The following is a 144,179-nucleotide window of genomic DNA, read 5'->3' on the forward strand; positions in this document are numbered from 1 at the left end:
TCAGGTCAGCATGCAACATCTTTGCTTGTTTATATATCACTGCTTCCGAAATTGCTGTCACTGACTACGACTACTTTTCCTTGGTCCAAATCAAGTTTTTCTACCTCTTCAGTTGACTGTGATAGTTGTTTCTTTCACACCCTTAGCAACATTAGCACCATCGATGGCTTCTTTATGTTTTAAAATTATGCTACAAAAGCACTCTCTCCTTTTTTGCCCGAGATGCTTTTTGTCACATTGAGATATCATATCAGCTTGAAAGGGTCGTCAGTTGGAACACCAAGTTTGGTTCCGCAGAAGAGATATTTTTTCTGAGAACACCTTGGTGGAGAACTGAATTGTTTGAGATGGGAGACTTTTGAGAAACGAAGTTTGACTGTATTTGTAAACTCCTTTTACAAAGGTGGCATAGCACAGTGTGTATGAATGGCTATGGGGCGAGGCTGCCAACATTCAAATTCCTACTCTTTCCTTTCCCAGTTGCATGACTTTGAGTTACATCTTCTGCCCTTGATTTCTCTGTCTGAAAATCGCTCTGGTAAGATTTATCTGATAGTTGTGGAGCAGGAGTTGTCAATCTGGAGTTCATGGAATTTCAGAGTATCTGTGAACCTTGAATTAAAAAAAAATATTTTTTCTATTAATCATTGATGAAAATATTTTCTTCAGTAATGAAGTCAGGCAATACTAGTAAAACATGGTAATATTATAAGTGCATATGGCTTTGTTTCGTGTAGAAATGACAGATATTTTCATGTTATAGTACAATGGTAGCAGATATTTCAAAATATTATCATCACTACTTCAAAATTACTGTTTATATTAAAATTGCTTTTAGATATGCTGCTAGATTACATATCTTAATGACAGTGTGATCTTGGGATGTTTATACATTGGTTCTCACCTCTACATTGCTTTCCAGGATTTCCAAAATACCAATGTTGGTTGACTCCCAGTTGGAAGAATTGTTTCAATTTTGATAATGGTATTTAATTATAATGGATTCCTTTGCAATCCTCTGTATTTAATTCATGCATTTACAAGCGCTATTTTAAGACCAGGCCAGTCGGCTTTCTCAGACTATCAAACTGTGTCCATGATCCAAATGAAACACTCTTGAGCTAGACTCCAGGAGGAAGGAAGGCTCCCTAGGAAGCATGACAGCAGCACTTGGCTCATCGCACATGTTCAATAAACAGCCTGCTGCTGCTGTACTTGGAAGGTTCGAGAGCAGGAGCTGAATTACGTCCTATACCTTTTTGCATCCGAGGGTCTAGTACCTGCAGCTCGGTGCTCCATGAATGCTTCATGAGAAGGAACTAAAGGAAGGTGTGCAGATTGGCACCTCCTTGGCAGGTGCCAGGAAGGGCTGTGAGGTTGTGGGCAGCTACCGTGTCTCCAGGGGCTGGGGATTATGTCAGAGGCGGTTCAGAGGTCCCTTTAGGTGAGCCCCAGCTGTGTTCCTAAACATGCACTCCAGGAGCCTGGCCTGTGCCTTTTGTCTCTAGTGGCCAGGTCCTGGCTAATTCCTCAAAGCGCTTCCATTCTATCCCAGCAGACAGGTCTGATGTGGGTCCAGGTAGCGCTGGGCGCCCAGGCCCAGGCGCCTCCCTACGACTAGCCTCGGCCTCAGGGGCAGGAAGGCCTAGGGTTGGCCTAGGGTTGAGGTCAGGGAGCTGGAGATGCACGCCGCCCCGCAGCGCGGTCTCCATGGCAGCGCCGTCTCCATGGCAACGGCGGGGCGCGCGGCGCCGCTCCCTGGCCACGCCCACTTCCTGCCCCATCCCCGGCTTCCCAGGCCCCTCTCCCCGGGAACCGGATGCTCTGTCCGTTTCCTCCTCCTCCTCCTCCTCCGCGTCCTCCGCCGCCGCCACGGCGGGGGTCCCCGGCGGAGCCGCAGGCAGCCACCTCCAGGGCACGGGCGGGGCCCCGGCGGCGGCCGGCGTGGTGGCCGGTGTGGGGCGCCGGGCGGAGCTGGGCGCGCACGGTTACCGCGCGTGGAGGAGGCACCCGGCGGCGATGGGGGCCGCGGGCGCTCCTTCACGCCGCAGGCCGGCGGGGCGGCGGCCGTGGCACCTGCCCGCCGGCAGCTTCCCGTTCCTCCTGCTCCTGCTGCTCCTGTGCATCCAGCTCGGCGGCGGGCAGAAGAAGAAAGAGGTAGGACGGACCCCAGGGCCTTCCTCCGCCGGCCGGCTGGGGCGGGGGAGGGGTGGAGGGGGGGGTGGGAAACGGACGCGTTGCTAGGCAACCCAGCCGCCGGGCCCCGGGGTGATGTTGGCCTCGGGGCGGGCTGAGGGGGCGGGAAGCCTTGGGGCAGGGCCTTTGGGTGCCCTGGTCTCCGAGGTGGGTGAGCCCAGGGCTTTCTCAGAAGAGGAAGCCCCGGTGGACGCACGGTGCGCCTGGGCATCTCACACCTTTCAGACTTTCAGACCCCGGCGCCCTTGACCCTCAATTGGAGTCAAGGACCTTGAGGCCCTGGAGCCACGCACTGGAGCGTTTGGGATGTGAAAACACCCTTTGGGAGTGTCTGTGCCTGTGTTATTTTTTTGTATGTTGATCTCCACGTATAATTGCCATGCAAATATATTTGTAAAGATCGCATCATCTAATGTCTGTCCTAGGCCTCTGATAACTTGGGTGAGGGCGAGGGTTGAAGTGACTGATTTTATTTATAGTGGAGCTATTTTGCAAATTTCAGTAATCCTCCTTTCCCTGGGATCCGGCAGGATCAGACAGATATTTATTTTGGAAGTGTGAGTAAGGTCTCTAATTGCACATCCTAGTAGTTAAAAGTATTTTCTTTATATAATTCAAGATGGTTTTTCCTGGTGAAGTTTTACACGTGGCTCAAGAGATAATTCGGGTTTAAAATATTACACAGTTCCTCGATAGCTGGATAGAGAGAGTGGAAAACAAATAGAAAGCCACACACAGGAAATAATTTTGGTTCTCTTTCTCCTTGCCTGAAACAATTCTGAACTCAATCTTCTTCCCGTTAACTTTTTTTTTTTTTAATTCAAGTTGCTATTTACTCAGATTATTACAATTGTTCCTCTTTATTCCCTTTAACTTTTTATTTTATTTTAATATGAAAGTAGGCCATATACAATTCTTGGTGGAGTTCTGGTGAGAGGTTTAGAAAAGAACCATATTTAAATTAAAACTGTACTTACATATAAATTAAAAATATGTCTCCTAGCATTTTATATACTATGGTCCAAGAGTTTTAGATATCATAGTCTGTCTTAAGACAGTAGTATGGTTTTTTTTTGTTTGTTTGTTTGTTTGTTTTGGGGGGGTTGGGGGGCGATTACCACAGCAGACAATTAAACGATGAGGAAATTCTGTTTGATCTCCTCGAAAGAACACTGTGATCACAGTAATTTTCAGGTGAAAGAAAAACTTTAAAAGAGGCCTAAAAAGTGTACATCCGCAAAACAGCATCTTCAATTTTGCATACTTATGTGAAAAACTTTGTTAATCTATCATAGTTATACGTTGCAATAACATCTCAGTTAAAATATTTTTAAATGAAAAGTTAGGGAGAAAATGGTTGAGGATTAAAAAACAATTGTCTTCCAAAACTGCTTTTTAGGTGGGAGAGCCTAATACAGGCATATCTCATTTTATTGCACTTTTTTACAAATTGTAAAAGGTGTTGCATTTTTACAAGGTGTTGCATTTTTTACAAATTGAGGGCAAGCCTCTCCACCTGCAAAAAGTTTAGAATGTGCTTTGTTGCAGTAATCTGGGACCAAACCATCAATATCTCTGAGGTATGCCTGTATTATGTGCTGGTATTGCAGAATCCACCTGTTTTATTTAAGGGAAAAGAAGAGCAAAATAACAACTTACATAGTGGACGTTTTAATACTCAATGAGCACCCACATCTCTGAAGTCTTGTTCAGTTCTCTGTCTGGTACTCGGTTAAAAAACTGATCTCTTCCGACAGAGGAAGAAAAACACTCTTTATTGGAAATGCTGGGAAATGGTTGGTTACTGAGGTGGTACTTTTTTGACCATATGTCTGTCTCTGCTGAGTTTAGAACCGCATGCCCAGTGTGAGGTTTGCCACCATTGAACCAGAAAGTAAGGCAGTTAGAATTTAATTTACTACATTATGTATTACTGACACATGAATGATGTATTCCTTTGTTCTGGGGAAGCCAAATTGAAGTCTGAAGTTGAACCCGGGATCAAGAATGGACGTTAGTCTTATTTTATTTATTTATTATTTATTTATTTATTTATTATATTTTTACTGATTTCAGAGAGATAAACACCACTAATGAGAGAGAATCATCATCCGGCTGCCTCTGGCATGCCCCGTATGGGGGTAGGGAGACGGAGCCTACAACTCAGCCATTGCCCTGATTGGCAATGGAACCATGACCTCCTGGTTCATAGGTCAACACTTAACCACTGAGCAACACTGGCCAGGCGGACCTTAGTCACTTTTAAGGAAGAAATAGTTATGACAGTAATTGTTATCACCATAGGTTGTTGAGTCAAACAGATGGTTCAGTTACAGATCAGCTCCTGTCTAATTGTATGACATGAGACATACCACCTGACTTTCCTGATCTTTAGTTTCTCCGCTTTAAAAACAGATATAAGACTAACTAAAGTGATTAATAAAATGTCTAGAATATGATGATTAATAATTGGTAGCTATTATTACATGTTCCACATTTAAATGAAAGCATTATATATGATGAAGCCCTAAAATGTGATAATACTCTTAAAAGTTAATTATTTTGCTAAATACTCGGACTTGATAATAATTATACGTTATATAGTTACTGGAATAAATTGTCTAGTATCCTATATAATAAAACCCTAATATGCAAATTGACCGAATGGCAGAACGACTGGCCGCTATGACTTGTTCTTTTCTGACCACCAGGGGACAGACACTCCACTCGGGAGCTGCCCCCTGGTGGTCAGTGCGCTCCCATAGGGGGAGTGCTGCTCAGCCAGAAGCCAGGCTCACTGCTGGCGAGTGCAGCAGCAGTGACAGCCTCTCCTGCCTCCACAGTAGCACTAAGGATGTCCCTGTAAGGAGCGGGCCTAAGCCCTCAGTCAGACATCCCCCAGTGGCTGCCCAGTGGTGGTCAGTGCGCTCCCACAGGGGGAGTGCAACTCAACCAGAAGCTGGGCTCACGGCTGGCAAATGCAGCCTCTCCCACCTCTGCTGCAGGTCGACAGTAAGGAGCAAGGGGTCCCAGATACTGAGAGGGTGTAGGATGGGCTGAAGGACCACCTGCAGTGCATGAATTTTGTGCACTGGGCCTCTAGTTTTATTATAAAACAGTGAGAATTCCAAGCTCTTGCATTGCTTGAGAACTTCCCACTAGGACACTTTGCATCATGAAAGAATTGGTAGCATGTATGGATTTTTGTGTGTGTATATATGTGTGAGTGTGTGTGTGTGTGTGTGTTTCTTGATGGAGATATTTACAATCATTAAAAAATAATTAGTTTTGTTATATTCTCTAAGACTATAGTCAAGAGAAATAAGTGAACAGGCAAAGATAATTGACTAGAGATTTTTATAGTCACTTTCTTTAATTATGTTGAATACAGTCATTAAAAACGAATTTTTGAGTCCTTACTCATGTTGTCATATGACTGTGGGAGACTAGCCTCTTAGTGGTATGTCATTTGCTCTTCTGGTATGTCATGGAGTTTCTTTATTTTGATGGTGTTTCTATTATGTCATTAACACTTATCACCTAATCAACTTCATTTAGAATTGTTTTAATCTGTAATGGCCACTTCTGATAATACAAAAAGAACTCAAATCCTGTAATTATTTCCAGTGGACTTACTGACTTTGCCATCATCAAAAGCAGCTGTTATAATAATTTGTCCTTTCTTCAAGAAAATGACCAGTTACATGGATTAAGAAAGTATTAAAGGAAGTTTCTGTTTCATCTTTACCCCCTGCCAAACTGTGCCTCCTAACACCAGCTAAGGTTCCTAAGACTGGATGATAAGCTTTTTTATGCATCTATTTGCCAAAGCCAAAACTGTGGGCACATTTCACTTAGTCTTAAGCCTTTACTCCGTATGACTTCTTTTGCCCCACTTGTTCCCCCACCTCAGTTAAAGATCCTCCCCCTGCACATTCTCTGACCACTGCTGGTTAGGGTGCCATCTAAGTTCTTTGCTTACTTTTTAAGTGCTTTTCCTGAGTGAGCCTATGTGTAACTCTCCTGTTTCATATCTCACCGCTCATACATGCTTCCCTCCAGCGCCAACTCAGATTACTCCATCCTCCTGCTTTGGATGGGATTCCTCCCCAGTGCTCACATGGCTGGATCTCTGCGCTTCTTTCTTTAGAGCAGTGTTTCCCAAAGTGGTAAGCGTACCCCCAGGGGTATGGGAAGAGTTTGGTGGGGGTACGTGTTGCACTGGAGTTTGGTGGGAATATGGACTGCACTGTGCTTAGCTGCGCCTAATTCTATGTTCTCATGAGTACGAGGGGTACTCAGTGTTACGGAAATTATAGAAGGGGTACACATATGTCAAAAATTTGGGAAACACTGCTCTAGAGCACTGATGTGCATTTGCATCCATTTTTAGCACAGATGAGACCCTGGGAGTGGGTGGCTGAGGTGGCGTTGACCCTACTGTTGGAACTGATGGGGACATGGGGGACATGGAGCTGAATGGGGAGGTATAGTAAGATGGTTTATGTGCACTTGATTCAATACTCAGAATGATGGGAGGGTGAACGGTTGTGGCCAAGGGTTCATTAGATAGCAGTGACTAAACAAGGTTAGATAATGTTATGATTTTAAGATATGCCTCCTAAAGGAGCAGGAGTTTTTATGGGAGGATACAGAAGTAAGAGGGTGCTAGTTCTACTCCCATCCCCGACTGAAAATTAAGAAGAATGCTTTCAATTTTAGTAGCTCTGGGGTTTGACAAAGAGGTTAAGGGAGTGAACACTCATTACAGAAATGTAATACATAAGGAATTAGTTGTGATTTTGAAAATTTTACATAAGTTTCCCCCGTTGATATGATGACAGTATTGAAGTCTTTTTTTTTAAAATATATTTTATTGATTTTGTACAGAGAGGAAGGGAGAGAGATACAGAGTTAGAAACATCGATGAGAGAGAGTCATCGATCAGCTGCCTCTTGCATACCCCCTACTGGGATGTGCCCACAACCAAGGTACATGCCCTTGACCTGAATTGAACCTGGGACCCTTCAATCCCCAAGCCGACGCTCTATCCATTGAGCCAAACTGGTTTCGGCAGTATTGAAGTCTTAAAATGAGAAATTGGTAGACAGTTAATGATAACCTTCATTTTTTTTATACCTTACTTTCAAGGTCTCAAACCAATTTTCTGATTTTATGACATTTTTTATGAATCAGATAAGCTTTTTGCCTTTGCAATATTTCATAGATGTATGGAATATTGCTTCTGTATAAAGGATCTTGTAGAAATTTGGTAACATGATATTTTACAAATTGCAGCCTTTTATTTAGCAGTATCAGCATTAGATATTCTTATAGACTGTTTCAGCTGTGGATCACTTTATAAGATATAAGCCAGTATGAATTTAAATAACTATTACCGTATTTTTTGGACCATAAGACGCACTTTTTTCCCCCCAGAACTGGGGGGAAAAAGTCCCTGCGTCTTATGGTCCAAATATAGCCTACACATATACTTTAAAAAAAAAGTTTTTTTACTTGCCCGGCTCTGTGTGGTCTCTGTGTGCTTGCCCGGCTCTAAAATGGTTCTAAATGCTGCTGTTTACTTTACAGGGTTGATTACATGTGTTTATGACTGTGATGTTGGGTTTTAATGCACATAAAATATTTTAGGACACTATTTGTTTCGGAATCTTTTTTTCTTCATTTCCCTTCTCTAAAAACTGGTGCGTCTTATGGTCCGGTGCGTCTTATGGTCCGAAAAATACGGTAGTTCTCTGATTAAAAATATATTAATACTATGATTCTGGCATATAAATTATCAAAACCATAAACAAATCGAGGCATTAATAAACTTTTCAGTAATCTTTCATGCTTAAGAAGCAACTGGAAAAACAGCAGAGTTAACAATGAGGCAGGAGTCTCTGGCTCCAAAGATTTTTGAAGAGAAAAACTCTCCCAAGCATTTTCCTATAATCAGGGTGTCATTACAGAATTACTGCCTGGTGTTAAGAACTGCGGTAATTTTACCAACCACTGTAGTCTCACGGATTTCTTCTGAGATGCTATTTGTAGATTGCACATAAAATGTCCTGGTTTAAAATAATCTCCTCTCTCAGAGAGCGTGATATATATAGCTAGTAATAGAACTGCTTAGCAATTGATCTTTCCATCGCTCTTATTTGCTTTTTTTAAGATGAATAATCCATATGAGCATTTAAGAAATGGGATACAAATGCAAAGATGGTCTGTATGTTAGTTTTCTATCAAAGCATAACAAATTACTGCAAATGTATTGACTTAAAATAACTCCAGTAACACCCTCACACCTCCCCTTTTTAAAAAATCTAATTTCTATAGGTCAGAAGCATGGCCTAGCTGGGTTAATCCATTCAGGGCCTCACAGGCTGAAAGTAAGGTGTGGCTAGGCTAGTGGTCTGCAAACTGTGGCTCTCGAGCCACATGCGGCTCTTCGACCCCTTGATTGTGGCTCTTCCACAAAATACCATGGCCTGGGCAAGTCTGTTTTGAAGAACTGGCATTAGAAGAAGTTTAAGTTTAAAAAATTTGGCTCTCAAAAAGAAATTTCAATTGTTGTGCTGTTGATATTTGGCTCTATTGACTAATGAGTTTGCTGACCACTGGGCGAGGCTGATTCTCACTTGGACCTCTAGGTCCACGTTACAGCTCATTCAGGTTGTGGCAGAATGTAGTTTCTAGCAGACATGGGACCAAGTTTCTTGTGTTCTTGCTGGCTATGCTCTCTAGGCTCTCTGAGCCACCCTCCACAGGCAGTTTACAGCATGGTTATTAGCTTCCTTCCCGGCCAGCAGGACCGTTCTTTGACATGTTTAATTGCTTTGAAAATGCCCATTAGGTTAGGCCCACCCAATGTAATTCCCCTTTTGAATAGCTCAGCTGATTAGGCACTTGACATCTGCAGATCTTTGGCATATAAGGTAACATAATTATGGGAGTGCTCTTCTGTCACATTCACAATCTTGTCCATGCTCACCGAGAGGGAATTATTTAAGGATCATTGGGGATTATTTTAGAATTCTACACTCCTAAAGTGAGTAAGCTCACATTTTTGAGATTTTTATATATATTTAAATGGTGGTTTACAAAGTTCAACATAAACAGATATGATAGTGTATAAAGCTCATCACTCTGAAATTGCATAGTACTGAGAAATAATTATTCACAAAAATTAGAAATGATAAGAATTATTTTATTATTTTAAAATATGTTTTTACTGATTTCAGACAAAGGAAAGGAGCAGGAGAGAGTTACAGAAACATCAATGATGAGAGAGAATCATCTTTTGGCTGCCTCCGGCATGCCTCCTACTGGGGATTGAGCAGAACCCAGGCATGTGCCTGGCCAGTGTTGCTCAGTGATTGATTAATAACCCATGTACCAGCGTTTCTCCAGATACCAAATAAACTGATGATGAAGTTTGGGATAATAATCTATATTTTCTTTTTCACAGGGGGAAACTAGCAATTATACATTAAAAAGGAATTAAGAATTTTATAGAAATGTCTCTCCTCCCACCCATTATAGCATAAACCACTACTGTTCTTTTATCAGATTTTTACTTGCACTTTCAAAATAGCAGAATTATGTATTCTGAATAGTAAGTTCAGATCTTTGTAAGCCTCACAGCAGTGAACCGTCCATTTCCAAACTGTCCTGACTAATATTAGAGAGAACATTAGGAGCATACCTAAGTTGAAATAACTATATTGTTTTTGAGTTCACATTTCTCTATCAGCTAAAATAAAAATAAAAAGTGATTTCTTGTCTCATTTAAAATATTCTTTGTAGCACCTTACCTTCTTCATTCTCCTGCCAACAGACTGATAGTATAAAAGTAAATTATGAAATCCATTGTCCACATTTCATTACTAAGTCTGAATAGTGTAAGATTTAAAGACAATGCCATAATAAAATTGACACTTTATGTGCCATTATTCTATAGTGGTTTGAAAGATGCATACATCTTTTTAATAGCCACTTTTGTTAGTGCATTCACAGTGACTGGGCATATTTGTCAGCAGCTTCTAGAGAGCTACTTCTGTTGCTTTCCGGCTGTGGCTTTAATATTTTTCATCAGACTTCATTATATTTTTTCTACATTCGTGGGTGGTGTGCCAGAGTTGTTTACTACATCAGTTTTGTCTTCTTCATAGGCACAAGCTAGACTACACTCCCAGCTTCCTCCACATTCATGCAGGGCCCTGTGACCGAGTCCTGGGCAATGGCATGTGACTGGAAGGGACTGGAGCCATCTCCAGCCTGGCCCATAAAGGTGTGCCTGGTCTACCACCTGCTCAGGGGACTCTTCTGCATTGACTCATCACCAGCTTCCCTGTGAGGGTGTGTGCCAGGGTGCCCCTGAGGTCGGAAAGGAGGAGAAAGCCACCACTTAGGAGAGGTAGATTCAGGAGATCACGGTATTAGTTTTCTGTGGTTGCTGTAACAAGTTATCACAAATGTACTTGCTTAAAACTGCACATTTCCCTTCCCGTTAGAGATCAAAAGTCTAAAATCTGCCTCTCTGGGCTAAAGTCAAGGGGTCTTCAAGGCTGTGGAAGTTCCTTGTCTTTTCAGCTCTGAGAGGCTGCCTCCGTTCTTCCTGATTCCTCATCTGCCTCACTCTAGCCTCTTGCTTGCATCTCACATCTCCTATTGACTGATCCTCCCTCTCCTAAAACCCCACTTGGCTAATGTAGGCTAATCTTATTTCATGATTAGTCAAATCTACACAGTTTCTTTTAGCACGAACTGTAATATGCTCCAAGTTTCTGGGGATTAGGATGTTAATATGTGGGGTGGGCCCTGACTAATTTGGCTCAGTGGATAGAGCGTCAGCCTGCGGACCCAGGTTCAATTCTGGTCAAGGGCATGTACCTTGGTTGCAGGCACATCCCCAGTAGGTGGTGTGCAGGAGGCAGCTGATCAATGTTTCTCTCTCATTGATGTTTCTAACTCTGTATCATTCTCCCTTCCTCTCTGTAAAAAATCAATGAAATATATTTTTAAAAATATATGGGGTGGGACATTGTTTAGCCTGTCACAACTACCCAGTAGTTGTAGACCAAGATACTTGGTGGAAGTCTTTAAGAACTATAAGAGCTCTTGAGAATCACCTTGGCGATGCCTGCTGACATTGTGGGTAGCTGCTTTTGTTACCTTTGTTTCTCCTGTCTCCGCAGTGATGTTCTAAGCTGCCCCTATTTTTTTTTTTTTTTTGCTACAGTACTATAGTCAGGTTTATGTTTCATAATTAAAGATGCTAAAACTAAGTAATAAAACAAGTCTCTTTCTGTGTATTTAAACACTTGATTTGGAGCAGTATGTGTTCCTTGTATTTATGTTTATGATTATAGTATACAAAGAAAACCGATCCTAACATTTTGTCCATCACTTATTAAGAAAATCACAATCTCATCCTCTGAACTAACTCATTGGTATGCATCATTTGCTTCCCTCTACATTATCAGAATTAGAACAGTGTGCTCATGAAATAAACTTCTTGCAAGGTCTAAACTCGCGTGGAATTCAGTAGCTATTCTTTATGTATACTCTCTCATAACAGGAGTTTGATTGCTGGCATATTTTCACCAGATTTAAAATGTTTCTAGAGCTCAGAAGCAAATCTCAATGGCTGGTGTCTCGAGGAACATAGCTTTCAAGCCACAGCATCATCTGATTTATTTTTCATAGAATTGTTTTGAATAAGTGGTATTACAATATTATCTCTTTAAGATGAGAGAACCCCACAAAGTTCAAGGTTGCACAGTTGGTAAAGGAACAGAGCTGTGCCTCACACATTGGCCTCTTTTCTCATCAGGCATGCCTCAGTGTAGGCGCATGTACTTGTACTTGCCTCGTAAGAGACACATTTTCCTGAAAGTCGTAGCATGCATCATAGTGTGTTCTAATTTGGTCTTCAGTTAGCAGTGGCTACCAGCAGAGGCATTAATGAATCTGCTATTGTCTCGGCCAATTGGGGATCCACACAAAGGTTCTAGTCATAGCTGCTTTATCTCTGACTCTGTCCTCCTGGGTAAGCCAAGCCATTCCATCGCTCTGTCACAATACTTCATTAGCTAAAAAAAATCAGAGTTGAGCTAGATCAAAGATGGCGCTCAACCTTCGCACCTTATCATTCATTTTAAGGAAAGAGTGGAGAACACTATGGCAGTAGGAAGAGCTTTATTTTCAAAAGAGCACAAAAGTTAATATTTTTTCAATTAAAATATTCTCTTACTTTTTTTAAAAATTAGTCACCATCAATAACTCTCTGGATGTTTTCATAGTACATTTTTTTTATCCCCTCAAATATTAGCATAATGTCCTTTATATTATTCATCTACAATTCTCCCTTAGAACTTAGTCCAGTGTATTCCTCAGATTAGATACTTTAAGTATTTTTTTAATACTTAGGAGTAGTTGCAAACATTTCTGAAGTATACAAGCTCGCCTCCCTCTCCCTGTAACTCAAATAAATAGTAGTTGGAAAGAGGCCAGTGTCTTAATCTAGTTAAAATGATGAACAGTATTTCACAGAAATAAAAAAAAAAAAAAAAGCTTTGAGGTCATTTATATAAAATTAAGTCAAAATGATAAAAATTCAGTCAGTTGCTCATATGCTAAAATTTAACTTTTAATTGCAAGTAGTCATCTGTTAGAAAGAATAATGAATGAAGAAGTGATGCTTTTGTTGTGATTTTTTTCAATAAAATAATAATATAGTATGATGGACATCTTCAGTTAATGCATGACCTTTGGAGCATAATTCTGGAGTTCATTTTCACAAAAATATTAATTTTACCAGTTTTTTCAATGGCCATCTTTCAGTTCTTGCAGATTTACATAATTCTTTTTTGAAGTGCCATTTTATCTTTCTCTTTTCATATGTTAATTGTAATAATGCTTACAAGTCCTCATTTGTCATTGGTTTGGCATATAATTTGAGTAGTTCTCCTCTATCAGTTTTAAAAAATAAAATTGCTGAAAACCTTTGCTAAATATAAGGTTGCAGTCAAATGTAAGAATGACCAAAAAATAGTGTGACATGGTGTGCAGGGATAGATGCTTGGGTGGAATAAGAATGGATGTCTGCATAGGTATTACTTTTATAACTGGTTGGACATTAGTGAATTTAACATAAATAGCTTTTGCCTCTCTACGCATCTTTGAAGTTTTGCTGGGCACACATTTAACACTTAGATAAGGAGGATCTACTGTGCCTGAAACCTTTGATGAAGTTGCTGAGTTGAGAGGCTTGTTTGTGTTCCGGTTGCTGGTAAGGAAGGTCACATTAAATAGGGGTGCAGGAGTACTTTTATTTTTTCTGTTCTCTGTAGCCTCCCTCCTTTCCTCCTCCTTCCTTTTTTTTTTTTTTTTTTTTTCCTTAACAGCTCCTCCTTGATGACCACACAGGTACGTCTGTTACCAGGCCAGGCCACTCAGACTGCATATCCCACTTGTCATATTTGGTACACGGTTAGGCAGGTGACTGAGTCATTCATTGGGATTTTTTCTAAGTGGAACCAGCAGCACGGTTATCTTACTGCTAATCGGCGCATGAAATTGGAAGGATGGGATTTTAGGTTGCCTATCACTTCTGGCATGAAAAACTCTGATACACAGAAGCTAAGCAGATAAACAAAGAGATTTTCAGTAAATATTTGAGTACTGACTCTGTCAGTCTTTGTTCTAGGTGCCACTGATTCAGAAAATAAATCAAGCTCTTGGATCTAGTCATCCCTGAAGCCAGGAGCTCCTTCCTTTCCTGCTGGATGTGCATATACAGTTCCTTTGCAGCCATGCTAGACTGGACCAGGCTTATGTCATTTTTAATTAAAGGAGTTTTGATAAATATGAAATCCATTTATCACTTTTTCAGCTGTGATTAAGAAGGTAATACAGAATTTAATATATATATAAATAAATTCAAATTGGTAAAATACACACTTATCTTCATAGTACAGGTACAGAATGCAGGAGCTGGCTAAGCTAATCCTTTCCTTAGGTAATTTTAGCTTTTTTCCATTGCCACTTTGGCATGGTATTTTGTTCCTGGAAGTTTTCCTGTTTTTTTTTAATCCTTTATCAGGCTTAGGTGGACAGAGCAAGGGAAATTAAGCATTTTCCTGTTAAGGGAGCCTAACTGGCATTCAAATCCGTAATCCACTTCTTAGTAACTTATTCATTTTTATTAGTTTTTGCCACTTGATAGCTTCCTCCATCCAACCTTCCATCCTCCACCACCACCCTCAAGATCTTTTGAGATTAACCTGCTGCATTTCTCATTATTGTTACTAAAATGGTACAATTATGATTATAAGTATACATATACTTCATGAGAATGGGGAAATTGCATAGGAGGCATCATCCTTTCCCTAGTGGTCAATTTCTTTTTTTCTGTGCTGAGTTGTCCCTGCCCAGCTCTCATCTCTTCTCTCGGGCAGTTAGAGGTCATCAGGTGCTCTCTTTTGCTCAGGTCCTTGCTTTTCTTTCTTCTCCCACCTTTTTTATTTTATTTTTTTATTGATTTCTGAGAGGAAGGGAGAGGAAGAGAGAGAGAGAAGCATCAATGATGAGAGAGAATCATTCATCAGCTACCTCCTGCACCCCCCTCACTGGGGATGGAGCCCACAACCCTGGCATGTGCCCTTGACCAGGAAAGAACCCGGAACCCTTCAGTCTGCAGGCCAAGACTATTTGCTGAGCCAAACCGGCTAGGGCTGCTCAGGCCCTTTCTTAAAGCTGGAGCAGCTTTTTCTCCTTGAACACGTAGGGTTAGGTGGGCCTGGAAAATAGAGGTGGCTTATAAACCATTCACCTGCCTCTTAGCTCCAGGAGAATAATGTCTGCCTTGATTATTTTTTCTGGTACCTGCCTCTCAAAGCTTGCTTCAGGGTTTTGACTCACAGTTGTTTCTCTAAGAGCGAGAGCTCATGTTCTGACTAACGTCGTCTCAATCCTCTTGAGAATTTGGGGGCGTTTCCATCCTTGTCTCAGTCAGTTTGGGCTGCTACAACAAAACACCATGGCCTGGGTGACTTACACGCAACAGAAACTGATTTTTCCCATTTCTGGAGGCTGGAGGTCTAATCAGGGTGCCAGCATTGTCGGGTTCTGGAAGACCCTCTACCAGGTTGCAGATGGTTGATTTCTCATTTAATCCTACAGGGTGCATAAAGGGCAAGCAAACTCGGGGGTTCTTTTCATAAGGCATTGATCCAATTCACCCTCATGACCTAATCACCTCCCAAAAGGCCCTACTCAGTACCATCGCATTGGGCACATGTGTCAAACACAAGGCCCGCGGGCCAAATCCGTCCCGCGACGCCTTGCAATGTGGCCCGCACCGCGCTGTCATCACTGCACTCCGCTGCGTTTCCATCACAATGACAGTTTATGACTGTTCAGTAAACCATTTGGCCCATGATTTAGGCTGGATTTTAGAACTCTGTTTGAGTTCGACACCCCTAGCATTGGGAGTTAGGATTTCAACATGTGAATTTGGGGTGACACAAATATTCAGTCTACTGCAACCACCTTAGAGGAGTTGGTCAGTATAACATCATTTTAAGCTAGATGTTACACTTTGTGTTCAAATGGGTTTTCATGTAGTAGGTGTAAGTCACTTGGAAAACATTTAGAGGGGTCAGCCAATTAGAAGCTAATAAGCATGTCTGACCTCATACTTACAGTTGTAAGGGATGTCTCCAGCTATGGAACTAACAATCCTGGTGGTGTTATGTGTTAAGATTTTTTTTAAAGGTAAAAAGGTAGTTTAACTTTTGGGATTTTTTTTCTACTGAGCATTTAGTTCTTATTTAAAATTTTCTTGATTTGTTCTTTTAAAAAATTTTATACTTAATTATCAAAAGCAATGAGCATTTAAAAAATATACTGTCATCAAAAGTATACATTTTATGGGACATATTCAATCAACTGAATAATTTTTGCATATGTATACATATTTTTGTATATAAATATACTAGAGGCGTGGTGCACGAAATTTGTGCATGGTGGGAAGGGGGGTGAGTGTCCCTGAGCCCCACTGGGATCGAGCCTAAATGGGCAGTTGGACATCCCTCGAGGGGTTCCAGATTGGAGAGGGTGCAGGCTGGGCTGAGGGACACACCCCGTCCCCATGCACAAAATTCGTGCACGGGGCCTCTAGTATTAAAATAATTATTAATTGCAAATGAATATACCGTGTTTCCCCGAAAATAAGACATCCTCCAAAAATAAGACCTAGCGCATGGAAAGATAAGACATCCCCTGAAAATAAGACCTAGCGTAGCTTTGGTAGAAAAAATTAATATAAGACACTGTCTTATTTTCGGGGAAACAGGGTAATAGCAACTGAAAATGATTACCAGTTTCAGATTTTGAGACTGATCTTAGTATTCTTTTCTTGTTGAAATTTAAAAGTAATTATACTTTGGGTTCTTTATTTGCTGCTACTTAGCACAAAATTTGTCTTTTTACTTTTTCTTTTAAATTTTTTATTTGTGTAGTGGCTTGCCTGGGTTAATTCTTGCAGTGATCTGTTTTTCCTGCAGGGATCAACCTCTGATTAGTTTTTTCCCCCTCGTTTTTATTTTTAAGCCTGGCTCCCTAGGATTTTCAGGTTTTGGTTAGAGGTTGTGATTAAGAGCTCAGACCCACTCAGTCTTCCATGCTGGCCAGTGATCTGTGTGGGGTTTGAGGAATGTCTTCGAATCTCGGAATTTTCCTGTCTGCATTTAGCCAGGGCTTAGCAGCTGGCAGGCACTTTTTCTGATTCTTCCTGAATGTCATCTGTGTAGGCTCTTTTTGGCCTTTTCTTTCCCTGAATCCCTCAGTTAGAGTTATGCTGAGTACATTGTTTTCCTGCTGTTTCTGGTGTCTTTTTTTCTCCAGTTGTTTGCCATTATGCTCTCTCTTGTTTTGCATAATACCCCAGGCAGTGTTGTGGAACTGCTGGCTCTCCTGTCCTGCTTCTCTTCCTGAGGCCTCTGCTGAACTGTCTTGGAACTGGGGGTGGGGAGATAGATGGCCGCCTAGGAGTGGGAGTTAGAGGAAACGGGAGCCCCCAGTCTTCTTCAAGAGTGGAACCCCCACTTTCTGCCCTGTGAACAGGGCTGGGTGAGGGGAAGCAGTCTCCTCTTCTTTCTTAGGTGCTTTGCCCAGAATAGAAGGCCTGCAAAGCCAAGCATTTCTGGCTTTAAATGCCATGGATTCCTGCTGTTCTTACCAAGATTCCTTGGCTTCTCTTGAATAAAGGCTTCTCAAGTTTTGCATGCCCTTATGTTTCAGAGATCAGAAGGATTGTTCTTGATAATTTTCACCAGTTTCCTTCTGTTTTGCTGCGAAAGAGGGGCTGCCCCACTCCTCTCAAGGCCGTTTTGGAAATCTGACTCCAGAAAGCATCTCAGAGATAATTATGCACCTGACAGATGATGAAATCAATACATGGGAGACTTAATAATACTATGTACCCTTTGGTGAAGAATCTGACCCTTTTTTCTCTCTCTTCCTAATTTTAGATTCCACGTATTCTACAATTTCAGTGGCTCCTAAACTGTTATTAAGTTAGTATAAAATTTAATTTTGAGATAGTATGACATGTTTTGAGACCAAACTAGCTGGGATGTGGTTGACACGGCTGTGAAATCTCTCTCCACTGAAACCAGGGCTGATTGTGAGAGCCTAGGTGGATGAGCCTAGGTGTCTGTAGCTCTCAGTGAATTTCCGCTCAGGTAGCGAGGTCAGTTCTTCTGTGAAGAATATGTGCACATGGTGGTTGTGCTGCCCCACTACACTTGGTAGCACCTATTAATTAAAGTCATTTGTTTAATAAATGACATAAAGTACCCTGTTTCCCCGAAAACAAGACAGTATCTTATATTAATTTCTGCTCCCAAAGATGCGCTAGGTCTTATTTTCAGGGGGTGTCTTATTTTTCCATGAAGAAGAATACGGTACACATTTATTGTTAAATGAAAATAAAGGAAATTTATTACCTGTATATGGTACAGTAGGATGGTAGTTGTCAACACAAACCAGACAAACTGTGAATCCTGCAGTATCAAGAATTTACTCATTTATTCAATGACAATCATGTCGTCATCTTCTGGAACATCATCATAACAATCCAATTCCTGAATTTCCTGGTGAATTTCTTGTGACTCCATTTCTTTCAGAATCAGTGGACCAAATCTCTCATGTTTAGCCTGGGGGGGGGGGCTTATTTTCGGGGGGATGCCTTATATTTCACTCAGAAGGAAACCTGTAAGTAGGTCTTATTTTCGGAGGATGTCTTATTTTTGGGGAAACATTGTATTTGTAGTGATTTAAAATAGGAAAAGTAACAACTAATGTGTATCCACCCTCTCACAGTTGCTCTTTTTACATATTATTTCATAGGTTTAAGGCATACACAGTTGACAAGCTGTAGTTAAGGTTTTTACTGGTTCTTGAAATTAAATGTAATAATGTTTGAAAGACAAGCAATATTACTTTACCTTTGCAGGATTGATTTGACTGGTTTCTGTGCTTCTGTATTAATTGTAGAGTTGTGTTTTTTTTTTTTGTTTTTTTCCTATTTCTATAAAAGAATGCCATTGGGGTTTTGATAGGGATTTTACTGATTCTGTAGATCACGTTAGGTACAGTAGTATTTTTGTGCCCGGTAGATTCTGGAACCCACAGACCACCAGGCAGCCGAGTCCGATGCAAAGGCAGAAAGTCTTTATTTATTCTAGCCCGGGCTAGGGTCTGAGCCGGGGCTCCAGCGCAGTGGCCTCACCCGTTCCAAACTCGGACCGGCTCTAAGTTTCCTTCTAAGTGTTATACTATAGCCCAGCTATGCAAGCAAGCACCCTTTGCCTCCCCACTCCCCGCTCCCTTGCATAAGTCCTCTTTTGCCATTGAGGCATCTCCAGGGTGGTTGTCTCCGTGATCACAGGTTCGGCTGGTCTGTTTCCGTGAATGCATTCCGCAGCGATCAGGTCGCTCAGTTCCCCGGAGGTGAATCCCACAGGGTCAGGTCGGTGGTCATGAGATGAGTATCATGAGATGAGCACCTAAGGGATGAAACTTTATCGTTTGTATTTTGTCTTTACTCAACCTTATATTTATTTATTGTTGTATTCTGGTTTTACTCAACCTTACATTATGGACATTTTAACAATACTAAGTCTTCCAGTCCATGAACACAAGAGTCTTTCCATTTGTTTGTGCCTGCTTTAAGTCATTCTTCAATGTTTTGTAGTTCTCATTATGCAAATCTTTCACCTCCTTAGTTGTTGTGGTTTGTTTGTTTGTTTGTTTTAGTTTTTTTGGTAAGTATTTTGTTGTTTTTGCTGCTGTTAAAAATGGGATTGTTTTTTAAATTTCCCCCCCACAACGTTTGTTGTTAATGTGTTGAAATGCATATTGCTGATATGAATGTAATATGGTGTAGCCACTATGGGAAACAGTGTGGAAGTTCCTCAAAAAAATTAAAAATGCTGATATGAATGTAATATGGTGTATTCACTATAGGAAACAGTGTGGAAGTTCCTCAAAAAAATTAAAAATGGAACTGACTTGTAACCCAGCGATTCCACTCCTGGGTATTTACCAAAAAGCAACTAAAGTAAACATTGTGAGGAGATAACTGCACCCCCATGTTCATTGCAGCACTATTCCCAACAGCCAGTATGCAGAAGCAGTGTGTGTCCATCAGTCGATGGCTGGACAAAGGAAATGGGGTATGCAGTCAGCCATAGAAAGGGGAGCATATGTGACAACATGAATAAACCTTGAGAATACTATGCTAAGTGAAATGCCAGTCACCAAAAGAAAATACAGCATGACTCCACTTACATGAGGTATGGGAAATAGTTCAGTTCGTTGAATCAAAGAGTGAAATGGTAGTTGCTGGGCACTGAGGTGGGGAATTGGGGAGTTACTACTAATCAATGCCTGTGAAGATTTAGTTAAGCAAGTTGAACGAGTTCTAGAAATGTGCTGTTCACATTGCAGTTATGGTCAACAGTAATTCAGGTGACTTAAAATTTCATTAAGAGGGAAATCTTATGTTAAGTTCTTACTAACTAAACAAAAATTTTAAAAAATTATCCCCCCCAACGTCATTTTAGGCACAATTGAAAACCATTATGAATGTAACAAAAGGTGTCAACGATACTGCATTAAGATACATCCTAAGATACATGTACTCCCTCACTCTCCCAGAATTTTCTGCCGGCTAGCCAGGGAGCATTTAGAGATGTCAGTTGAATAAGTCAGTGGCATTGAACATTTCTGGTAGGAGGGGCAGTCGCTGCTGATGAGGTTTCTCCTTTCCCGCCCCCCCCCCCCCCCCCACACACACACTGCATTCCTTCCCATGCTGGGAAAATAGGAATTTTTTTTTCTTTTCTGAAGATGCTTTAGAATTTCTTCTCTTGTTTTTAATGGTTTAGTGATCCTGAGTTGAGTTCTAACTACAGATTGGTAATAGTGCTCTATAAGTTTTGGCAGGTTTTTAGATTTCAGTTTTTTAGCAATTTGATATTGAAGAAAAAAACTTTTTAAAAACTTTAAAAACTCGAGTATTAAATAGGTTAACTATTCTTACATGAGATCACACACATTTCATACATAGAGTGGGACAAACGTAGGTTTACAGTTGTGAGTGTGCAAAACTTTATTTTGCATTATTTTATTTATGAATTGTATTATTTTCCGTACAAACAAATGTATTAGTATATATATGAACCGTGGATCAGTTAATGTTATTTGTCAAACCCTGTTTACCACTACTGTGTGAAATGCTGTTTCCAGCACTTTACAGATACAAACTTAGTGTTGTGATTTGCTACTCATTGTAGTGTAAGGTTGAGTAAAACCAGAATACAACAATAAATATAAGGTTGAGTAAAGGCAGAATTCAATACTTTATGGCAAACATTAAAGCAAGGCTAGGCCCCGAGGGAGGTTTCATCCCTTAGGTGCTCATCTCATGATACTCATGACCACCGACCTGACCCTGTGGGATTCACCTCCGGGGAACTGAGCGACCTGATCGCTGTGGAATGCATTCACGGAACAGACCAGCCGAACCTGTGATCACGGAGACAACCACCCCGGAGATGCCGCAATGGCAAAAGAGGACTTATGCAAGGGAGCGGGGAGTGGGGAGGCAAAGGGTGCTTGCTTGCATAGCTGGGCTATAGTATAACACTTAGAAGGAAACTTAGAGCCGGTCCGAGTTTGGAACGGGTGAGGCCACTGCGCTGGAGCCCCGGCTCGGACCCTAGCCCGGGCTAGAATAAATAAAGACTTTCTGCCTTCGCATCGGACTCGGCTCCCTGGTCGTCTGTGGGTTCCAGAATCTACCGGGCACAACAGTAGGGCATTAAACATTTATGATTTAATCACTATAATTATAAGGTTCAGTACTATTTTGAGTTATTTTCTAAGGTGTGTTATAAATTCACGGTCACTTGTAATAAAATAAAGAGCGAATACCATTCACTTTGGATTTAAAAGCAAGAGCCAATGCAGAGATTGACAGGGATGGTAGAGTGTGAAGGCAGTGTCACATGGGGATGTTGGAAGTACTAATTTGACAAGTTTAGCTTAGAAAGATAAAGGCTAGTCTTTGTTCCCTCTGAATTTTTAAATGTATCTTTTATGGTTCATACTTTTGCTCCAGAGGGCAAAAGTAGTTCCAGTAGATGGGTGTTACATGTGTAAACATGTACCCACTAAAAGGAAGAAATTAAAATATTATCACGGTTTTGAAATGAAATTGGCCACCTGGTGAGATAGCAAACTAATTTCTACTAGAAGCGTTCACCTTTGGTCACCAACTGTCAGGTATAGTACACGCCATACTGTGTGGGAGAGTTAATTAAATTACATCCACTCCAACTTCAATTATATTCTTTAGGGAAGGGAATGGTAGTGGTTTTTTTTAAAAAAGGATTTTTTTTCTTTCTTGGGCAACTCCTGATAGAGTATATTTATAAGAAGCATGAACCATTTATCCAAAACATCAACAACAAATCCCTCTTATTTGAGAAGAGACTCTCCAATGAGGAATAGTTTTAGGATGAAAAACCGGGAAAGGGAAGAAAGAAGGGGAAATCACCGTACCGTAGTAAGCAGATATGCTGAATCAGAGCTGAAGACAGATGGTAAGAAAATGTCAAAATCAGCTACTTGTTCTAACTGTTTTGGCTCAGTGTGTAGACAGCGTTGGCTGGCTGACTGAAGGGTCCCAGGTTTGATTCTGTCAAGGGCATGTACCTTGGTTGTGGGCACATCCCCAGTAGAGAGTGTGCAGGAGGCAGCTGATCGATGTTTCCAACTCTCCCTCTCCCTTCCTCTCTGTAAAAATCAATAAAATATATTTTTTTAAAAAGCTATTTTTGGGAAATGTGATCAAACAGTAGTATAACTGCTTAATGTTTTTTATGGAAATTAAAAATATTTAGATCTTAGTTGATGTTAAGCTTATTTAATATTTCTTGGACATTCTACATTTGAATCTCATAGACATAGTTAATTTGAGTAAATAGGTAGAGGACAATGTATTGATGTGTCAGTGAGCAGGTGTAAGATTGTTCACCTCAGCAAAGCATTGACCTAAAGGCAGACAGATCAAGGAGGACAGGGATGTCTTGTTTTTTTCTCTTTGTATTTTAGAGTGGGGAAAATTCAACTTGGATATAAGAAATTTTAATAGCATTTTATCTGTTTTGATTACTAATTGATAATTTTATCAAATGTGTACTAGTACTCCTGCAGGTGTTTACAGTTTTAGGGGAAATTTGAAGCATATCCTATTCAGAGACTCTCTTTAGTGATGGAGACATATGTAAAAACTAACAAAATAAGATGAGTACAGGTAGATTCACTTTATGATCTATAAGGATATGTCCATGCCTCTGTATGGTAAGCACTGGAAAGGTTTCAGAATTAGGTAATTGACTGAATTGAGTCTTACTAACTAATGAGGAGGAGTTAGACATGTTGATGAAGGCTGTGTGCTGGAATATGGAGAGAGAGAGAGAGAGAGAGAGAGAGAGAGAGAGAGAGAGTGTGTGTGTGTGTGTGTGTGTGTGTGTGTGTGTGTGTGTGGTGGGGTGGTGATGATGGCAGTGGTGGGGAAGGGAGAGGAATAGAGAACCCCAGGTGGTACAACCATCTGGAAATATAACGCGTTCAGGGACTGTCAAGTAGCGGGTCCTTTTGCATTTGCACAATTCTGTTGGGATTAATGAGTTGAGGCTGGACAGATGTATAAATGGAAGCCAAGGCTTGAAGGGTCAGAAATGCTATTCAAAGCATTTGAAGTTTACATTGTAGGAGATGTGCAGACATTGAAGTATAATATGCAGATATGTGAGTCACTGCATCTGCATTTACAAAGATAACAGTAGAATTTTTAAAAAGGGGGGCATATGTACTACTTTAACAATAAAGATAAATTTTAAAATATGTTCATAGCAGCACAATTCACCATAGCTAAGATTTGGAAACAGCCTAAATGCCCATCAGCAGATGAGTGGAGTAGAAAACCATGGTGCATCTACACAATGGAATACTATGCTGCCATAAAAAAGAAGGAATTCTTACCATTTGCAACATCATGGATGGAACTCGAGAGCATTATGCTAAGTGAAATAAGCCAGTCAGTGAAAGAAAAATACCACATGATCTCACTAAATTTATGGATAATAAAGAACATTATAAAGTGATGAACAAAAATAGATACATAAGCAGAGAAGCATGGGACAGACTGTCAAACTACAGTGGGAAGCCTGGGGAGGGACGAGATGGGGGAGGTAAGAGATCAACAGAAGGACTTGTATGCATGCATATAAGCTTAATTAATGGGCGCAAGACACTGAGAAGGGGGGCGGGAAGACTGGGGGAAGGTCAGTGGGGTAAAAGGGGAGACATATGTACTACTATTGCTAATACAAAATAATATTAAAAAAATAAATGGGAAAAACCTGTATGACCATTGTTAAGGGAAATAGAAAATAATATGAAGGGGTTCTCTACAGCAATGGAAATAAATGCATAGGCTTTTAAAACAAAATTATGATAATAAAAGTTTCGATATGATATTATATTGGAAGAGGACATTAGACTAGGATTTGTTTTTTTTTTTTTTTTTTGCTTTTCTATTTAGATTGTAAAAGTAAGCCTTTGAATAATGGTTGATGTTTGTGGTGGCAGAATGGAAACTCCATTAATGTGGTTAGAACTGTGTTACTCTGCAATAATTTAATTTGTCCATTTCTGGCATGTTTATCACCAGAAAAACTCAAAAATTTATTTTGCTAGAGCCAGGAAAATAGTTTTATACTTTGGGCTCATACTGATTTCTTCTATCCTTTACCTTATTGGTTCACTAAATTAGACTTGAAATTTCTGGGATTTCTTTCTTCAGTTTCTTAGTAAATAGATACATAAAACCCCAGCTACTGAAGAATTTTTATACATACTCCAGGTCCTTTTTCTGAAATGATCTAAGGTGTTTGTTACTAAAGATTAATGTGGCAGTAACTGCACGTTAGAATATAATGAAACAGTCTCATTTTCTCAAATACCAACCTGTCCAAAAGTAAGGATTATATTGAAGTGAGTATAGATTTCAAAATACCTGTAGAATCAATCAATAGATGGGAAGATGAGTGTAGGAGCAATCAATGGATGATATGAGCAAGGAGGCATAGGGTAACTGACACACCCCTGGCTGCGTTAAACATTTCTTCCCAGAGGAATCACAATATCTTATGTTTTAGCCACTCTTTTTTCAATATTTTTCACTGTTTTGTCCAGGGGCAATAACTATTGTTCTGTTGTTTACAGAGTAATGTAGGTAAACATTTAAAACAACATAGACATTTATAAAATAACCTTCTCTAGAGATAAGCCATTATCAGTTTGCTGTATGTCTTTTCAGATATTTAGCATGTACATAAAATAAGTTGAACAAAAAATTAAACACATCTATTTTGAAATATGAATCAGTACTTTACACAGTATTCTGACAAGTAATCCTTTTTAATTACTTAAATTGTGACTATCCTTTTAGGTAAGTCTGGCTCATCTTGTTATCGACTATGATTCTGTTTTATTCTGTGCCATATTATGATTATGATCTAAGCCCGTGGTTCTCAACCTTTTAAATACCGCGACCCTTTAATACAGTTCCTCTTGTTGTGGTGACCCCCAACCATAAAATTATTATCGTTGCTACTTCATAACCGTAATTTTGCTACTGTTAATGAATCATAATGTACAATAAATATCTGTGTTTTCCGAGGGTCTTAGGCTACCCTGCTAGCAGTTCTCAACCTGTGAGCTGAAGACCCTCGGAAAATACATATATTTACATTATGATTCATTAACAGTAGCAAAATGACAGATATGAAGTAGCAACAAAAATAATTTTATGGTTGGGAGTCACCACAACATGAGGAACTGTATTAAAGGGTTATGGCATTAAAAAGGTTAAGATCCACTGATCTAAGCAATCTTCCTTTTATAGGCACACGTAAGATTAACAAACATATGCAATTATAAACAATATTGCAGTGAATATCCTTATACATAAACACATGTGCCTTAACTGATGATTTCTTCAGGATACATTGTTAGAAATGTTATTGCTGTAATTAAGGGTTCATGCATTAAATTTCATATGTCTTTTTAGGGTAACTTTGAAAGATTTGCCAATTTATAATATAATATCCTTTAACCTTTTACATTTGTATTTTTAATACATCATATTACATTTATGTGTTAAATGAAACAAAATAAATGAATATTCACACTAAACATGGGACCAGATGTACAGACTACTTCCAAGTTTTAACAATACACTTTTGCCCTGGACTGCTCTCTCTGATCATAATAGCAAATGCTTTAAGAAGAGAAATTCTGCCACAGTGGATGGGGAGCAGGGTCTGGACCAAGACCTATGTAAGCCATGAGAGTGTTTTGGTAAATCTGTTTATGAATTTGCAATGAAATGGAATTTTACCCATAGATTCTCCCTTCCTGAGTCCTTTATTTGTATTTATCTCTTGAGTTCATCTTCAAGTAGTAGTCCTGGCCCCTTCTAAGAGGGTCTGAATTCATTTTTTGTACTGAACCCATTTTTTTGCTTGCTTTGCTATCTTACATTACTGTTGTGCTTTTAATAAATAATACATTTCAATTATGATCCATTCTTGATATTGTGGGGATAAATGGAACAGTAGCAGGGATATCTCATTCTGCTCTCAGGTCAGGTGTGAACCTAGGATATTTTCTCTAATATTATGCAGCTAGAGACCTAGTGCACAAAAATTCTTATACTCGGGGGGGGGGGGGGGGGGGGCGGGGTCCTCAGCCCGGCCTGCACTCTCGCAGTCTGGGACCCCCCGGGTGATGTCCACCTGCCAGAGGGGAGCAGCCCTAAGCTGCAGTCAGACATTCTTAGCTCTGCGGAGGCGGCAAGGTGGGAGAGGCTCCCGCCACTGCTGCTGAGCTTGCAGTCCTCAGACTTGTGTCTGAGCAGAGCTCCCCTATGGGAGTGCACTGACCACCAGGGGCAGCTCCTGCATTGAGGTCTGCCCTCTGGTGGTCAGTGCGCTATTCTGCCATTAGGGTTAATTTGCATATTACCCTCTTATATAGGGTGATTTCTACATAAAACCCCACACGAGAAGTTTCTTTGGAGACTTGGGGTCACAAATCTTTGGGCCTCTGCGGGTAACACAGATTTGAGTTAATAGGTAGCTGTGATAATTTTAATACCTTTTATACAAAATAACTAAAGGAAATCTTTTGCTCTGCCCCAAATATTTTACTTCTCCTGTCATTTGGAAGTAATTCAGCAGACCACATCTTATTTTGGTTGATGGAAAGGCATTGGAAAACATTTAAAACTTTGCTCTTGGCTTGTTTGCTGTTGGATTCTATTTAGGTTTTCTTGGTTTTAATAATTTAACCATCACAGATTTCATTGATCAGTTTGTGTGACTTAAGAATAACCTTGCTAAGAAAAATCATCTCTCCGTTTTGCAATTAATAGTTGATTTTTTGTTTTCACATTTTTTTTGTAGAAAACATTTTCTTTAGCTATAACACATTGCATGTTGCTATTACCGGTAAAGTTATATACAAACCAGGCTTCTAAAACAATGTGTTATTTTGTGATGCATTGTATGATTATAATAGGATTTCTGCTATGTTTGTTAGCACTGGCAATGGCCACCTTGCCTGGATCCAGGCCCCAGGAGAGTAAGGCCAGATGGCTGTGTTCAGCTGTACGAAGGGTTTATTCTCTCCTTTTGCAGCTGCTGTGAGTCTTTGTCACTGGTGCCTGTTTTTAAAATGGGGTATTTATTTAACAGAAAGATAGGGAGTTCAATAAAGATGGTGACTGACACTAATGCAGTGCAATAAAAACAGATGCTCATTTAGCCCCCTTCATGACTGTCCCTTGTTAAAATGGGTTCATATTTTGATCCTTCAGGGGTCAAAATTCTAATGATGCGATCTCTTGATAGGGGAGTATTATATTAAAGCAATTTATAGTGAAAAATTGTCATTGAGCCAGCCCACATGAATTAAGTAAAAATCCAAAACAACAAAATAACAGTGTTAATGTGGTAGTAAAAAATAAAACAGAATAACTCCCAATTCTGGTAAAGCCACTAATTACATGAGTGTTACTAAGAATATTTTTACTGCCTCTCTAGAAATACTTCACTTAACGAAATACTGCAGTGTTGCAAGGCTTCTCTTGTCTAAAAAAGGCATGAATGTTTGAATAAATGTTTTAAGTAACTTTATTTCTACGTTTTTTATTCAGATGTTTGTTTTGGTGCATCTGGTCATCATTAAAATGTACCTAGGGATAAAATGCTGGCAGTCAGACATCCCCAAGGGTTCCTAGATTGCGAGAGGGTACAGGCCAAGCTGCGTCCCCCCCCCCCCCCCCCCAACTCCCTGTGCATGAATTTTGTGCACTGGGCCTCTAGTATGAATATAAAAGTATTAGATTAGTGAGATTTTTTTTTTTCATATGTAAGTTTTACTTTAGAATGAACAATTTTATTCCATGATGCTTAGTGAAATGTACCATTTATTTATTTGTATTTTTGTTAGGAATTGATTTGTAGAAACATGAATTGAGAAATTTTAGTAATATCATGTTGAGGATTGGCATATAGATTATGCCAGTTTGTTTGTTATAGTCTCTTGCCTTAAAATTCAGATTTAATAAAAAGTATCATATTAAGATAAAAATATAGGCTGGGCACCGACAGTTAATATGACTGATTACATTAACTTCATTAATACGTGGGAACTGCTAGCTCTTGCTTTTTACAGTGTAACAAGCAAGGACAGGGTTTCTTCTTTTAAGATTCTAAATATTAGATTTATTTTGTCTTTTCTGATCTGGTAGATTTATGACATCCCTGTTCCTATATCCTGGCCTTAGCCAGAAAAATCGAACTGATCACTCACTCTTTACATAGCCCCTGCCAAGGTTTTAGAATTTTCCTCTGTGCTAAATTTAAATTAGCCATTACCAACCAGTTAGTGTTGAGATCTTATATGCCATCTTATCCTGAAGGCACTAAGGCATTTAACACCAAAGCTATAACCGAAATACCAATATAAGCATTCTTTTTACTGCTAGAGCATCTTCGCCATAAGGCCTTGAGAGGAGGACCTGCTGTACTCCTTCCTCTTTCATTTTCCATAAATTTTACGGAGTCTTGTCATGTAATCAGTAATCCTCAGTGTTCATTTATAAACTTAGCACAGTGCTTGTCATATACTAAGTACTGGGAAAACGTTAGATAGCTCTGAGATTTAAGATATTTATGAGGTTATTTTTTAAAAATGTTCCACTTAGATGTTCCTTCAGGAGCCACTGTTCCTCTCAGTATTGCTGATAGGGATTAACCTGAGGAGAAGGGAACAAAATTGGAGTGCCTGCCCTTTGCAGGATGCTTGATATGAGTTTTCCATTCATTGTGCCATTTAATTTTACCAACATTGTTGTCAGGTATTATTTGTTTTAGAGATAAAGAAACTGAGATCCAGAGAAATAATTTGGTAAGGTCACATTGTATATAAAAACGGAACCATCATTTGATTTGAGCCATCAAATTATTTTCTAATTTAAAAATAGACGTATCTTCCTCAGTTTTAAAAGTTTACATTATATTCCATCTTATGGATGTGTCATCAAGAGATACCTTCAACATGTACCACACAAAGTTCCCCAGAATTTGTTTTTACCCCCTTGGGAATAGGGAATCAAGGTTCCTGAGTATTACTCTCTTTAAGAGACCAAAAGGGACACCCAAACAGAGAAGGTAGTGAAGTGTGAAAGCAGTTCTGCAGAAATGAAATGGTAGCAGGAGGAAAACATTTCCGACAGAGAGAAGCACAAATGGCTCTGAAATGGAAATACATACCTGGAAGGGACAAATGCTCCTAATCTGGCTCTCAGCTAGGGCTACAGCCCCATCCCAGAGAGATGCTGCAGTGGAGTAAGCCCTGTTTGGAGGCTGATGCTCAACCTACGAACAGTTTTCTGTTCCTTACTGAATGTTTCTACTATATCAGCTTGCAATACTTTCTTTGGAGAATTAGCTCAACCTTCTTTATAATAGACTAGAGGCCCAGTGCATGAAAATTCCCTCAGCCCAGCCTGTGCCCTCTGGCAGTCCATGAATCGTCAGGCAATGTTTGACGAATGGCGTAGGCCCGCCCTCCGCAGGGAGTGGGCCTAAGCCAGCAGGCGGACATCCTTAGCACTGCCGTGGAGGCAGGAGAGACACCCACCACCACTGCTGCGCTTGGCAGCCGTGAGCCTGGCTTCTGGCTGAGCGGTGCTCCCCCTGTGGGAGTGCACTGACCACCAGGGGGCAGCTCCTGCATTGAGCTTCTGCCCCCCTGGTGGTCAGTGCACATCATAGCAACTGGTCGTTCTGCTATTCAGTCAATTTGCATATTAGCTTTTTATTAGATAGGATGCTCTAGAAAGCATGAGTCAACCATGATGCCCTTCCCTTCCCAGACTGTTTTTTCAGTACAAAGGAGACAGCTAATCAAATCGCTCACTTCTGTAAACTACTTCCTAAATAGAGAATCTGAAACTCAGGTCTCTTTAATTATGTGTTCTAAATCCATATTTAATGCTCAATATTTTTGCTATTATTTTCTTCAAGTGTATTGGTACTTTAAAAATAAATTTTTCTGTATTATTTTAAAACATTTAAGCATCTGGAAACTATATGTTAACTTATTTACCTGGCCTATTTTTTACCATAAGGAATGCATGCTTACAAAGAATTATTTTCTAAGCCTAATCAGGGAATTAAATTAGAGGAACTTTCATAATAAACTATCTCACTATGTAGAGAGCTCTAATTTTGTTTAAATGGTTCCCCAGATTTTTTTTTTAAAGACTATACGTGTGTATAGAGATATCACACCTGAACATTTAACACACACACACACACACACACACACACACACCACTATTACATGGATAAACAACCTAGGAATTAACAATAGAAAAACCAACTTTGAATTCAGGCTTAACCACTTAGTAATTTGATCTTGAGTAGGTAATTTAGGTTCTCTGAACCTGAATTTTTTCTCTGTGGAATAGGGATGTTGGTTGGCACCTGACATGTTGTATGCCTAGTATTATAACTAACACATTGAAAGTACTCATTAAACATGTCTTTCTGTTTGTTGTAAACCTTATATTAAAGTATGAATGATAATGCTAAATTTGAAAAATAAACTCAATTTTTTATGATTTCTGAAATAAGTGTAGCTGTGTCCTTGGCTCTTTATTAGTGACAAATGATCAGAGAGCATTCTGAAATGATGATCAAAGCCATATATCTTATAGCAGTTTCTGGTGCTTCCTGCTCTTGGGTTATTGACTTTAAAATGGGAAAGTTACTTGAGGCAAGAGATATAAAAACTGAACACACTGCTTATTGTGGGTGGAAAGTAGAACAAAAGTTAACAACCTTGTGTGAATACTCAAAATATATATATACAGATATTGTACTTTCTTGATTAATTTTTATTTTAGAAGTTTATAAATAATAACATGTATCTCTCTATATAAAAACCTAAGCGATGGTTTGACCGGTAACTATGAGTGCATTGACCACCAGGGGGCAGATGCACAGGCATGGAAACATGGAGCAGACTGATGAATCTCAGAGGGAAGGGGAGAGGGTGTGAAGAGATTAACCAAAGATTTTATATGCAAACCAGGGGCCCGGTGCATGGATTTGTGCACTGGTGGGGTCCTTTAGCCTTGCCTGCTGAGGGGATTGGGCAGAAACCAGCAGTCTGACATCCCCCTAGGGGTCCCAGATTGTGAGAAGTTCCATGTTGCACTTAGTTGTCATTTCTCCCTCTTCTCCGTGTTACTGTTCCTCAGCCTTTCCTGGTCTTCATGAACTTGACACCTTTGAAGAGCACTGGTTAGTTATTTTATAGACTGTTATTAAACTTGTGTCAGTGTAATGTTTTCTCATGATTAGATTGAGATTTACCATTTTGCTAAGCGTACTAGGGAGGTGATGTGCTCTTATCTGTGGATCTCAGGGAATACGTGATGTTGATGTGTCTTACTACGTCTGGTATTGTTCACTAAAACGACTTTTAACAGAAAATAACATTTGCTAAAATATAATCTCATGTAATTCTGCTTTTACGAAATACAAACTGAGGGACTTAAACCTTGTGTAAATTTAAATTCCTATATTTAATTGCAGAATCTGTTAGCCGAAAAAGTAGAACAGTTGATGGAATGGAGTGCCAGGCGCTCAATCTTCCGACTGAATGGCGACAAATTCCGAAAGTTTATAAAGACGCCACCTCGAAACTACTCTATGATTGTTATGTTCACGGCTCTTCAGCCTCAGCGGCAGTGTTCTGTTTGCAGGTAATCAAGCATTTAAAAATTTTAAAAACTATCGTGTGCTTATAATATTTATTATATGTAAGATAAATGTATATAATAGAATGAAACAGTTCAGTGTTTTAGTCATATATAACAATGAGCATTTAAAAGTAAGCTAAAATAATTGTATTCTAGGAAATGACATTGATAAGCCAATATTCTTTTATTACATAACATTTATTGACCATTTTCATATATAATTATGAAAAATAGTTATCACTATGTCCTACCTAAAGGTAAGAATGTGATAGAATTTGGTTTGAATATTGCCTTGTAGTTCACCTAATTCTATCTTGTAGTCAGTGAAGTAGTCCCTTTAGTCTAATCTATTCTAACAGTTTTATAGAAAGGACACAAGAAGTCCACTTAATTTTTAATCTCTCCAATGACTAGAACTGTGAAATAGAAGTAAACAATTTGAAATGCATGAAATATTTTTCAGTAGAAATATCCTAAAGAAAATTTTGGACAAGTACAAATATAATACATTTGTAGCAGATGCTGTTTTTTCATGAAACTTTAGTTTGAGATAATTGTAGGTTCATGTGCAATTGTAAAAAAAAGAAAATGCAAACAAATCATATCCTTTTTACCTGCTGGCTCACAGCAGTAACAGCTTGCAGAACTATACACACTCTCTCCGGCAGCATGTTGGTATTGGTACAGTCAAGATACAGAACAGGTCCATCCCCATAAGAATTCCTCTTGTCCTTTATTGCCACCCCCACACCATTCCACTCCCCACCTCCAGACTTTGTTCCCTTTCTCTGTATTTTGTCAAGACTGTTATGTAAATAGAGTCATACAGTGTATGACCTTTTTGGTTTGCTTTTTATTCACTTAATGCAATTCCCTCAAAATCCATCCAAGTTGTTGTGTTTATCAATAGTTTAATCTTTTTTTTACTGAGTAATATTTTCTGATATGGAAATACCACATTTTAACCGCCCATATGTTAAAGGACATCAGTGTTGTTTCTAGTTTTTGGCCATGATATATACAACTGCTGTGAAACTTCTTATACAGGTTTTTGTGTGAACTTAAGTTTTTGTTTCTCTGGGATAAACACCAGACAGTATAGTGCTTAGGTTGTATGGTGGCTGCCTGTTCTGCTTTACAAGAAACTGTCTAAATGTTTCCAGGGTGGCTGTGTCAGTCTTCACGTCCACCAGTGGTGTGTGAGTGAGTGGTGTGTAAGTGAGGGGGGTTTTCCATCTCCTCACCAGCATTGCCTCTGTCACTCAGATAGAGATGGAGTGCTGTCTCCTTGTGGTTTCATTTCGCATTTCTCTCATGGCTAATGGTATTGAACATCTTTTTATATGCTTATTCCTCATGTTGAATATTGTTTTGCATGCTTATTTATCATCCATATATCTTCAGTGAAATATGTGTGGTTTTTTGCCCATTTCTAATTGGTGGTCTCAGAGTTTTTTATGTATTAGAGATGCTAGTTCTTTATCAGATACGTGATTTTCAAATATTTTCTTCTAGTCCATGGCTTTCTCTTCATGCTAGAATGGAATCCTTTGCAGATTTTAAATTTGGTGAGGTCCAATTTATAATTTTCTTCTTTTACATTTCTTGCTTTCCTTACAAAATTGAAGAACTCTTTGCTTAACCCCAGATCCCCAAATTTTTCCCCATGTTTTTTTCTAAGAATTTAGTTTTAAATTTTGATCTGATCTTAGAGAGAAAGCATTCAGACTTTCATCATTAAGTATGATATAGCAATAGGATTTTTATAAATGTCCTTTATCAAGTTGAGGAAGTTCTTTATATGTAGTTTGTTGAGCGTTTTTATCCTGAATGGGTGTTGGATTTTGTTAAGTTTTTATCTTATTTAATTTAAAAATACCACCTTAATTGACATTTTTGTGTAAGAGTTGTTTCCCCTAAAACTACAAAATGTCTTTGCCAGAATTGATATGATTTTGCTTCTTTCGCCTGTTAATATGGTGAATTACTTTGACTGAGTTTCCAATGTTGGACCAGTCTTACAACTTGGAATAAATCCCTCTTAATATTATTCTTTTTATTCATTGCCGGATTCCGTTTACTAATATCTTGTTGAAAATTTTCACATCTATCTTTATGATAGATATTGATCTGGGTCACTTTTTATATCATTTTAATGCTATTTTGTCTAGTTTTGGTACCAGGGAAATATTGGCCTCATAAAGTGAATCGGGAAATGTTATATCCCCATTTATTATTCTGGAAGAAATTGTGAAAACTTACACAATTTTAGAAGATTGTGTTACTACTTTTTTAAATGTTTGATAGAATTCTTGAGCAAAACCATTTAGGCCTAGAGTCCCCCCCTTAACCCATTGTCTGTTTCTTCTTAGTTGACCACAGTTTTCTGAAAAAATAATTGCTTTTTGTGTAGTAACTCCACACATTGTTTATTCATCTGTGGACTTTTTAAAAATATCTGAATCATTGTTAGCTCTAGTGGCAATGGAAGTTATTAGTGACATGGTCATTGAATAAGACTAAACAGTTCTGTTCATAGGAGTTTACAGAAAGAGAATTTCAGTGTTCTGAAATTTTCAAGAAGGATCTCATCATAACCTAATAGTGAGTGTATATCATAGGGCATGGTGCACAGTGGGTAGAGAGGATAGTGAACAAAAGTATTTTGAAAAACATCTCTTCAGATGATTCCTAGTTCCTCTCCTATCAAATCTGAGGACCAGTACTCAAGTGAGCATTAATACTGCTGTCAGAATTGGGCTAGCACATATGGATAGGGAAGGTATATATAAACATCTTAAGGGATGCTGTGAAGCCCAAGGCAGAAAAAATACCACCTTCATTGATATTTTTGTGTAAGAGTTGTTTCCCCTAAAACTACAAAATGTCTTTTGCCATGCTATAATACCAAATATGTTTTAGGAAAATAATTTTCTTGCACCTAAATATTGAATTAATTGAATTTCTATATTCACTACTGTGTGAAGAAATATATTTATTTAATGACTGTATTTTTTAATATATTTTATTGATTTTTTACAAAGAGGAAGAGAGGTATAGAGAGTTAGAAACATTTATGAGAGAGAATCATCAATCAGCTGCCTCTTGCACTCTCCCTACTAGGGATGTGCCCGCAACCAAGGTACATACCCTTGACCTGAATAGAACCTGGGACCTTTCAGTCCATAGGCTGACTGCTCTATCCACTGAGTCGAACCGGTTTTGGCTGATGATTGTATTTCTGTCAGGTATAGTCTAGAAATACCTTATTATCAAAGTATTTATTTCACAGTTACATATACTTGTATATAGTCAGATAACATTAACCATAATATACTGTTAAATGATTTTACTTAACATATTATGTTGTTAAATGAATTTTCAAATGTGGACTCTTAATTTTGTTTGTTTATTGATCCTATAAAGAGGAAGGGAGGGAGAGAAAAAGAAACATCAATCGGTTGCCTCCCACATGCACCCTGACTGAGGATTGAACCTGAGACCTGGTTATGTTTTTGGTATATGTATGGGAGTATACCCAACCAACCGAGCCACACTGGCCTTAATTTTTTTTAAATAACAGAGCTCAAAATAACCTTTTACTTATTTGTTTGCTTATTATAGACTATATAATAAAAGCCTAAGCGACCGTTTTGGTCGAACAACCAGCACAACCGGTCGTTATGATGTGCACCAGGAGGCAGACGGTCAATGCAGGAGCTGCTCTGTGGTGGTCAGTGTGCTCCCACAGGGGGAGCACTGCTCAGCCAAAAGCTGGCCTCATGGCTGGCGAGTGCAGCAGCGGTGGGAGCCTCTCCCGCCTCCAGGGCAGTGCGAAGGAGCAGTGCGCAGGCTGGCAGTAAGGAGCAAGGAGTCCCGAACTGTGAGAGGGATGTCCACCCCTACGAAATTTGTGCCCTAGGCCTCTAGTTTTCTAATGCAATTTCATAATTTATAATAATTTTAGAATTATGAGAGAAAACATTTGAAGTAATTATAAAAAGTTAAAATAATTTGCAAATCAGTGTGGTGGTAGGTTGTTAAAGAAGAAAAAATAGGTGAAGCCTTGAAAAGGAATAAAAAGTGTAGAGTTAATATATGATTCCCATATTCAGACATTCTAATTTAATTGCTTTAGGATGGCCCCAAGGCAATGGCATTTACACAGACATGATCTCTGTTAATTCCAGTATGTAATCAGTAAAGAGAAAGGGAAGATAAGAAGCAAGTTCATGATTTAGAGTTTTTATTGAGGAGTAATGGGATTGGTAAGACTGGTTGGATGACCATATAGTATTGAGGATCCCTTTTGAAACCAGAACACCCAACTTCTTAGTGAGGGATCTGTACTTAAACCATTTTCTGCCCCAATACTCAGCAACTTAGGAGCAAGAAAATCTTCCTTAAGGTTAGCATATCTGGCTGATGGTGTGAAGGGGGTTAGAGAAGTGCTTTGAGAATGCTAGTGATACAGTATTACTATTTGAAATGTGTGGTTACGGTTCAAAGTTGGATGGGGGAATCAAAGGAAGCCAGGGATCAGCTGAAAAATTAGGTGTGAAATAAGTTCTATTTTAATGAGAGTGAAAAACAGATTTTTTGTAAAAATAGGATGGAGATGAAAATTAAGAAGTCATACAGGGTTTACTTAATAATTTATAAGTAATTTACTGAAGTATAATACAGGTGATTGTTGATGTTGTAGAGAAACTTACAGGGCTGTGGTAATGTCTAGATTAAATCATGTGTACTGAAATTGTTCAGGGTGATAATGGAGTTGGAGAGGAAGAAAATTAAGTGAGCTGATAGAGAGATGCCTTGGAGTTTGTTAGATGAGGATGATACATTTATATTATACACTAATAGAAATGTCAAAGGAAGATTTGTTAAATTGTGGATGAGCATTGTTCTGAGATTTACTGTTATGGAATCAAGAGAGTACTTTGACCCATAGGATAGTTGGCAGAGTAGGTCAAAGATATCTCAACTAAGAAAAGGTAAAGTGTTGAGAAAAATTATTCAATTGTATTCTAAATTTAGCCTCAAAGGGAGTTGTAGACATTGAAAAAGACACCCTATTATAAGTAGTCTCTTTTTTTTTTAAATGTTTTTTAGCATGAATTCTAGGTTTTTCAGTGTTAATGAAATTTTGAGTCATTTTTCTTTTTAATAAAACTGCTATAATTTTTATAATTCTATAGAATATTTATAAAAATTTGTAGTTATAATTTTAAAATCTTTTTGTTTTCATTTGTGAGACTTCCTGCTTTTTCTTTAAGATATTTTCTTCTACAGTTCACGCACACTTAGATTCTCCAGTTGCTTTAGGCTGGTGAATGAGCTGTTGGCTTCCTTGTGAGCCCTCTGAGCAAATCATGCTGCTCTTCCTTCACACAGTCAGTTCATTCACAAATTTCAGAATTCAATTCTCACCTTATTCAGTGCTAACATCGAACTCCTGGGCCAAATAAAGTTGTTAATTAAGACAACTCAATACAATTCTCACCTCCCATAAGTGTTAACTCCAACTTCCTTTATCAAATTGTATTAAAGGGAATATTACCCATAATTGCTAAATCTTAGATGTACTCTACCACAAAGTTACTCAGCTCTTCCAGAAGTCACAAAAAATTCTGAGAACAAAATGTCCTCTTCTAAGGTTATTACTGTGGATCAATAAGTATAAGAAGAAAACGTCCAGGTGAAGGAAAATAAGAAAGTACACGTAGAGTCATGCAAGATGCATGTATAACCAAAGTTTTGATGTCTTGGAGATTGATATATTATTAGACTCAAAATAAATGAAAATTTTAGTGATTTAAAAGGTATTTTTAAGTGAATTGAATAAATTGTTACATTAACATATCAAATGTTAAGTAGCTAACATCCATCTCATGTGATAAAATAAAATTATTCTTTACTATGTGTAAACTATTAGAGTTCTATGTTGCCATATATATTAATATGTGATATATATGACTATATGTATATACTAATGGCCTGGTGCATGGATCTGTGCACATTGAAAGGAAATTAATTAGAAGAAATATTTTAATATCGCTATTTGCCCTTTCTGTATAATAGAAGCATCAACCAAATTCACGACCTACATGATAGATTGAAACACACACATGCATTTGGCACTGATGAGAGCTTTATATGCATCTTGCATGTCAAGTCAGTGTTTATTTTTAAATTGCCAGTGCATGTCATATGTACCTGCAGGTCTGTTTTACATACGTATGTACAGTCCATCACTTAGCCTTTTATATATATATATATATATATATATATATATATATATATATAGTGGGTCTAGTAATACTTAATGTCGTTTTTTAACATTCGTTTAAAATCTTGCTTGACATTGACTTGTATTGACATAATCTTCAAACATGTGGTATTTACAGAACGTGTGAAGTGCAATTAACAAGTTTTGCTTGAAAAAGTTTGTGTTTGGTTTGGTTTTTGTTGCAAAACTAGGGCTAAGAAGATGGCGGATGAAGAGCATATTCGGCACTGCATGCTTTACGAGTTCCAATTAGGAAGAAAAGCAAGTGAGGCTGCAAAAAACATCTGTAGTGCTCTTGGTCAAGATGCAGTTAGCGCCAGAAAATGCCAGCGTTGGTTTGAGAAATTTCGCGAGGGAAATTTTTCGTTAGATGACAAGAGTGGTCGAGGCCGTGTGTCCAATTTTGATCAAGAAGCTCTTCAAGCTCTTTTGGTGCAAAATCCTCAAATTACCCAACAAGAGCTTGAGACAACTTTAAATTGTTCACAAAAAACAATTTCCAATCAATTGCGTGCACTTGGCAAAGTCCAAAAGTTTGGAAAATGGGTTCCTCATGAGTTGACCGACAACAACCGTAATCAAAGAGTCACAATTTGCAGTTCGCTCCTCTCTCGTCAAAACCGTTTGCCGTTTTTAGAGCAAATTGTTACCGGAGATGAAAAATGGGTGCTGTATGTTAATTTGAAAAGGCGGCCTCAATGGTTGGACAAAAATGAGGCTCCGCAGCCCACGCCAAAACCTGACTTGCATGCGAAAAAAGTGATGTTGTGTGTTTGGTGGAATTTTAAAGGAATTCTTCATTATGAACTTTTACCATCTAACCAAACCATTACAAGTGCAGTGTATAGTGCCCAATTGGAAAGGTTAGCCCAAGCTTTAAGAGAAAAAGAACCCGCGCTGATTAATCAGAAGGGCGTAATTCTTCACCACGATAACGCACGACTGCAAGAATCACTGCTGAAATACTGCAAGAATCACTGCTGAAAAACTGCGCCTGTTGGAATGGGAAGTTCTCCCTCAACCTGCATATTCTCCTGATATTGCCCCTTCTGATTACCATTTGTTTCGTTCTTTGCAAAACTTTCTTCTTGGAAAAAAATTTAATAATGAAGAATGCCTCAAAAATGCATTGACCGAATTTTTTGCATCAAAAATCACAAGAATTTTGCAACAGAGGGATTAAAATGCTTCCTGAGCGTTCGGCACAAGTAGTAGAAAACAATGGCAACTATATTGTTGATTAAATTTTGTTGTATTGTTTAAATAAATTTGATTTAAAAAAGTATTAGAAAACGACATTAATTATTACTAGACCTAATATATATAGGGTTCCTCAGCCCAGCCTGCACCCTTTCACAGTCCGAGAGCCCTTGGGATGTCCCACTGCCAGCTTAGGCCTACTCCCTGTGGGCATCCTGCTGCCGTGAAGGCATGAGCCCGGCTTCTGGCTGAGCACACTGACCACCAGGTGGCAGCTCCTGCATTGAGTGTCTGCCCCTGATGGTCAGAGCACGTCATAGCGACCAGTCTTTCCGACATTTAGTCAATTTGCATATTAGCCTTTTATTATATATATATTTTATTATATATTATATATATATATATATATATATATATATATATATATTTTTATTTATTTATTTTTTTTTCCTTACTACTATAAGGGTTAGGTCTGAAAAAAATCATTTATAGATGAGAACCTCAAAGCTGAGAGAGATGATTTACCCAGTCACACAGCTAATACCTGTCAGGGTTGGGATTTGTGGCTCTGGAGCTAATAGAGTTTAACGCTTTTTTAAAGTGTACACATTCATCATTGCCTTTATCCTGTGAACTGTAATTTGCATTTTGCTTTTGTGTTTCCAATTAAGATTATTAATTTTTAAGGGCAGGAATCCATCGCCAGCATTTATTAAACTCATTAGATCATGAAGAGCTTTTATTCAGGCTAACGTCTCATAACAGGAACTGGCACGTTGGAGATAGCTGGCCAAAACCACGCAGAAAGAGCTGTCAGCCTTTTGTTTCATTAAAGCGAGGTCATGTCTCTTATGAGATTACATTTTAAAGTGAGCACAGAAGGTGAAAATTGTGTATAGATAAAATTACCCTTGTACATCACTTAATGCTCTTGTAAGTGCTTGGTAAATGGGTTTGGAACTATAGCCCTTATCATTTCCTCTGTTCCTTAGATAATATTTCTCTATGGCCTTAATTATTGTCACCCTAATATGCCTGGCTACAGGAACAAAAGGTTTCACTTCTTTGTGACAGACTGGCACACCCTCCTGGCATTCACACATGCTCTGCCTGGTTTGGCTAATACACGAGAACTGTTTCAAGCTTGAATGAATGAATCCAGGACCACTTTAATATAAAGGCGTTTCTAGGGTTATTGCTGAGCTCCATTTAGTTTATTATTTTTTAAGTTAAGGCATATGATATAACTTAACCACATTAAATTTCTTCCTTGGCGTTTCTTGCTGAGAATGGGTAATCTCAACTCTTTTCAGCAACCTTTAGTTGTCCGTTCTCTTTTGTAGCAGTCTCAAGCTCTTTCTGTTTTGTATATTATTTGTATATTAAGTACAGCATTAGTCCACTATCTTCATTTCAAACTATAGAAAATTGTAACAGTAGTACATTGATAAAGTCTACCTTTTACCAAGATTTATGGATTATTTACATTTTGACACATTTGATTTTGCTCTTCTAAGTATACATTAAACATGACTCACATATCAGCAGATGTACATATAATTGTGGGACATCATGAAATATAACTGCTACATACTGAAGTATGCATCTTTTAAGAAAAGGGAATTCTTACCTTACCATTATTATTTTTAAGTGAATTGATTGATTTCAATAAAGTATTGCTGTACTGTTCATATTTAAATTCTATATTTGTCTCCAAATGTTTTTTATAGCCTATCCTCTTATTTGGGATGTTGTCAAAGTTCATAAATTGCACATGATTGTTAGACTGCTTTAGTTTCTTTTCACTTTTAAATTTCTGGTTTTAAAAAGAATCCAGGCCAGTTGCCTTGTGTGGTGTCCCATGCTCTGGATCTCTGTTGTTTGTTTCCTTGTGGTTAAATTCAGTTATTACTGTTTGCAGGTAGTTCTATTGCAGTTATTGTGTACTTAGTGCATCATCTCAGGAGGCACATAATGTTAAGTTGTTCAAATGCCAGTGGTGAAATCTATCGCCTAATTAGGGTGATGATCTCCACATTTTGTATTGTTTAAACATGTCCTTTTTCCTGTGTAATAAGTACTGGATGGAGGTGGTGTGGGGAGGGGATACTTTGAGATCTTGTAATTATCCTGTTTCTCAGTAACATTTCACCTATCCATTGATAATCTTTGCCTAAATTTGCTAGTAGTGATAGTGAAGTGGTTTTTTTTTTTAAATTCTATTGGTCCTTCTATATTAATTCCCTGAGCTGCTCAAAAGAGGAAAGAGAGGTGTAGGTAAAGCTCTCCTTTATAGGAATAATATCTCAAAGGTTATTATTATAGTCACTAATTCATTACTATAGTTATTTTTCTTCATTATGCAAGTTACCCAAAATTTGACCTGCATGATGTTTCTCTATTAGTCTTTGCTTTCTGGCTTAACCAGACATTCTAAGCCTACTTTGTTTATCTGCAACAGTGACATCTTAGTTGGGAATGGTGTTGACTGTAGTAGATGCCAGTCGTAGCCCTGAGAGGAGGTCGTAGGGTAATATAGTCAGTTTGCTAGAAATGGTTAGGGACAATCCCTGACTAATATGGTCTTCTCCACAAAGTAAACAGGCCAAGTTATGGTAAGAGTCCTAAGTCCAATTTGTATTGCATCTTCTGCTTGAAATTGTATCAGTTCCAGGTCGGTGCCTTGCAGTGGTAATTATAGTAGTGGAGTCAGGTAGCAATGGTGGTGATCTGTGTCTATAACTCTATTTCTATTATGCTTGTTCATTGTTTGTAGATATGTATTGATAGATATGTATACACTAGAGGCCCAATGCATGAAATTCGTGCATGGGGGGGAAGGGGAGTCCCTCAGCCCTGCCTGCACCCTCTTCAATCCGGGATCCCTAATGCAATCTGGAACCACTGTCTCCTAACCATTCACCTGCCTGCCTGATGTCCCTAACTGCTCCCCTGCCAACCTAATCCCCTTAAGTGCTCTCTCCTCCTGGCCTAGTTGCCCTAACTGCCTAACTGCTCCTTGCTGACGGCCTGATCCCCCTAACTGCCTATCTGCACTCCCTTCCTGGCTTGATTGCCCTATCTGCTCTCCCCTACTGGTCTGATTGCCCTGACTGCCTATCTGCTCTCCCTTCCTCTCTGTGCCCTTCGGACCCCTGGCACAGGTGTGCTGAGAGCTCTCTGTCACGGCCCAGCCCACATCCTGATTGGTTGTTACATGATAGTGTCCTGGACAATTTGCATATTCCTCTAGTATTAGTATAGATTGACATGTTTATACTATTGTTTATAGTTTTGATCTTTTCTTCTTAAATAAGACCATTTTACATTTCATACGATACTAGTTTGGTTGTGATGAACTCTTAGCTTTTTTTTTTTTTGTCTGGAAATCTGGAAAGTTCTTTGTCTTTCGATTCTGAATTTGCAGGGTAGAGTAATCTTGGTTGTAGGTTCTTTCTATTCATCACTTTGAACATGTTAGAGTTGTTTCCTATGGAAATGTGACTACTTAGGTCGGATAAAGGAAAATATAAATGTATAGGAAATAGAGAGCATAATGAGCACAACCAACCTCTTGAATTTATCTTACCAAGTAGTGAATTAAGCAGAGTCTATGAGAGTATGGTAGGGAACTGTTGAATTCTCAGCTCTTCAGAGGCATTGGGTCTATTTAGTAGTAATATAGTCCACTGTATTCAGTAGGGTCCTGGGCATGTGTAGCACAGCCAGAGAGAAACCACTCTGTTAAAATCTTTCTGTAGGGTGCTGCTTGCCAGCCAGTTTGTTTGTTTCTTCAGGACCATAATTAATAGGTTGTTCTGCTCACACTAGATCTCTTTATATTGATCGCTGTCTATAAAAATTGATTAATGTGGGGTTTCATGAAGACATACTTTGGAATCACCATGCAAGATGTATTTATATACATTTATACTTCATTATGAAATATGAGTATAAAAAGGTTATCTTGGGATTTTGATATAAATCTGTTATTTTATAGGGCATTAAAGCTAAAAATGTCATGGGGATTATATTAAATATATACAGCTACAGATGAGTTAATTCTTTTTAGTTTTACATAACCTTTAAAAATGATTATAATATAAAAAGTTATAGCATTTGGATTAAATGATTTTTTCCCCTTCTTTCCATAATAAAAATGGAGATTTTTCTAGAACAGATTGATCAGAACTATGCCCTGCAGACATTGCTTAAACCTTCCCTAATGTTTCGGTGCAACTTGACTGCCCTCTTCAGGTTAGAACAATTTACTGAAGTAATAAAATTAAGCCTAATAATCTTGTGAACTCCCGAAAAAGAAAATATTTGTTTTAATTAACAGTGTTGGAAATAATACTTACTTGACTGAAACATTGGGAGTGTTTGTGGTTTTCAGATTCAGTTTAGATGGCAGTGAAGGTTGAAGTGTGCTAATCAGCGCTAGTGATGCCTTACTTTGTTATGATGTCCAAACTGACACCAGTGCAAGAATCCAGTGAATCTCTTATTTGTCATAGTTAGGATTCTTCTGTCCCCTGCTAATCAGTAGGATGTTGGACTGAGGGGATAAGTGTAATAGAGTCAAGTTTAGAAAACAGAATTTATGTTATTGGGGCACATTCTTTCTAATCAGTCTTTTATACTCTGAATAGATTTCATCAACATGAAATTCATATTTCTCAGGTTCATCGAATTATTTTTAATAGCAAATCTGTTCAGTGACCCTACTGCTAGTGAATTATACCCAACAGAAGAAATCTCCCATTTTCCTTGTCAATATTTAGTTTTTCTCTAAGTATTTTGTGTTGAAAAGTTAATTTGCTTGGCTCCCCTAAATTCTCTGTTCGAGGTAGATTTATTCCTAAGTAGAGAAACTTGTGTAGAAAATTTTGCTGGTTACTTTGGTGCTCCAGTTTCTAAAGGAGAATATGTAAGAAATAGGTCATATCTTCATTTGTAGTCTATTTAAATAGCTTCATATGCTTCCCAATTAAACCATTATAATAACCTAGAGGGCCCGGTGCATGAATTCGTGCACAGGTGGGGTCTGGCCTACCTGTTTGGCCTGGGGAACGGACCTTGGGAGGTTGGAGGGCCAGCCCCGCCCCCTGGTCAAACAACTGGTTGAACTTTTGGTTGAGAGGACAATTTGCATATTAGCCTTTTATTATATAGGATTCTGAGTGGTTTCTAAACATTTATTTTCTCTTCCTCTAATATATTATAAACACTGTTGCCAGACACAGGTTTTTTAATTAGCATTTTGCATAATTCCCTTCCTTCAAAACATTCCTCATTGTTCAGTTTACAGAATAAAGTCAAAGTCCTATTTATCTCTCCACCTGAAGAGAGCTTCCAGTCTTTTATTTTCTAACTGTGAACACACAATACATATTTCAGACGCGGTAGTTTTTGTTTACACTGATTCTGTTACCTTAATGTTCTTTCTGTTCTTTCTTATAATTTTAGTTCCTCCATTCTTTTCTGGGTAGTTTTACATTTTATATTCACCTTGTCTAACTGCTCAAGTCCACTGTGTTCTCGGCCTCCTCTGAATTTCACATAGCACCAATGATTTGCAACCTTTTAAAATACATATATATCTTACTTATGTATTAATATGTGTCTATTCCTTTCTATAACAAGCTTCTTACAGGTGGGGACCTGAGATATACTTCATTATTACAGCATATATTAAAATGCTGAATAAATAGCATTGATAATTAAGATCTAGATTCTGTATTTGCATTTGAAATTGACATTAAGAACATGATTGATAATTTAGTCATTACAACCTTTTAACTCATGACCACTGTTCTTGACAAAGAGCATTTATTTATGATGGTACATAGATTTAAAGTGTTTTTTTCTCCCTAAGACCACCAATAAAGCAAATTAGTCTTACAAGAGACATTATCTTGGGACTTAAATCTGACTAAGTGGACTTTCAGACTCTCCGGAGTTCAGAGTCTCTAGTGATTCATTAGCTTTAGGGTATAAATGATATATTGTCTATTTAGGAAAGTATATTTATTCACCATCATCAACTTTATTAATGCCTTTTCTCTATTGGGTTCCATCCATTGAGCAATCAATGTGTAAATATAATATGCCTAATATGATACAGATATGTACTTAAAATAAGTAGCACTGCAGTGTAACAATTTTCATTTCAGATAGTTACTTGAACAAGTATGATAGGGGTAGAGAGGGAATGACTTCTGAAGGAGAGGCAACTTTTGAAGGAAGTGAGAGCATTTCAAACAAAGGATTTAATGCTTAAAGAGTGAGCATGGGATGTCATAAAACAGAGGCTCTTTGAGTATGGTATGTTCATAGAGACATAGATAGTAGACATGAGTTGTGTCCAGAGTTTGGAGGATCTTGTCTTCTACTCTGCCTTTTGTCTTTATGATGCAGGCTTTGGGACATTTTTCAGGATTTTGGAACGATAGATTGATCATTGAGAAGTCAAGCTGAAAAAGTGGATGATACAGAGTTTGAAAGAAAAATGAATTCATTTTCTTTGACTCATCAATATTCCTTATCACATTTTATTATTTTCCTCAGAGTACTTGGGATTATCTGAAATTTTGTGTTTCCTTGTGTGAGGCCTCTCTTTCTCACTGGCATATTCCTCTCCCCTCCCCTCCCCCCCCGAAGATAAGGGAGCTTGTACACACTATTCACTCCTGCATCAGCTGACCTGTTGTTGGCATGCCTGTGTATTATGGAGTGAATTAACGAGTGTATGAATGTATGCTTAGTAGATAAGAGTCTAGTAGGTCTGTGTTAAGCTCGAACATTATGAGGAAAAAACATTGAACAGTATCTCTGTTTTATCCAATTCCATTAGATACTATACACAGATGTTGAATACTAAAATTTGATTCTCCTTGCATTTTTCAGAACAAAGAATTTCCATTTTTTAGACTATCATAAAAAATGCCAGTTTTTGCTGATTTGCTATTTTCCTAAGTTGCATTTTAAAAGCAAAATTATTTTGGTGCAAAATTATAGTTTGTTTTTTTTACTATAATTCATTCTTCTAATGATTTTTTAAGATAGTACTGGTTTCTTAAAGGTTTATTAGTGTGCAAAGAGGCTCAGACCTACTCCATTGTCAGGGTCAAGTCACTGAAGGCTTTTTATTATTGTGGAAGTATACTCATTTCTTCACTTATATTTTTAGGAGAGGGACTCCCTAAAACTGAAAAATCAGCTACTACTATATCAAAGGAGAACTCTCTTTTTATTAACATTTTAGCAATCCCTTTTTTTTATTCAGTTACTATGCTTACATCCTCCAACAATACCATTTCAGTTTCCATCGCTCCACCTAAATATAGTGCTTCATTATCTGGAAAATCAATAAAATGTCCAATAGAAATTAATTAAAAATAGAAATAATTTGCTCTTAGAGGAGTCTTGTTTGTATCATTGGCTTCTTTGTGCCCTTTTAATTTATTTATTACCTTTAGGTTTGAATGTAAATGCATTTTTAGATAAATGGGCTATAAAAAGTTGTAATATAACTGTTTACAACTTTAAAATGTTCTCGTTTATTATTTTTCTGTTAAAGTGAGTTGCAAATATTCTTAAAAATAGCTTTATGCCTTTTACTAAAAGTTATCAGAAAATTTAAATATGTATGCCACAAATAATTTTATCCTCTAGAGTAGGGGTGTCGAACTCAGTCAGAGAAGGGGCCAAAATCTAAAATCCAGCCTAAATCGCGGGCCGAATGGTTAACTGAACAGTCATAAACTGTCATTGTGATGGAACGCAGCGGAGTGCAGTGATGACAGCGCGGTGCGGGCCACATTGCAAGGCCTGGCGGGACGGATTTGGCCCGCGGGCCTTGTGTTTGACATGTGTGCTCTAGAGTAAGAGTTGTTAAACTTGATTTTGAAAGTGCCAATATGGGCTTTTGGCCACATGGTTTCAGTTACAATAATTACACTCTGCCTTTCTATATATAGCACAATAGCAGCCAGAAAAAATATGTCCATGACTCATGTGGCTCTGTAGCAGTAAATCTTTATTAATGAACAATAAAATTTGAATTTTTATGTAATTTTCACATCATGGAATATTTCACCTTTTTTCTATGACCAATTAAAAATATAAAATATATTCTTAGCTTGCTTTTCATATAAAAACTGGCCACTTCTTTCCCTAGAATTGCCTGTTTTATTAACAGCTTTGTTGGTGCTTAAATACTGATGTTTCTACTCTGCTCCATTGTTCTTATCAGGCAAGCTAATGAAGAATATCAAATCCTGGCTAACTCCTGGCGCTATTCATCTGCTTTCTGTAACAAACTCTTCTTCAGTATGGTGGACTATGATGAGGGGACAGATGTTTTTCAACAGGTAAAAGATATATTTTCTTTTGCTAATATGTTTAATAGAGTTGGTTATGGCTGATATGTTTTGTTTGCCTGATACACATACTATTTATTAAGTTAATAAATACAGTAGCAGTTATAATAAATTGCTTGTAGGGATTAAAGTACAGCTAATGTTATTTTTATCATTGAATAGTGTTTGCCATTAGCAAGTACAGTAAACACATTTTAATTTTTGGATTGTGGAGCAAATGTGTTTTGTCATCATGCAATGGCAGTTTACATGCAATAACTTTATTTTGATATTTAATTGAATGTGGTTTAAGGTAGTATTGTGCATAAATGTATGAAATTTTATTTTAAATTTAGTGTTTTAATCTTCCCATATGGCAGATATAATTTTATATACAAAATAAATATTTTTTGCAAAGTCTAGTCTATTTTCTGTTGTAGACTGGATAGTGTCCCTCCCAAATTCATATGTTGAAGCCCTAACCCCAATATGACATTTTTGTAAACAGGGACCTTAAGGAGGTAATTAACATAAAACAAGGTCATAAGGATGGAATCCTAATCCAGTAGGTCCTCATTTACTAACCCTAATTACCTCCTTAAAATGGTGTCTGCGGAGGACAGCACTTCCTAGCTCTGCTTGTGAGGAAGAGACAGGAGGAGTATATGTGCACAGACGTAAAGCCATGTGAGGACACAAAGAAGGTGACCATCTTCCAACCAGGAAGACAGTCTGACTAGCAGCAAATCTTCCTGGAGCCTCGGTCTTAGACTCTCAGCCTCCAGAACTGCGAGGACATAAGCTGCTGTCACTTAAGCCGCCTATCTCTGGTTCTGTTACAGCAGCTTAGCAGATTAATAGGTTGTCATCTAGTCCTCTCCATAGAGCAAGGCTCAGAATTGTGGTATAAGTTTGCTAGTTGTCATCAATTTGGGTCATTGTCATTGCTAACAGCAAGGAGTTATGTTCCAAGGACTCTCTTTAGTGCTTCATGTGTATTCTTTCACTTAGCTTCCCAATGACCCACTGAGAAAGGTGTTGTTAAGGGTGTTTCGCAGATCAGGAAATTAAGGTATGGCAAGGTGAAGTCCTTGTGGGAGGTTATAAAGCTAGTGTAATATGGGGCTAGAATTTAAGTTCAGCACTCTGGTTCCCAGAGTTCTAGCTCGTACCCTGCAGTTATTAATGTTTATCTGCTTCACAGGTGCCTTTCAAATATAAAACTTATTTCAGTGCCAGGCATTGATTAGTTGGGGTATCTTGGTCTAGTTCTCTAACTGGAAAGGGTCATTAATGAGGTTTTTTTTTTTCCTCTCTCCCAGATTGATTATTTATTCATCTTTGCCAGTTTCTAGTTGAATAAGAGAAATTCCCTCTCTTGCCTTCAGTACCCTTCACCTTTGGTCTTTCTTTTAGTATCTCCATACATTTATTTTGCATTTTGAGGATATTGATTTTTGTTCATATATTCAGTCAAATATTGATTAACTTCCTTATAAAGGAAAATTATAATACTATAAAAGCCACATATTCCAGTAATTTATAGGTCTCTATAGAATCTCATAATTGTTCTTAGAGATTGTCAGATGGATGTGCTCTTCATTATACACGTGACTCCTCTCTATCATATATGGGCAATAGACATCCAGGCCCAATCTGAATACTAGAGCAAAAGCTTCAAGCCCAGATGTCTGTCCTGGACAGGCTGTAAACTAAGCAGAGAGTAGGTTGGATTGGTGTCATTTTGTTACGGTATCTTTGTTTATGCACATTCGTAGCCTATTTAACACATTAGTTCTTCACTTGCATGAGAAAATACGCTCTCTCCTATATTTATTACAACAAAGTCTTTCTTGTTCTTCTAAAAAATAGATCTTTAATGGAGCCTTATATTTTGCTGTTCTCCTAACTATTATACTTTAAGAAATAAAATCAGCTGCACACCATGCAGCTGATCCTTGGGCTCCCTGCTGAGGAAACAGGGTGGTGTGGGTGGGGACTGCAGGGATGGAGGAGAACAGCCCTGCTCTGGGCCTGAAGAATGCAGGCCCCATCTAGATGTGGTTTTCAAGAAGAGATCCAAATGCAATTTCTCCATCTTTAAAATATTGGCAGCTAATTCAGATGAAACAAAACTATGAGCCTGTTTTGTGCTGGCAGTGACTATAGGCAGTGACAGTATATAACCAGATGGCTGTATGGTTAGAGATAATCATTTAAACTTTAAGTTTGGCATAGATATAAGAGCTGAAATCAAGACCGTTTTAAATTGAAAAAGTTCCTCAGGCTAATTTTGATTCAGCAGAATTATGAATATAGATCCACTTTGTCTTTTCCAAAACCTAGCCGCTGGCTTAGCAATGAGTTTTCATGTTTAAATGCAGAAATGTATAAAAGCTATCGCAGTTAATGATTTTTATGGGTAATTTTAATCCACACAAAAACAGAATTATATATTTTGTTTGACATGAGAACCACTTATTAATAAAAGATTTTTAATGCTTACGTTTTTTTTCTCATCGATTATTGAATCACATTTGTTGAAGTACTCTCTAAACTGATGCTTTAAAGCACTGTCAGCAATTTTGTGTTGTTGGAATACAATATTGATAACGAGTGCAGAAATGTGGCGATTCTTGGCGCACTGGGAACTTGCTGGGCAAGTGCCTTCAATTACATGTGATTCCTGGGCAGTGGCTGAGGCTAAGTGCCTGACAACAGGCCAAGGAGTTCATGAACGCAGTGTGTTAGGAGTACTAGAAATCAGGCCTGCACTGTACCCTGCTTTATTGCAGCCTTGAAGAATTTGTACATTTAATTAAGATGAAAACTTGGAATTATATGATTTTTTTAGCTCTGAAATTCTAGGATGTTAAGCCTTTGTTTGGATTTTGTGATTGCTCCACTGCAGGGACTTTCTTCCTTGAAATCTTCTATTTCCACGTTGGCTGTAGCTATCCCTTGAGCATCTTTCTGTCAGGGAAACACACATGAACACAGTCAGGACTGGGAGAAAACGGAAAGGACTGTGACTGTGTTTTGTTCCACTTAACAAGCATTAATTAAATGTCCACAACATGCACCCCACTGCTGGGTCTTTACCTCGATGTGAGCAGGGCTCTTATGGGAAATGCTGATCTGTAGTTCAAGTCATGGCCGAAAAACTCTTGGCTTTTAATTTGTGACATTTTTTGTAACTCCTGGGCAGCAGGAATTTAATCTGTATATATATTTTGCAGTTTTCTTCTCAAAGTAAATTCATCTAATATTTGTTTTCAGATATTTTATTATTAAAAGCACTGTTTATACTATACTAATATTTTACTCAGTAGACTTTTCGAATAGAAATTGCCTTTAGAAAATAATGAGATATAACCACTTTTAAGACAGTTGAGTTAATAGAGAAGTTAAACAGAAAAAGACTATCATTGTGTATTTCTACTTTAGTGTGGTAAAATCAGATTGTTTAGAGCAAAAATGTTGGCTTCTGTAACGGTCATCAGCATTTTTAAAGTTTAATAGAGAGGTCAATCTGCTTATACTTTGTCTGGAATTAATTCCATAATCTCTGTATGTAGAAGCCTAAGCCACCCTCCGGCAGTATCTAATGGGCAGTGGCCACCGGGGGCAGGAGCTGCGGAGCTGTGGGGACTTGACAGCTGTGGTTCTTGGGTGAAGTCCGATTCCAGAGTGCACCACCTTGGAACTGCCCTCTCGCAATCTGGGACCCCTGGGAGATGTCGGAGAGCTGGTTTTGGCCCGATCCCCACAGGACAGGCTGTACACTAGGCCTAGAGTATATTTACATTGTTCATCAGATGCCAGTACTTTTTCTCAAGATATAGAATAGTCCATGCACTGACAAATTGCAATATTTCTGTTTTGCACTTTGAATTACTTCAGATTTTACTCTAATTATGGAATTTAAAGTAGGAAAAGAATGAAGTAGCTGATAAAATATGAATGATGCCTGTTGAATGTGGAGGGTCAGCCTAATTTTTAAGTTATTTTTACTCAGGAGTGCCGTAAGGTGAATAAAACAGTAATTAAGTTCTGGAAAGCCACTGGGTTTTCGAATAAGTGCTATCTTTCCAAAATTCATGGAGAAAAATACATGAACTCTTAAATGAACTCTATATAAAGATCTTATATTTCATGTTATGTTTTTCTGTCTTTTAGCTCAACATGAACTCTGCTCCTACATTCATGCATTTCCCTCCAAAAGGCAGACCCAAGAGAGCTGATACTTTTGACCTTCAAAGAATTGGATTTGCAGCTGAACAGCTCGCAAAGTGGATTGCTGACAGAACGGATGTTCATGTATGTATTTCTCCCCCACAGTTTTAAATCATAGACTAATTAGCTTGGTTTGTTAGAGCATTGTAAGAAGGCCACAGGTTTTTAAAAATTTCTTTATGCAGGATTTTTCCTTACTTAGAGAAAACTGTCTGATAGCTATTCTATATAATAAAGAGATATGCAAATTGACCCTCACATCATCACAAGATGGCTACACCGAGAGTGGAGGCGGAGTTCCTGTAATGAGCAATCAGCAGGGACCTGAGGCTGAGCCCCTGGCCTGGCAGAGCTTGATGGGGGTGGTGCTGGCCAGATCCAGGTCTCATGGGATTTTGAGGTATATATATATATGTAGATATATATGGGTGGGTGGGGACTTGACTCTGGGTCCCATGGTATGCCCCAGACTCTGACAGGAGAAAGGTTTTCATATCCATTTTATTAATTTTCTTTCATTTCTAACACTTCTCTTATAGAGAAAGGGCAAATAGCAATAAATTCCCATTTGCAAATAGCAATAAATTCCCATTTAATGTGCACCAGTTTCGTGCACTGGGCCACTAGTAAGCTATAAATTAGGTGAATTTAAAATATTCTAAAAATCATTTAAGAATTATTAAACTATGTGAGGCACAAAGTAGTTTTCAGAAGCTAAAAAATATACTGAATATTACTCAGTGGTATTAATAATCAATTTCTAATTAAAAAGCTAAATGTATAATTTTTATCTATTATTTGGGCAGATACAAATGTGATAACACCTTTTCAAGAACCATGTAAGAAAATGCCACACATAAACTGTTCTTGGCACTGCAAAGTGGTCTACCTATTCTATGTCATATCTTTATTATATGTCATTTAACTTAAGTAATCAAGGATGATTTAAACCAGCAGTCTCCAACCTTTTGGACCTCATCAACCACCAATGGTCCACGTACCATGGGTTGACGATCACGGATCAACTACTTAGCCATAATTTTTTTTTTTTAAAGAGGAAATCACTGTATAAGTTATAGGCATACAGTTTTATAATGTATCACTTATATATTGCATTGTGTGCACATCACCCAAAATCTCATCTCGTATCCTTCTAACAATAATACATACATATATATACACACACACACACACACACACACATATATGTGTGTGTGTGTGTGTGTGTGTGTGTATGTAGAACCCTTCCCTTCTGGTAACCACCATGCTATTGTCTGTGTCTGAGTTGTTCCTTTATTTTATATCCCACATGTGAATAAAATCCTATGGTTCTTATTCTTTTCCACCTGACTTATTTTACTTGGCATAATATACTCAAGGTCCATCTGTTTGTTGCAAATGGCATTATTTAATCCTTTCTATGACTGAATAGTGCTCCATTTATAAATGTACCACATCCAGTCATCAGTTGAAAGACACTTAGGTTATTTCCATGGCTTTGCTATTGTGAATATCAATATGGGTATGTTGCGATGAAAAGTGTTTTCAAATTTTTTCTGGTAAATACCCAGAAGAGTGAATGCTGGGTCATATGGTAACTTGATTCTTAATATTTTTAGGAACCTCTGGACTATTTTCCATAGAGGCTGCACCAGCTTACATTCCTACCAGCCCCTTTTCTCCACATCCTTCCCAGCACTTATTTATTGTCTTGGTAACAGTCATTCCAGCAGTCATTCTGTGAAGTGGTATCTCATTGTGGTTTTAATTTTTATTTCCCTTGTAGCTACTGAAGTTAAGCATCTTTTCATGTATCTGTATGTCTTCTTGGGAAACGTGTGTGCTCAGGCCCTCTGTGCAGTATTTAATTAGATTGTTTGGTGGTGAGCTCTATGAGTTCTTTATATATTTTAGAGATCAGACTCTTAGCGGAGGTATAGTTTGCAAATACCTTTTCCCTTTTAGTTTGCTGCCTTTTTATTTAGTTGATGGTTTCTGTTGCTGGGCAGAGATTTTTTTAATTTGATCTAGTCCCATTCATGAATTTTTGCCTTTACTTCCCTTGCTTTGGAGTTAAGTTCACAAAAACCCCTTTGAGACCAAGGTACGTTAAGTTTAGTACCTATGTTTTTTTTCTGTATATTTTATTGTTGCAGGTTTTACATTTGATTTAATTTTTCAGTATGGTGTCAGCCTTCTATAATAGTTTTATTCTTTTGCATGTGGCTTTCTTTTCTTTATGTTTTTGCCTCCATTGCCAGAACATTTTTTTTTGGCCTTGTATGTGTGGGTTTTCTCAGTTTTGTTCCTTGTTCTGTTTTTCTGCCAAAACTATACTGTTTTGATTATTGTAGGTTTGTGGTAAAATTTGAGGTCAGGGTATGTGATAACCTCCAACTGTTCTATTTCAGGCTCATCTTGCATCTACCTACCTACCCTACCCAGCACTCAATTAGCCATTTCTCCTAGGAACCTTATTTTCTTTTAGTGGTGAATGTTAGTATAATCAAGGCCTATACATACTGTGAAATCATGAGTTCATACCAATTATGTCTACTTACGAAAAATAGTCTTAATGTGCATTAAAGCCCAATCATGAAAGTGAAAAGACAACACACAGAATGGGTGGAGATCTTTGCTAATCATGTTTCTTAGAATGGACTTATATCTATTGTACAGGGCTCTTACATCTCAGTAACATAAAGATCACTTAAACAGTGGGTAAAGGATCTGAATAAACGTTTCTGCAAGGAAAGTAGACTACAGATGCCCAATGAGTAGTACATGAAAAGATGGCTTGTTATCAGGGCACTGCAATTCAAACTCACAATGAGATACCCATTCACCCCCACAAGGGTGGCTAAGTCATTGAGATAATAAATGTTGGTAAGTGGAGAATTGGAACCCTCATACACCACTAGTAGGAATGAAAAATAGCACAGCCACTTTAAAACAGTTTCTCAAATTATTAAACAAATTATTAGTTACCATATGACCCAGCAATTCCACCCCTACATATATACCTAAGAGAAATGTAAACATATGCCCACACAAAATATTGTACAAGAATGTTTATAGCAGCAGCATTCATAATATCTATCAGCTGATTAATGAATAAGTAAAATGTGGTATTCACCCTTGAAAATAAATGAAGTATGGACACATACTACAACAAAGGTGAACCTTGAAAACATTATGCTAAGGGAAAGAAAGCCATAACAAAAGACCACATATTCTATGAAAGTCCAGAATAGGTAAATCTATAGCGACAGAAAGTATACTAGTGGTTGCTTAGGTTTAGAGGGAGGGTAAAAAGAATAAATGCTAAATGGTATGGGAATTCCTATTGAAATGATTCTAATTTTCTGATTCTTGCTTCTGTTGCATGTATCAATAAATATGCTAAGCTGAATTGTACAGTTTGAGTAGTAAATCGTATGCTATGTGGATTATTTATCAATAAAACTGTTTTTAAGAAGCCTTCTTACACAGGTCCCAATTTGAAATAATATGAATATTATGCTCCCATCTCACCTTTACTATTTGCCATATGATCCCATGTTCTCTGGATTATTAGAACAGCTCTGGGTTGAATATGCAAAAGTAGTTTCACATATGTTTAACTGCAGTCGCCTAAATGAAGAGCTAGACCTTTTACATTGCCATGATGTTTCAAGGAATGCATTTTGTATGCATTTTTTAATTGTAAGGAATGAAAGAAATATTAGTGCAAGGTCTGCAAGTAAGGTGTCCCCTTTCTAAATTATTTGTATTGAAGAATGTGGTGAGAAGAAAAAAATGGTACTTTTCTTTCACTTAAAGTTTTCATTGCTTTTTTGCAGATTCGAGTCTTCAGACCACCCAACTACTCTGGCACCATTGCGCTGGCCCTGTTGGTGTCGCTTGTTGGCGGTTTGCTCTATTTAAGAAGGAACAATTTGGAGTTCATCTATAACAAGACCGGCTGGGCCATGGTATCTCTGGTGTGTTATCACAGTGTACTTCCCCCCTATCCTTTGTAAAATAGCCTAAGCTGGATAATGTTAGCAGAATGAGCCAGACTGTGACTGTAATGGAAACACACCGCACCCTGTCTTTCAGTGTATTGTCTTCGCTATGACTTCTGGTCAGATGTGGAATCATATCCGTGGACCTCCCTATGCTCATAAGAACCCACACAACGGACAAGTGGTAGGTGCACTTCCTAAGCATCCATACTCTCAACTACAATTCTGTTCATTCAGGAAGCGGAAATTAGGGTTAGTGTTCGGGAAGAAAGGGTTGTCTGTGTGAATCCGTGTTCTTTCTCTCCTCATTTGCTACCTCTGCCATGTACATGCACATAATATATAATATATATTTGGTTTTTCTTTTTTTAGTTCAGGACTGCTTTAATTTTGATTTAAAAATCAGCCAGTGTACCTACATCAAATTTATATGCATAAACTGTTTTTTCTACTTATATATGATGGTCACAAGAGGAAATAGGAATAGATGTAGGCAAATTGGTGAAAATCTAAAAGGAACTTCAAAGTTCATAAGCACAAAAATTGTGTGCCAGTGTCCATTTCCATTGATTCAGATGGTAATGGGAGTTCTGTGCTTTGGCATTGGGCTTAATCGCTGTACTTTGTAATGTTGCTGCCTCCCTGTCTGCATTTAAGAAGGCATGGCATCTCTCCTTTTCCCCTTTCTTACCGGAGCCTTTTGGGGTCTGCCTCATGGCTTGATGGCTCTGTGGAGCTACTCGTGGGGAACATGGACTGATCAGAGCCCGCTGTTGGCTAAAGCATGCAAAGCCAGGGCTTTTTCTGTGGAACACCATTAAGTCATGTTTTAGAAACGTAAGATTCTCAGCCACTGCTATTTCTTCCACACGTTTAACTATGGAACCTGGTAGCACTTAGGTGCAACATTTCTTTATTTGTAAAATGTCAAAGTAAATCCAGTTTATAAAGTAGATATAGTTGATGTACCAAGGCCACATTAAATGTTACTGCCTTCAGAGATTGGCTGTCTTTCAGGAAGAAGTGAAGGTATGTTTGGACTGTAAAACTCGTGTTATGCAACCAAGGATGAACCCCTCTCCTTGCCAGGGTGTCACAGCTGTGGGGCAAGTACCCAGTAAGGGAGCTAGTGGTAGGCCCAGGGGTACTGCCAAATGCCCTGCCGTGCAAAGGGCAGCCCCCAAAAAAGGATCATAGGGCACAAAACATAAGTGTTAAAAAGGAGAGACCTTGGTTTAGGGCTAGAGAACCTTAGTAAAATTTTGCAGCCAAGGATATCATCTCATCTAGCAGATATACCCCAAGGATGACTTTATAAAAGTGTTTTTATATGGAAGTAACCAGTGCATTGTAGACAGTGACCATCATCAGTAAATATGACTGATGTAAATAGTTGGGGTGCAGTAGTGTTCTTTAACATACCTTAATAAACATGGCTTAATCTGTGCCATTTTACAAGATTAAAAGAGGTTTATGTTAGAGCAAACTCTTTGCCTTTCTCTTTGCCTGATACTTCAGAATAAACAGGAAAGAAAACAAGGTTGAGTTCGTCCGAAGTTCTGCCTCTTCCAGTTATACTATTTGGGGGAAGTTACTCAGTCTGTCTTTTCTTCTATAAGATGAGTCTAATACAGCTTGTCTTACCTTGCCATTGTCTATGAGTTAAAATATGGTATTACGTGTATTAGCACTTCTAAAAGTTAGTGAGGGTTCTTCTCAAAGACAGTGATGCAAAGGACAATAGTTTGTATCAGAGGAGAAGGAAACATGGGTCAGAAGAGGAAAACTGAGTCCAGAAAGAGAAACAGTCAAAAAAGTTCAGCCAGTGATGAGTCCAGAAAGAGAAAACAGTCAAAAAAGTGTCAGTCAGTGATGGGGGGTCTCCAGGAGCAGAGTAAAACAGGTGGGAGGGCAGCTGGGTATTTATATGCCACCTCCTCAGCCCCGGGCTGAGTGTCCGTTCCCTGGGAAGGCATTGCTGCCCCACTCTGGTGGCCTTCAGCCGTGAAAGAAACCCAGTCAGCAGTGCCGTGCTGGTGGCAGAGTCAGGCTGAAGGTGTAGGGACCAGAGAACACACAGGGCACGCACAGGGAGTGTACCCGATACACTGCAATGCCCAGTGATGTGCTGGCTTTATTCTTTTCTAGTTGATTTCAAAGCAAAGGAAAGGCGTTGAGAACTAAACTTCTGAATTGGTGTTGTTAAGATATGCTCTGCAAGAAATAGCAACAAATAGTATTCAAAATGTCTCACCAATTGTGGGTAATTTTTTAAGCCAATGTCATATGTCTTGTAAACAATCCTGCAAGGAAAGTGTAAAAAAGTGTATATATAAAGAGTATCCATCAGAAATGATATAATTCTTACTACACAATGTAACAGTTCATATGCAGATGAAGAGATAATGTGTTTCCTTATAGTAAGTTGGTTATCGATGCTCTGCCAGCAGGGTCTGTGTTTTGCATTGCATTTTGTAGAAGTGGTATGTATGACCTTCCTCTGAGCTAGTTGCCCCTACTGCTTACTCGCCTCAGATCCTGCAGTATACTCTCAGGACACGTTGGCCAGAATGGGTAAGAGAGTTTTTGGTCATGAACTGAATTGATGCATAATGAACCGATGTTATCTCTGGACTAGTGATTCTAGCTTGACTAGTTATGTTTTCTAACTGGACTGAACTAACTAGATCAGGCAGGGTGGATAAGACTGGGGGGGGGCGGGGTTGTTGGATCCTCATTTAGCTATTTCTTTTAAAAATATTAAACATATTCATATGCTAATTGTGGAATAAAACATGTCTAGATGAATCTAAAAATGCTATCAGAATAAGTTTCACTGTATTGAACTTAAAGTCTAAATACAGAGAAAGAAAAGGAATAATGCAGACAGTATGGTGCTGTGCTAATTGCAAGCTTATTTGTTTTTTCCTATTAAGATGCTATGGAATGACACAAATACTAATGGTCCACTTAACAGCATAAAAGTCATCACAGAAGCAGCCATTACTGGGTAGCTAAAGGGAACCTATACACTTGGATAGTTACCTGGGGCATAAAGACATTTTTTGTTGTTAAAAAAAAACCAATCATTTTAAATGAAATGCATTCATTGAGATAAAGCTCATACTTAGGTTATAACTCCCAACATAAATAAATGCATTTTTTTAAGATTTGGCCTTTATCTGCTGCCTAAAGATTGCTCTGGGTTTACCAAATACAATCCAAAAGTTTCCGCTGCATTGCAGTTCAGTTGTTAATAGAACTAAGAACCGTGTTCCACGTACACTGCAAAAGCATTTGATTGCAAAATGGCATATAGCATACGCTAGAATTTATCATTAAGGAAGCACACTTTGTTTCAGGCAGCCTAGCAGCCTTATACGTTCATGCCTCAGGGATTTGCATAAGCTTGCTCTTTGAGTGACATACTTTAGTAACAAGTTGAAAGTTATATAGGCTTATTCAAGCTAACTATAATTATTTTTGTATAAATATATTTACAGGGATGTTTACTATGTTTACTTTCCATACCACCAGAAAAGAGAAGGTCAATATATGAAGAAATTTTTTAAACAAAAAATTAGAAACACAATATTAACATACTAAAGATATGCAGAAAGCTTATGGTAGATTTCACAATTGATATTCTTCCCTTTAATTTGTTCATTATTTTTTTAATTGATTTTTACAGAGGAAAAGAGAGAGTTAGAAACATCTATGAGAAAGAATCATTGATCAGCTGCCTCTTACACACCTCCTACTGGGGATGTGCCTGCAACCAAGGTACATGACCTTGACCCGAATCGAACCCGGGACCTTTCAGTCTGCAGACTGACACTCTGTCCACTGAGCCAAACTGGTTTCAGCTGTTCATTATTTTTCTATACAATCCATATTTGTTGAGAGCTCATTAAATTCCAGGCACTAGCCTGGCCAGTATGGTTCAGTGGTTCAGCATCAGACCTATGAATCAGGAGGTAATGGATCAATCCCCAGTTAGGGACATGCAGGAGGCAGCTGATCAATGATTCTCATCATTGATGTATCAATGATTCTCATCATTGATGTCTCTCTCTCTCTCTCTCTCTCTCTCTCTCTCTCTCTCTCTCTCTCTCCCTTCCTCTCTGAAATCAATAATAATATATTTAAAAAGAATTCCAGACACTATGCTTTCCAATATCATGGAGCTCACAGATATTGCATATGGATTTTCCCACATCCCAGTCATTAAAGCTTTCCTTGCTTCTTACTGCATTGCTGGTACTAGAAGTTGGAATTGTTTAAGATTTTTTTTAATATATTTTATTAATTTTTTTACAGAGAGGAAGGGAGAGGGATAGAGAGTTAAAAACATTGATAAGAGAGTAATATCGACCAGCTGCCTTCTGCACACCCACTATTGGTGATGTGCCCACAACCAATGTACATACCCTCGACCGGAATCGAACCCAAGACCTTTCAATCTGCAGGCCGACACTCTATCCACTGAGCCAAACCAGTTTTGGCTGTTCTAGAATTTTGTTCAGTACCATGATCACTTTGTTGTTATGACTCTGCATTTTACTTCTTTTGCCTTTTTAGTCTTTTGATTTTCATAGTTTTGTCTGCCTAGTTGGTCTTTGGTAAGATTCTTTGCCTTTCTGTCCACCTAGTGTGACTTCCGTCTTCATAGTTAGCTCTCTGCACTCTTGATTCTGACCTCTGACTGATCTTGATTACCAATTTTTGTAGCCAACCCAAACTGCTGCTATACTTCCTTTCAACTGTTGTTACCTAGGATAGACCATGGGATTTATATTCTACTTCCTAAAAAAGCATTTTACACAGGACATACATAAAGTAAATAATGGCTGAATAGATGAATAAATGTTCTTTGCAAATAGGGATTTAAGTTATATTTTCAACATTTCAAAAATGTTAAGTATGTCAGGGGAAACATTGTTTTTCCTTCCAAAGGTTTGTTTGTACTTTGTAATTAAAATTTTGAAAGCACATACACAGAGGGATTATACAACTACAAAATGAGAATGTGTTTAATATGTCACACTTACTCTGAGAATCCGGAGGGGGAAAAAATGGAAAACAAAGAGAAGAATTGACTCTCCTGCAGAGAAAGGAATAAATTACTTGTTAACTTGTTCATGTTGTTCAAACTTTTTCCAATTTTGGAAAATTATTTAGTACATTGGAAAGAGTAATGTACTACATAGACCCCAGTGGTCCTTAAAAACCAAGGAAATTATTCTCATCCTATCAAAATTAATTTAATTGTATGAACATAATTCATACTAAGCATATTCAGTCTAGTTTTAAAAAGCATTTTAAAGTTATATTTGCTGCAACTTTAAAATAAGTTACTGACTCGTAGTATTTCTTGTTCAATACACTTTTTCAAGTATCATTATATTTCAAGTCTGCAATGATAATCTATTATTTAAATACAATATTCATAAACTTGGGTGGAATTAGCATTAAAATTATGATATTGGTAGTCATATTATTTGCATCACCTTTATATTAAAAGATTAGGGGCTTTGAGAAAATTTGTATAAAACTTAAAAGATTACGTTATATTCAAACTAGAGGCCCAGTGTATGAAATTCGTACAAGGGGCGGTTCCCTTGGCCCAGCCTGCACCCTGTCCACTCAGGGACCCCTCGGGGGATGTCACCTGCCAGCCATTCCTCTGGCAGCCCAGAGCCGTCAGAGAATGTCTAACTAATGGCCAGTAGGCGGACATCCTTAGCACTGCCACAGAGGCGGGAGAGGCTCCATCCACCGCTGCCATGCTGGCCAGCCATGAGCCACCTTCTGGGTGAGCGGTGCTCCCCCTGTGGAAGCGCACTGACCACCAGGGGGCAGCCTCTGCATGGAGCATCTGCCCCCTGTGGTCAGTGCCTGTCATATGGACCAGGCCTTCTGCATCAGGGTCAATTTGCATATTACCCTTTTATTATATAGGATGTCTGTTACCCCAATAAATTTAATTAAAAAGCAAAAGATTAAATTAAATATCATTTAAAAAAACATATCTTTGTTTTAGTGTTTCTATATGTTTAAGGAAGTTTTTTACCCCATAAAGTCTTAAACAAAATATGTCTTTATGTCACATATATTTATCAAAACAGAACGAAAATGTACTGTTTCTTCTATTAAAAAAAATCCCACAGTATAGTTTTGTCATGTTGAAGACCAAATTATGCTTTAGTTATAAATGACTTCTAAATTTTCAGAGTAATTAATAACCCTAAAGGAAAGAAATGATAGATATGCCTTGGAGAAATTTCTCATTATTTTGCATAAATCATGCTATTTTAAAATAACAGATCTATATCTGTCTATTGACACCCTCATTTTCTTTATTTCTCTCTCCTCTATTTCCTCCCTTGCCCCAAATATTTTCAACTTTTGAGGTCCTTTTCGCATAATGGCCTAAAGCATATATTAGAGTGGTATGCAGGTAAAATAATGAATCAGATTATTTTATTCTCTGTTAATTTGGCTTTACAGTGAACACACTATACATTTTCTCTTATAATAAGTAATCTTGAAATGACATTCCTCCTTTCTCTACACTTAAAACCTCTTTTCCTAGTTAAAGTGTCACTATTTTGGTGAAATAGTTTATGACCTTGGGTGAACATGAAGTTCTTTGAATGGCTGTGGTGATTATTAGCTTATTTACTCCTTTCAATTTTACATCATCTTTTTGCATAATCATCACTAATAAAATGAAATCTTTACCATAAAAATCGGAATATTCCTCAGCTTTATAGCTTCATTATTATAGCTTCTTTATAAGACTATATAGACTTGGATAAGGACACATATATAATACCTTAATCAATAAAGAAAAATGAAAACTTAGGATAAAAATTTAGATGAAATAAAAGACTATATATAGACTTTTAAGTACATGTACTAAAATTTTTTGTTTTGTATATATTTTCATTGATTTTTAGCACGAGAAGAAGGGAAAGGGTTAGGGAGCTAGAAACATTGATGAGAGAAGAGCATCATCAATTGGCTGCCTCTTGCAGACCCCGTATAGGGTATTGGGTCCACAACTTGGGCAAGTTCCCTGATTGGGAATCAAACCTGTGACTCTTGGTTTATGGGTTGACGCTTAACCACTGAGCTTCACTGGCCAGGCCCAAAGTTTAATCTATTTAAAAGGATTTGCACTTATTCAGAAGATACTTCATTTGGATTTACCCCAAACTGTGTGTTGAAATACAGAGTTAATATATACCATGGAATGTTCTGAAACAATTTTTAAATAGTACATGCATCTACTATAACTTACACTCTTTTATCCCTGAGTGTAAAAATAGTTTTAAAAAACTGTTGAAATTTATATCTAAAATAAGCCTCATTCTTAAAATTAATTTTATAATAGATGTACTAGCAGAGCTGCTATTATTAATGCAAAAAAGCTGTAATTATCTCCCAAAGAATCAATTACTTATGAAAAGCAACCATTTATTTCTGCCAAGAAATAAAATTATTGTGTTGTACATCAGGTTTTGCAGGAATCAATCAAAAGTCCTGAAAGTTAGGTAACATTATAGTTTTCTTTCACTGAAAGGATGAAAATAACATTTTAATAATAAAGGAAACATTATGAAATAAGTCATCACTAACTATATATTGAGTTTAAAACTAGATTTGCAATGTATGTACTTATTAAGACTTTAAGTTACAGGTTTAGGTTCCAAATGTACACTAAATCTTCAGGAATGCTTTGCCCATTCTATGAGGTCACATCACACCACAGTACCTATCTGTCTGGGTCAGTTTAATTGAATATGCACACTAATACTTACAACTTATTCTCATAATTCAATTACATGGGACCAACCATAGTTCATACTTTAAAGATCTTGACAGCATCTGGAATGTGAAAGAGTAGGATAGAAAGAGCAATACCACTCTCTTGTCTTTCAGGAGCCCTACGGTGATACAAACTCTTTTAAGCCTTAGATGTAAAGAAGAAATATCACATCTCAAAGTAGTATGTGCTGTTAGGTGATTATAGTATCTGACTATATTTTAGTATCAAAATATTTGATACAGTCAGATACTATACCATTCCTCATTTTAATGTAAAAATGAAGTGTTTTCCATACCTTTCATTGCAATGTCTTCACAGTGTTCTTGTATTGTTTATATTTTAGGTTTTGATCACTAGAAAGCATTATTTTTCTCCAATTTGCTTATTGGTTAATATATTAAGTTCTGAAAACATGGATCATGTTCAACATATTTTAAACTATCCAGTTTATTAAAATATACTGTAAATATAAGTAGCAGTCCTTTACCTGTAATATGAGGTTGTGATTTAGACTTCATTACTGAATAAGATATCACTGAGGGTATTCTAATTTTACAGAAAGTTTTATACTTTTCATTTTTCTCCTAGCATTTCTTCATTCTAGAAACTTTCAAATCTTATGCCTCTCTTTCTCTCTCTCTTCCTCCTATTTTATTAACGCTAATAAATACCAGTCAATCAGCTATCACTTATCAGTAATTAAAATCTGGTATTAAAACGGGTAGAATGATCTGAGATAACTAATGTGACTTTTAAAATTGCTACACTTGCAAAAAATGAAAACATGCAGCCGCCTTGGCCCCCACGAAGTTCAGCGATTGGATAGCTAGCTATCCACACATAGAAACAGCTCTGGGAGACCTGCTGCGTCCACTTAGGAAGATTTAGCAACACAGTGGGAAAAAACCAAACCCGAGAGTAATTGCACAAAAATAGAAGGAAGATGGCTTCATTTTGCCCGTGTTATCCCATCACAGTATGGATATTGCCATGCCGAGGGAGAGCTCCGCTGGAAAGAGTTTGCCTGTCCGGACTGAAATGGTTTAAAGGTGGGCTTTTCAGTACAGGCACACACACACACACACAATCAGAATAGCTTAGGTTTTCTGGACATGGTGAGGCAAGAATCTTTAAGCTGTTTGTTACAGGTGTGTGGACTGTCTCTGATAAATTGATCTGTAAGAATTTCCGGAAGCAAGCAGTGAGGTTATTTTATTTTTATTTTTTGGCTTTACAATCCTATCTTTACCAAGCGAAGATTTCTTTGAAGAAACTATTAAGTCATGTTGACACAGATGGTCTCAGTTCTCAGAGATGAGTTAAAAGGTTGTTGGTGAATTTCAAGTTATTAAGGCTTCAACTGAGGTAATAGCAATGGGATGAGAATGAAAGAACCATTATATCAATACTGTGTGTGGAGTGAAAATAAAGAGATCTATTTTCAGGCCTAGATGGGACTCATTTTTGAACCTTGGCGTTTATTTTTTAGAGACTTTTCATAGATCTTCAATTGAGGAGGCTCTAGAAGTTATCAAAGCCAGAATCCTCTAGTTGAGTTAGAAACCCTTTTACAACATCTACAGTAAATAAATAATAGTTGTTGAGCCTCTTATTAAACAATTGGAGGCCCGGTGCACAAAATTTGTGCATGGGGGTAGGGTCTCTAAGCCTGGCCGGTGATCAGGGCTATCAGGGCCTTCCTTCTCCCGGATGCTGGTTGTCTGCGGGGGACTTCCTTGTTCTGCGCCACCACCCAGTGGTCAGCGCATGTCATAGTGAACGGATAAAATCTTGGTTGGTCAAACTCTCGGGACAATTTGCATATTAGCCTTTTATTTTATAGAATTTAGATAACTTTTTCCTCATGAGCCAGCTAGTTTTAGCTTTATTTGTTGGGAAGATGTTTCTTGTATTGAGTTGAAAACAGTTCCTTTGAAATGCATAATGCTAGTGATATGCTCCCCCTTGCCCCGCCCTCCTCTCCCCAGTCTCCTAGAGTGATGCCTTCTAAGATCCACAGGTCAGCTGCACAAACATTGGAGGTTATCATTCTGGACTCTTTTCTAGAAAACCTATTTCCAGTTCCTTCATCTGCTGTCACAGGCACATCTGTAACACCCCAGCCTGGTCACTGTTCTCCATCCTGCTCGGCAGTGGAGTCAGCGTCCCCCTGCCTAACTGCACGTGCTCAAGTTTGCATGCTCACTCCAGATGTTTCTGAACAGGGAGGGGCAGAAGTACGACCTTATTTCTAGGTAATTTATATTGCTCAAATAAACATCAGTAACAGAAACAAAGCTAACTTTCTCTTAGCTTTTCCAGTACTTACATCAGACTGTTAAACCTGAGGTTCATTAGGTTTCAGCATTACTAGACACACTTGAAAATGACAGACAACTGTGGTCTAGAGAGGGGAATTAAAACCACCAGAATTATGTGCAGAATTTTTGGAACTGGATTGTCTAAGGATTGTCATTCTGTTGTAACTTAGAAATTAATACCTGCTCTTTGCTTCATAGCTGTACTGTCTGGAAGTGAATGGGGGAAGAAAGTGTTTGTCATGTGTCTGTACAAGTAAAAACCATACTTCAAGTTAACACAGAAAAGCTAGCTGTATTTCTGAAGTAATCCCTCCTCAAAGAGTTAGTGGTTTCCAAAAAAAGATTAGAAAAATATTGCCGGCAGAAGCTCCGATAACAGAGAGCTTTGGATCTCCTATTTTCTTAAATAAGTCTGTGTCCTTGGGCAGTTAGCGCTTAGGCAGGGAGAGGGTCATGACAGTTGGCACTAGAATCCTCAACAGCTACACAAAGGAGGCCGCACAGAGGCCATCATGTTACTGTTTAATTTAGAGCCTGGGCCAGGAAGACCTGCTGAGATGCTTGCCTGTTGATTCCTCACTTTTAGAAATCCGGATGAACATGTTTGTTAAATAGGATTTGATTACCTAACAATATGCCATATATGTTAATTAACGTATACATTGAATAAAATCTTTATTAACCAGTTTTTATAATAGGATTGAGCTACCAAGCTACTTATAAAATGACTCTTGCTTACGCATTGACAGCTTGTTCTGATAAAACTTTCTCAGCAGACTGCATTCTGTCCCTGAGCGTGACTGTGTGTTATAGATGAGAAGAGGGTCCTCCTGCATCTCCTCAGTACTCCCTCCTGTGGGGATGGCAGGTGGGGCTGTTCAGTGAGCACATTTCTTAGACACAGAATTAGTTTTTGCCATCATCTACTGCCTCACACTCCAAGCCTTATTTATGATCAGGTAAAACTCCATATTCCCTTTCCTGCTTATCAAGCTTGAATCTCTGTGCTGAGACTCAACAGAGATCAAATTCAAGGCATCCGTTTTCTACTACTTGTTTTCTTACATGTTGTAAATTCAGATTTTTAAATGCCAGTTAAATACAGGTTTTTAAGATGCTAATATTGTGCCTGGTTGAATCTCTCAGATTTCAACAGAGTCTAAGAGAAACAGTTTTGTTTTGTACTTAATTGTAATCTAGAAACAGGCACTGAATGTTTTATTGTCCCAGTACTTTGATCTAGCATAGTGCTCCTTTGAAAACGAGTGGCTATTAAGTTATATATTTATGCTATCTTTTGATATATACACACACACACACACACACACACACACACACACACACGCACACACTAGAGGCCCGGTGCATGAAAATTCATGCACTGGAGGGGGGATCCCTCAGCCCAGCCTGCCCCCTCTCACAGACCAGGAGCCCTCAGGGACAGGAGGTGACTCAGCGATAAGGGGAAGGCAATGCCCCCATCACAACTCTGCTGCTGCCACTGCCAGCAGTGCAAGCTTCACCGGGCCCTGGTTACCTGAGCTTCAGGCGGCCCTGGGTGGCTGGGCTACCACCATCCGAGGCTTGACTGCACCTCAGGCTGGCCCTAGGCAGTTGGGAATCCACCATCCGAGTCTTGCCTTTGCCTTGGGGGTTGACTGGGCAGCTGCCATCTGAGGCTTGCCTGTGCATCGGGCCAGCCCTGGGGGACTCTTGAGTCAGGTGCGCAGCAAGGCCAAGCCTGCCTGGGGGTAGGCCTGGTCTTGCCATGCGCCTGCCACCTTAGTGGGGCTGAGGGGGCTGGGCGCTGCCATCTTTGAGGGCATGGCAGTCAGTTAGCATATTCCCTCTATTGGCTGTGGGCACTGCCATCTTTGAGGGTGTGGCAGTCAATTAGTATGTTCCCTCCTGATTGGCTGTGGGTGCCACCATCTTTGAGGACATGGTAGTCAGTATATTCCCTCCTTATTGATGTGAGTGCCGCCATCTTTGTGATGGCATGAGGGTCAGTTAGCATATTCTTTATTAGATAGGATATATACTGGGGGCGCAGTGCATAAAATCCGTGCACTGGGGAGGGGTACCTCAGCCCAGCCTGCCTCCTCTCACATCCTGGTAGCCCTTATGGGATGCCCTACTGAAGGCTCAGGCCCGATTCCCATTGCGAGCGGACCTAAGCCCCAGTCTGGCCTCCTTTGCAGGAGGCCACCAGGCTGATCAAGGAAAGGTGCCAGCCTCACCACCCTGCTGCTGCAGCCACTGCCAGTCACTGCAGTCACCAAGGTATTTTCACTAACGTGGACTCCAGTCCCTTCACCATGAAAAAATGACAACTTTCTTTAAGCATTTTCAAGATGTGTCTTTCATAGGATATGACATTTCTTTATTTTTCTTTTTATCCTCACCTGAGGATATGTTTCCATTGATTTTTTTCCCCTTCCCTCCGATCCCAGGCTCAGCCCCTGCCCAAGCCTGAAGCCTCCACCTCAGGCTTTAGGCTTGGGAAGGGGGACCCCAGCACCTCCAGTCACAGGCTGGGCCCCTGCCCAAGCCTAAAGCCTCCACCCCAGGGTTTAGGATTGGGAAGGAGCCCCCCCACCCCTCCTGATGGCTGGCTGGCAGTCACCTGGGTGCCTAGGAGGTTCCTGGGACGCAGGTATGTATGCAAATTAACCACCATATTTGTTGGGTTAATTTGCATACTCATTCTGATTGGCTGTGAGTGTAGTGGGTATATGGTCAATTTATATATTTCTCTATTATTAGATATCTGGTGCTTATTTTCATTTTAGAGCATAGTAGAACTGTTCTTTGTATTTATTTAAAAGAGTTCATTGCTTTTTTAGAGAGAGAAACATTGATGTGAGAGCACAGCATAGATTGGCAGCATCCTGCCTGTCACCTTCCCAGGATCAAGCCCACAACCAGGGGATGTGCCCTGGACTGGGAATCAGCAACTCCTGGTGCATGGGACAATGTTCACCCAACTGAGCCACACTGGCCAGCGCTCTTTGTATTTATTTTTATCAGTAGGAAGCAACGGAAAAACAGAAAATATTAACTCTCTTAACAGCATTCTATTTGAAGTGCTTTCCCAGGAAATAGAACAAAGATTTTCTATAATATATAATCTGACAAAGTTATTCAATTAGATATTAAAATAGTAATTCTTAAGCTAATTAAGAAAGTGCCCTTCAGTTCAAACTTTCCTTGTGATTTTGCACTTATCAAACAGATGTCAAAGTCATAATGTGAATACTTAAAAAAACATTTCAAATGTCAATAGAAGAAACATTTATCCTAAAATTATGTTTGCAAGAGTGGAGAAAACATAACACTATTATCAGTGTTTTTATAGTATAGCCAACTTATAATGAAATGTGGTCTGTAATACAAGATAAATACTAATACAAAGATAAATATTTCATTACTTGATAATCAAATAATAATTATGCAGTCTTCTAGTCAAGATAGTGGAGTGAGTAAATGCTGTGCTTGCCGCCTCCTACGACCACATGGAATTTCAACCAATTTATGGAATAACAATCTTGGAGTCTAGCTGAAGAGAAGCCTTATAAACCAGGAATATAAAAATGTCAGAACACTGGTAGGAGAGGCAGAGATGGGAACAGGCTGGCCCCTCACCCATGTGTGGCAATGAAGAATCTGGAGAGAGATCTGGGCAGTGGGGGTCCCACCTGTGGAGCCAGGAGCCCTAACCCCATCTCCAGCTCTCCATCCCCAATCCCTAGTGGGTAAGAAGAATCCCCATGACTGCAGGCTGTGAAAACCAGCAGAGATTGCACCTGAGTGAGACAAGAACTACTGCATTCCCAAGCATTTCTCTGGAGGGGCCAAGCCAGACTCGTTCACATACTCACTCTCTCACTCTGGGCTCCAGGGAAGAGCAGCATCTTGAAGATCACCAGGGAGGTACAGAAGGAACTAAATTTACTGGCTTCGGGGTGAAAGGTGGAGGAGCAGGGGTTGGGAAGGCTCTCTCTGAGATAAGCACCATTGCTTTTTCCTTGAGCTTTTATCTCACCCAGCCCTCAGGTGCAGATAGGCATCAAATCTGAGCTCTCCATTAGCCTAGCTAACAGTGTTCACCCAACCCTGGTGATTCCCTGAGAATCCACACCACCCAACCAGCGGGCCTGCCTCAGCTCACACTGTGGACTTTTCTACAATACCTGATAGGTCTACAAACCTCAGACTGTCAGGGGTTGGCTTCAGTGGACCCTGTACATCTTGTTAAGTGGCCCTAAGCCCAGCACAAGATATAATACAACCAGTCTCAGTTTGTATTGTGATTCCCATTAGATGGCCCTCTGACCTAAGCTGTGACCACTGCTAGCTGAAACATAACTTCAAATAAGCAATCACAAACATGGCTCAAGAAGCAGTTGGCCTTTATTACCAATGTGGATCCCACCGAAGCAAGCATGTCAAACTCACAGCACAGCCGGCGGGTCACATACCTTATTTATGTAGGCATACCGCCTTGTGGCCGAGAGTTTGACATGTTTGCATTAAGGGTATCAAGTGGGAGCATAGTCTCTCCTAGGTACCTCCAAGGCCAGCACAAGTGGCAACCAACAGCGCATCACTTTGTAGTTCCCAGTAGGTGGCCCTAGCTGGGCACAGTTGACAGTCTGCACTGGAACCCCTCCCAAAAGTCTCCAGAACCAACACAGTTGGTGGCTGGCTCCAGACCACATCAGAGCACCCACCATTCACCCAACTCCACAAATAATACACCCAAAGGGTGAACTCACCTGTTGTCAAAGCCTTAACTCCAGTGGGGTTAGCCCCCACATAACAGCTTTTCCACTATAGACACACCCAGCCCTCACAGCCAGTCAGCATGAGGTCAGTTCCACCCACTGACATGCCCAAAACAATCAAGACTCAAGTACAACAGCAGGGCACTACAAAATCCACATTGAAGTATCCTGTTTACAGTTAACCATCTTTGGAGTCTCTTCTATTTTAGCCTACAGTAATTTCATCTTTTATATTTCCCTAGAACACATAGCTAAATTCATAGCCAATATTATAGTCTTTACTAAATATCATGCAATTTAGTACCTATTAATTATAATGTTTAATTCTATAGCACTTCACAATAAGGATAGTGATATTCCCATTTACAAAGGAGGCAACTCCAGCACAGACTCCAATCTTGGTCTACTACCTCTGGAGCAGGGGTCCTCAAACTTTTTAAAGTGGGGGCCAGATCACGGTCCCTCAGAGAGCTGGAGGGCTGGACTATATGAACTACTAATTCCTACTGTAACACCTCGGCTGCGCTCACTGCCCAAAAAACCTGGCGGGCCGGATCAGACTCCTCTGCGGGCCGCATGTGGCCTGAGGGCCGTAGTTTGAAGACCCCTGCTTCACCATAGCGGCCTCCTTGCACTTGGCCTTGGTGATCAGATAGCTTTCCATGCACGTATGCTGTTTCCTATTGAGCAGAAACACCATGTTTTATATTTACTTGTTTTTCTCATTGTGTGGAGCGCAGAATCTCTTATTCTTAAGTACCAAATAGGTATTTGTAGGATTTATATATCGGTGGTCTGAGTGATTGATTCAAAGGCATTTGACTTACAGTGCCAAGGGATTTGACTGGCCTGGAGGCAATTTTAAATTTTCAAAGGTTTGTGAGCAGCAGACTGATGAGAGCTTTGAGGAGATTTAGCTAGAATAGGCAGGGATATCCAAGTGGAAACTCGGATCATTCGAAGAATGGTTGTGTTATTGACAAGCAGAAGCATGGAAGCTGGCAAAGATAAGTTAGTTGTTACAGAGAATATTGACATTTAAAATGATTTGATTTTATAGTGTTAATGCCACTCGTGTGCGATATTTCAGTAGAAATATGCTAGTAGTTACCCCAAAAGATGTGAAAACATATCCCTGCATGGGAATAGGTCTTTGCTACAGAAGAGCTGTTGACTATAGGAGAAAATGTAAAGAGAGAATAGAACTTTCACAAACAAATGATGTAAGATATTTTCTTTATAACTAAAGTATATGCTACCATTATGATGACCTCTTTAATAAACCTAAATGTAACTGATCATGCAGATTTTATTTAAACTCATGTATCCCCAATTGCATGTACTAGTAAATGTTCTAGATTTGTAGTAGTATAAATACTGTAATATATATTTACAATTTGAACCTTAATTAAATTTTTACTACACATTCTGTTACCTATAAAGTTGCTCTCCTTTTGTATAAAACACATAGAAAACAAAAAACACTGTTCTTCCTTCACAATATATCCAGGATTCAGTAACTCCTTGGCACCTGCCATTAACATAATTTACCAACACCGTCTGTCTGGATTATTGAAGTAACCGCTTTTTGCTTCTATCCTTGCTCCACCATAATCTATTCTCAACATAGATCATGCTACTCTTCTGCCCAAAACTTTCCTATTATGGTTTCTCAGGTGACTCAGTGAAATGTAAGTCCTCACCAACACATTGGCCTTACTGTTCCTTGAACACATTTCACCTTAAGGACTTTGTGTTGGTCCTTATTCCCACTGTCTTGTCTGTACTCCCACAAAATCAGTGTGTCTACCTAATGTCCTTAGTGTACACTTTATTTTACATTATTTATATGCACATATATTATATATTCATTATTTATTTTGTTTTTGTCTCTCTGCTCCCTGCCCTCACCTCAACACACACACACACACACACACACACACACACGTAAGCCAGAGATACTTGCTCTGTTCACTATTTTATTTCAAGGGACTAAAAAGGTAGCCTCTCACATTAGGTGTTGAATAAATATTTGTGGAATAAATAATAAATAAGTATAAGAACACCTTTAGAGCTAACTCTTACTGAAGGCTTATTTCATGACATGCCTTTCCAAAACCTTTGTATTATAACAGTCTGATCTCACAGATGAGGAAACTGAACCATAGATTGGTTAAGTGATGTGCCCACTTCCACACAGAATTCAACCCTAGAGGCCTGGCTTGGACCCAGAGTCCTCGGCCATTAGAGTGCAGTGCTTTTGTTGAAGATGACTGCTGTGTTTGGGTTATAAAACTGTTACAGTAGAACCAGAAGTTGTGTATCAGGCTATTACATGTAAAATAGTTCTCATATACCTGGATTCACATGGGTGGTATACTGATGAAATATAATGATGAATGTTGTTCATTTGTAGCCTTGGAATAGTAAGCAGAAATAGAAAATTATCCCAAGAACTTAAATGTCATATTTGGAAGATTAGCAGGTTCAGCCAGTAACATCCATCATTAGTTAAACCCATTCTCAAGGCCTGCAAAGCCATGGTACTGTCAGCTGTGCTATATGGGTCTCATATCTGAATCCTGATCAGTGTCATTTTTATTTCTGGGACAGGTTTCATTTATCGTACCATTGCACTACATTTCAGATCCGATGTCAGGATGACATCTCTGATCAGATGCCAGAGACTCGGAGGCAGTGATTTTCCGCACTGCTCTTCAGTGTGCAGTGGTCCTGGACATGTGGGGGAAGTGCTTGATTCTGGGCTTGCAAAGCAGTGGCATTAGGCGAACTTTAGAGAAAGTGTCATTTTTAGCACAATGGGAGAGAAGTGTTAAGGATGTAAACTAAAGCTGTCTGAAGAACTGGGCTGGAAACAGTCGTAGCAGACAATCCAGTGTGGTGCAATGGGACTCAGACTCATCAATATTATGCTCAACTTGCAATCAATGAGTCAGTGATTTGAATAAGTACAGAGTACAAATAATGATCAGAAGATGACCCAGCATATGCTAAAAAGTTTATTATCAAGAAGTAATGGCCTAGACACCCAGGGTATGTGTCATCTATGTGAATATGCTTACATATACAGAATTACCAGAGCGTTTACTGAGAATTGGCAATGTGGAAGTCAGCAAAACAGCAAAAACAGAAAAAAAAAAAAAATGTTAAGAGACTGAATGTAGATACAGCAAAAACAGGAAAAAAAAATGTTAAGAGACTGAGCTTCTAAAGAAAACAGAGTGGTTCTTGTTTATCTTTGTGTCAATACATTTCATTGAGTTTGCCTGATAACATCTTTTTATCACTTAATAGTCCTATAAATAACAAAAACTGTCTGTACCAGGCACAAAAATTACAGAGATAAATGGCTTTCCAGGGAAAATAATTCAAATATTGGCAAAGCTGGATTAGGGCACAGAGAAATTATGTTCTTAATATATTTCTAGACAAATGATAGATGCAAAAATTGGGTGATATGAAATGAGTGATTTTATTTGTAACAGAATGATGTAACTTTTAAGCTGAATTAGTTTTTTTGTTGTCATTGTTCTTGCATTTTTGGATTTACATTTATAATAATGACATGAGAAGATTAATCTTCCTTGATTTTTTTTTTCTTTCTGGAGATTAAAAGAGGGGGAAAAACTCAGTGTAATTATATTATTCTTTTTATATGACAGCTAGAAAAGCTTTTAAAGCATTATAGATTTACATATTCAGTATCTCACATTAAAACCTATTCAGTTGGATGTTAAAATGTAGAATATAACAAACAGCTTTTCATTTTGATACTATTACTTTAGTTACAAAAGAAAATTCTGTTGAGAGCAATTATACAACATATTTCAAGTTTTCTTTTGTTACTGAATAAAACAAATTGATCATAAGTCTAGAAATCTGTTGTCAACAAAATATTAATTACTAAATTACCTAGAAGGTGAAGCATGGGACTTTTTAAATGTTTGCTGTAGACTTGGAAGATACTTAAATCTTATGTTATATTTTTATTCTTAGCATTTTCAAGGTATACTGTTGGTATGAGAAGCTCTCTCTCATTTTTCTATTACAAATGCTAACTGTATGACTAATGTGCGTCTTCAAATGCTAACTGTATCACTAGTGTCTGGGCCTTGAGGCTGTTTCATTGTCCCCTACAAGTGTTCCAGCTGCACTCTGTGTTCTCACTGGCCTTGTAGGTAGGGACAACTGTATTGAACTATTTCAGCATATTCTGCTTAAGATGTCCCTAGCACTGATTGGAGGTTTTTGTGGTGGTTTTTGATGTTGTCTATTTTGTTGTTACTACCCCCCTTCAGGTAAAGCTCGTAGGAGAGAGATTTCTCTCCTTTATTATCAGGACTGACAACATTTTTCGGAGAAGGGCTTGAATAAGACCAAGCATGCCCAACCTAGGCTGGAGCCAAGCCGTCCGAACACTGCCCACTGCTCCATGTCCCTGGGCAGGAGCTACCGGCGTGCGGTCCTCCCATTTCCAGTGGCTCAGCATATGCCTCCGTGACTTCACCGTGGGTCTGGTAGGATCTACAGAACCGCTCCGTACTTGACAGAATGGTTGAAATGGGAATTGTTAAACATAAGCTGTGGTGCTATCGGTTGGACCTGCTGATGAGCATCTTGTTCTTTCTTCTGTGGTGTGAGCCCAATTTGAAGTCAGCCCTCCTCATAGGCTTGTGACCATGGAGCTGTAAGCTGCTTACACATGAAATAGGAAGGCATTATTGTTTTAAAAAAAAGTTTTACTAGTAAGATGCTTTCTCTGAATATGGAACAATTGTTTTATTGTTAAAAACACTTCTTATTCCTAAGATATTATTCTCTGAATCTGTAGCCTGACAGTTTTTACAGAAATTCACGTTCCTCTCCCCATACAGCCTCTTGTAAAATGTAGGAAGGTAGAAATGGCTTTTGGCTCTGAACTGAGTAAATTTCTGGTCCTACCACTGACATATTGTATGAGAATCTGCATAGATGGAGTCTAGGAATCTGTTGTGTGGTTTTTAAAACAGCCCATTGTTGAGTGGTCAGCCTTAAGGCTCCAGTGGGATAAGTAAAATGGAAGAGTCTGGCTGGGGTAGGTAAGGGCATCTTACTCCACATTTCAATGTCTTATTGCTGACAGCTGACAGACAGAAAACCTGCGTGGCAAGCAATCCAATTTATCAGTTTTCACAGGACCTGTTTCATGTGTACTGTAATCGTTTTCTAGTTCAAGCCAAATATTTAATTAAGTACTTAGGAATTTCAAGCATGAGGTACATATAGCCTCTGGGGAAATCAAACACGGTGGCAATCTTTGCAACATAGATGTAGGTAATACCTGTTTATACCTCTTCTTTCTGGCAACCCCAGCAGGCCTGGCCCAGCTATTGTCTGGTCTCTGTCACATCTGCCACTGGTGTGGAAGCCTAGCAAGCACTAGTGCTGACTGAGACGTTGATGCAGGCTGATGAATGAAAAGACCCGCAAGGAAAGGGCTGGAGATGTATGACTAGTAACCAGAAACAGAGGATCTTTTATTAGAATGTCAGAGTGACAAATACCTCATGTTTCGGCTTGTTTTGTTCAGGAGCATTGTGACCCAGGATACATCCTTTTGCCTCAGCTCAACAGAAGCCTACCTGCCTGCCTTCTCTACACTGTTTGGTTGCTGCTGTTGTTTTGTTTATTTATTTATTTATTTATTTATTTATTTATAATATATATGTGCGTGTGTGAGTGTGTGTGTATATATATATATTTCATACTTGAAGTTATAATCCATACTACTTTAGTTTTTGGCTTAAATCTAATTCAGCTTTGATTCTTTGGGCTCTGATATGTTTTTATTCTAGTTTTTGTTTCTTTGTTTTATTATTGTTTAAAGCACATGTATCAAACACAAGGCCCACGGGCCAAATCTGTCCCGCCAGGCCTTGCAATGTGGCCCGCACCGCGCTGTCATCACTGCACTCCGCTGCGTTTCCATCACAATGACAGTTAATGACTGTTCAGTAAACCATTCGGCCCGCGATTTAGGCTGGATTTTAGATTTTGGCCCCTTCTCTGATTGAGTTCGACACCCCTAGTTTAAAGTATTACATGCATCTCCTTTTTCCTCGATTGATAACACCCCCCCCCCCCTTGGTTGATCTCTTACCATCACCCCATCAAGCTTCCCTCTGAGATTGGATGGTCTGTTCCATGTTTCTTTGTCCCTGGATCTATTTTTGTTAATCAGTTTGTGTTGTTTAAAAAGCTATCACAGTGCTATTTTTGTGTCCTCTTCTCTCTCAAAAAAGAACTACCTTTTGAGACAACATGGTGGGACCTGGAGAGTGTTATGCTAAACAAAATAAGCCAGTGAGAAAGTTAAATATCACATGATCTCACCCATGTGTGGGATACATTGCTCAGGAAGGATTCGTTTGAACTGTTGAGATATGCCATCTTCCATAATGTTAAAACTAATAGAAACACTGAAAGGCATCTAGAATCTTCCCACTACATGATGCTTCAATCCTGCTCAAGATGGTACCAATCAATTGGGTCTTTATTAAAGACACAATTCAAACAAATCCTTTCCTGGACAGTAATATTCCCAGGAAGAAACTGAAAAGGAGAGAATGGGGATTGTTTTATTTTAGTGTTCTGGGTACTGTAGTGCACAAAGCAGACTCGGAACTAGGGTGTCGTTACTCCTTTCCTACTAACTCATATTTTGAAATACTATCTTATTCAGTTAGAATGACATGGTAGATTCTGTCACACACAACAATGTGTAATAATACCCTGGGTGTACATGATGGGAAGATATTGACTGTGCACATTTAACCTTGCTTTCCTGCTTCTCTTCATCTACTGAGGTGTCTATGTTCATTAACATTTAGATTCACCACAATGCAATGGTGAACATACAAGACTACCTGTAGACAGGTTACTTTTCCTATAATGCTGCAAAGCTGTATTCTAAATCTAGTGCTGTTTGTTTAGAAATCTGGAGGCTAAGGTCCTGAGGAATTGAAGGAATTCATTTTTCCTTAAATGTGACAACTGGCTAGTGATGAAAGTAAGTTTCGAAGGGAAATATATTATGAGGGTTACTCAATGATGATAAAGTAATAATAATAATTTTTTAAAAGTGGATCCCTCATTTTACATAGGCTTTGAAGAAACTAGTGGCTTTTCTGCTGGCAAATCTTAAACAGCCAAGATTAAAGACATAAATTTATTTAAAAGCAGTGGGGCAACCCTTTTGTCTCCTTAGGAAGTGCTGTCAAAGACAAGATTTGCATTCTGTATTGTTATGTTTATACTAAATTATCATGTTTCCTTTTTCCCACTATTGCTAGATAGTTGAGAGGTTATACTTAAAAGACTTTCTTAAATGTCAAGTGTCTGTTGTCCTTGTACTGGAAGGCATGGGAAAAAATAAAGCCTGAAAAGGCTAAAAGAGATTACACAGGTAATTTTTCATGATTTATGCAAGAACAGAGGAAAGAAAATGGAAAGAAAGAAAATGTATATTGACCAGTTCTTGGTTCATTTTGTAATCATGTGTTTTAAAATGAAAAAAGGACCTAAAAATCTATATTTGTGGATTTGATCTTGGACTTAGACAAATTGTCATTTACTTAACACCCTCAATATTTGCTCTTTGTTTTATCCATTTGCCATTTTCTTGGTGTCAGCAACAATTTTAAAATACTTTACAGCTTTTAAAATTATCAAGATAACTTATATCTCCCTAGAATTGGCTTAAGCACACTTTTTATTTAAGAAACGTATACCAAAGCAAATAGATGCCAATATATATTTTGTCAGTAAAAAAGGAAGAAATAGGAACTAATTTGAGTCCTATATATCATTGTCTTCAAAAGTGCTATTTCCTGTCTTATATACTAATGTATGTGTCACTGGACAGCATTTTGTACTCTGTTTCTGGTACTATTTGATTTTACTTGAAAGCCCATTTAACTAAGTCTTTATTAGGGTTTATCTAATGGATTGGTTGTTTATACCTTGCTTTTGCTCCATAGATGATCATGTTAATATTAGCTTGCTATGTAAGACACTTGAATAAGAAGGTTAAAAACAATTATTCATGGCAGGAGACTTTAACCCAGGCATATCTACTATTCTTGATTAACAAGAGTCATAAACCAGAGGACATTATGCTTGTCTGTGAGTCAAGTGACTAATAGATAACATTGACTGACTGTTTTTGGGTTTTTAGCCTGATACAAAGTTTTTTACTTGTATTATCTAAGTCACTTTTCAAGTTTTGTTTATTCCATTATTTGGTTGAACAGTTTGAGGCTTAGAGTAATCTTGTTCCAGGTCATACTTGTGGCAGATCCAGGATAGGCAGACATTTTGATTAAAATCCATTTTATAAACCGCTATATAACCCTGATTTCTTGGTAAAATCGATCTCAGTTTTTATTTCACACATTAGGAGACTTAGGCTCCGATGATTGAACGGACCAAGATTAACAACTGGTTTCTCAAATTGAATGCTTAGCATCCACACTTGAAACCAGGACTCCTGCCTTTCAAGCTCAGTGTGCTCTTCACTAGGGCGACCGCCTTCGCAGTCACAGCCCAGTGGGCAGCGCTGGCCATTCCTGTTTTAGAACATCCAGGGCATAAAGGACTCCTCACCGATGACTCACTGCCCACACACTCACTATTGAAAAAGCAGAACATAATGACCATTTTACCTCCCAAGAATTGAGGAATAAAAGGAATGAGGTTTCTTTTATCTTCTGACATGTACTATATTTTGGTTAATTTCCATTTCCTTTTCTGATACTGTTATATAAAAGTTGTTGGGACCATTGTAGTAAAAAAAAAAAAATATATATATATATATATATACACACACACACTAATTTATTTTCAAGAGGTCACTTGAAATTAAGTGTATTTTTCATATATATTATTTATGTTAACTCTGCAAACTTCAAGTCATCTAATATTTCTTCTGTATAAAACTGGCTTTTAAGTAAGTTGTGGTAATGAACTTTCTGATGAAGTACTATTTATTAGTCACTGTTTTATTTGATTTTGATCCGTATGCTCTATGAAGTGTTCATTGGACAGAATAAGTAAAGAACATTTATAATAATGGGTTTATCAAACCATTTGTCTCCATGGAAAAATAGATATGCATCCAATATCAAAAGACATGCACATTTTCTTTTTGACAAGTCATCTGATCTGCAAATGCACTGTTGTTATAAGATATGTGGTTAAATATGTATATATTTAGGATTAAATTACCATTTTACTAATATCCCCCTTATCTGAATTAGTAAAAATCAGAGGGAGAAAGAATATCAATAAACATCATGCTCAAGCTGTAAAGGGATTTCATTGCTTTACATATTACTTCAAACATATTACTTATATACAAATATCCTATATAGAGTCAGAAGAAAACATATATGATAGGATTCCTCAGAAATTATAATGTGAATGGCCAAGGAACGACTATCTTTTAGCCAGTTTGCTTGAAGCTGTGCTTCTATTATACATCTAAATATCTCTTTGGATGAGGCAGTTGCGCTATGAAATTATTGAGAAATTTGAGATGGAAGCAAGTATAGTTTAGATCAGAGTATAAAGAACAGCCTTTACATGAAAATACCAATACAGAATTTAAAAAAAAAAAATGACTTTATATACTTCAGAGACATAGTGGGAATCATCTAATTTTGTTCCTAATTCTATAAATGAGGAGCTATTGAATATCTGAGACATTTGGTGATGTGTTTTGGGCTAAGGCCAAGAAGGAATAATTTCTTTTTTTTAGCCTAAAATAGTCTGCTTTATTCACTTTTTTCTTTTTCTTCTTTAAATAATTCTTTATTGTTGAAAGTATTACATATGTCTCCCTTTTTCCCGCTTTGATCCCCTCTCTAGCGAGCCCCAACCTTCAGCCTGTCCATGGGTTATGCATATACTACCGGTCATATGCAGACATGGCCTTTGGTTGATTACCTCCCACCCACTCATTTTTCCCCGCCCTCCCTCTGAGATTCCGCACTCTGTTCCATACTTCCAGAAATACTCTTTCCAGTAAAGCATAATGCTTCATCCATATGATTGTCAAAATAAAAACAAAGGAAAATTTTGACAGGACTAAAGTGGTTCTTCTCAAATAATACAATTACTTTTCATATGTGATGTAAAATTGAGGATATTAATTTTATATCATGTTTTTTCTCTCGAATTTTTTTTTATGAACAGAAAACTTAGACAAGTATTTTTATTTAAAATAACTGCCAAGCAACCAATTTTCATGAGAAATTAATAGCTGAAATAATGTAGAAGTCAGAATTTTTAGAAGCAAAATATCCTAGATGATTTTTGTCAGATTTTCTGTAATCTACTGATATCAACTAATACGGTTCTTACTAAGTATGGAAAACTACACATTTCTTAATGAGCTAGAATAATTTTAATATTTTAAAAATCAATAAAAATGTTCTAATGAAACGAATGTACTTATAAAGCTACCTTGTTATTTTGATAATGTGGAAAAGAGTGACTATTTGATAGATTATTATTGACTTATTTTAATGGACTCAGTAAACTTAGTAAGGTTAACTTGCTCTAATTTACAACTTTTGCTATTACATTGTGTGTATGTATGTGGTAAACCTTTGAGCAAGATATAAGTTCACATTGATATTAAGTTGTTGCCTGTCGTTTACAGTAATATCAGCCACCAACACTTCCATCTATTATTTCTAGTTATTAAATAATAATTTTAGTAAAAAAAACAACTCCAAATAAAGCTTAGTTAACAGATTTTTCCATTATTGTCATGATATAAAACTACAACATACAAAAAAAATCCCTAATTCCACAGATTGTAACATTGCTTCTTTGTCTTGTTTTTTAGAGCTACATCCATGGAAGCAGCCAGGCCCAGTTCGTGGCCGAATCCCACATTATTCTGGTACTGAGTATCCTTTAAAGTACTGATGATTGAAAAAGATAAAACCACGTGCTGTCAAATTAATTCTGCTAATAAGTACCGAGACTTATAAAAGGCATTATATTTTAAATTTTCTATGTGTAATTTTCTGATTTCTATGCTAATTGTTTTCCATTATAATTTTGGCTTTTATTCTGAATCATTAACAGAATCTAATTTTCTGTTTTTACTGAGTAATGGATGTTAAAGTAGAGCTTTTGCTCTGCCTTGGTTATCTCTGGCTAGGAGTTATTTGTAAAACTTACATGGTTTTTCCCATAGGATCTTAATGATAGGGGGAGGAGCATCCTATAATGTAAAAAGCAAGATGAAAAACATTATTTTAGTACCGGTCCCCTTAAATATTATGATCAGTCAGAAAAGGGAGATGTAGGACTGTTAGAAATCTCTTTCTGGCACATAACAGACCTGTTGTTTTGAATCTGGTAATTCTGCCCAGCTTGGAGTTTGGAGGGAGAAGGGTCAAGAAGATAGCAGCCTACAGAGGAAGGAAGTTCAAGTACTTAATTTAAGACAATTCTATGAGTGGGGAGTTACCTTTTAGGCAAACAACTGAGGTTTGTGTGAGTCGTGTGACGTTTTGGCTTTGGAAATGAAGCTGGAGGAGAGAGATTATGACTCCATTTCCTATTTGTGTCTTCCTAAAGCTCACTGAGCAGCACTGACACTCTTCCTCGTAACAGTTCTCAACCTTTTTATTCCTCCCCCACGTGACCACACATCCTTGGCTCATACAGGGAATTGTGCATATCTGTCCTCCATTTCTTGTTTGCATTTATTTAATTACCCCATCTTTTATGACTTCAAACTTAAGAAATGACTAAGATGAGTTATTTTTATGTGTGTTGTACTTTGCTTCTTAGATTGAACTTGGAAATACCTACATTTTAGTAAACTTTCTCAAATTTTGTGATTTTCATTAATAACTACAGTTTTCTGTGTTCCAACATTAATATGATAAGATATTAATCCTTTCTGCATATCAGAAGGGCTTTAAGTGAGAAAATGAAATATTTGCAAACATGTTTATAAGAACATCTCTATATCTAAAAATGTGGGCAAGGCCATATTTACTCTTACTTTGTCTCTTAAGTGTATGTTTATGAAGTAAAATAGCTTTGTGTGTTCAAGTACAATGGTAAGAAAAAAATATTTGTTGCAGGTCACTTTTAAACTCTGAAAGAAAAAAATATACACACACACACACACACACACACACACATTTTTTCTGCCCTGTTTCAGTTCTTGATGTAGCATTCTAGCAGCATACTTTATTCAAAGAAGCTAGTCTATTAAACACACCAGGAGTACTTCACAAAAGAAATGAAAGCTCTATTATATGCAGGAATTCTCCAAGGTTTCATTTCATGGCTCATTGACATGAAACTGAGTTTAGGATGCAAAGAAATTTCATAAGCAGTGTGAAGTCTTCCATATAGAGTTTAGCAGGAATACCTAAAAGAATTAGAAGTCCCTGTTCTCTTTATGTTACCAGTAATTATTTATTGCTTTATTTCATAGATATGTATGAAAAAGAACATTTCTTTTAAAATGGTAGTCTCACTAAAATTATCAGTAAAAGTTAAAGAAGTCATTATGTAATAATTTGTGATTTTACTTTTATTTGGCAGTCTGCTAATTTTTTAACACTATATTTTTTTTCTTGCAATTTATGTGTGTATATTTTCCCTTATGGGAAAAAATCTGTAGAGACCATTTCTGCCTTTGGTTTTTTTCCTCCTAAGTTAGTAAGCCAGATGATTACATGCAATGGCTACACAAAAGTTTGTTGGAAAAAAACCTAAGGAAGAACAGATGGAGTTGTTTGATGTCATAGGTTATATACTTATATTTACTATAAATGTTTTTCTCCCTAATTGTAGTGTTTTATTTTCTCTTATTTAGTTTCTTATTTAGTGAAGAAAAAAGAATAATCCTAAGTAGTCCATGAAAAAGAACTATATAAAAAGTATAAGAAATATTATGGCATTTTAATACATATATGTGAACCAAGAAGAATTTATATAATTCTTTGTTTTCCCAGTAAAAAAATTATTTTTATTTTTTGTTCAGTTATGTTTTAGTACTGGATGCAAATCAGATATTTGCTATTTACAACAAAGTATACAGATAGAAAAAGAATTACCCTGCAGTGGCCTGTGCTAAACTCAGTGCTCAGACGCAGCAAGAAAGCGGAGCACCTGGGTGTCCAGGTAGTTCAACTGACTGTCGGTCCATTTTGCTGCAGTAGCCAAAGAAGTTTCCCTGTCGGAGAATAAGTGAGGGAGAGTATTCCAGTAGGAGGCACTGCAGGTACAAGAACATAACATGAGAAAGAATATTCACAAATTGTGAAGAGGAGATTTGGCTGGGTAATGAAAATGTTTGCATGCCTTGCTAAGAAACTTGACCCTTACCTGAATTCACCAAGCTACAGTCTGTGTGCCAGTGGGTACAGGACACATGAGGTATTGTATTGGCTTTACTGCCAGCTAAATGAACTCTGACCTGTCCCATGATTCCCCGTGTCCTTAAAGTCTGAGTTCTGAAGATAGCATAGATAATATAAGTTGGAATTGCTAATATGAAATACTAGAAATATGTAAGAGTGATATGCAAATTAACCATCACTTTGCTACACAAGCCACGCCTACCAGCCAATCACAACACATATGCAAATTAATCCCAACCAAGATGGCTGCAGCCACAGAGGCTTGGGTTCCTCTGGCAACAAGAGAAGCCAAGCTTTCCGCCTGCCCTAGCAGGCCTAAGCCTCCACTCCAGGCTACAAAGTTTCAATTGTAGAAAGTAAATATATCCTAGATACCAGGGCCTCTGCTTGGGTCACCAGGGGGCGTGGCTGGCCTGCAAACCATCACAGGCCCCTCACTCAGGCCGCCCAATTTCCCAAGGGAACCCCCACCCTGATCTGGGACACCCTTATGGGCAAACCAGCTGGCCCCCCACCTGTGCACCGGGCCTCTATCCTATCTAATAAAAGAGTAATATGCAGATTGACCATTCTTCCAACACACGATATGGCTGCCCCTATGTGGTCAAAGGCCCCGCCCCTATGTGAACACAAGATGGCCAGCACAAGATGGCCAGCAGGGAAGGGCAGTTGGGAAGGACCAGGCCTGCAAGGGAGAGCAGTTGTGGGTGATCAGGCCTGCAGGGAAGGGCAGTTGAAGGTGATCAGTCCTGAGGACAGAAGTTGGGGGCAAACAAGCTGGCAGGGGAGCAGTTACACATCAGTCAGGCTGGCATGGGAGAGGTTAGGGGTTGATCAGGCTGGCAGGCAGAAGCAGTTAGGGGCAATCAGGAAGGCAGGCAGGCGAGCAGTTGGGAGCCAGCAGTCCTGGATTGTGAGAGGGATGTCCCAGATTGGAGAGGGTGCAGGCTGGGATGAGGGACAACACCCCCCACCCTGCCCCCATGCACGAATTTCATGCACCGGGCCTCTAGTATATATAATTATAAAGATCACATTTGCTTTTCATTTGAGAAAACATTTGTTTTTCATTTATCATGAAAGAGTCATTGATTCTGCATTTATTTTCAATTTGTGATAGAGAAAAATGTTTCTTTTATTTTACTGTGTTATATTGAAGACAAAAACATAGGAAAAAATTAATAATGGATGCAAGTTGAAGATAATTTTACATTTAGATCCCTTTAAGTCTTCTGTAATGTGTTAATATATTTTTTAACATCTGTTCTCATTCATCTTTAAATTGGCAGTGGTGATTCTCTTCCTAGGAGCAGCAGCGAACCTAACATCATGTGCAATTGAGAATGAATTATAATGCAGTACAAATGCATTTGTTATTAGTTCAGTAGGATGCCCAGTGCCTTTGGTTATTATATAATTTGCACAAATAGCATTTTCTAGTTTATGTGGGATGTCAGTGTTTTGACTTTTTAAGATAATGATTGGCAGGCTCAGCAGAGAAATTGTGCAGTCTACAAGTGGTTGAAGTACCTTATATATTACTACGATAGTAATACAAATTTGCAAAGTAATACCTGGACTAGATTGTGTGTGTATGCATTAATCTCAGAACAATAGAACAAGTCTCAGGAACATTACAGTTTATCCACTATATACTGACATCTCATATAATCTTTCAATGTTGTGCCAATTTGGCTGCAGCCATAATTGTAATGGCAGAAAAGCATCTGTTATCCAAGAGTCAGACATAGAGTATCTCCCAGGTTTCTAGGGGCATTCCTTAGTTATTCAGCCTTCCACCCAGTGAAGGAAGCTCTACACATCAACTCCGACAAATGAGCATCTAGCTTTTTCCTCTGTTTAAAAATTAATCTTTCATCTATAAATGTGAATTATTTTTCTCAAATGATAAGTATTACGTAGATTTTTTTTTAATTTAAAACTTTTGTTTCCTTTGATACTATGGAACTTAAGCCCAATAATTCTCAATAATCAAAGATTTTAAGTTTAAAAAGTATTTTAAAATAAAAGAGGGAGGGTTGGTGAGTTTAAAGCCATTTTAGTTTAATTCTTATATCTTAATTTTAACCATCAAGTTTAAAGTAGGGTCACAGCTCATTTCTCAGTACTTTTGCAGGAAACATTCTGAGGATGAGATCATACTTTCTGACCCTACTGCTTTCTAATAAGGTATTTTACTTGGGGGTTGTGCACAGCCTGTATCTAGGCATCTCTTTGCTTTAAAATTCCTATGTTAGGGTTATATGTACAAAGGTTACCAAGTTTTGCATTTCTTTATATACATATTTATGGATATGAACTTTCCTTTCAGAGGGGTTCATAGAGATCAGAGCAGGAATAAATGAAATATAACCAGGAAAGCAATTGAAAAGATCAAAGAAACTAAGAAGTTCTTTAAGAAAATAAACAAAATTGCTAACCCTTTAGCTAGACTAACAAAAAAAAACCAAAATACCCCAGAAGATCAACTGATACTGCAGATATAAGGAGAGTCATAAGACAATCTATGAATAGTTACATGCTACATAACCTAGAAGTGGATACATTGCTAGAAACACACACCCTATCAAGACCAAATCAGGAAGAAATAGAAAAATCTGAACAGACCGATAATGAGTAAAGATACCGAATCTATAATCAAAAGTCTCCCAACACAGATTTCCAGGACCAGATAGCTTCACTGGAGAATTCTTCCAAACCTTTTAAGAAGAATTAATACCAATCTTTCTCAAATTCTTCCCAAACTGAGGAGTAAGGAGCTCTTCCAAACTCATTATAGGAGGCCAACATTACTCTGCTACCACAACCACATAGGGCACCCCAAAAAATTATACTGGTAGACCACTGTTTCAGATGTATATAGATGCAAAAGTTCTCAGCAAAATACTAGCAAAGCAAATTCAAGAACACAGACAAAGGATTGAACACCACCCACCAAGTAAGCTGTGATGTAAGCATGGCTCAACATATGAAATCAATAAGTGTAATATATATTACTAAAATGAAAGAAAATATTACATGCTCATATCAGTAGGTACAGAAAATCATATAACAACATCCTTTTATGATAAAAAACCTCAGCTGACTAACTTTACTCAGAACAAACTTTAGCAAAATAAAGGCCATATATGAGAAACCTGCAGGTAACCGGAATGTGCACTGGGATTAGTCAGACACACAGAAAGATAAGTACTTCATGATATCACTTACATGTGAAATCCGAGAAAACTAAATGTGTTAAAACAATAAATGCTGGTTACCAGGAGATGGAGGCAATGGAGATTAAGACAGCTATTGTTTAAAGACACAAACTTACAAACAGGTACTTTAGACTTCTGACCAAATTTGGTTGGTTTTATTCTGAATATATTATAATTTCCTGTGACTGCTAATGTAATGTGTCATTGTGATTTTATACTGTCTTTATGTATAATGTGAAATGTCATTATTGGTTTTGAGAGTCCACATAAAGCATCCATGCTGTGAGGGTCCTAGAATTTAAGAGCATTTCAATTCTTTGCAAAATGTCACAAGGTTTTAAGTTATATATTTTAAAAATCAAGTTAGCACTAGTTGGTTTGGCTCATTGGATAGAGTGTCAGCCTGCAGACAGAAGGATTCCGGATTTGATTCCAGTCAAGGACAAATGCCCGGGTTGCAAGCTGGATCCCTAGTAGGGGGTGTGCAGGAGGCAGCCAAACAATGATTCTCTCTCATCATTGATGTTTCTAACTCTCTTCCTCTCTGAAATTCATAAAAATGTATTTTTTTAAAACTGAGGTAGATTTAAATACACAATGATCATTTTATTTATCAGTATAGAATGAGTTGTATTTACCTCTGTTTTGCATTTGTAATTTAAGTATTCTGCTACAGAAAACATTGCGTTCAGATCCCAAAAAGTTAATTTGTTTTATTTGCATCTGTTGCTACTTTTTCCTTGACAATTACTATAGATGCTGCTATCACCATGGGGATGGTTCTTCTAAATGAAGCGGCAACATCCAAAGGAGATGTTGGAAAAAGACGAAGTAATTCTCTGTTGTTTTTCTGTAATTTTGTTTTAGACTTAAGATTCGTTTAAATCAAACGGGGATATAAAAGTCCTTTGTAAACAATCTCCTAACGAAATGTTCTCGCTGAGGAAGGTTGCAGTGTTTTTTACTCTTCTATTAGATGTGTGAAAATAATTAATACTATATTCCCGTGGGGTTGGGTGACTTTCTGTGGAACTGCAGAGAAAGAAGAAACTCTATCCACCCTCATCAGGGGTGCTCTGCCCAGCTCCATGGAGGCTCTAGTCCAGGGGTCTTCAAACTACGGCCCGCGGGCCACATGCGGCCCGCAGAAGAGTCTGATCCGGCCCGCCAGGTTTTTTGGGCAGTGAGCGCAGCCGAGGTGTTACAGTAGGAATTAGTAGTTCATATAGTCCGGCCCTCCAGCTCTCTGAGGGACCGTGATCTGGCCCCCACTTTAAAAAGTTTGAGGACCCCTGCCTAGTCCCTGTATTATCAGGCAGTGGGGGAGCCTGAGAGATGTATGGTCAAATGGTAGGTCCTTTATGCCACGGGAATCAGGTGTGCATTTCTGAGCCCTTTTTAAAACCCAGAATTTATGTATGAGGAGCACAGGTACCTGAGAAAGGCTAACAATCCATTAAGTTTAAAGATGAATAATTTATCCTATATATAATAAAAGCCTAATATGCAAATTGACCAAACAATGGAATGACCAGTGGAACAACTATTTATCCTGACACGCACTGAGGCCAGCCAAGGTGGGTGCCAGCAGGGGACCCCTGATCACCCTGCCGGTTACCCACAGATCAGCCCTGATTGATAGCCAGGCCTAGGGACCCTCCCATGCATGAATTTAGTGCATCGAGCCTTTCGTTTAAAATAAAAGACTTATTTCCTTTATGGGATTGTAGGTAGGGTAATATGATTGTTAGTACCTCATAGTGATTTCTGAACACTTAGGTATCATAAGTGTTAAAATGTATTGGGTGAAATATACAGTTTACCATTTTCCATTATGTCCTTTATACACCATTTTGAAGAAATATAGAAGAAATAAAGGTTACTTTGTTTAGCTAAGCATTGTTCAGATATATCATTTCATGATATATCTGGATAAACAATATGATGCTCTTAGGATTGATAAATAACATTTATGAGGCAAATTCTTATGTGATGATATACTACCGTATGTCCTATCATATCAGGCTTAATAGTAATGTGTATTAATATTTTAATCACACAATGTTTATGAAACCAATACTTCCAACTTTTTCTCTCTTGGTCGATATTTCTATAACTAGAGGCCCAGTGCATGAAATTTGTGCATAGGTAGTGTCCCTAGTGGCTACCACTGCTAGCCAGGGCCTCCCTTCCCAGCTGCCTGCCACCGCTGCCAGCTGGGGTGGAGAAGCAGGGGGGAAGGGCCGAGGGGCGGTTGGCAGCCCTACCCCCTGGTCGAACTCCCTCTCTAGCTCCCTGTCTAGGGAACAATTTGCATATTAGGCTTTTATTATATAGGATTCTCCAATCCCCACTGCCAAATTGTGTGTGAGAGACTATATTTTTAAGTTATTTCTTTATTCTAGCAGGATTGATATAATACAACCACTGTCATTATTGACCAGGTCAAAATGCTTTTGTAATAGCATTTGCTTCTTACAAGTCTGTTATCTGGAGTGGGCTATAGTGATTCATTTAGTAATTACTAACGCCTCACCAGCCATTTAATTCCTCTCCCTTATCCCTATACAAGTATTTGGTGGCATTTTGTTCCACTACAGAAAACCAAATATTTTTTATGTGTTCACATATTTGAGCCTCATTTCCACTGCGCATATTCAAATGAGGCTACTAAGAGTGGCAAAGGGAGTGAAAAGCTTTATTCAGCTTCTGAAAAGCTTTTTAAAATAAAAAAGGAAAAGAAGTGTTTGGTAAAAGTACTAAATGTAGGAAGGTATAAAGTAAAACACCATGCAATTAAGTCTGGGTTTAGTAAGACTTAATTGTAAGACATGTTGTAAGCTATGTTGTTAGCTATGTTTTTACATGCTCCATCTAGTGCCTGGTGTCTAGCATATTTGGATATTCTACAATATTTTTAAAAGAATTTTTCGCCGAAACCGGTTTGGCTCAATGGATAGAGCGTCAGCTTGGGGACTGAAGGACCCGGGTTCGATTCCAGTCAAGGGCATGTACCTTGGTTGCGGGCATATCCCCGGTGGGGGGTGTGCAAGAGGCAGCTGATCGATGTTTCTGACTCTCTCTCTCCCTTACTCTCTGTACAAAATCAATAAAATATATTTAAAATAATAATAATAAAAAATAAAATAAAAGAATTTTTCATTTTGTGATATAGGGCACCTTTTTTTCTTCCTTGGAAGTCCATCTATATGGTCTTGTTTGAAATGAAATGTCACAGAGACTACAATTGAATGCTATTAAGCGCTTAATTTGTACTCAAGAGAGAATGATATTCCTATAGAGTTGAATGAAAACTGACCAACAGATTTCTAGGCCATTATTTTGAGAATACCATACCATATACTCCCTTTTACTCTCCAAACTTTTATTCTTAGCTTTCTATACATTATAATGAATTATTTTAAGTAACAGGCTTTTACTGATGCAATAATCTAAAATTATTTTTCATAAATACTTCATGGCCCTGAGAATAAAATTCTTTTTTTTTTTTTAAATATATTTTATTGATTTTACACAGAGAGGAATTGAGAGGGACAGAGAGTTAGAAATGTCTATGAGTGAGAAACATCGACCAGCTGCCTCTTGCGCACCCCCTCCTGGGGATGTGCCCACAACCAAGGTACATGCCCTTGACCAGAATCGAACCTGGGACCTTTCAGTCTGCAGGCCGACACTCTATCTGAGCCAAACCGGTCCTGGCAATGAGAATAAAATTATTTTTAGCATTCCAATAATGCAGATGTCTATGCTAATAGAGTTTATGCTTCATAATACAGGGGATAATTTCATTTGTGGTTTTTACTTCCTGGGGCATTTTAGTACATGTATTGAGTAGCAACTCTGTTAAGAGGAAAACTATCAGAATACTTAGATCAGTCACTTCGATTGTTTTCATACCCAAAACATACCAGCTCATTGGGAAGAATGTGAAAAATAGTGAATCCATTGTATTTTGGACTGTCTGATTTGTTGTACCTGTGTGTGCCATGAGCTATTGATGTAAGTACACTGTGATTGTTGAATGTATTTTTAAATGGAGACGTTTGGGTTGCATGTGTCTAGACACTGATGGTGTCTTCTGTCTCTCTAGTCATCTGCCTGGTGGGACTGGGCCTGGTGGTCTTCTTCTTCAGCTTTCTGCTCTCCATATTTCGTTCCAAGTACCATGGCTATCCTTACAGGTAATATACTAACGTGACTGTATTCATTCTTAACTGACAGAATAAACAGAATTTTAATGGTTAATTTATATTCAAAGAGTGATGTAAATAACTCATTTTTCCAGAAATTTTAAACTCAGTTAAGCAAATGTGAACACTTGCTATGTGTTCAGCATAGATTATACAAAGAAGATAGGAGACATGGTATCTTTATAAAGATGTTCATATATATTTTATGAGTATATTTTATAAAGATTATATTTTATAAAGTATATTTTATAAAGATGTATATTTTATACATCTTTATAAAATATACTTTATAAATCTGGTAAAATATACCAGAGTATATTTTATAAAGATGTTCATATATATATTGTCATGATTGGAGATAGGCAGTTGTTGAAAATTCATTCTCAAATCACCGTGTGTGTGTGCGTTTGTGTGTGCTTATCCATATAACAAAATGGGTTTTAAGCTTTGTTGAATTCATCAAAATTTCTTTTTCTTTTAGATTATCTATCATGCTTACTGCATTTTCAGGTTTTTTCCCCCTCATATAATCTGTTAAGTTTTTTTTACTAAACTTTGTATAATCTTTTGAATTCTACAGAGTTTTAGCTTTTTCAAATAAGAAAAGCCAACTTGAAAGGGAAATTAAATGCTAAAATAATCTCTGGTCACTAGAGTTGTCATGAATATCTCAATTTCCACCAATATATTGTCATGACTGGAGGTAGACAGTTATTGAAAATTCATTCTCAAATCACCTCATTATAACCAAACTTTAGACTTTTACTAAAACCTAATACAATTGGTGAGCAAGATAATACTTGGTCATTTCATGAACCAGGCACAAATTTATTTCTTGAGCATATTCCTTCTTCAGCTTCTCTTAAGAGAATAAACGTTTTCCTTTCTCTATGAGGTCCTACTAATAGCTTAATCCATTCTTCTCTTAATTAGGGAGCAAAGGGCCTATTATTTCCTTTTGCAGAGTTAAAACTGCTGAGTTAGGGCAACTAGTGATACATTGATAAAGTTAAATCTCATCAGACCTTACATCTCTTCCCAATGTGCACTATGCAGTTATCTTAAGATGGTTTTGTGTTACATGGTATTAATTACTCAGTGGCACATATTATTAATTACTCAATGACGGCAACAGTACAGGGCTTTATCTGGGGGACAAAACTAATCCTGTAATGGGGAGATGTGCCTGTGGTGCTTTATTAGTGGAGGAGTAAGCCTCTTCAGCCCCACCTCTCCTCTCACATGGCGGAGGCTCCATTCCAGTTCTCTTCTTCCCACACACAAAGATAAATGCACTCGGGGTGGAGAAATGTAACCTGTCTGAGCTGTGGGATCATCCGCCTTCAATCCTGTCTGCAGGGTACAGGAGTTGTCAAGCACATGAGCTCCCAGGGCAACAAGAGTAATAAAAAGAGCAAGTAAAGTCTCCAGAACCATGACTATCATTATTTGTAAACTAATTTTTCACTTCCCTCACAATTTTGGATTCTGTTTAATCTGTTTTAGTTTCTTCTCTACATAGAGTGATCTTTTTATGTCATTTTTATTGTCTCTTAAACCTCACAAAAACTTAAACATTTATACCTTTCACTTTTTCTCAGTACTTCATACTGCTATTTTTTTGCTGGTCTCTGTGCTGAAGAGGATAAAGGTCTACTGTACATGTTATCCTATGCCCATACATCTTCCCCGCATTTTTAGTCTTCACTTCCCCTCCCCCCCCTGCATCATTGTTTCATACCATCACTCAGTTCTCCCAGATTGTCTTTTGAGTCTTTAAACTTCCTGACTTAAATCCCTGATCTGCTTGTTACTAGCTGTGTCCTTTGACAAGTTACTTAACTTAAACCTTGGTTTTCTCGTTTGTAAATGGAAAAATTTTACATAAGTATTTTGCTTAGTGTAAGGACTGCAGGAGAGAAAGCATGTAAAATCAATGGCACATCGCCATTACATAGTAATAATTACTCAGTGGCACATAGTATTAATTACTCATTAAATGTTTAAAGCTAACAGTTATTATAATTCTGATGTAAATATTTATATTTAATTTATATTTAATATTTAATCTACATTTCTCTAACCAGGATTTTTCTTTACACCTAAAAGTAACTTGTTTGCATGATTGAGTTGAGTGAAGAACAGATTTTCCCTGAACCTTTTGATGAATTTAGTTGGTCTCCTGAGTCTCTTGAAACTACCAGCAAAACATCAATATTAAGAATTTGATCTAATTACCATCTGAGCCATAGTTCAAAAAAAAAATTTTTCTATTGCAGTGGTAGCACTGAATTTATTTTGGGTATTAAATAAAGATTAATTTAAGGGTTTGTCCTATTTACTAAGAAGAGCAAAATACTATTAGCAATACATGATAGTGTTCACTTATGGGTAATTACTTTCCCAATATTTTCCACAGGCATTTTCACTCACGCTGAAGTTTTCAAAATATTTCTGTACAATATTTATGACACATCAAGTCTCAAGTAGGAAAGTAACAAGAAGCATCCTCATAATTGTTTCACTTTGCTTCCTGTTTTTAAGACTCACGGAAAAATAGTATTTAGAATCAGAAGATCAGTTCAAGTTCAATATATAATTTTGTTTATTAGTTAAGAGCTCTGGTTCTGAAGTCACACAAATCTGAACTGGAATCCAGAACCTGTCTTTACTAACATTAGGACTTGGAGTTTTTGTACCATTTCATCAGAATCTGATAATTTTATTACGTATACTTTCAGGTTCAATATAATGAAATTATACATTTCATAAAAATCATCAATTGTTTACATTATGTAAGTGAATTGTAATATTTAGGGCATTGAAATTACCCACTTTATTTCAGTCCATTCCTTTATTTCCCCTGTATTGCCAGTCTGAGTGATTAACCATTGGTCTAGCCAACAGTGAGAGTGGCCCACAGAAATAGCGTATTTTACCCAAACTTCACCACCAAGTTTAAGTTCTTATCTGCATCTTCGCCCACCACTGACCTACATTTAGTCCCAGCCTGACCCCATTACAGGAACTAATTCAGCACAGTTACCTCATATGACTATTAAAATGAGGTGAATTAATGTAATTGTGACATTTTTTGTTATATTTATATGTACTATTTTAGAAGGGGGTAAACAGCTATTGTTTTCCTTACTTCCACTCACCATAATTTTTTCTTTTTCAGCTTTTTAATTAAATGAAGCCAAGTGGGATTTCCAGAAAGTGAAAGTGTACCATGAAGATAAAGTGATCCTGACACTCTACTTTGAATTCTTCAGTACATTTCCATGTTGATTGTGATAATGTAGCTTATTCTTGTGTAATTTTATAAATGTGAGATTTCCCAGTGAATTTAATTTATAGAAATGTGTGGTTAAATTCAATATTATCACTGGAAAGAACAAAGGAAAAACTGTTGTGTTTTTTAAGCATATCATCATATTCAGTGTGTGCTCCAGGACTGAAATAAATGGCAATGTGTCAATTCATGCTTAAATGTTCACTTATTAGTAAGGATAACCACAGCATTACTAAGGGGAAACTAAGAAGTGTGTGTTAATAAATTCCTAGGGCTGTACAGAGATAAGATATATGCATGAGAATATGTCATGTTCTGAAAAGTTATATTTATTGCAGTTTCAAGCTAAAGGATATGGATGGTTATATAGTGTTTTGTTCTAATTAGTCCTAAGTAGAGTAAGGTGTGCAGGACAGGGAGCTTGGTGACTAGTACCTACAACTTGGATGCCTAACCTGGGAAAGGCAGGTTCTTTCCATTTATAAACCTAAAGCAAACATGGCTAAATCAACATGCCTCAAAGGCATCGGCAATGGAAGCAGCACCCGAACTAAGAACTCGTTCCTCTCCAACTTCAGAGGTGTCATCTAGGAATCCAGACTTAGAATCACAGAACTAACCTTCCATTTCCCCCGTGTTGCCATCAAAACCTCATTCCCTGAATTAACCCCATATGAGTGAGTGAGTCGGTGAAGCTGTTTTGAAACCAAATATAGGAGTCCAACATTATGTTTGCATACCCTGTTTCTGATTGTTTATACAGCACCTTCTCATATGTTACGGTGTTTTTTCCTTCACAGCAATTCTGTAAATTAGACAGGAAATGTAAATTTTGTCTGACTTATAGAAATATTACAAGCTGAAAGCCAAAAAAAGAAAAAAAGAAAAAAGAGCTTGTAGCCAGATTTTTAAACCTCAAACCTGAATTTTTACTTCTGTGGTGCTACCCAAAGAAGGAATTAGAAACAGCCCAATAAACTTTTTATTTTTCCTCATTAGGCTTTGTTATCTAGTTTTTATTAAGATCCAAATAATAGACCACAAACAACTTTGTTAGCTATATTCTCAAATAGGAGCCGATGTACATCCACAGAATTTACTTATTTTGTACGTATGAAATTCATAAAGAATGGAAAATATAAAAGTATACAGGAGCATATTAAGTTCAATCCTGGGTCAATATCAGTGCTAGCAGTATGAAACCTCTCTTTTCAAAACATGATGATATTCAGAACTATGCTAAACTCATCTCCAAATCTATTATTAAAAACCGTATTAATTCCCCTAGTTCCTGTTCAAAGATTGATACATTTAGTATTGGAACAGCATTTATGGAAGCGCAACAAGGGAATACACTCACTGGTTTAATGCCTGTTACTAGATAGCACTTGACCTGTCAATCTCAATCCATTGAGCATTTTCAGATCCTAAAGTTCATGCAGAACAGACATTACAGTTGGAGTTTGCCAAATGTTATGAACACTTATTTATTAAGTATAATTACTTGTATTTGTCCTTTTAAAGCTCTAAATTTTTTCAGTTAGTGTGCAATTGACTAAATGATATTAACACGTATTTGTTCTCTCTATAAAGCTTAATAGTGTTTAATCAGAACACTATTAAGTTCTCAGATACTGTGATCCAGGTGAAAAGAACCTCTCTGTCCCATGTTAGCAAACGTTTTCTAGCCTAAATTATATAATCTGTGAACATTCAATTCCTGCCACTATGAAAACAGTGGGTTTTTGTTGGTTGGTTGGTTTTCAGAATTCTATCATTTAAAAAGCTATTAATTCTGCATAGGCAATAGTTACTTGAGGGGAGTGACTCTAGAGGGAAATAAACTGTCTTGAGACTAATCATTGTTGTTAAGTTCTAAGGGCAAAATTCCAAAAACAAATATTGGCTCAAATGTAGTTTGCTTTCAGAATGTAATGTGCAAAGTCACATCTATGATGTATGACATCGTTACCTTTGCCAAACAATTTAAATTGAAAAATTAATTTGTGTGTGGTATGTTATATTCTCTCAAGTCACTTTTCAACCAGATGCACTGTATTAAGGATTCCCTTAAAAATATATGTGTAACAATTGCCAGGTAGGGTTAAAATATTTCTCTTCTACTACGTTTTAGAGAAAAACCCTAATATAAAATTCCATCAAAAGGAGTTTCATTTTATAATAACATAAACAACATGTTTCATTTTTCTCAGCACACTCTTCCTTGCATTAGGTATTCACATGAGAAAGCCCAATGCTGTTGTGTGTTTACTGTAATTTTCTTTTGCAAATAAAGTCATATTCCTTGTCAGCAAGTATGGTGATTTGGAGAGATTAAATTTTATAACTACTGAGATTGACAAGTATTCACTTTCTTACTGTTATGAGAACCATCCTAAGGGTACATGAAGGGAGTGGTTATTCTAAATAAGGCATGACATACTGTCTTGAGGTCAGTGACATTAAACAGTGTGTTTCTGATTTTAATCTATATTATAAAACAACCCAATCGACCATCAGCTGATGAATGGAATCAACAAGGGATAAATTGCTTGTAGATGCTACAACATGTCTGAACCTGGAAAAACATTGTGCTAAGGGAAAGGAGGAAGACAAAACAGCCTCATATTGTATGATTTCAATTATATAAACACCCAGAACAGGGCAATCCATACAGATCTTAAAGCAGATTAGTGGTTGCCAGAGCCTGAGGGCAGGAGGAGGAGAAATGACTACCTAATAGGTTCAGGGTTTTCTTTAGGGTGATGAAAATATTCTGAAACTAGATAGTATTAATTGTTGCACAACACTGTGAATGTTCTCAATGCTGCTGAATTATTTTTGAAGTGGTTTAAATGATACATTTTATATTTATTTTACCACCCCCAATGAATTATGTATATAGCTGTTTAAAAATATTTGGCTCCCTGTAACCAATGTTATTCAATAAAACATGGTCCTCTCATCTGAACCACTAGAGTCTAAATTAGGTACATAATGATGAATATGTAGATTTACAGATATGTACATACAGATGTACACATACATATCTTTAATGGCGAAAAGACAACATTTAATTATTTTGAAGAAGGGGGGCATGACTCCTGATTGTGCCTTTTTATGGTTGCACTAGAGGCCTGATGCATGAAATTCGTGCAAGAGTAGGCCTTCCTTCCCCAGGCTGCTGGCACCGGCTACCTGCTGGCCCTGGTTTCTGTCCCGAAGGACATCTGAAATGATGTCCAGTCTAATTAGCATATTACCCTTTATTATAGATTATGCCTTTGTGTATGAGTAAAGGAAATAATTTGTGTGAAAAGCAAGAGAAAATAGACAGAAAGCAAAATAAGCCAATGCAGAGAAAGGGAGATGAATTAAAATTAGAGATGAGGTTAATTAATGATCTTCAAATTATTAAACTTTAAAGTATAGTTTTTAGATATAGAAAAGATGTGTTTATCCAATTCCCTTTCCAAAGCACAGAGGTTTCTGAATGGTAAAGCACTTTCAGCTTATCACCATGCAAAGGGCAGTAGCCTTGAAGAGCATCTTAACTTACGATGGCTTTGATGTCAGCAGCTTTTTTGCTGATAGTGAAGCAAGATTTACTCTCATTTTTAAAGCTTTTTCCCTCTCCTTTAAAAAATTTATGGTCCCAAATTTTCACCTCTGATGATGTAGCTACACTTTCTTTCTATGACCCTCAGGGAAGAAGGCATTTTGGTCTTTAGCGTATTTTTAGTGTGCATTATGAAAAAAAAACAAAAACGGACATCCTAAAAATGTGAGCACATGGCCTCCCATTCCTTTGGGAGAGACAAAAATATTCTGGAACTGGGTAGTATTGATTGTTTCACAACATTTTGAATGTACTTAATGCTGCTTGAAAACTAGGGAATACTATTTTTTGAAATATCTTTGCAATTGATTCATCAATATGCTCTTTTCCAAGTTCAATCCAATTGTATCTCAAAATGCATGATTTAGATTTCCTATTTGCCCATGCATAGTTATTTATTCTTGTTTCAACCTAGTTAATGTTTTTTAAACTTTCTCTGTATTATCATTATTTAGTGTTTAAGAAATATCAGAATGTAGTATCACTGCACTAGGCAATCAAATCAATTTTTACCATTGAGAGATTTTTAGTACTATTTTTGTCTCATCTCTATTGTCTATAATTTTTCAGTGAGCTATATTATCATTTAAATATTTCTTAATTCATTTTTCATTCTACCATTTCAAAATAAATGTTACAGCCTTCTTTGACTAATATAATCATACTGGTATCCTATATAATAAAAGCCTAATAGGCTAAGTGTCCGGTCATCTGTTCAACCAATCAAAGTGTAGTATGCTAATGATATGCTAAGGCCACTCAACCACTCACTTTGATGTGCACCGAACACCAGAACACAGACTCTGACCAGGAGATTAGCTTGCTGCTGGGATCCGGCCAATAAGGACTGAGCAAGACAGGTCAGACACATCCTGGAGCCCTCCCACAGTCCCTCCCCTGCTGACCAACCTCTGTCTCTCTCCCTGGCCCCAATTGTGCACAGAGGGCCTCTAGTTTCTAATAAAACTGCATAAATCTCTATATGATTAAACCTTCTACTACTATGTGAAAAGGGCAGAGGACCATGGGGAAAAATAAGGCTGAAATTTTACTTATTAATTTTAGTTATTCTTTTATGTTCATTATACAATTTAACTTCTGGGTGTCACTGTATCTGCCTTTACAACAATGTGGTGTCACTGTGTGTAGCACCAGCCTGTCACGAAGTCCATAAACTATACTAATATTTTCCACGTTTGCTTAAAGTCTCACAAAGTTTTTCTAGCTCAAGTCTTAGAAGAAAGAAGGCATCAAAGCAGAGACTTTTTCTGGCCCTGCCTTGCTTAAAATCTCCAACCTCCAGCCCTAACAGCGTAACAGCTAAGAGAAAGTATGCCAGCACCCCAGAAAATGCAAACTAGCATGATTACTTTCGCCTGCTTTCCTGTGGGGTAAGAGTTGTTACCCAGTTGTTCCAAAGATGAAGAAAAAAGGCACAAATTGCCATCGACTCTCTTGTAGTTCCCAAGGCCTGGACCTCAGCCCTCATTACCCACAAAGGGAGACTTCATTTGATCATATGCTGCTACCAGGGCACCAAGGTTAAGAGGTAGAAGATACACATCTCAACATATGTTACCTAAATATAAATCGAAGATATAATTCAGTCTTGCGTTCCGCTAGTCACTAATGGAGAACAAAAAGGAAACAATAGACCCAAAATTCATTTCCTTTTTGCATGGCACCTCTACTTTAAGTGTTGATACATAAGTTGGAATCTCATTCCATCCTGACAGTTTTATATAGTTAAGGCAAGTGCAACTATATATTTTGTAGATGTCTATGGCACAGAGAGAAAAAGAGAAAAGCTCAAAGATTAATGCACTGTGGTGCCCGTTAGCTGTTCGCAATTCATCCTCTTGGCTTCTCTTTGAAATACCCTTTTAAAATATCACATACATAGAAACACACACAAAAGGTATAAATGCATAGTTCTTAAAAATTAAGGCTATGCCCTAGCTAGTCTAGCTCAGTGGTTTGAGCGTCGGCCTGAAGATTGAAGGGTCCCAGGTTTGATTCCTGATTGGGGCACATGCTCGAGTTGCAGGCTTGATCCCCATTGGGGGGCTTGCAGGAGGCAACTGATCAATGATTCTCTCTCATCATTGGTGAGTCTATCTCTCTCCCCCTATCCCTTCCCTCTCTGAAATCAATAAAAATATACTTAAAAAAAATTAAGGTTATCGATAACCAGTTTTGTCAGTCTTTTGAAGGAATTAGCATAACTCCAGAACAGATGGACCAGATTAGAAAAGATCCAATAAGCTACGTCTAGATCTTTGAAACAAAGAGCATGAGAGAAAATCTTCCTTGCCCTCCCAGAGCCCTTACCAATGCCAACATGCTCTCCCATCAGACACTAAAAGCCAGACTTCCAAATGGAGAAACCAACTGACACCACCCTGGCTCTCAGCTATAGAATTAAGAGTTGCTTCTCTCACCTGACCTCCCCAAGGACCTGATGTATTACTTTTACTCTGGAAACTATAATTAGCATTAAGGCAACAACCTAAAGTGATAAAGTGTTATGAGTAGCAGAAACCATTCCCCCCAAATGGTGTCTTTTTAGGGGCCTGGGAATAATGGAGACAAGAAGATAAGGCAGAGATCTTTGGGCTCTAATATCAGATGTTATTGATTAATCAATATCCACTATACTAGTGGTCAGCAAACTCTTAGTCAAAAAAACCAATATCAACAGTATAACGATTGAAATTTCTTTTGAGAGCCAATTTTTTAAAACTTAAAACTTCTTCTAATGCCACTACTTCAAAATAGACTCACCCAGGCCATGGTATTTGTGGAAGAGCCACACTCAAGGGGACAAAGAGCCGCATGTGGCCAGAGAGTTGCAGTTGCCAACCATGGCACTATGCCAAGGGACTAAATTCAAGCCCAACTCAAAGAAGAAAATTATTGTCAAAGATTTCATAAATGCAAGCATCTTTCCTCTTTCTTCCTGTTGCACATTTGTCACCAAGTAGAACACAGTATAAAAGGTTCCTTATGCCATTCATCTAAAACCATTATTTACCTAGATTTTATACCACATATACCACACATTTATACCACATATTCCACAAAATTTAGAAGTGTAAATTTCCAAATATACTTTTCCCAAAATGTGCCCTTCCTTATAGAATGGGGACTTTAAACTGCACACCAGTAGTCTAACTCGATTATCTGGGAATGAAAGTTACAGGAAGAAACTTTATGCAAATCATCCTGCTTTGAGGTGTTGGGCACAGAATAAGGAGTACAGAACGAGGTCATTTACTGTAAAATTGTTCTGTCTTTCTGGGTTTACATTAATTCTATTTGAACAAACTTCTATTTGAAAGTTATTAAGCCTCAAACACTCTTTAATTTACTATAATATCATCTCTACTAGGTGTACCAGTTAATAATGGCAGATTTTGTAATCAAAGAAAACATGATAATTTCAATAGGAACATCAAAAGTGCTTTAATAAAATACTTCAGTATTAGGGCTAGAGCTGAAATATTGTTTCACTTATTTTCAAATACATCCTGGAAAAGTACTAGGAATAGTTCACCCTTAGCAATATCTTTTTTTTTTTACAATACTTCTCATAAAAGAGAAATGGTACACAGTTTTAGGTTAGCCAGAAATGCTGTGATGCATGGGATCACGGGAAACCCAACATGAGAAACCAGGACCTTGAATAGAGGCTAAGGATGGAGAAAAATTGGGTAGCAATCCTAGCAAACACTGACATTAGAACATGCACTGTCCATAAAGAATTCCAACTTATATTATTTAATGAACAGTAATTTAATAAAGAGCCTTTGAATAGCTTCTGTTATACACACACACACACACACACACACACACACACACACAATTATACCAAATTTGCAAAGAAAAACCAGCCATTATATAGTATATGTATCACATAAAAAAGTAAAAAGACATTGGAACATTGGAATTAGTTGTTTACATAAGGTGTTCTTAACTGACCTTTAGATGCCAAACATAAGGCCAAAAATTACTATCATCTATTTCTAAAGATATTCAGAGGAGAGTCACTATGTGCTTAAGAGTTGTAACAAAAGCCACATGTCAAAAAGGATATTTAACATTTAAACAACATGTTTTATTCTCTAAGCCAATTTTTTATCCTTGATTTCATGGCAAGAAAGAAAACATTATTTCTAATTATTAAATTCCCTACAGTCTTTCCTTACCCACATAGTATGTATAATCTTAAGTTTCCTTAATAAAGTTCCCCCCCCCCCCCCAGATACCTGACAAGGAATCCAAGCATTTAGGGAGCAACACCTTTGCTTTGAAATTCATTACCTCTATAGGTCCAAGAATTTGTCTCAGGTGTTGCATGGGGAACTTTCTGGAAAAGTTGAATGAAATACAAGAAGTACCTGTAGCTTCCATATGTTTCCATCAGGCTGGGACTTCTCCTAAACCAGTGAGTATCAGCGCCTCCGAACCTGGAATCTCAGCCTCCCCTAGAGAGATTGTGAAAGAGAGAGGTCAGCGGTTTAAAGAATAGAAGTAGTGATGCTCATTTTTGGACAGGGAATCCATTATTTCAGTGACATGCTGGTGGGTCTTCTGGAAGTTAGAGTGGAAATCAAGTCCTTAGGGCACTCTTGCAGTTGTTCTATGACACTAGCAAGATTACTGACATACTCAAGGAATGTGTCCAAAGGTCTGCACAGATGTCCCCCATGTCAACCAAAAAGTCATTGATTTATTAATTGAATTGTGATTCTATGTGTTAAGTCCTCATTTAATGTCATCCATAGCTTCTTGGAAAGTGCTACGTTAAACTAAATGGACATGATTTTACCTTCAGCTAATAGATAGAAGCAGGAGTTAAGTTCCTATGACATACTCCTGGTCAAAGAAACATCACCAAACTTCTAGTAAAGACCCAAAATGCTTCTAATACTAAACAGTGAAATAAATGTGAGCTATAAATACATTTAGGAAAGATTAGTAAAAACAAGTAAAAATTCTTTTTTAACCCTCTGATCCACTGCTGAGCTATGGCAGCTCAGGGTGCAATTCCAGCCCTTTTCCTGGACAGGACCCCGCCAGAGGGCACACTCACATCCACACCCACTCAGACTGGGACAATGAAGAGACGCCAGTTCACTGCCCGGGCACATCTTTGGGGTGTGGAAGCTGGAGAACCCAGAGAAAACCCACACGGACATGGGGAGAGCATGCAAACTCCGCACGGACAGTGGCCATGGCCAGGAGTCCATTTTGCTTTTCTCTCATCCGTGATCTAACACAATGAAAAGACATAATTTAAAGTGCTGCTCTATTGTCCAATAGGCTCACTAGTTAAGAGCCAAAATAGGAAAATTAAAGCTACTTTGTGTTTTCAATCAATTTAGACGAAAACAACAACAACAATCATCAGGCCCAGAGCTGTGTAAAAGAAGATAAAGGGGACATAGGATTAAAAAGAGATGGCATTGGTGAGACAATTCAGAGAAAAAATAAATAGCAGTCGAGGTAGAAAGCTGTGAGTACCAAGACAGAACTTAGGACATTACCATAATGAAGTAGTAAATTACATAATGTCACCCACCCCAAAATGTTTATAAGATGAAAAATAAGTATCTTAAAAGCATAATATAATGCTGTAATGATCTTTAAGATAAAATAAAATAATGTGAAACTTTAAAAAAGAATATAGAGGAAGTACTCACAAGAACAGAAAGAAAATTGGTTATTCATGTTTCATCACAAGTATTTATAAAAGCAATGGTTCTTCCCTTTTTAAAAAAATATATTTTATTGATTTTTTACAGAAAGGAAGAGAGAGGGATAGAGAGTTAGAAACATCGATGAGAAAGAATCATCGATCAGCTGCCTCTTGCACACCCCCTACTGGGGATGTGCCCACAACCAAGGTTCATGCCCTTGACTGGAATCAAACCCGGGACCTTTCAGTCCACAGGCCAACGCTCTATCCACTGAGCCAAACCGGTTTCGGCAAAATAGGTTCTGCCCTTTTGTTATCCCAGAATTAATCAGGGAGGTTGAATAAAGGAAATAAAGTGCATGATGCATTTCTAATACACAAAGAAACACACACAAATACACACAAAACATACTAAAAACTAGTTAGAGGTGAGACTAGGGCAGAACAACATGATATAGGATGAGAAGAAGGTGGTAGGGAAATCATGAAACTTAATGGCTTTTAGTCAATATTGTTATTTGCCATATTCTTGGGTGTTTTTTTTTTTTGTTTGTTTTTTGCCTTCTTTTTAATTCATTTACCCCACCATACTGCACTTCAAGAATTGAGAACTTTGGCATTCTCCAAATATTTCTGATATATAATTATACATTTATTTCATTTTTCTATCACTTTATAAAATTTGTGGCCATAATTAGGCTATCATTTTTTCAGAAACATATATTACCCTAGAAATTAAATAGTGTTTTAGTACAGTGAGTATTAAATTCTGAGATTGTTTTTTTTTTTTTCAATCTGGTTTTGAAAGCAAGTAAAGTAAGCAAGTTATAAGCATTCTATACTATTAGTCATAGAACAATAACATAACAGTGCACTGGCTAATAATGGATTAAAACCAATCATCAACAAAATTATTCAAGAATTATGAAAGGAAACTGAGTCTGTGTCAAATTCTCGTAAGAGCTGTCAAAAAAAATGCATTATTGGAAATGACTATATTGCCAATAAAAACTTTTCTTAGCATAATAAGATCAATATTAGACACTGCTGTGTATTCTCACTAAAATCACTCACTTCTTTCTCTTGTGAGAGGTATTTCTAGAAGATTAGAACGATGCTTGCATCTCCTAAGAGTTGTTTTCTGTTTGGATCTTAACACACAACAGAAGTCAATCTGACCAGCTGATGTCTGTTGTTAGACTGCTCATTCTCTGTTAGCCTACATTGAGGGCATCGTTGAAAATGGAATCTACTTCCCAAGGTTAATAGTAACAGCACAGATCATACAAATCCTTCTCATTCTTCAAAGAATGAGTGCTCGCAAGAATAAATGCTCCCTCAGTTGAACTTTACTCATAAGGCCCAGTATTTAAGGAAAGTCACCATTTATTATTTGGAGAGATGAATGGAGTTATTTCGTCACAACAGGTAAATTATTATTTCTCAGATGTTCCTTTATTTTTTAAAAAAAAAGGATTCAGGACAGGTATGTAATTCTCAGGAGAATACTTCAACCTTCCCTGTTCTGTCAGCTTGACCCCCTGTCCCTCTATATGTCGCTCACCTTCATGGGGAGACCAGGGGTTCAGCAAACCACGGCTTATATGGATCTTTGAAAACCAGCCCAGGATACTAGTGTTTGGGAGAAAATTCTTATTTGAAAGAATTCAGTCTAAACTAGCAAAGCTAAATCTAAATAACCTAGATTAGACACCAACTAAACGGAATCATGATAACTTTACATTAGAAAACGGGTATTTGTTTCTTCTTTGTGGGGGTCAGGTGCTTAGCTAACAATTAAAATGTAAAGAAAATGAGGTCTTTATCCTGGCGCACAGTCTGGTGGAAACATTGGTAAACAGTACAGTTGGGTGAGGGCTTTGTCTGTCTCAGATGCCCGCTATTTAACCAGCCTCTTATTTCAGAGTGGGCCATGATGGGGGAGGCAGGCAGGAAGCGGGCCCTCGTGGCAGCGAGGATGTCACCGAGACACCAGCATCCTCTCCCTCTCAGAGCAGAGAGGGGAAGCTGGAGCCACGCTTCTCCTCACCAGAGCCGGCCAGTGAAAGAACGTATGGTGCTTCTGCAATTCTCAGCCATTCTGAGATACAAGACGCGTCTCCTTGGCAGGTGTTCGATTATTAGGAAAATGGAGCAGATGGAGCTGGCAAACCACTCCGCCTCTTTCCCTGAACTGCCAGGAATTCCTACTCTCGGGCTCAGCTTCCCATATGCTCCTCTAATGTCTAACGAAGCTCCTGCCATTTCAGGGAAACAGAACCAGCGTCCCCATTCAAGCATACCCAGAACTATGAACAGAGAGCATCACCCACGTTTTCCCGGAGTGTAAGGCCAACACCTCCCAGCATTCTCTGCGTCCCACGCACCTGCCAGGAAGGGGGCCACGGGCTCAGCGGGAGCCAGTGCATGCCTCTCGGAGGAGTTGGCAGTGTTCAGGTCCCTGACAAATGAGTCCAATACCCTCTGTCACCACACGACAAGGACAGCCAAGCCTCAAGTATCCACACCAAGAGCTACCTGAAGACACCGTTTTCAAAAGCTGTGCATCCTGTTGGGTAAACCCAGGCCGCCCTGTCAGCATCATGTTTGCCTTTTCATCGCAGGCCTGTTGATTTATACTGCAGCCTCGAGACAGCTCACAAGCTTATTGACAGAGGCTCTCATACAGATGCTTAATGAAGGCCATTAACATAACGAGGCCATGCAGTTTTAGGCATTAAAAGCATTCTGCAAGTGTCAGTCATCCTAACAAAACCCAAAATGAAGATCACCTATGTAGGTATCAATTCTGTCTTGTACATGCAGCTATACGATTAAAACACAATCAATTCCAAATCTATTCTAATGAGGAAAAATGTATTTATTCAGCAAAGATGCATGGAACTTTTACCACAAGTCTAGCAATAGGACATCCATGCAGGCTATAAGAGAGAGCAAGACAAAACCAGTCCCTGCCCTTAATGAGTTGACCTGGGATGAAGAGAGGAAAATGCAGATGGCAACAAGGAAGAAAACTGTGGGCCAATGTGAGCACATGGGACAGACACCAAACTCCAGAGGGACAGGGCTACCAGGTGGGGCCATTACCTGTGATGCTTGGAAGACAGTAAGCATCTCCCAGGCAAATGCACAGAGAACTTCTGGCAGAAACCCAAGCCTGAGGACAATCAAGGTATATTGAAGACATGAGGTTGGTTCCACGGGGCTAAGATGTCATGTGTGAGAAGAGGCAGGCCAGAGCTGTGACAGGCACTCTGTGGGGTTCACCTCATGAAAGAGCCTGAGAGACTTCTGAGGACTTGGCCCAGAGGCCATCGGGGAGTGCAGCAGAGGCGTGGTTCATGCGCATGTGCATTTACAGAAACAACACTCTGACCACAGTGTGGAGAATGGGTGGAGTTGGGACAGGTGTAGAGGAAGTTGCAATACTCAGGGCACACAGATGATGATGGAAAATGGAACGGAGGATGGAAAGAATAGAGATTTCATTGTAGAGGGGGAAAAATCTACCTTTTCTCAATGAAATATTTTATTAAGAATTACCTTTCTTTTTTTTTTCTTTCTTTTTAACCTGGCCCAAAGCATTAATCCAAATACAACAGATGGATTAGCATTTGCAGACTGCTTTGGCCTGCAAGCTCAAGTAGAGGGCAAGTATTGTTTACAAAACCCTTGGCCGGTGAGCTGAAACTGAGCTGATGGTCTTCCAGGAACAAGTTGGCATCACTCACCTCTTTAGCTAAAGTCTGGGACAAATGCTACCTTTTCTCACTGGAAGATTCTCAATGTATAGGCAACTGCCTGTAGTTTGCCTGTAGTTTGCAAGGGAACAATGTGTTTGTTATTCCTCCAGGAAGCTCTGTGATTAGCCCACAACAGCCTCATTGAGGTTCTGTGAGAGCTGGCATGTCTATCTCTAGGACACCAGTCACCGTGTCTTCCAGAGGGAGGTGAGAAGTGTTTGTCCTCACACAGAAGTGCAGAGTAGGGAGGGCTTGGTGCCTCTGGAAAAAGTGTGTGGTTTATATTGCTTAGAGTGCCCCAACGGTTTTATGCAAAGGGTGCCAGGGTCCCCAGCATGGCTTCCCAGCTGGCTGGTGAAAGCTGTATTCAGTTCAACTTGAAGAATGTGATCCATCCCTGTGTTGGAGGGATCGCTTGAAGTCAGTGGGCCCAGCCTGTTCTTTTGGTTCATACCACCAGACCCATGGCCATTTGACTACCCCACAGAACACCTCAGAATCAGAAGAACAGAACAGCAACAATGCAACCCTAAAATGGGTCAACAGCACTGAAGCACCACCAATAGTCCAGAGAGGGGGTCAAAAGTTCAATACCATCAGTCTGCCAGGAGTAGATTGGACCAACACTCCAAACAATGCAACTTCCCTCATCTTGACACAAATTATTCTTCTTTTAGAGGAGTCATGATCACGTCGTGTTCGTTGCCTCTGCAGTCCTTTGCCCCGTGCCCTGACCATATCGGTAGCTGTGTTACCATGCCCGGCTCCAAGAGGGATCCAGGAACAGCGGTAACAATCTGGTGCTTAATGGCAGTTTGGTCTCAAGGAGCAGGCTCTACTGTGTATCTGCATGAGTGACCCAGACAGTTTTGTTAGCATCTGTGAATTATTTCCCTACTAGATAGTTTTCTAAGCAGCATACCCAAAACAGCTGTGCTACTGGGAATAGCCTAAGAGTCAGTAAAAATACAACAAAGTTCTCCCCCCCGTTGTTGAGGCCAGAACTGTAAGAATAGCCTTGAGTTATGGCCACTGACTGGAGTGAACCGCACTATTTTCTGCAAACTGCAGATGAGAAAAGACAGCCCCAGCAGCCCAGTGATGCTAGTGGGCTTCAGCTCAGCCAAAGCATCGGTGAGCCAGGCCGAGACACCGAGGGGGCAAAACACACAAGGGCAATCAATCTGGGGAAGGGATTCAGCTCCTCTGGCGATGCTGGCCATGGCTCAGCTGAGACTGTGGCAGGAACAACTGAATTCAATTGGCAATAATCTGCTGCAAACCTCCAGCTCCTGTTAGCTTCCTCTGCTGACTTCGCAAGGCTGTTGTGTTGAGCTATTGCGCCTCTCACCACCCTTAATCAAGCCTGCAACGTTCCTTTCTCTTTCTGAGATGCTCTACTATTTCTGTTACACCAGCCAGGGATGCTGGTGGGGGTGGGGAGCAATCTTTGTGGCCCTTCCCAACCAAGAGAACTGCCCTGGCACCATGTGACAAGAAGGACAGTGGTCACGCATCACTTACCACTAAGCACTTAGATGTAGAATCATGAGCAGGACATAGACTAGGCACACAAGGTCACATTAGCTCCCCTTCCCCACGGCGAACTCTTTCCAAACCCAATGAGCTAAATCCAGGCCCCTTTTCTTTCAGGGTTTTGTGTCGGTTATCGCCTGTGGCCCCCTATCCCCAAAAAGCCGTAAGAGTTTTAATTCCTCCCCTTTCAAAGTTCCCAAGCATCCTCAGAGTCTTTGATTCCCTTCGGGGGACAGGGAGACCTTAATTCTAGCTCTAACCATTTTTTCTAGTGAAAGTAGCTGAGGAGGAAGAGTGGAGGATAAGGAGAGAAAGGGAGAGACCCAGAGAGAGATACAGACAAGAGAGACAGAAAGAGAAAGCGAGAGACACACAGAGAGACACAGATCGAGACACAGAGACAGACACACAAACAGACAGACACACACAGAGACAGATACACACAGAGACTGATACACACAGATACACATAGAGACAGATACATACAGAGACAGACACACACAGAGAGACAAACACAAACAGAGACAAACACACACAGCCAGAGACAGACACACACACAGACACGGAAAGAGAAAGTAAGAGACAACATGGAGTGAGACACAGAGACAAACAGACAGACATAGAGACACACAGAAACTGGAGACAGAGGCACAAAGACAGAGACATAGAAAGAGAAATACACAGAAAGAGACACAGAGACAGAGACATAAAGAGAAACACAAAGACAGAGACACATAGGAAGAGAGACAGACACACAGAAAGACACAGAAAGAGACAGGGAGGAACTCTCTGCCATTAAACAAGTCTTCACTCACCTTCACTTTGGAGCAGTGGCAGCAGTTCTGCTTCAGGAAAATGAATTTTGAATGTTTTCACCCACCCAGCACCCTGTATTGGGTGGTAAGACCCTCTTCCTTGTCTGGGGGGCCCCTTGACTCAATGGCACAGTCACACTGCTTCCTTCAGGGACCACCGGCTTTGCACCCTCCCACTGACTCACACTCCAACTGACTCACGCTTGGCTGCACCTGCAGGAACCCTTTTTAAAGGATCCACTTTAACCCGGGACACCTGTGGCCCTGTGGCTCCGCTCACTTCCCTTAACCCCTTGCCTCATTTCCGCATCAGGGCTAGGGAACTTCCCCTGGTGGTGGGGGGGACCACAAGAATGTATTTCAATTGCCTCAGGTCAGTTTCTCATCCTCCAGTGGGGACTCCTTTTTCCACATTGAACATCCAATCCAGGGCAAGAAGATGGAAAACACTAGTCCATGTCTCATCTATGATTTCCCCAAGAATCTTACTATCTCAGAGGAAACTGGCTGAGAGGGCTCGCACTTTCTTACTACTGCAAGGCTCCACTAAAAAATGAAAAGGAAAAACAACAAAAAAGTAAACCTTGAGTCCTTATACAATTAATTGTCTTCAAATGTTCTACTGCTGTCTTCATGGGCTGCAGGGATTAAGCTGCAAGAGGGCCAGCTGAGGACAGTCTTCCTTCACAAGCCCCACCCCCACCATCCCAAGGAACCAGCCACACCTTGACAATTAGGTTAGTTTCTCCAAAGAGTAGTTTCAGATTTCCCCCGCTTCACCCTCACGGTGTACCCCGGGAGCTGTTGTCCGAAAGGGCCAGGAGACGTTTGCCTGCCGTGCAGTGCCTCTGCCTCCAGCAGAGTTAACAAGGGCATACCACTGAGGCAGCTGTTTTCCAGCCTGCTTCCTGGCTCTCTCAGCCTGTGATCACATTCCTTCATGAGTGGACAATGGTAAAGGACCATTTGGTCTCCATGTTCATTACCGATCCCCACGGACTCCCATCCAATTTGGATAATCAGCCCAAGAGGTCCTCATGCTTCTAGGAAGGCATGTCTTGGTCAGCATCCCACCCTCACTGACAGAGCTATCACACATTGTGAAGGGTCTGAAATTTTACTTTACCTGCAAGCTAATGAGTTAGCCTGCATAGTTTAGAAGGTGGTGGAAGATGACATGGGCATCCAGGTCAGGGATGAAAGACAGTGTATAACTTAAATTGATGGCAGGAGCAAGAGTGTCGGCATTTCTGTGACTGTTTCCTGAGCTGCTTTTCTGGGAGAGCCAAGAACTGTAGCTGTGTCTCAGTGGAGTGATGTGGACTTAGCATAAACAGTTCTACTTTGGGCCTGTCCTCTTGTTTTTAACAAGTGTGTATTTCCAAAATACTAATGTTAGTAACAAGTCAGTCTTAGGCCATGGTTTACTTTTAGGGGCATCTAACTTTAGCATTTCTCATGCTTCTAATATGCAGCTAGTGTGGTTTCACGACAGCTTCACAGTCCAGTTATCCTGATTGTAAACACAGGGATATATTTACATGTTGCAGAAAAGACATAGTTTGCTTCTGTTCTATGGGGAAATAACTGTCCCCCCTAAAATTTACTCGCATTTCCATATGAGGCTTGGGTGTCTTTTAGAAATTCCAGTGCTTGAGAGATGTCTAAGATACCACATTCACATGTTCAGAATCTCACCAGGAGAGGCCCAGAAGGAAGGAGGAAAACTCACAGGTGAGAAAAAAAAAAAAAAAAGAACAGGCAGAAGGTAACAGCAATAAAGGCATATTTGCCCAAATCACAAATTTGAAATGCACAGTTATGCAAGGGTTCATTTTAAGTAAGAACATTTCTGTCTTCCCAGATTATGTTCCTTGAGTGAGGGCAGTAACAAAGTAAAGGAATGTAAATGTTTGCATTGAAGGGTATGGCACACAAAGGCCTGCTAGGTAAGAGACTAGAAGCATGGAGGGAACCTGAAGCGTGTTTTGTAAATAACGCCTCGCAGACAGGTATGCCCTCCTTGGTACAGAATGGCAAGGGTGTGCTCTGGGCTCATGTCCTAATTCAGATGCAGACAAGTCCACAGCAAAGTTGCCTGAAAATGAAAATGGGAGGAAATATAACTATATCCTCCAGCTACTAATAAAATTATAACTACAATTATTCCTGATGGGCCACAAAACAGTCATAGACTCCCAGATTGCTGCAAAGAGAGGCATTTAGTGAGGATAGAAAATCAATCTCTCTGTCCATTAAGCCCTTCAATGACTCTGATGCTTGTGCTTCTAAACTTCTCAGGGATAAAGTTTTACTGTGCTGTTTAGTGCTCTCAAGCCTGGCACTTATCAGTATAGTTGTGGGGAATGAGAGGGACAGTTTAAAGAAGAATCCAATCATGCTTATGGTTGTCGATACCATGTTAACTGAAGAAATCATACTTGTGTGTTAAAGGAGCATCACAGATTTTATTGTAGGAATTAGTGGCCCTGCACACAAATCCATGTGCCTGTAGCTCTCTGCGGGGCCTGGCTGCTCCGCACCTGCTGCCCAGAGGCTCTTCGAGGGCCCAGAGGCCCATCAGGGCTGGAAAATGCAAACAACTTCCCTTCCTGTTCTCAGGAGCTCCAATAAAGGGCTTCGTTCTTTTTTTTCTCAGCCGGCTTTCACCCCTGTGCCTCCACCACTAGCCCCTCCTGTCCCACTATCCTTCACCACCTCCACCCTTTGGCCGCCCAGACTTGACCTTGCTGTGGCAAGGAAGCAAGCATTCCACGAGGCCACGCACACTGCCCGCTCTCAGTGGCTGCCCCCCTCGGACTAGGAGACTCTGGCGGGGCTGAGAGGACTGGGCACCACTATCTTTTGCGGTGATGGTTAATTTGCATATTATCCTTTTATTAGTTAAGATAATCAAACTCAGCTATTATTCCTTTATTAAACCTAGAATTCATGAGGCGATCAAGCAAAATGACCTATCCATTTTGCTGACCTGTAGTTGTTTTTTTTTTTAAATATATTTTATTGATTTTGTACAGAGAGGAAGGGAGAGAGATAGAGAGTTAGAAACATCGATGAGAGAGAGTCATCAATCAGCTGCCTCTTGCACACCCCCTACTGGGAATATGCCCACAACCAAGGCACATGCCCTTGACCGGAATCGAACCTGGGTCCCTTCAGTCCCCAAGCCGATGCTCTATCCACTGAGCCAAACTGGTCTCGGCCCGACCTGTAGTTTTTAGTAAATATGATGGCTCAGGGTCTCCAAATAGCAGGAAAATTGGCAAATTGGTGGCGGGGAACTTAATACATACCAAGAGAGAGACAGGAATTGAAACAACAATGAGGTTATAAGAGTTGTGGAAGGTGAGGTGGGCTGGTCTGTGAAGGGGAAACCCTCTCTGTGACTGAGATGGTTTGAGAGCTACAAGAGAACTCCCTGATAAAAAGTGGGATAGTATTTGCCACAAGGAACCTCCAAACACTGGGGGAAATGGTTTCCTCTCTGTGGGAGGCACTTATAGCCATCCTCTGATAGATAATGCTGCTCTGTAGAGGAACTGAATAAACAACACCTCTGAGGAAGGTGATGGCTGGGTTGAGAATGGGAGAGAGGACTCGGGGGATGTGGGAAAAGACATTGCCAACTGAAATTGGATTTGCTTTTAGTATCTTAGCAATTCTCATCTGTCCCCTAAGCATTCAGCTCAGATCAGCTATTCTCCTTAGAGAAGAATCTCAAAAATGCCATGGTATTAGAGCCTCAAAATAGTAGTGCTGCTAAACACAGACACTTGCCTGTCCATACCATTTTTAAAAATATGTTTTATATGATTTTTAGAGAGAGAGGGATAGAGAGATAGAAACATTGAAGAGAGAGGAACATCATTAATTGGCTGCCTCCTGCACGGCCCCAACTGGGATTGAGTCTGAAATCTAGGCATCTGCCATGACCTGGAATTGAACAGATGCCCTCTTGGTTCCTTGGTTGATGGTCAACCACTGAGCCAGGTCAGCTGGACCATACTGTTTTTTGAAGATTCATCACTCAGGAATATAGCGAAGAATGCCTGATACCTCAGTTAAAGCACAACATCCACTAAGCATATATATATTTTTTAAATATATTTTATTGATTTTTCATAAAGAGGAAGAGAGAGAGATAGAGAGTCAGAAACATCGATGAGAGAGAATCATCGATCAGCTGCCTCTTGCACAACCCCTACTGAGGATGTGCCCGCAACCAAGGTACATGCCCTTGCCCGGAATCGAACTCGGGACCTTTCAGTCCGCAGGCGGACGCTCTATCCACTGAGCCAAACCAATCCCAAGAGGAGCAGGCTGTTCTGGGAGACACTTTCTGAAATTCCACATTGCAGTCATGGAAAGCATCAGAAATTGCCAGGTATTTAACACTTTCCTTCTTTCTTGTCCAAATACATGGGGATTAATAAACTGTGTTGGTTGTCTGTGGTCCTCAAATAAATTTCATTAAGATCCAGGTGCCGCCGAAACCGGTTTGGCTCAGTGGTAGAGTGTCGGTCTGTGGACTGAGGGGTCCCAGGTTTGATTCCGGACAGGGGCATGTACATTGGTTGCGGGCACATCCCTGGTAGGGGGTGTGCAAGAGGCAGCTGGTCAATGTTTCTCTCTCATCGACATTTCTAGCTCTCTATCTCTCTCCCTTCCTCTCTGTAAAAACAAACAAACAATAAAAATATATATATAAAAAAAAGATCCAGGTGCCTCCTTTCAAAGATTAATTAGATATATTGTAATTTGGGAAGAAATATAAATTGCAAAATTTCTATAAAAGATTTTTCTTTGCCTGGAAATGGATTGTTTATTTGACATTTCATATATCTGTTAAGTTATAGAGCAGAACTGATCCTTCAAGCTTCAGATGAAGTTAAAAAATAATTGTTTGGGATTAGACAACTTCATTGAACTTCAAAAGGAAATGTTTGGGTTTGGACATCTTCGCTGAACTTCAAATTTGTAAGGAGAATTTTGAGTAGACAGTGACAGTGCCTTTAGTCAACCACGGACCGGGAGGTATAAACAGGGGTTACTTTCCTTCACTTCTGGAGGCTGTTGTCAGGGACCAGGTGCCTGGCTGGCTGTGCTCTGTGAGACTCACTCTCTCACTCATAGGTGGCCGCCCGCCTTCTTGCTGTGTGTTCACATCTCCTTTCCTTGGTGGGTGCTTGCTTGGACTGTTCAAAGGAACGTTGAAGTTTGACAGAGCAGAAGCTGAAAGCCAAAGAGTGGGACCTCCAGAGAGGATGAGGAGGAGAAAGGAAGACCATGAAGCTAGGTGTGGGAAATGCTGGTTTCTATGCAGCTGGGTGATTTCCTTGGTGAGAAGAATGTTGGGATGTCCTAGGAAATGATGTTTTCTTTATTTGTAGGTCTACATGGAAAGACCAATTTTTTCACGTGTGAAGTATGGCTATAATTGTGTCTATTGACTAGACATAGGTTAATCACTTTACTAGAAACCAGAAATATATCCCTACTAGTCATAAAATCCACACTGGGGTCTTCCTGAGAAACATTCATCAGCAGACAGAACTCTGAGGTAGTTCAAATGAAGCATAGCTTCTCAAAAGAAAAGCTATTTGTGTAACCATATACCCAGGATTTGGCTAAATGTAGCAGAAAATTGCTAATTGCAGTCAGGCTCAGTGGTCATTCCAGCATTAACTTTTTTTTTATTTAAAAAAAAGAATACCCATGTGCAATTCTTTTATGTGTATTATTTCACCTGCCAATGATTGCTGGATAAAAACAGTATTTATTAGGCAAATGCGTGATCCTTTTGAAGAAATCATAGAAATATTGGCAGGGAGAGGACAGAAAAAATTAAATAAAAGAACCAGGTCAATGTTGATGTTCACTTCTTTCTTCTGTAGGTTTGCCCTCTTCAGATCATCACAATCATGGCAGCAAGTGAACAATGAGGTTTGAGTCATTTTCAAATTGTTCAAAATATGTCTCATTTCTGAAAATTGAATCTCTCTTTTAGGCAATGCATTTTTGTGCTATTTTTTATTCTTTTCCAGAAAAAAATAAGTAAAGCCTAATGAGAAATACTGCATTGAAATGCTTACATGATTAGTAAATTTAGTAAATTGTTATCTGAATTAGACCCATAAAAGGTAGTTTAAAATACTATAAAATGTTGCAGTTATTAAGTTATAAAATAACTTTAGATGTCTCTATATAACTATAAAAAGCTGTAGCTTCTTTCAATCTGCATTACAATTTCTAAATCAAACAAAACACTTTTAATAAAAGATAAGAAAGGTCACATTTAGCAATGTGAACTGGAGACTTTAATATAACAACAAACATATTTCCTTATGCAAGACTGAAATAAAAATGGACAGGGAATTTCAGTAGCATAAAAGTTTAAATAGATATGTTTAAGAAATGTTTACACTACTATCCTTTTAAAACCTCCTACATAAACTAGATTACCAATATATTGTTAAAACTACTAGCCCATATCATTTTATAGATGCTCTATTTTCTGACCTGTATTAGAAAATATCGGACTGCCTAGTAATTACCCACCATCTTTAGTACATACTTCTCTGTTCTGGTAAAGCATATCCCCTAAGGAACATTGCAAAGACTTGTCACAGATTGCATTCCATTGTCATTTTAATACTGAATTTTATTTTTAAACATTAAACATGAAACAACATAATTTTGAAAACAATATTGTGATCAGTAGGGGATAACATAGATATATTTACTTTATAGATAATTAAGCCTTTCTTAATTCCTTCTATAAATGAGGTTTTGATACTGGACAAAGAAAAATTAAGGGGGTAGAAATTTTCTGCCTGTTTGTACCTTTTATTGGCCATTTCTGCACCCTAACCCGAGTACCGATTTTTCAGAATTCCTTACTAACATCACATTCGGGCCTGCCATTGTTCTTTAAGTTAAGAACATGGAACATGGACACAGCCCATGCAAAAGCCATTCTATCCCCTAAGGGCGGAAATGCCAGAGAAAGTAGGTGGACATTTGCCTGGAGGCTTCTCCTTTGTAACAACTTCTAGGCTCCAGTATGTGGGTGTCGCTTTGGCCAGCTACTGCCCTGGAAACTCTACCTTGCTTCTGTTTTGCTTGTCACCTGGGTTGCTGATTGTGCAGTCACTGAATCTGAAGCTCCTCAATCTGCAACCAGCAATCTTTTTTAAAGGATGTTTTCATAGACCACAAACATATATATTGATACGTAATGTAAAGCTTCTCACCATTTGGATTTCTCTACACCTGGCAATGTGGTACTTTATCCAGCCTTAGGGAAATCATTCAACCCTGCTCCATCCTACTTTTTAGAACCTTGATTTTTATAAGCATATGAATCATTTGGGAGAATGCACCTGTCAAAAGGCACATTCTAATGAAATAGTCCTGGGATGAAGGCTGCTGAGATGCTGAATTTCTAACATGACCCGGTTAACACCGATGATACTTCAGGTCCATGGGTCAAAGTTTTAGTAAAGAGTAGAACACTGTTCTTAAGGTGTGGTCCTGGGACCAGTAGCAGCAGCACCTGAGAGCCTGTTAGAAATGTAAATTATCAGCTCGCATCCCAAACCCCCTGGGTTAGACCCAGGAGCCTGTGTTTTAACGTGTCCTCCAGGTGATTTGGATGTAAACTGTGAGAGATGACAGGAGTGGAACCATGTGGCAATAGAGGTGGGGTAGCCACTTCAAAGAAGAGGCCCCAAACTCCTTGTTTTTATTGTTGTCTTTTGAACTGGATCAGATGGCCAAAGTTTCAAAACCTTAGTAGAAACCAGAATATTCTGTGTGTAAGGATGTTGAACTTTGCCAGTCACATTGCTACCCAATCAATGAAGTGCCAATCTAACCTTTTGCCTGATGACCAAATCTCAAGTGAATCCATGAAATACAATTTAACCTTACTTCATTTAGGATCAATAAGATTTTCTTTAAAACAACTCATCTTCCTCCCTTTCCCCCCCATAAAAACTCTTAGTCCTAATTGTGTAGAAAGGGGGAGAAACACTTCTGCCTGAATTCCTTCTCCCCAAATGACAGTTTTTGATCCAAATAAATACTGTTGCCTCCCATTCCAGCTTTTTAAATTTGGGTTAACATAGATAACTGACTTTCCTTTTTTTAAGTTTTATTTTAATGTTTAAAGTATTACATATAGTATTACATATGTCTACTTTTTCTCCCATTGACCTCCCCTCGGGCCAATCCCATCCCTCCCCTAGCACATACCCACAACCCTCTAGTGTCTGTACCCATTCAAGTTTGAAAAGAAGGCAAGAGAGGAGGAGGAGGAGAAGTGGAGGAAATGAACAAGTGGATGCTCAATGAAATTTTTTTAAAACATGTAGCTCTTTGATGATGTGTTGAAGGTGAAAAAAAAAACTATCTGGTGTAAATTCTGATCTCAAATTTCTTTGAGGACTTTCACATGTGTCTGAATAGCAAAAGCCTGTAGAAAATGTCCATACCAGTTCTCTGGTTACTGATTTCAGCAAGATTATAAATATAAAGAAATGAGAGGGGAAGAAAACCCCAGTAATATGCATTTGAAGAACAGAGGATTTTATATTCTCTTTGATGAGGACCCATTAAAAGAGTTTGCCCATGGTTTCTCATTGACTTACTTTGCATTCTTTTTATTCTCTAAAGAAATAGTACACAGGATGCAAGGCTACTTTTATTGGTTTTGTTGTCAAGGTTTTGGGGACATCCAACTTAGATGGGAAGTTTTAAATGTATTGTCAGCAGGCATTAAAAGGCATTGTAAGCTGAAATGTATTAGCTGCCATGAATGTCAAGCTTATAAACAAATAAGTACTCAATGTGAAAACATCTGAGTTTCTTCAGCTGGAGGACGGTAGACTAAAACTTTCAAAAGAGTCACAAACATCAAACATTTAGAGAGTGTTGTGGAAAGTAGCAATATTTAGGAGACTATATTGTATGTTTTAACTAGCTCAATGGTAACCAAAATCTGAAGGAAATGGTAGTCTACACATTGATATCACTACTAGTGGCACAATTTTGAAAATTTGTTTTTATTCTAATATATTAACTTTCTGGTTAAAGAAAAGTCTCAGAGATTGTTATGCCCTGATTTCAAGATTGCCAAGGACTACCAGGGAGCTGAGTCCGATGCAAGAACAAAGAGCCTTTATTAACTGGCTGGGCCAGCGACTAGCCAGGTGACTGCTCTGCCATTCTCCAAGCAGGGAGACCAGAGAGCAGCCGTGACCCTTTGTGTAGGACCACTTTTTAAGCACATTAACCACATCCTGTTTTTGCAGAACAAGTAACCCAAGAGAAAAGAGTTTTTCCCAAGCAATGTCAGAGTCATGCCATTGACGACCATGTTGTTCACAGGGTCATCCTGTTCTTCAGAAAGTTGACAGTGATCTGTGAAAGAAGGCCTACATGCTGGGAAGGAGCCATGAGACCATATCTCAAGGCCTGGCCTGGTGTCAACACTGACAACTCTGGGGCATAGTCCACAGCCTCTCTGGAAGCATATTCAAAAACTCCCACTCTCCAACAAGATAACAACAGACGGGTGTGTGACTGCTATATAACTACTGTGGCACATGGTTGCAACCTGCTGAGTCAAAGGCTTCATCGGCCTCCATCTTCTTATTGAGAAAAAAACATGTATTAATGGCCATCTGCATAGCAACAGCAGCCATTGACCCCAAGAAGGGCAGTTTATTGGGCACAGAAAAACAGTGGGTGTTCAAATCACTCCCAACAGTAGAAAAATCAAACTTGGCATTGTTCCCAGGGAACATTCCAGAATAAATGGTCTTATAGAACACTTAATATGGAAAAAGTACTCTTTGGGTACCAACACAGGCCCATATATAGCAAATCATGGGACAAACCTAGTTTTATCTTCTGGCAAACTTGTCAGAAGAAGGAGGAAGTGGTACTAGATACACTGACTCCACATTTGAGTGAAGGTTTACCCAGGGCATCTGAGGAGCTTTCAACAGGCAGGGCAGTTGGGATGAGTGACTGCATTTCCCAATAGCCATGTCTTGGACAAATATAACCTGGAGGGAGGTCTCCAGAAGCTTCTAAAGACCCAACCTTTGTGCCCTGGAGCAGGAGTTAGATTTATGAATTACTTCAACAGATTTAGAAGATAATGAAGAGAACTGAAGATGCATTGAAAGAGGCACAATGGAAAGTCTCATGCTCTGATTTAGGCTGTCCATGACACAAGTGCAGGCTGGGAATACTTGAAAAATGAGGATGGACTAGAAAAGATAGCAGTGCATGTGTTCTAGCTATTCTCCTGAGAACAAATGTCCAGTTGGTGTCTCTGATACATTAATAATCACCCCAGTGAAAAATCAGGTAACAAATGAAGAAGGGAGATATTTTAGGGCAAGATAGCATTGTAGTTACCAGCAATGAGTACTCCAAGGTCTGACTCTTGTATCCCCAGGGTTGATTCCTACATCCCAAGTGTTTGTGGAATTCGCTGGTGCTACATAATTTAGACTTAATTCTTATGGTGATTTCCCCCAGTTCATTCAGGACATCACTTTAGACCAAAGCTTTTATCCACATTTAACCTCTAGTGCCTATCCCTAACATAACCCATAATTATTCCCGCACGTTCAATTTCCAGCTTTCCCAATAACTAAAAGCTCTCACAGAATAGCTGCCTGTTGTAACACTCAGCATGTAATTCAGTGCCTTTCAAATAGAATCTCAGTAACTTACAGTCATAGTTTAGACTGGGCTTTATGCTTACAGTAGAACTGAAGAGTTACAGTGCCAAGCAGTACCGCCCCTCTGATGTTACACATGAAAGGCAAAAATTAAATTTTATTTTTGCTATTTCAGAATGCTCTTCTCTCTTATTTTGTTGGAGAAAAAAATCAAAGATGTGAAAGCCAGAAACTGAAATTACTTATGAGTAACTAGAGGCCTGGTACATGAAATTTGTGCACTCGGGGGTGGGGGGTTCCCTCAGCCCGGACTGTGCCCTCCTGCAGTCCATTAGCCTTCTGGAGATGTCCATGGGGAGTGGGCCTAAGTAGGCAGTCGGACATCCTTAGCGCTGCCATGGAGGCAGGGGAGACTCCCACCATTGCCTCTGTGCTCGCCAACCAGAAACCTGGCTTCTGGCTGACAAGCGCTCCCCCTATGGGAGTGCACTGACCACCAAGGGGCAGCTCCTGCATTGAGCATCTACCCCCTGGTGGTCAGTGCACATCATAGCAACCGGTCATTCAGCCATTTGGTAGATTTGCATATTAGCCTTTTATTATATAGGATCTGGAACCTGCCATTATTAAGAATCATTAGATTCAGCTGTAATTTCCATGTAATCTAGTCATTTTCTTAAAGGGACCCTCAGTTACTTTAGACCACTGCTATTAGTGAGGGCTTCTATGCAGTTTCTCTCTTTAAATAATCCAGTCAGGCTTTTTTTTCTTCCATTATTTGGAAGCAAGAGATAGTGGAATAAGCACAATTGTAAAAACATTACTCAGGATTTGGGTTGTTCATGGTTTTGGGTGCCTGTCCAGCCCACTCTCTCCACCAGGTTAGCACTTTGGTTTCTGCCCAATCACAGAACAAAGGAGTCCAGTCTTGAAATGTACATATTTAAGGATAACAATGTGATGCACTTAGTTAATGTGTAAATTGAGCTGAAAGATAATACAAGCAGAAAATATACTCGTTTTTTATTCCAAATGGTTTGCAGGTAATTAGTCAACGTTCACTGAGCCTGGTCACATGGAAAGCATGACTAAATATAGACACCTACAGAACATAAATATGAACTGAAACATGAAAAACAAGCATCACAAAAATTGTGTCTGTGCTTGTCATCAAGAAATAAGCTTTATTTTTTAGCATATTGATGTATGTGAATATTTTTGAGGTATAAATATCATCTATTTTACTTACATGTGGTATGTTTTTTTAAGGTTTCAGTAAGGTGAATTATTCTATTAACTTATTCATCAAGCATTTACTAAGCACTTAAGTACCATTTATTATTAATAATAATGTAATCATTAACATAATACTATTAACCTAATATAATAAGTGATTGATACAAATAATAATTACAGTGATCATTTTTAAAATACCTTCTATATTCAAGACTCTAGCTATATAATTTATATACATTACCTCATCTATTTCTTATAAGATTATCTATGAAGAAGGAGTCATTATCTGCAATTTTTTGGTGAAAAGAAGATGAAAACAGAAGCTGAGAAGTGAAATAACTTGTGCTTAAGGTTCAGATCTCTCAGACACCAAAATCCTGACTAGTCCTAACCCAAGCACTATGCTTCTTTCTATCAATTGCACTTGTGTGTCTGTTTCAAATGTGTTTGTATATATATGTGTGTGTGTATATATATAATATATATATGTTCTGAAATAAGTTAAATGCATGTAGAACATATTCCCCCAAAGTAAAATATTGCTGTTTTAACATAAACAGAGGCCTAGTAAATAATACTTGTTTTCTTTTAGCATTCTATATATCAAATGTGTAAAGTTGAAAAAACAGTTAACTCAAAGCATAATTATTTGAACATATTATAATAAAAAGCCATTCATTCATTTATCTTAGAATGTGGTCTATAAAAATATATACACTTAGTCCCTTCTCTCACAGAGCACAATATGCAAGGAGAACAGCAAACTTTTAACTGATTTTAGGAGAATGGGCTGCAAAAAGGTTCTAAAATTCATAGCTGTAGACTTTTAATACAGGAGAGCAATATTCTTTTTTTTTTTTTTTAATATACTTTGCTTGTGGCATTTAGTGTTGGCATTTTTCCAAAATTCCTTTTTGACACCCTTCCATGATAAAAAATAAAATAAAATAAAAATTGGTCCTCTATCTGGATTTTTCATTTCTTAGATCACTGGTTCTTAAAGTGTGGTCTTAGCAGTAGCAGCTACAGAGTCATTTGTGAACTTGTCAGACTTGTGAATTCTCAAGCCCCATCCCAGACTTGCTGAATCAGAAACTCTCAGGTGGGCCCAGTATTCTGTGTTTTATCCAGCCTTTCAAGTGATTCTGAATACACGCTACTGTTTGAGAACCACTGTCTCATATAAACAGCTAAGGCAAGAGTATAAGGATCCTATCAACTAGGAAATTTTGCACTAATTTTCAACAGCACAAACTGTTTAGATGATGCTCACTCATATACATTTATTGTTAGAGAATGAATAAAATAAAGTGTGTCCCCTCATATCATGATTAGAGGCCCAGTGCAAGCAGTATCATATAACCGATTGTACAGAAAATGCTCATGAATATCTTAGGATGTACTAAAACCCCGCAGTCTAAGGCTCAAGTATTTAATTGCCTGCTTTGTATTCAGTGCTAATGATAAAGTTATATCTGTACTAAGTTTAGACAAATGTGAGAAATATTGGTTATTCATAAGATCTTAGAAGCTAGTTGATGATAAAATAGATATATGAAACAAATAATAAGACTACTGATGTAGACCACTTGATAATAACACATAAAAATGTATTTATTGTACGACAAATTGTGGTAAATGCTTAATACAAAAAGAACGGATGATGCAGGCTGAGCTATGAGTTAAATATTACACAGGGCTGAAACCGGTTTGGCTCAGTGGATAAAGCGTCGGCCTGAGGACTGAAGGGTCCCAGGTTCGATTCTGGTCAAGGGCATGTACCTTGGTTGCAGGCACATCCGCAGCAGGGGCTGTGCAGGAGGCAGCTGATCGATGATTCTCTCTCATTGATGTTTCTAACTCTCTATCCCTCTCCATTCCTTTCTGTGAAAACTCAATAAAATATATTTTTTTAAAAAAATATTACACAGGGTGGAAAACTAAAAGTGGGTTCTTGGGCTTGAAAGGAAATTGATAAATGGACAGAAGGTGAAAGGGAATTTTAATAGGGTAGACAGAGAGTAAATCCTTGGACATGATCAAGGAGAACTCAAGGGGTGAGCTGGGAGAGACTATAAGAAATGAGCAGCCTGAAGAAGAGGATTTTATGAGGGGGTAAATAACAAAAACCAGTATTAAATGTTTAGAACAGAGCCAGATTTTGGAGACCCTTAAAATAGTAGAAATATTGGTACTAGATGCAATAGACTAATAGGAACTCCTGTGAACGCCTGAGTAGCACTAATATGATAAATATTCTGTTCTTGAAGTTCAAACCAACAGCAATGTGTAAGAGAGATACAAGTTGGGGGGAAAAGGGCCCATAAAACATCAAGGAAAAGGCAACTGCTAGGGTCCTTAAACTAGAATTATGTCTGTGATTTTCCTGATTTGGATGATTCTAAACAAGATGGATTTTAAAGGACAGAACCAACAACCAAAGAGATCCTTAGTGTTAAACTTAGATACAAAAGTTGTTGGCCTGGATATGGGTAAAAAAAGAATGTGAGTTCAGTCATAATGAATCTGAGAAACCAATCTAAATCATCTATGGAATATGACAATCAGGGTGTGATTATGTGGAACTGAGAGGGCAGTGAAATCTGAAATCCAGGATGGCAAATCCATTCTTGGAGAGTATTTGATTGACACAGCCTAAGAATGTAGGCAATTGGCTGCTATCCAATAGATAGAAATTTTTGAAAAAACAAGTCTAGATAAAATGCATAAAGATCACAATATTCATACATAAGATGTTCATTAAAGAAAGATGGACTGTACAGGGTTATTAACCAAGAAATGTGTTTATAAGCATAATTTGCAGACTGGAAAAATACCTAATATTTTAAAGTCATATATGGCAATTGAGTATCTGATTTAGCTATCATAATGCAGCTTATCTTGCAGATCAAAAGACAGGAGGAAAAGAAAATTAATGCATAAAGAAGACCTACTTGAGCTTGCCTCTAGATACGAGCATATTGTAATTTTCTGAAGCGATGCTTGTTTCATGTTCTTCTGTGCTCCTTTCTTTGTTTCCTTGATTAGTTTATATCTTAAACACATTTTTGAAAGTTTCTGCTTTGCTGGTATTCAGAAGTCCCTCTGTTATTAATTTTCAAATGGTTTTATCATAGGAGTCAAGTTTTTTCAAGATTTAATTGCTGTCTCTGAACTAGTAAAAGTTTAATATGTTGGGCCTGAGGATTGAGACTTTACATCAACAGGTAAATTGAAATATACACTTAAACACAGAAGTGAACAATTAATAAGTGAATAGTAGGTAGTAATTTTACAATACATAAATGTATTGAATCATCAGGTTGTAGGCCTTAAATTTGCACAATGTTTATGACAAGGATAGCTCAATAAGGCTTAAGGGCAAAAAGGTAATTTATCAGAATGTACTGGAGTTGTAGGAGAACCAAGAAAAGTCAATTTCATGAAAGGGATGCAATTATAATATTTTGAGAAATAGATGCCAGACAACAATATTTAATGAGTTAAGACAGCCAGGGAAGCATTGATTTAAGCACTATTCTAAGAAACCTGAATTCCTGGTCTCATTAAATACTCATAATCACCAAATAAGCATGTGCAATCATTTTTTGACAGATAACTAGAAGGAGATTTGGATCAATTAAATAATTCTCCAAAATAAATCATCTAGCAATGGGAAGATTTAGGAACTCAAATACTTGTCTTTCTGCCTACAAAATCTATGTTCTTGAAACTGCCAAATTTTTAAAATATATTTTTTAGGAAACTAATATGGCTAATGTGTCAGGCACAGATGTTACCTTTGTGTGGAGACTGTAGTCCTCACAGTTTTAAGCTGTCAGCTTTTACTTTTTTCTTTTTTTATTGTTTGAAGTATTACATACAGTAGTACATATATCTTCTCCCCTCCCTTGACTTTCCCCCAGCCTCCCCTACCCTGTGTCGCAGGCCTCATCCTACCCCTTACCCCAGCGTCTTGTGTCCATTGGTGGTGCTTATGTGCATGCATACAAGTCCTTTGGTTTTGTCAAGTTCTAGTCAGCAAAAACAGCTGCCTCCTTGACTCCTGACGTTATCAGCTTTTCCACTGATCTAGATGGAATGGGAGGTATGGATAGTGGAATAAAACCCCAATGTAGGCACTCTTAGAGCCAACGATGTGGAAAGTGATGTGTGGTTGGGTGAGGCTCTGTCAGGCTGTAACAGAGTTTTCTTTCCTTTTCAAACCTGCTTCTCCCCTCCCCACTTCCTTTCACAGGTTTGGTTCCTCCAATAGATCTTATCCATGAACTCTTTCAGAGAATTTGACCTTCGGTGCTCAAGTAAACCTGGTAAAGATAAGAGGCCTAGAAACCCAGTAGACTTTTGAGTAGTGTTTGACTCAAGTCAAAAGCTGTGACACACTTGGAGAATGCTAAGTTACATTTAAGCGCACTTTCAGGAAACCATCAATGAATTTTGGTAATCAAGAATGAAATAGAGTCAAGAATGCTCTGAACTTTAATCGGATAAAATAAATAATTTTATCCATATAGAATTGTTTTAATAAGAAAGACAAAGTGAAGGTTATTACATATTTAAATAAAGCCCTTACCATTACATTAGCAATGATGCAAAAACCACATGGTAAGTACATGATTGTAATGAGTTGGGGTATCAACAATTTAATTCATTTTAAAGCAGAAGCAAGTACAATGATATTTAGTTATCAAAAGGATAAGTAGTTTAAAACATATCTCCCAGTTGTATTATAGGTCATAATTATAGTTGCCCTTCACATCTCTATACTTAAAATGTGAGATAGTCTTATTTGTACCAGAGACAGAAAGGAGGAGGCAGCTGAAGAAACTTTGAGGGCGACAAAATAGTGACAGGGAGAGATCACAGTGACCATGCGATGTCAGTTCTAAATTCTAGAATCTTGGAGATGCTCAGAAACAAGATTAGGTTGATTCAGTAGCAGAACTGGGATCATTATGAGATCCTGTCACAGGATGCTGTCAAGACAAACTTTTAAAAAGTTTTCTTTCCCCAGTTAATATACTAAGTAAAAAATTGACACTTGCTATTCATTGTTCTTTTCAGCGATTGAGAGAACATGCATTCAGAACAAACAGCATGTAAAGATTTCACATAGCATTGTACTACTTCAATAGAAACCCTTTCAAACAGCTTTTTAGGCTTTTCTTTAGAACTCTCTTCCTGTTTAAATTATCATTTTACTTTCAGTCCTCTCTTTAAAATACTTTCAAATGTACTCTATTTTTAATTTTCATAAAATTGACAAAATTGAATGTTCTTAGATTCCTTGATTATGCAGCTTGAATTTAATCTAGTCATCTTTCTCATTCTTTCCATTCAAGCTTTGCATTTGATAGGCGATTAAAAACGAATGTCTAAAGAGTATAGAAATCTTTCATTTCCCAAATCCTCTGTGATTGACATCAAGGATCAGAAGAGGAAATTTAAGCTTGATGGTACAAATCTCACATTTTAAGTATATATATATGAAAGGCAACTATAATTATGACCTACAACTGGGAAATATGTTTTAAACTACTTATCCTTTTGATAACTAAATATCATTGTACTTGCTTCTGCTTTAAAATGAATTAAATTGTTGATACCCCAACTCATTACAATCATGTACTTACCATGTGGTTCTTGCATCATTGCTAATGTAATGGTAAGGGCTTTCTTGAAATATGTAATGCCCTTCGCCTTGACTTTCTTAATAAAACAATTCAATATGGGCAAAATTATTTATTTTATCTGGTTAAAATTCAGAGCATTCTTGACTCTATTTCATCCTCAATTACCAAAATTCATTGATGGTTTCCTGAAAGTGTGCTTAAATGTAATTTAGCATTCTCCCAGATGTAATGTCAGTAGACTGAACATAAACCATTACCTTTAATTCATTGCTTACCCCATCTTTATTTTGCACCATTTAATATGCTTTTTCTTTTTCTTATGTTTTAATTTCATAAAATTAAACAAACTACTCATTATTTCATTTTGCTTCCTCTTCCAATCTTCCTGGCTCTGTTGAGTTCTCTATAACTAATTTATCTCCACAATCTCTTCCTTCTCCAGTATTACCTCTGGGCAGATCATTCCTAGTTTATATTGACATCTTGAAATTTTCCTGAATGTCAGTCCTCATTTAACTTTGCAGACATATCTACTTGACTGTTTCATTAACTTCTCATAATAATGATGGCTCTACTGACTCCTTTATTTCCATACTAGCTAATAGTCTCTTTGAGGCTGGTAATCAGATTTTTCTCATATTTGTATGTCTTTCAAAACTTTTCACAGTTGGTATATGCTATATAGAATTGAAAGCTAATAAAAGTTTGGCTCACTAAATTCAACTGAATTTAGTATTGTTGCCTCTGGCAAAACAGTAAAGGGATATCTACTGTATGAAGATTATGCCAAGTGACTAGAGTAGCTATTGGCATGTTCTTACCACTCAAAAGGCACAATGTGAGCATTTTAGAGAGGTTGAATTTTTCTAGATTCTGGACTTATTTATGGTAAAAGAGAACAGGAAATAACCTTACTGCCCTATTATCTTCATTTATTCCCTTTTCTTGATATCCTTCTTAGTCAGCTGGCCTGACCTAAAGCATAGCCCCTGATTGAAGGCAGAGGTCAGAATTCCTCTTATTTACTGCAAGCCCATTGTAGTTCTCTAAAATGCAAGCATTAAGATATACTTATATTCAATTAGCCTTCTAGTAGGATTAGATGCTTGAGGAAAGAAGGAAATCACTGCATAACATTTCAGATTTTAATCTGACTTGTTACATTATTCCACTTTTTCTCAAGGTGCTTGTTAGGAATTTGAATGTGGTTTTCTTTTTCTGCTTTTACTACACGTGATTCCTGGGAATAATTGAGAATTATTCAGAAGTCTTTTGCCAACAGTAGATAAGTAGTCAACTGGAAAATAGTCACAAACCTATAATTTGCTAGATATATTATGGCTTATTAATATATAATATCATGAAAAAGGAGAAAGGATCATAGACCCATTCTTGGCTCCGTCATCAGCTAGCTGTGTGACCAAGTGACTTTATGTATCACTCAGGGCATTTAGTCCTACAGAAGAATACAGTAATGGCCTTCAATATACCTCTCCTCTATGAACTTAGAAATTAGATTACTTCTTGAAAATTAAGTAGATCAAAACAATATTGAATTGATATGATTATTTGTAAGTAGTAATAGTGTCAGTAATTAGTTAAAGAATATGAGCTTGAGTTCATAGTTTAGGTATAGCCAATATCTGTTTGACATTGCACAAGTTTTTTAGCCTCCCGTCCCTCGATTTTCTCACCTGTGATATGTTGAGAAAACTAGCACTTATCTTAGAGTAGTTTGAAGGGTTAAAAGAGAAAATGAATATAAAGCATTAATATTATGTTTCATATAGGGTAAGACTTTAATAAGTATTACCTATTATTATGAATGATGCTACTACCTTATCATCTCAAAAGCAATCACTATGACTAACAGGTTATCTAAAAGAATTATAACTAGAAAGAAAAAGAAACAAAAAAAAGTTATAAATGGAGTAGGATTATTACAAAGAAAACTAGAATCTAATAAATTATATTGCACATAATAGTTTGATAAAAAAAAAAACAACAACAACAACAAACAAACCAAAAAAAACCCAAGTCCAGAAATGGGGAGTCTAAAGATCAATAAATTATGTTTGCTGCTACCAGGTTCAGGATACATGGTTTCTTGGATACTTCTTTTTTTCCTCTTTAATCCTCAGCCAAGGAAATTTTTTATCGATCTTTAGAGAGAGTGAAAAGGAGCGGGAGAGACAGAGAGAAAGAAACATCGATGTGAGAGAGACACATAGATTGGTTGCCTCCCATACATACCCTGACTGTGGTCAGACATTGAGCCTATAACTGCGGTACATGCCCTTGATCAGAATTGAACTCAAGAGCCTTCAAGCCCATGGGCCACCACTCTCTCTACTGAGCTAAACTGGCTATGGCTTGGATACTTTTTAGCAAACATTTATTCATTCAACATCATTTATGCCAGATACTGTTCTAGGTTCTGGAGACATAGGAATAAATAAAACAGAAAAGAATCCCTACACTCATAAAGTTTATATTCTAGTAAAGCTAGACAGATAACATAAAAAATGTTATAAGGATATCATTTCTGGGAAAAATAAAGTAGGATGGACACAGTGGACAGAGACTACACAAAAGAGGATTTATAAAAGGTAGGGTAGGTTTTACTGAGGTCAGTTAAAAGTTTAAGTCTTGTGTGGACACATGCTTTCTGTTTACGAGGCATGGAAAGGCTGAGAACACATGGAAGTTGTATGTTAAACTTCTCAAGAAACTGCCAAACTCTTTTCTCAAATGGCTGTACCATGTTACATTCCTACTAGCAGTGTAGGAGAAATCCTAGTTGTTTCATACCCTTACAGGCAGGTGTATCACCTTGCAATTTTCACCTTTCTAATGGGTGTGTAATGGTTCCTCATCATGGTTTTAACCTATGCTTTCCTTATAATTAATGACATGGAGCCTTTTATGTGCAATTGGCCATTTGTGTATCTTCTTTCATGAAGAATTAGGCCATCCTTATGCTGCCTGTCTGCGGACCACACTTAGGGAACCACTGCCCAAGCGTATGAATGTAGATAGCAAAGAGAAGAGATTCAAGGACCAAAGTCCAGAGATCATAGTGTTGAGATCAGCTGAGATCAGAGACAAGATAAGGAAACAACAAAGGAGACAGAGGAGGAGCAACCGAGTTTGGAAAATTTTGTTGGAAAATAATATTTTAAGAAGGATCAGTTGTCATTTGCCACTGAGATACCAAGTAAAATAAGACCTGAGAATTAACTACTACTTTTACTAATGGGGAGTTTATTGGTGACCTCCACAGCATCCATTTTGTTGGAGAGTTAGAACAGAGCCTGCAGTGGATTTTAGTTATATTTCTTTAGTGTATTCAGACTTATTATTCCTGTCTCAATGGAACCAACCACTGAAATCATTTGCTGTGCTGTCATTTTCAATGAATATTATTTACTGAGATTTTTTTAATGATATGCAGATCAACCAGTATTTTTTTTTCTATTTCCTTTATAAGTAAAATAAATAAATAAATAAAAATAAATAAATTGGTCAAATTTACCCAGCTAGCTTGGCTCATTGGTTGAGCATTGACCTATGAACCAGGAGGTTACAGTTCAAATCCCCATCAAGGCACATGCGTGGGTTGTAGGCTCAATCCTAGTTGATTGGTGATTCTCATCATTGATGTCTCTCTCTCTCTCTCTCTCTCTCTCTCCTTTCCTCTCTGAAATCAATAAAAATATATTTTAAAAACATTTAGGCATTTTGCTTTTGGTATTAAGTATCTTAAAAGTTAGTTTAGCTTGCACCAGTTCCTGTGATCCTAATTAACTCTATCTCTGTCCACACAATGGGGTTTCTGGAGGCCAGACTGAATAGGTGAGGCCCCAGTCAAGTTCCAGTTTCAGTTTTATCTTATGTGAAGTAAGAATTTTGGTGCATATAATTTCAAAAGTGACTATCATGTTTTTAAAATTCTATGACCCTAGGCCTTTACTTTAAGATAATATTCATAAAGCAGTCAAGTGACATTTCCCCCCTAAATTTTTGTATTTTATATTGTAATAAAAATTTGGGGTGATTCTTACTTATTTATTATTGTAGATTCTTCCAAATAAAAGCTACCATTATGTATTTAAATATTTGATTAATAAAAATCTGATTTTACAGAATTTTAAGGCAAATATCTAGAGTACAAAGGAAGTTTTATTTAAGTTGGCTTTCTCCAAGTAAGATGTTTGCAACAGTTGTATGATTTAGAGAGAATAATAACTTCTATGTAAACACTTTCTATTATTTAGAGAGAATTAACAATTGGATCTGAAAAAACAGTGCAGAAATCAGGATTCTAATCTTACAGTCAAATCAAGCTGAGGCCAGAAAGTTCAGCTTGTTAAAAAAGAACCACCCACGATATTGGCATCTGAACAGTAAATTACAAGAATTTTTCTATTACAGATCCTTTTTGTGCCATGTTATTTATTATTGTGGCTTCCATTAAAAGGTAATATAACCTAGAACTAAATATGATGCCCTTTCCTATAGTGACACAGCGTTAAAATTAAGTTGATGCAAGAAACAATGTTTTCTATTATTTTATAAAGTTATAATTCTCAAAGCATTTAAAATTTTAGAGCAAGAAAATGTTTTAGAAAGAAACTAGTTTTGTGCTGTCTTTTAGAAGAGAAGGGAAATGATGAGGTTCAATAAATGCAGGGTGGCTCTACCTCCTGACGGAGTCTAATTGAGAATCACTCTGTTGTCTCATAGAACTAAATGATCACAGGGGGAGAAGGTATCTTGTTTTTACGAGTGTACAACTATTATTTGGTGCATGAATCACTCCACAGTCTTCTCATTACGGTGCTTTTAAACATCTGTTAATACACAGAGTACAGGCAAATGTACTTAAACACCCAACAATGTTTTCCTAAAGAACTTAAGTCCATTAGCAAGGGATGAGTTTCAACCACTAAGTTTAATATGTGCAATCTTTGTACTGGAGACCTTTAAAATCCTTGGAGATGTTCAATGTTATATTTTTCCATCATAATTATCACATAATTTCCATTACAAATGTAAACCAATCTCTTAATTCTACCAAGGTGTAGCATTTCCTGCCTCCCTTGAATTGGAATGAAAGGTTTTAGTGCCTGTTGGTGAACACTTAGAATGACATCTCTGCCTTGCTCGACTATAAGTTGACTCTCATTATAGAAACTAGAAACTTGACAGCCAACATTTTTATAATTTATTCACCTAAAGTTTCAAAGCTGATATTCATTGGACAGGGACCTCAGATTTTACCAAATCCCATACCATGCATTCCTTATACCTACTGCCATAAATACTGTCAGTGCCAAGAGAGGGAAGCAAAGACAATGACAATTTCATTCACTCATTTATTCATTATTCCACACTTATTAAGCACCTACTGTGTTTTATTCTGGTAACAAAGTGCTGGGATTCTTAAACACTGATAAAGCATTGTCTTTATTGAAGCATTACATATTGTGTAAGAGATATGCCCCTTGAGGTTACAAGGCCGAGAGTACCTCCTATATATATATTTTTTAATCCAAATATTTTTTGGTATAGCCTTCATTATTTTACCTTAAGTTCATTCTCCTTAGTGTATCTGATTGTAATGAAATGAGTCATGATGATCAACAACTGAGTCACTAATATATTTTTTTAACTATTGAAAAAAGTTTCAACACACTTAAAATAATGAATTTCTTTGTCTGGAAAAATCCATGTACAAAGTTGAACATAATACAATGATAATTTGCTAAGATGACCCAGTTTTTGGCTCTTAGTAAAATGCCATCAGCATGACATTTTCCACCCCACAGTGTTTTTCTAGGTACTGGATGTTTGCTGGGAATTGAGCTCAGAGTCTATTAATACAATGCATAAACATGCTACATGACTCTGATTAGTTTAAATAGAGCTCATACACTTAAAAAAAATTTTAGGGACCACTTAAGAATGTAATTCAAGAAGATGGCATTGTAGCTGCAGTGGGCATTTTGAAATGTATGCAGTGACACTGGAATATTGGTATTTTGAGCATTAACAGGTTATGACCTGCCACACTTCAATCATAATCATTCTCCATCTTCCAAAGAGCAAATTGACAAGTGAATACCAGTTAGTACTCTTCATACCTTTAAAATACTTCTAACAGTTTTTTCATTATGTTCTTTCCTGAAAATACAGGAAAAAATCTTATACAATAAGATCTTATGTAATAAATCTTATATAATAATTTTAACTTCTAGAAATAGAATGGAGCTGTTGAGAGAGCACCGCTCTCTCTGTGAGGTGGGCAGCTCTGAGCTGCTGGACTCTGGAGTAAATGATCCCAGGCCTGGATTGTCATCTGAGCCATTTCCCTCAGCTCTTAAGGTTAAGTGTTCTGTGAAAATAAACGAAGACCACCCACACGAGAACAAGCAGAGGCCATTTATTCAGAGATTGCTATTGCACAGAAGCCTGCCCCTTCACCTGCATTTGGCAGAGATTCAAAGGTAGGCGAAAGATGAAGAAAACACTATAGTGAACAGAAGGAAGGCTTTCGATAGGCCCTGCCTGAAAGCTGTTGGCCTGGGGAAGGTGGAAACAAGCTTACTGGGAAGGGCACCTCTTATACCAGTGATCAGCAAACTCATTAGTCAACAGAGCCAAATATCAACAGTACAATGATTGAAATTTCTTTCGAGAGCCAAAAATTGACTTCTGCGCGCATGGGCCACAAAGTTTCAATTACTTTATACATGCACACCTGCACATGATATTTTGAGGAAGAGCCATACTCAAGGGGCCAAAGAGCCAGTTTGCTGACCACTGTCTTATACAGTTGGTGTTAGGTCACAGTGGGCTTTCTCTGGTTTGTCCTGAGTTGGACATAAGGGTTAAAAAAATAAGAAAGCCCAAGTCGTTGATCAGGTGCTGACCATTCTGGCCCGGCCTTGTGGTCAGTTCTGTTGTTACAGGTGGTCTGCCCATTGTCCATTTGTATAACGTTTCTCCCTCTGAATTTCTCCCCACGTTACATGCTCTGTCTATGGTCTCTCGATAGGAAGGTAAATTAGGAACTCTGCCTGTACTCCTCTGAATTATCCCTCATAACTGATGAAGCACCAGCGTGCTTCAGTGTGAGCATTTGTAAAATGACCCCGGGGTCTTGTGTGGGATACTAATTTTCTTTGATGCTAACTCATGTAAGACTGAAAAAAAAAATCACTCATGGAAGGATAACATCTTACTTGAGATACATTAAAAAAAATCTTATCACAATTCCATCAAACTACTGTGATACATGATATTCAGATATTTTGTTTAAAAAATAAAAAGGAAGGAAAGGGAATTTTCTTTACAAGTAAGCTGAGGACAACTGGGTATAAGTTTGAAACAGCTTGGATAAGGTGTAAGCAGGGTTCAGTAGTAGTGTTAAGAGTTTGAATTTGGCTTTGTTGTGTGATGTTTAGATTAAAATCTCCCAATGATTATTACACAGGTAATTCCTTGTTTCTAGGTTCCTTTAATTCAAGATGCCTTTAGAAAACTAGAAAAGGACAGGCATTCATTTCTAGAGTTTAGGCTTGAAATCATTGCTCTGGTTACACATTGCAGTACTTAATATTTACACCCAGATTGGCTAATTTGTATATTTGGTCTTTGGATTTAGTGCTTTTATAAGCCAGAGTGCCCTTCATAAGTTCTATCAGTAAATATAGCTATCTGCCTCAAAATAAGTCACACCCTGTTCTCACCCATACCTCACTTGGATCATTTAAATGATGAGATTTGAGACTTTGAGTTTATGATGTTGATAATTTAGATGAGTTGATAGTAATGAGGAGTTTTCAGGGTGTTGAAATGGGGTGAATATATTTTTAATGAGGGAAGGACATATGGGGATGGGGGAAATAGGGTAGACCATTATGGGTTGAATTGTGTCCTCCCAAATGATGTTGATATCCCAGCACCAGTACCTCAGAATGTGACTTTATTAGGAAACTGGGTATTTAGATAGTTATCAGGTTAAAATGAGGTCATTAGGATGGGCCCTTATCCAGGGTGACTATTGTCTTTATCCAGAGGGAGAAATTTGAATACAGAGGCAGACAAGCGCAGAGGGAAGATGAGGTGGAGAGACACAGGGAGAAGTACACTCCCTTTAAGTCCAGAAGCACTCGAGGCAGCTAGAAACAGGGCTGGAGGCCTGGCAGACTCGGCCTTCGGGCATTCTGAGGGAGCAGAGTCCTGCCAGTTGTCCATTTGACTCCTGGCCTCAGAACTATGTGACCAGGTCTTTGTTCTGAGCCACCTGGTTTGTAGTACCTTGTTATGGCAGCCCAAGGAAACATACAGACTTCCATACCATTTTTGAATCTGCAATTTGTGCCATTGGGTTTCATATGAATAGCTGTAGGTTCCCATAATGTCCCAGTTCCCTTTACAACAAAATGCTGTTTGACTCTGAGATACTGACTGAATTCTCACCCCTTCTTCACCACTAAGTTGCTCTCGCAACTTTTCTAATGCCTGAAAAGTGCTACCAAGCTTTCATTTTATTAACTAGCAAACAAATGAGAACTGGATTTTTTTTTTTTTTACATCCTTACTAGGGAAACTGAATTCCAAAGGCATGCATTTACAATTGCTTTTGGGTCAAAACATAATAAGATGTTAGAACACAAGAAATACTATTTCTTTATAACAATATAAGAAGACAACGTGTAAGGTATTTTTAATATTTGACTTTTCAGTTAACCTATGATCCAACAGACAGAAGCTGGAATAATTGCTTGCCACTTATTATATCTTCATAGCAACCATGCTAGAAGCTGGCTGCCTACAAAACCCAATTAAGGCTGAAAACAATTTCTCTTGTTTTTCCTTCTTTGTATGTTAACTCTTTTCAGGCCATTTGTTTTACCACAAATCGGAAGCCAGGCAAACAAAAGTTTGCAGTAAAACACCACACATACATGTGAATTCCCTAAATATTTAAATGGTGTTTTCCATGTTGATAAAAAACAAGATATATCCAATTCCAGAATTCATGTCAACCTCCTAACTCATGCCCTTTTTAAAATTATCTTTAAATTTTCATTTATGTATTATTCCCATACCTACCATTTTCCCTAACTTTTTCTGATTCTAGATTTTATTATTCTACTAGAGGACCATTACACAAAGATGCATGCAATGGGCCTTCCTTCCCCTCGCTGCCGGCACCAGTTTTCCTCTAACACCTGGAACCTAGGCCTTCGCGCAAGGTGCAGTGGAGAAGCCACGCCTCTCCAGTCTTTGCTCTATGCCTGCATATGCAAATTAACCCACAGACATATTACCCTTTTATTATTATAAATTTTTGAATACTATTCCTTTTCTCTACTGCTCTTTAGTAACTAAATTTTTCTTTTATGATAATTCATCTGTTTAGATTTATCCTTTTTGAAATCGTTTCTGTAAATCATATTTCCCTAGAAAATTGTTCTTTTTATTCGGGTTTTTAAACTTATTTATACAGAGGTAACAAGATCATTTTCTAAGATTTTTTTTCCTGCAGCATTTGTTATTTTAGAATTTGTGTTCTCTTTCCCTGCTCTTATTCATTTCAATAATGGTACAACTCCCTTATTGATTTTAAAAAAATTAAAAGTCACAATTTACCTTTTTTATTTCATAAATTCTTGCCTTTATACTTACTTATTTTTGTTCTCTTTTTATATTATTTTTGGGTTATTTTCCTAATTATTTTTATTTCTCCATTAACATTTAAGATTATAAATGTTTCTCCGAATACTGTTTAGTTGTGGCCTGATCCTTTGTCATTAATTTCAAGTTTTATCCTATTGTAACCAGATAACATTCTTTTAGTAGTTGTAATTTATGGAAGTTTCCTTTATACCTCATATATGTAAAGTAGTATTGGAATGTGCCATGGAAGTAGAGAAGACATTATTTATATTCATTGTGTTGATGGGAAGGATGCCAATATATTCCATTTATTAATTGTGTTCTTTTGGTTGAATATATGTGTTACTTCTTCCCCAGTGGAAAGAGGTAGTCAACTTTATAGTTGTTCATCATGGGACTGAAGTCCTTTCCTCTGCCCCTTGCCTCATCTACACATCACCCCCTGCAAATGTGATTTGCCCAAGAGCCATTGTTTGTGCTTTAGTAACATCTTACCAGAGGTGTGGGCAATGGTATATGTATTGTACAAAGATAATAATTTAATAAAAAATTTAAAAAAACACAAAACATCTTACCAGCCTTTGCAATCATTTTCTATTGAATGAAATCAGAGGATTTGGGGTTAGAATGTCAGGCGCCATCACTTACCTTTGTCACTTATACTTTCATATATTGTAGGGGCCCAGAACCCTGTCCTCTCTGATTCATTTTGCACCCCAGTTAGATTATTAGTGTTTGGAAGCCACTCCAGATATTTTGTGGTTCAAAGTTGTAGATTATTTAAATTTTAATCAAAGCCATAATTATCATGCCATAACAGTCCAATTTCCAGACTTAGCTATGTATCATGACTATGAACAACCTTTTCCATCACCACTCTCCATGTTGGTGAATGATCAAGTCTCCTTCCATATTCAGACCCAAATTTTGACCCATTTTCAGCTTCAGGAAGTTGACATGTTATTCAATACGAACCTTTGCTTCAAAAAAAATTCAGTAGAGCAGAAGCAGAAGATGCAAAGTCCTAGAGATCTGATAAACTCTAAGGTCAGAAAGAGCCTAGAAATTATTTAAGAATGTAATGAAATTATTTAAGAATATAAATATAGTAAAATCAAGAGATGGTAATAGGGCCTGGAAGAAAGTAAAGGAGGATGTAATTTTGAAATCTCTTAAGATAAACTTTGAGTTATAAATTTCAATAGCCTTTTTTTACAATATAAAATAAAATACACCCCTAGCTAAAAAAGAATCAGAATAAATGTGATAATAATTTTAGCACATTTACCCAGAGAAAACCCCCATCATGCTCATGATTTCACTAGTTGAAAGAAATAATGGCTTTGCCTTTTAAAATGAATCATATATACAATTGAATTACAATACTAAAGTGATAATTAAAAATATATGTAGGTCCCTGAGCTTAATGATATAATAAACATGAAGTAAAAATTCATTAATTTAATGGTAAATGCAGTATGCATATATGGATTAGTTTGCAGCAAAGAATTATTTTTGGCCCACTGTTTTATTAAGAGTGATTGCTAGAGGATATGTATTTTGTGTGTTTTAAAATTCATTATTAACAGCACTGGGAGTCCCTTTAGTCCAATTAAAACCTCTGTTTATATTCTCCATTAGCTGCAGTTGTTCCCTAGTTTGGCATTGATTATCAGAGTCATGTAGCAAGTATCCAAATTCCTTGTTCATCTGCTCTTCAGCTATTATAAATCTTAAAATTGCAGAGAGTTAGATCTTATTTTTTAAAATTTTAAATCAATTTGCTTCAGTTTCCGTATGTCCAGACATATGGTTCCAAACTCAGTATTCTAAAGCTTGACTACAATAGGGATCAGATTACATATTTAACACAATTCGTTGTAGTAATTAATGGATTACATCGACATATACAGTAAATAAACTTACCACCTAAGGTCAAATCCTTCTTTCTATTTGCATGTAAACTGTATTCTAATAAAATCAGCAAACTGAACTAAATTTTATTAATTTCTTAGGAAACTGTTAATATTGATTATGATGCAAAGAAATTAACCTATACTGTGATGAGACAACATCGTTCTTTGTTCAGTGTGTAATGGTAAATGCTTTTCATGTATTCCATTTGGAATGAATTCAGTTTACCCTCAAATCATATATACCAAATCTAAGTGTTTTTTGCCTGTGGCTCATTTTAAGGTCCTAAATATTTCCCTGATCGGTTCATTGAAACTTTAAAATATTTGCATAGCCAAATTAAAAAATTATCCCATAGACAGCTCTGTTAGTGACACGCCACCCAAAATTTCACTTTCAAAAATGGTACCCACATTCCTAACTGCTGACGGCAGTAGAGAGATTCCGCAGATGTTTACTGAGTGCCCAGCACTCTCCGAGGCACTAAGGATCCGCTGATCTACAGAACAGATACAATCCCTGCTCTCAAGAAATTGCATTGCAACAGAGGGATTGCCAGTGAGTCTGACTTAGGTCAGAAGTGCCTCCCAACAGTTTTGGGCAGAGTGATGTTAAGTTGATAGTTATAACCCACAGTCTTTTAATCTGCATATCGTTTTCATAAATAGTTATTGTGAAGAATAAGTATATTTATACATATACTAGAGGCCTGGTACACAAAAATGTGTGCACTAAGCAAGGGGGGGCAGGCGTCCTTTGGTCTGGCCTCTGCCCTCTCGCAGCCTTGGACCCCTCGGGGGATGTTTGACTGATGGATTGGATCCACTCCCCTGGGAATCAGGCCTAAGCTGTCAGTCAGACAGCCTTCTGGAAGCCTGAGAGCCCTCAGGGGATGTCCATCTGCCCACTTAGGCCTACTCCCTCTGGGGAGCGGGTCTAAGCCATTATCTAGACATCCTTAGTGCTGCTGCTCTGGCCAGCCATGGGCCAGTTTCTGGCTGAGTGGTGCTTCCCTGTGGAAGTGCACTCACCACCAGGGGGCAGCTCCTATGTTGAGCATCTGCCCCCTGATGGTCACTCTGCATCATAGCAACTGGTAATTCCCCCATTAGGGTCAATTTGCATATTGCCCTTTTATTGTATAGGCTGACTTAGTGCTGGGACATAGTAAAAGCTTGATAAATTGTTAATATCTATATTTATTTATTTCGCCCTGACGCTCACCACAGGTTTTCTGGATCCAAGGCAGATCGATTACTGTATGTACTTAATGGTGATCTCAGCCTTGGTTTTCATGTTCGTATCCCCCATGAGGATGTTGGGTGTGCAAATTGGGGCTTTGTACAAGGAGAGCAGTCCTGAAATTATGAGTCTCGGAGTTTATCTAGGAGCTGGACAGCGGCCCTCTAACAAGGGAGAACAACTGCTCTGGAATGTGAACAAATCCTCTCTAGGAAAACATGAAAAAGGCCTTCAGTGTTTACAACCCGTTGGAATGTAAATGAGTGGCTCCAAGAGAGAGGAGCCTGTACATCTCCCTGAGTACTGACCGGTCTCAAATTTTCAGGGCTCTGGCCATAAACCTATTCTGTCAGCCAGGCTGCCAGTGATTTTTGATAGGAGAGCCCAGAAACATGCAGAAACATGGAACTCTTCATACTGCTCTCTGACAATGTCCATAATCACTAATGAGGCTCGTTGTTCATAATAATATCAGCAGCAGCGGGAAGATGGGTACAAATCCCTTTCACTATGTGAAGCATCTCATCGTGGGTTTTCCACACACAGCAGGGCCCTCTCAGACGTTATCTATGGCAATAAAACCATAATTCAACAGTGCGAAGTAGTCCACAGTGTCAATTACCAGTGCATATTCTGTGCAACACAGATGAAAAATTAGTTTCTTGAAAACAGATTATGAGTAAAATAAATTTAGGAGAGGCTGTGGCCGTATCTCCCCTCTTGAGCAGCCACAACATACAGTGTTACTGAAATGTTGTTTAATTAATTTTAAAAACTCTAAGAGTAAGAAGCAAAACGTAAAGGAATGAATCTATAGCAGTGGAGTCTCAGGTTCTGAGGCAGCTGCATTGAAGAGATAAATTTGACTGCAATGCCTTCTCAGCAACCCTCAGAAATCACTGGACATCGGAAAACAACCATGCAACTCAAATCTATGTCTATATCTCTGCACATAAAGATATATAGTAAAAGATATATAACAATGTGTATATATATATATATATATATATATATATATATATATATATAGTATATAAACATATCACCTACTATTTGTCAAACTTTATACCCAATATTGAGGATACAAAAATGTCTTAACATGGCTTTGCCCTTGAATGTCTGATGTATCCATAAGATCTGTTCTGGACTGTTTATCAAATCTCCTATCAATACTGCATAAAGTTTCAGGATAACTATCTTAAGCCCTACTGATAGCATTTATTTTTAGTTAATCAATCTCTTTGGTTTATTGGGAAGATAGAAGGGACATCTAATTTCTGGCAAAGCCATCAGATATACTTTCTCAAATGTCCTAATCAATTTCAGCATATCTGTAAGTTTATCACCTTCCTGATGTGTTCTATCACTAAAAATGCAATGATGCCCCCCCCCCTCTTTTTTTTTCTTTCTTTTTTCTAATGTAGCAGAATCCATCCTGATAGGGACAAACCCGAGTTAAACTGAGAAAAAAATATTCCATATGTGTGTATTGCTCACCACACTGCACACACATGCCCAACCAACTTTCAGATTCTTCCTGACTCATAAGAGGAATCTCTGAGATACCTCAGTCTGAGCCTGAGTCTACACCAAGCACAGGGAAAGGTGTCATGAACCCAACTGCTGTCTGAGAAGAGAGAGGTCGAAGGCAGGCAAAGACCACATGCCCAGAACTCAAGAATTATGTACCTTTTGTTCCTGCCCATGAATTTTGCCAAAACCAAGAGTAATGGCCCCATATTATTATGTTTATCACCTCCGTTATTACAATGACATATAACTTCACACCTCCTACTTGTCTGTTAATCCTAGGAAAGTCATTCTTTAAACCTGTGTGCTAAGATAAGCTTGCCTACCTGGTCAGAAAACCTGGCACCTACCATCCTATGAATGTCAGTAGAAATGATACTAACTCAGATCTTGGAAAGCCTGTTTATTATAGAATCTGATTTTACTTTAAGACAACCACGGAGCTGTACGAATACCTGATACTCAGCAGTATCCCTGGAATGATGATCATGACTGGTCTCAACATTTTTTTTTCCTACCACCCTTGAAAGAGATATATTATCTTGACATTTCAAAGGAGCAAGAAAGAAATTGAAAACACTAGGGAAACAGCAGGTCAGGAAATGCAACTTATAACATGAAAACAGTACAACCTAATTAAAATTTTATTTTAAGTTGAACTCATCTAGAAAGTTATTAGTGGTGCCAGTAGGGCATGATCTTGAATTACAACAAGAAGGAACATACCTGATGTTTAACTTTGTTAGGTAGTTGTAAGTCCCTCCAATCATGGCTGCCTATAATTTGGATGATAACTCTCATCAGGTGTGAGCTCATTACTGGGCTATCTGGTCCTTGTCTTGCTCCAACACCAGTTAGCCGTGTGATTCTAGGAAAGTCATTGTGTTCTGAGGAATGAGGAGTTCTGACTCAATGGAAGAATTGAGGGTCCCACTAGCTCAGGAGTTCTTACTCTGGTAACCAGGGCTAAAGAAATCCCTGAACTCCCTAAAATCTTATGCAAACTGCATTGTTATGCATATGTACTTCCCTACCACCACCACCCCAGAGAACAAGTCCCCAAATTATAGCAGACACACTTCTCCTCTCAAAAGGTTAATAACTACTGAGCCAGATGGTCGCTAACATTGCCTTTCAGTTGAACATATTTTAAGGTTCTGTGATTTTTTTTTCCAATTTGTATTTTCGTCACATTTTCTCAGGTCACAGCGTGTGTTTGGAGTAAATTGGGTCATTTGAAACAACTGATCCATTTGAAGTCCTGAGCTGTCATATTTTTAGGGCAACATTATTTTCTTCTGCGCTAGGGGTTTAGAAGGGTGAACACAATAGCGAGGAGCCCTTTACT

The 144,179-nt window shown here is 38.2% G+C and overlaps 1 protein-coding gene across 1 annotated transcript; it reads left to right on the forward strand.

Moving 5' to 3' along the window:
* Positions 1-1,804: 1,804 nt before the first annotated feature.
* Positions 1,805-97,724, forward strand: TUSC3 (tumor suppressor candidate 3). The gene is made up of 10 exons (XM_036457440.2): positions 1,805-2,157; positions 32,016-32,185; positions 47,932-48,049; positions 52,217-52,357; positions 56,116-56,256; positions 56,375-56,464; positions 82,135-82,198; positions 88,660-88,734; positions 92,015-92,105; positions 95,296-97,724. The coding sequence occupies exons 1-10, from the start codon at positions 2,020-2,022 to the stop codon at positions 95,309-95,311; spliced, it is 1,044 nt and encodes a 347-aa protein (XP_036313333.1). The 5' UTR covers positions 1,805-2,019; the 3' UTR covers positions 95,312-97,724.
* Positions 97,725-144,179: the final 46,455 nt, after the last annotated feature.

This window comes from Pipistrellus kuhlii, unplaced genomic scaffold (assembly GCF_014108245.1).
Source record: "Pipistrellus kuhlii isolate mPipKuh1 unplaced genomic scaffold, mPipKuh1.p scaffold_m20_p_3, whole genome shotgun sequence".
Classification (NCBI taxonomy): Eukaryota; Metazoa; Chordata; class Mammalia; order Chiroptera; family Vespertilionidae; genus Pipistrellus; species Pipistrellus kuhlii.

What these genes read in the sequence shown, in the direction of transcription:
- TUSC3 (XM_036457440.2), top strand. Translation starts at nt 2,020, where the DNA reads ATGGGGGCCGCGGGCGCTCCTTCACGCCGCAGGCCGGCGGGGCGGCGG. An exon ending in CTGACAGAACGGATGTTCAT is followed by an intron (nt 52,358 to 56,115) that starts GTATGTATTTCT and finishes GCTTTTTTGCAG; the next exon opens with ATTCGAGTCTTCAGACCACC. An exon ending in CCACATTATTCTGGTACTGA is followed by an intron (nt 82,199 to 88,659) that starts GTATCCTTTAAA and finishes CAATTACTATAG; the next exon opens with ATGCTGCTATCACCATGGGG.